The 144,179-nt window shown below is 43.7% G+C and overlaps 2 protein-coding genes across 2 annotated transcripts in view; both read right to left on the bottom strand.

Moving 5' to 3' along the window:
* The window catches only part of timm17a (translocase of inner mitochondrial membrane 17 homolog A (yeast)), a 16,739-nt gene extending 1,228 nt beyond the window's left edge, over positions 1–15,511 (bottom strand). Inside the window, exons 1-5 of the mRNA XM_068057196.1 lie at positions 15,408–15,511; positions 11,905–12,004; positions 7,043–7,106; positions 5,358–5,486; positions 1,862–1,972 (exon numbers count right to left, since the gene is read on the bottom strand). Of these exons, the coding sequence (XP_067913297.1) occupies positions 1,862–1,972; positions 5,358–5,486; positions 7,043–7,106; positions 11,905–12,004; positions 15,408–15,433 (430 nt within the window). The 5' untranslated portion in view covers positions 15,434–15,511. The remainder of the gene's footprint in view (positions 1–1,861; positions 1,973–5,357; positions 5,487–7,042; positions 7,107–11,904; positions 12,005–15,407) is intronic.
* Positions 15,512–75,225: 59,714 nt separating this feature from the next.
* On the bottom strand, positions 75,226–142,240 carry LOC137384094 (leiomodin-1-like). The gene is made up of 3 exons (XM_068057699.1): positions 141,885–142,240; positions 100,753–102,150; positions 75,226–76,149 (listed from the first exon to the last, which is right to left on the bottom strand). The coding sequence occupies exons 1-3, from the start codon at positions 142,149–142,151 to the stop codon at positions 76,123–76,125; spliced, it is 1,692 nt and encodes a 563-aa protein (XP_067913800.1). The 5' UTR covers positions 142,152–142,240; the 3' UTR covers positions 75,226–76,122.
* Between the last annotated feature and the right edge of the window lie 1,939 nt (positions 142,241–144,179).

Here is a 144,179-nt window from a genome sequence, read left to right as displayed (position 1 = left end):
TTGTTTTCACATTACAATTTTGAGATTTAGTGCAGAACCAGACTAACTTTATAAGACACGGTGACTGTAGAGCTCCAAGCAGTCTTTTCAAACCACTTTTTACATTGCAGCCAGATTTACATTTTTACAATCTTAGCATACAATAATTGGGTTTGTTTTCTTCATTTTCTACAATAGAAGAAATCATTGAAATCTGGCCCATAGAGCCCTTGGCAGCTCCTTTCACCTTAACATTTTGTTTGAAGCTGATTTTTAATTTCTGTTCAGCCTCAACTCTAAACTTTCCTGGTTTGGATCAATCATGGATTTTGCACCAATCAGGTAACGCCCTTTTTTTTAACCTGGCTGAGGAAGTTTAAAGAGCCATGGCTGAAATTTCTGGCCAAGAGTTTCTGTTTTGGGTGTAATTGGCAATCTGGGCACAAATTGCGCTTGTTTTCAGAAACATTTGTGCGGAAACTTGATTAAAAAACAAACTCATTTGCATATCACGATTGTAGAATCTTCGGTACCCAACCACAATTTTACCACGACTGTTTAAAACATAATTTGCTTTTTAAAAATTGCATTAAAAATATTCCTTTGTATACTGTGGTAATTTGGTACACCTGAAAATAAGCTTATCACAAAAAAGGAGCATTTTTAATCAATGTCCAGTCCACCACCTGTGAGTAGCCCAAATTTAAATAATGGAAAAAGACTTGAAAACTGCAGAACTAATTACAATTGACAATGGTATACGGCAGTTTTTCAGTACATTAAAAATATTAAAAGCTTTTAAAGCATGACTTTTAGTGTTCTTCCACCTAAAAACAATCTTAATTTTAAGAGCCTCTTCGAATGCCCACACACAGATGCAATTGGTGGAAACTCACAACAGTGATTAATTCGATCTGGGGATAAGCAGTTTTGTGGGCAGGGCCAGCTTCCAGCATAATGTATTAAAGCCAACATGAAAGATTGTTGAAATTTCTTCATCTTTTATGCTCATTTGTCCGATTTCAGGCAAACTGCGCTGAAAAAGCAGTGCACCTAGCTGAAACTCCAGGTTCCCATGTTTGAGGGTTTTTTGGGGGGTAGGATGGGCGTGGAAGACAATTTCTCATTTTCTGTACAGATCATATGTGGTGCATTCTGTCTCCCTCATATTTCTGAATACTTGCTGTAAAAGGTTGGACATCCCTGACTTACAGCGTTTTAATTTAACTTGTCAGTAGAAATAGAACGTATATATGAAAATTTGTAGTAGCCCAACATAAGCAATTCAAATAAAAATACTAACTGCAGTCATTTATGTTTTCTAGATAGTATAAGTCTTACTGAAAATTTCAGTTGTGATTAGTCTAACCAATTTATACAGAAAATGCCATATAATAGGTTATTAGCTGTAAACTTTTTTAAATGGATTAGCTTGCAAATAGCTAATTAGATTAGATACAAAAAGTTGTTTCCCCAAATATTTCTGCACTGCAGAAATCAGGCATCTGAAATATTACATTTGCAATGATGTTGAAACTTGTGCTGTACCAAGTAATGAAATGGTTTCATCACTCTAATCTTAACGAACAATGATACCAAGGCAGAACTCGATGTGGGAAGCTGCACAAGTGTCAACCAGACACCTGCAGGAGGAAAGGAAAAGTATCCGACAGAAGAACCTTCGTACCCTGCTCAAATGGGCTCAGCGAGGTAATTATCTGTGGAAATAACCCATTTGTCCAGCCAAAGCACAAAACTGATACACTTGAACATATACTTGTATACTTTTTATGAATAATATTTTTATATATTTCTCAGGGATGTAGGCAATGCTCGCAATACCACATTTATTGCCACCAGTCCCTTTACATTCGCAACCTACCCGTTGGAAATTGTGTTGAAGCAAATCGTGTAAGCATTATGCCAGCACCTTCAATCAAGGCAAGAAGTATACCTCCCATAGCGGCTGATCCCACCATTGCCATTGGACCATCTAAGATGAAAACGCCCACAGAGTTAATGAATTCTAATAAATGCTCCAGCACACACAGTGAAAATATATCAAACTAGATTATACTAATATAACAGCAAAATACTGCAGATGCTGGAATGCAGTGTTTTACAGACAGATTTTTTTCTCAAAAAGGAGGACTAAAACTAACATTTTTGTTTTGGTGGTTGAGGGAAATGTAGTGGATATGGTGTACATGGACTTTCAGACAGCCTTTGACAAAGTACCATACAGGAGACTAGAATTAGGGGAAGAGTAGTAAAGTGGATTAAAAACTGGTTAGAAGGGTGGAATCAGAGTACAAGTTAAGCAGTTTGTCAATGGTTGTAAATGGATATTCATGTGCTACAGGATTTTATTCTGGGACTATCATTCACTTTATACATCAACAACTTGAATAAAGGGCCAGACAATACTAAAATAGGCTACGTAGAAAATAAGTCTGAGGACCAAAAGAGGCTGCATGGGGATACTGACTCAATGGACAAAAAAAAGTGACAATGGAATTCAACGCCAGCAAGTATGAGGTAGTACATTTTGTTTTAAAAAAGTATAACTTTTAATTGGAGATCATTGGATGATGTGGAAAGAGAGAAATTTGATGGATTCAGATTCTCAAGAGATCAAAAGCAGCATCACAAGTGGATAAAGCCATTAAAAAAAAGCCAATGGAATACGGTTTTATGGCAAGAGATATAGAATATAAAGATCAAGATTTAATGCTGAATCTATATAAAACTATAGTAAGACTACTCAAGTTGAAGTCCCATATCCAGTTTATCCAAACTATAACAAAGATGCCAAGGAAGTACAAGAGGATCACTGGGCTCACTGGGATGTTGCCTGTTACGAGGAAATATAATTACAAAGAAAGACTTGAAAATTGGGTCTGTTTTCATTAGAAAAGGAGATAACGGAAAGATTTAATAGGTGTTTAAAATGATGAAGGAATGGGGCAGTAAATAGAAATAGACTGTTTCCAGAGTTGATGGGTCTACAACGAGGGATAGAGATACAAGATTTAGGACAGAGAGCAGGAAGAAATTTGTAGGCTGTAAAATGCACCACTGAGGATAGTGATGGAACCAGAAACCATGCCAGCTTTTGATAGGTTAGATAGGTGGATGAAGCAAAAGGGAATATAGGCAAATGCGAACAGGGCAGATACACAGGGTTATGACTATACTGATGTGAAGAATAAACAAACAGACTAGTTGGACTGTTTAACCTGTTTTAGTATTATAAATCAACATAACTACAGATATTGGTACTGGATAATCACTGCTGATTGGATTGGTGCTACAGTCAGATTATAATTTTCTAAAGTTGTAAAAAGCATTCATTCTCAACATGTAATACATTTTTGTGCTTGAATGCACAGATCATTTGAATCAAACACCACACGTTATATCACCTGGAACTGAATAGAATCATGAGCCTCTATTTTAAAACTTTTTGTAAAACGTTTATAAAGTTCCCTCATACCACTTCCTGAACTGGACCTAGTAAACTAGAACAAGCAACTTGGGCCACAGTTATTAAAATGGGACTAGCTTAAATAAAACAGTATCCTAAAATAATCTAAAACAAAGTTCCTCAGCTCTGAAATCTATTTCAATAATATAGAACGCTTTTACAACACAGTTCCAACTAATTTTAGTGTTGGAACAAGATACAGAACACAAGTGCATCAAAAGGTACTAGTTTGTTCTAATACTATTAAAAACAATCCTGATTTCCCATTATCACAGTACTTTGCTGCTGCAAAACTGCTAGAACAAGATTAAAAAAGGGCTGAAGTAGACAGCATTATCATTGGTTTTGTGTTATTGGTCCCTAAGAGTATACAAATTCAAGATTTCAGTGCATTTAAAAGTAAATGGATATTGTGGTGAAATCATCAATAAACACTTCACAGTATGGTCATATCCTAGAGCATTAATATAAGCTAGATGTTTAGTTTAGAGATACAGCACTGAAACAGGCCCTTCGGCCCACCGAGTCTGTGCCGACCATCAACCACCCATTTATACTAATCCTACACTAATCCCACATTCCTATCACATCCCCACCTGTCCCTATATATTTCCCTACCACCTACCTATACTAGGGGCAATTTATAATGGCCAATTAACCGATCAACCTGCAAGTCTTTGGCATGTGGGAGGAAACCGGAGCACCCGGAGGAAACCCACGCAGACACAGGGAGAACTTGCAAACTCCGCACAGGCAGTACCCAGAATCGAACCCGGGTCCCTGGAGCTGTGAGGCTGCGGTGCTAACCACTGCGCCGCCGAAATGACTTAGACATTTCATTATTAGAAACTTTGGGTTGCACAGCTTTCAGATATATTCAAAACAATGGAAATTATCTCTAGAACTATTCCAATATAGACAATTATCTCCTGGTTCCCAACTAGTGCCTAATAAGGTGCTAAAAGCCAAATTCAGAATTAAGGATCAGAATATAATCCCTCCCAAACTGCACCTCACCAATATGCAATTAAAAGCACTCTAGGAGAAAGCTTTGTGCCTTTTGGGGCTCACAGGCAACTATAACTTGAAATACAAACTAGCATAACTGAAAATTCAGGAATGCTGGAAAGATAATTAGCAACCAGATTATGCATTACTAAACCGTGAGTCAATGAGATAAATGCCTTTTTTTGCAATCCACTTGCAATATAAGGCTGATTTCAAAGTGTGATCTGCATATAATCCATTCAAAACCCACTGGCAGCAGAGAACAGCAAGATATACTTACCAGTTTTCAATTTGTTTGGACAATAGAAAGATAATGGGAAGGTTTGTAGCCTACATTCAGATTGCATAAAAGTGTGCAGACAATATTGGCATACAATCAACAGTTTTCTAGAGCCCGCATTAATTAGGTTATGTTACCTGTGTATCTGCATGAACAATATTCCTGCAAGACATTTATTTTGAATGCGAGAAATGTCTACAGAGACAATAAATTAATCAAATTCAGGATTGCGTAAAATATTTTTTCAGGACAAGGTAGACAAATTACAGCTTTTAAAATTTCCTGCGATAATATTTTTGGATGATAGTAGGTTTAGTCTTCATGGGTTTGTTAGAGTTTTGAAAATTGCTGTTTGTATGAAAATACAACCAAATAAAATGATCTTGGTTACCACAAAATAGATTCATGATTTTTTACTTTACCCTCTATGATAGATTGGTAAAATGGCTTTGACAGAATACAGCAATATGCGGAAAAAGTATTACAACAGTGACTTGCAAAATTAAAGTTCCCCTGCTGAGTTGCATTCCAATTGTTGTTACATACCAAGTTGAAACATCACACTAACTCACGGTTACAAAATTACAGGATTGTTTCACTTACTTCTTGCAGCTAATATGGCTCCTGTTAAGGCTCCACTGGTTATAGAATTCCACGGATCTTCTTTACCTCTGACCTTCACTAAGCCACAGTCAATCATTGAAAATAGCCCACCCCATATGGCAAAGCTTCCTAAAATCATAAAAAGTGAACACGAGCTACATATTAACTACATAAAATAAAACTAGTCTAAATTACCACAGACATTTTGCAGCAGAAAGCTGAAAAAATTAAATTCCCAAACAAATTATAATCAAAGTGTACATAAAGTGAATACTTACTTCCACAGATTGAGAAAGTTATACCCCAATAGTGATTTCTTTTATATACAAAAAACATTGATAACTACATAAAACCTGACATACTGCAAGCTGATCTCAATGGAACAAAGGTGGGTTAATTGGCTACAATAATTCTTAACATAACCAGATTATTAGAATAAATTATTAAGCAATGAAACTGCTTCAATAAACTAACCATTTTTTTCTTTCAATCGGGAGTTTGTTTTCCTTTGAAGTTTTTCTGATACTTGGCAGGCACTAGCAAAAGTAACAAATACCTGAAATATTTCAATCAAATAATAGTAACTGGCTACATAATTAAGGCTGTTCTGTCCAGGTCAGGTTAAAAGAAGCAATATTAGTTGGTCATGCTTAGGATTACCATACTGTTGTAGGACAGACTATTGACTGCTCTGGAATAAATAATTTGTAGAAGGAAACCTCAGCAGGTGTCTCATTCAAATTTGACTTCTACTGCTAAAAGGGACAAATATACAATGGAGACACTAGATTATCACATAGCCACTTTGCAGGATGCAAATGCTTCACAATCAATTAATTACTTCTGAGGTACAGCAAGTTGTCACATAGGCACATTTGCACATTGATGTAAGAAACAGTAAACAAATGGGATGAATAAATAGTCAATTCATTTTAGTGGCGTTGATTGCGAGGAATGTTGGCTGGAACATTTCTTCAAGTTCTTCCTCTTTTACATCCAGTTGAAAAGGTAGATGATGTCTGGGTTTAACTTCTCACCGAGAAGGTGGCATCTCTCACAACAGAGAAATTCCTCAGAAGTTGTCATCCTAGACTACGTCCTCAAAACCTAAGGTTCAGCATAAACTCAACACATTCTGATTCCGGTAAAAGTATAATGTATTTAGCCATGCCAAAAAAAAGGATAGCTTTGTTTATTAAATGATTTGTACTTCCATAACACAGTAAAATAATTTAACAGAATGAGTTTTAGAAAGCCTTACAGAATCCATTTTTCAACAAACTGTGCCACTGTGGATAAAATAAGTCTTCACAAGGCTCAGATGCCCAGCATTTGCTAGAAAGACTTCCAAACTGGACCACCATTGTTTGACATATAGGATTAGGTGGATTTGTTTCCCTGTCCCATGGTGTCTCAGCGCCCATCTTGCCATTCCAATTAAGCAAGTGTGTTCTTCCTGGGATGTTTCATGTCTGAACAGCCTGGAAGTGTAACAGTAAAGAAAGCCTTCTTTACACTCCTATGTTTACAGCTTAGAGTCCTTCCACAGTTCAGTATTCAGCCATAATTGTGGTAGGTTTGCCAATTGAGAGAACCAACCTGATTCAAAAGACAAACTTTTATCGTTGGTTCTTTAATTTTAGTAATGAATTGCAATTTATATTGTACAAATATAACTAACATACCTCCTAATTGTGGAGCTCTGATCTTAACAGCTGTCAGACTTCCGCGAAGTCTGTGATTCATTCCCTGTTTTTAACCAAGAAAGAAAACATAAGGTTAATAGTGCTTGAAAGCAGTGCAAAAGGCATATTAAAGAAATAAAAGCAAAATACTGCGGATGCTGGAAATCAAATAAAAACAGAGAGCTGGAAATACACAGCAGGTCTGGCAGCATCTGTGCATAGAGAAACAGAGTTAACGTTTCAGGTCTGTGGCTGTTCAGAGGAAGTATGTGCAAAATGCAAAAGTACCTGTAGTGATACACTTAAAGTCACTTAATAATATTAGTACCACTCCACCAAAGCCAAAATAGTTTAGAATAGCTATATATATTTAATCAGAGCATTTTAACCACAGTGCGAATCACTCTCTACTTTTGTGCTTGTATGCATATTTGTGGAATGCTCAAACCAAATTCAAGCCAACTTGTGCAATTCACTGAATCTGTAGGGAATCAATTGTTTCAGTTAGACTCCTACATTTGCACCGCGTACCAAAAATGTTATCCTTATTATTTCTACAAAATTAGTGGCTTATGAAATTGATAGTGATATTATTGACATGTAAAAGCAAAAACTTCATAATACATAGTAGATATATACATGTACAATAACGACTTGCATTTATATAGTACTTTTAACACAAAACAAGCCACAAGGTTATTCAGAGGCACAAGAAAAAACAGATGTCGAGCCGAAGAAAAGATGAGGTAGGTCTCAAAGGAGGAAAAGTCAGATCATAGGAAGGGAATTCAAGAGGATAGGGGTCCAGGCACCCGAAGACATTACTGTCAATGCTGGAACAAAGAGACAGGGTATGTCAGAATCAGAAAGAACAGTATGTCCAGGAAGATAGAGGAGTGGGCATGGCTAGAGACGATTACAGAAATAGGGTGCAACCACTGAAGGATTTATGACACAAGAATTTAAGACGGGAAAGGGAGAAACCAAATATGTACAGACTTGTCAGTTTATCAAAAATTGTGGGGAAGTTACTGGAAGAGATTAGCACTTGAACAAGTATCAGCTAATAAAAGTCAGCAAGCACGGATTTGTGAAGGCTAAGTTATGTCTGACTAGTTGAATTTTTTTTTTGAAGAACCCTCGCATAGTGGACAGGGAATTGTCTATGGACGTTGTCAAAATGGACTTCCAAAAGGCACTTGATAAGGTTCTGCAGAAGAGATTATGAGCAAAAATGAGAGGGCACAGAATTGGAGGTATCACTGTGGCAATTCATTGGGAAGTAGGGGACAGATTAGGGATAATGGGAAAGTTCGTTGATTGGTGGGATGCAACAACTGGTGTTTTGGGGATCTGTATTGGTGCCTCAGCTTTTTGCCACATATATTAATGACTTGATTAATAGAGAGCTGTATTTTGAAGTTTACAGATGACACTTTGGAGCCACAGTATGTGATGTGGTTGGCAACAGGAAATTATAAAGGGTTATAGACAAAGTGAGTGGGAAAAATTTTGGCAGATGGAGTTCAATGTGGGGGAAGTGTGAAGTCATCCATTTGAATCTGAGAAAGAAAACTAATATTGTCTTACATGGCTAGGAACTGTGGACGAGCAGAGAGATTTAGGAGTCTCTGCACAAAAATCACTATTAGCTAGTGCACATGTATAAAAAGTAATCAAACGATTAATGGAATGTTAGTCTTTCTCAAGAGGGCTGGCATTCAAAAGTGAGGAAGTAATGCTTCAGGTGTAGAGCTTTGGTCACAGCCCATCTGAAGTACTACATTCAGATGAGGGCATCGAACCTCAGGAAAGATATAATGTCCTTGGAAGGTAGAAAAGGGTACAATGCAGATTCGCCAGAATTAAACAACTTAAATGGTTACAGGACAGGTTGCATAACTTTGATTTATATTCTCTTGAATTTAGAACGTTGAGGGATGATCTGACCAAGGTCTTTAAAATGAGAAGGGGATTTGTCACACCTACAAGTGCGACGATAAAAAATTATGGACAAAATCTGAAGAGTTATAAAAACTGACTTTGCCTTTTTAAAAAATGAACAATGCTCCAACATGGCCACTGAAGGAAAAGGACTTGGCCTTTGAATATTCAAACTGACAGGGACAAAGGAAAATCTTCAAAGCTAAGAGGTGTCAACCGCACCCATCCTAAAATATTCCAGAACTGAATGGGTTCTTTGAAACAAAGAAAGTATGAAGTAGCCAAATCCTGAGCCAATGTGCGATCGCCATGGAGGAGAGACCAAAGTGCCTCCCACTCGGAAGTGAGATGTAACACAGCTTTACCTTAAAAAAGCAGCCTAGAGAGTGTGCTTGGAAAGAGACACGACAGAAAGCAGCACCCAAGAAGCTTAGTTCAAGCAATCCAGAAGGCATGTGCCCTGATGCAGAATTCTACATCTACACGGCAGTGAATTAAAAGTGATCCACTGATTTCAACTGAACTTCCAACCAGGAGAGAAATCTACAATCACCTCAGGCCTGCAGCCAACGAGAACTTGACTTCCAAAAGAATTCAACAAGTTACTGTGACTCCCCCCACCGACAGCTACCCCCACTTATAATCGCTTACCCCTTTTTCTCTTCTCTGTCTCCTCTTGCGCGTGTGCGCGCGCACGAGCAAATGCGTGAATGGATGCGGTTGTGATAATTTTGGGATAAGGCTTATTGATCAATAAGTAATTGATTTTCTGTTTTAAACCTACAAACCTGTCGCCGTCTGTTTCTTTGACAAATAAAACACCAACTTGTTAAATAACAAAAATGCGCTTGCTGCGGTCAGATGGGAGTTGAACAGTGGGAACCACCCACAATTCCCCACGTACCCATGACAGATTTGGTAAAGAGAGTATCAACAACAACTTGCATTTATGTAGTGCCTTTAACATAGTAAAAACGTCCCAAGGTGCATCACAAGAGCATTAGCAACCTAAATTTGACGGTCACATAAGGAGATATTAGAATAAATGGCCAAAAGCTTAGTTAAAGAGTTGGGTTTTAAGAGATGTCTTAAAGGACAGAGAAGTAGAGAGCTGGAGAGATTGACAGGGGAAATTCCACAGCTTCGAACCTAGGCAGCTGAAGGCACGGTCACCAATAGTGGAGTGATTAAAATTGGGGATGCACAAGAAGCCAGAATTGGAGGAGCACACAGTTTGAGGGTTGTAGGGCCGAAGGAGGTTACAGAAATAGGAAGGGGTGAAGGCATGAAGAAGTAGAAAACAAGGATGAGAATTTTAAAATTGAGTCATTGGTTAACGGGGAGTCAATGTAGGTCAGCAAGCACAGGGGTGATAGGTGAATAGGACTTGCACAAGTTAGGATACAAGTAGCAGACCTTTGGATTATGAAGGGTGGAAGATGGGAGGCCAGCCAGTAGAGCACTGGAATAGTCAAGTCTAGAGGGAACAAAGACATGGATGAGGGTTTCAGCAACAAATAGCTATGACAGAGGTTGCATTGGACAATACTACGGCTATGACAGCAGGCGGTCTTGGTGACAGAGCAGATATGTGGTCGGAAGCTCAACTCGGAGTCAAATATGACACCAGGTTGTGAACAGTCTGTTATAGTTTCAGACTGTCACCAGGGAGAGGGATGGAATCTGCTAGGGAACAGACATTGTGCTGGGAGCTGAAGACAATGGCTTCATTCTTCCCAATATTTATTTATTTATTTTAGAGATACAGCACTGAAACAGGCCCCTCGGCCCACCAAGTCTGTGCCGACCAACAACCACCCATTTATACTAACCCTGCAGCAATCCCATATTCCCTACCACCTACCTAAACTAGGGGCAACTTACAACGGCCAATTTACCTATCACCTGCAAGTCTTTGGCTGTGGGAGGAAACCGGAGCACCCGGCGAAAACCCAGCGGTCACAGAGAGAACTTGCAAACTCCGCACAGGCAGTACCCAGAATCAAACCTGGGTCTCTGGAGCTGTGAGGCTGCGGTGCTAACCACTGCACCGCCCTTAGTTGAAGGAAATTTCTGCACACCCAGACCTGGACATCAGACAAGTAGTGTGACAAATCAAAAACAGTGAAGGGGTCGATAGAGATGATGGTGAGCTAGAGCTGTCGCAGCAGATATGTTGAACCTGCTGCATTTTCGAATGATGGCAAGAGATAGGAGCGGGGGACCAAGCACAGACCCTCGGGGGACGCTACGGATAATGGTGCAGGAACGGAGAGGACATTGCAAGTGACTCTGCTAGGGAAATCCAGAAAGAGGGTATAAACTTAAAATCAGAGCCAAGCCATTTGGGAGTGAAATCAGAACGCATGTGTCATTAAATGGGTAGTGAAAATCTGGAACCCTCTCCCTCTAAAGGCAACGTATGTTGGATCAAATTTTTAAGACTGCGATTGATTGTTTTTTGTTAGGTATGGGGATTAGGCATATGGAATAAAGGCAGGTAAATGGAGTTGAAGAACAGATCAGCCATGATCTAACTGAATGAAAGAACAGGCTTGAGAAGCTGAATGGTTTATTCTTGTTCCAACGTGATGGGCAAGCTGGACTAGGATGTGGGCAGCAGAGTTTTGGATGAGCTGAAATTTATAAAAGGTGGATGACTGAAGGTCAGTATTGGAGTAATCATGTCTGGTGGTCATGAAGATGACACTAGAGTAGAAAGTGAAAATAGAATTATAGAAAATGTCTCCTTTTTCAGCTCAAGATACACCGCACATTGAAATTAACACCCTGGCATTACCAGTCATCCATCAGGAGCATTACAAATGATGGCCATGGAATTGTATAAAATAACTGAACATTTTTAAACCACAAAAATCAATATACCTGAACTTTATCAGGGTGGTGAAATAACTTACCACTGGAGCATTCCTGAAGCCTTTAATAGACTGAAATATTCCACCACCAATGGCACCCATTGTAAAAGCACCACCACAGTCATCAACTATCCTCCATGGGCTAACAAAAAAGAATAAAGAAATTGCTTAGATGCTGCACATTAGAAAATATAACTTGGCCATGTTAGCTGTCCAACCAAGCAGGAAAGACAAAAGCACAGACTGACATGGCTATTCACCATTACCTCATGATGGCCAATTTCATGGCTGCTCTAATCATAGCCATATAGAAATCCACAGGCTCACCCCTCTGACCAGCTGAGTTTAACCACAACAAGCACTACTATTTTTTTTTTAATAAAAGTTCTCCACAAAGTTTACTTGTAATGTTGTAGCAAACCACTGGTGACATCAATTTTCCTGGAAACATATTCCACAGGAAAAAAAGTCAAAACAATTACAATGTCATTTGTTCCTGATTAAATTAGTGAGGTACCTTTGACTATTGATTTGCATGCCAACTCAGTCCATTAAACAGACTGAGTTTTCTCAGAACACAGCTAACTCAACTTGACTTTTTTTTTTATTCATTCATGGGACGTGGATGTCGCTGGCTAGGCTGGCATTTATTGCCCATCCCTAATTGCTCGAGAAGGTGGTGGTGATCTGCCTTCTTGAACCGCTGCAGTCCACGTGAGGTAGGTACACCCAGTGCTGTTAGGGAGTTCCAGGATTTTGACCCGGCGACAGTGAAGGAACGGCGATATAGTTCCACGTCAGGATGGTGTGTGACGTGGAGGGGAACTTGCAGGTGGTGGTGTTCCCATGCATTTGCTGCCCTTGCTCTTCTACTTAGTAAGAAGTCGTGGGTTTGGAAGGTGCTGTCTAAGGAGCCTTGGTGCATTGCTGCAGTGCATCTTGTAGATGGTACACAGTGCTGCCACCGTGCATCGGTGGTGGAGGGAGTGAATTTTTAAGATGGTGGATGGGGTGCCAATCAAGCCGGCTGCTTTGTCCTAGATGGCGTCAAGCTTCTTGAATGTTGGAGCTGGACCCATCCAGGCAAGTGGAGACTATTCCATCAGACTCCTGACTTGTGCCTTGTAGATGTTGGACAGGCTTTGGGGAGGCAGGTGGTGAGTTACTCGCTGCAGGATTCCTAGCCTCTGACCTGCTTTTGTCGCCATGGTATTTATATGGCTACTCCAGTTCAGTTTCTGGCCAATGGTAACCCCTAGGATGTTGATAGTGGGGGATTCAGCGATCGTAATGACATTGAATGTCATGGGCAGATGGTTAGATTCTCTCTTGGAGATGGGTCATTGCCTGGCACTTGTGTGGCGTGAATGTTACTTGCCAATTAACAGCTCAAGCCTGGATATTGTCCAGGTCTTGCTGCATTTCTACATGGACTGCTTCAGTATCTGAGGAGTCACGAATGGTGCTGAACCTTGTGCAATCATCAGCGAACATCCCCATTTCTGACCTTATGATTGAAGGAAGGTCATTGATGAAGCAGCTGAAGATGGTTGGGCCTAAGACACTACCCTGAGGAACTCCTGCAGTGATGTCCTGGAGCTGAGATGACTGACCTCCAACAACCACAACCATTTTCCTTTGGCGAGGTATGACTCCAACCAGCGGAGAGTTTTCCCCCTGATTCCCATTAACTTCAGTTTTGCTAGGGCCCCTTGATACCATACTAAGTCAAATGCTGCCTTGATGTCCAGGGCAGTCACACTCACCTCATCTCGAGTTCAGCTCTTTTGTTCATGTTTGAACCAAGGCTGTAATGAGGTCAGGAGCTGAGTGAGCCTGGCAGAACCCAAACTGAGCGTCACTGAGCAGGTTATTGCTAAGCAAGTGCTGCCTGATAGCACTATCAATGACACCTTCCATCACTTTACTGATGATTGAGAGTAGACTTGATTGGGGCAGTAACTGGCCGGATTGGACTTGTCCTGCTTTTTGTGTACAGGACATACCTGGGCAATTTTCCACATTGCCGGGTAGGTGCCAGTGTTGTAGCTGTACTGGAACAGCTTGGCTAGGGGCACAGCAATTCTGGAGCACAGGTCTTCAGTACTATTACCAAAATATCGTCAGGACCCATAGCCTTTGCAGTATCCAGTGCCTTCAGTCATTTCTTTATATCAGGCGGAGTGAAGTGAATCGAATTGGCTGAAGTCTGGCATCTGTGACGCTGCGGACTTCAGGAGGAGACCGAGATGGATCATCAACTCGGCACTTCTGGCTGAAGATTGTACTACATGCTACGGCAAATCTCAAATACACAGGAATGACAAAAACTACTGCAATTTTTATGTAGCAATTTTCAGTAAATTTGCTCAATTTCTGAAGCAGCTCTGGAATCTGGAAGCATTAGGAATGTCCATTTTCACAGGTTACATGGATTTTGTTTAATCAACAAAGCCCTGTGAAATCAAATTCACAAAACAAAATCTTCAAAATCACCAATTCAATACCAAAAGCCTTCATCAGCAGCAGCTTCAACAGATGCTCTACCACATCGGGCAGAAAATGTTTGCAAAGAATAAAATCACATCTCTCAGGAATGTCTCAAAACATTTCACATATAAATTATTTCTGAAATGTAGTTGACCAATGCAGTGAGCAAATGGCATAGTAATATTGTACACAGCAAGATCTCACAAACATTAAAACTGGTTAATCTGATTTTAGTGATACAAGTTGAAGGAGAAATACTGGCCAGGAGACCTTACTCTTCCATCAATACCACCATGGATTCTTAAAATATCCATCCAAACCAGTGAAACAAGCTGACGGGACCTCAATTTAATGTTACATATGAAGGATAGTATTTCTAACAATGCAGCACTCCCTCAGCAGTGCACTGAAGTGTCAGTCAGGGTAAGTGCTCAAATTCTGAAGTAGGCTCAAACCCACAACCTTCCAAAATGTTACCAATAAGACAAACTGACACTTCTCATTCAGAATGCCCTCCAGACTGAGGTGAACTTGCTGTATGCAAAAAAGTCTTCTGTGACCAGACAAAGCTCGTAGAATCCCGTACAACCACATAGCGGCCTGGCTCAGGCACACCAGTCCAGCATTGACATACCAAAAACAGAGAGCCTGAACAGCTAGCACACCATCAAATACCTGGACAGCACTGACATCCCTATACACCCCACTACCACTAACAGCCAGTTGGTCAGGGCACTCTCCCCATTATACCTAACCCACAGGCCAGAAACAACTACTGTACATCACCCCGCTCCCTCCCCTCAGCCAGAACAGACTCTACTACAGCTGCCGTGGCCCAGATACTCGCACCCCCACAACTCCAAAACACTTGGCCCACCGCAGGCCTGGTGACTCACTGCATAAGGAAGGTCACAGACACACAGCGAAGCCGGAGCTGCAATGGGAGTTCTAGATTCCACAGCGAACGGCCTCCCTCTCCCCCAGCCCCCATCATTCCCTCCTCCCTCTCCATTTCCCCCCTCATTCTCTCTCCCTCAATTCCATTCTTCCCTCACCACGGCTCGCGTGCATATTCCTCCATCTTCCTCTATGACGCAACACCCTCTCCACCAATACACATGCGCCGCGCCAGTCATTGGTGCGCATGTGCAGAACGGTAGCGATTGGCTTCCTGCTCAGGACAGATCGAAGTCTAAAGGCTCTTTGCATTTTCAGTGTAATCATCTGGAAGTTCTCTGCGTTAATTTATTCTTACTCAAAGCAAGAATTTGGAAAAAAAAATAACGGATAACCATGTATAGTTCAGCAATAAACCAAAAGGCAAAGAATTTTTAGGAGAAGGAAAATACTCTGAGATTGGAAGCAGCCTTCCCTGAAACAGCAATTATTGACAACGCGATCGGTAGGTGGCGCTGTTTTGGCACATGCGCAGATACAGCATGTGCCAAGAAAACGTCACAGCCTGCGACTGTAGCAGCTGCCAGGACTAAAGATGGCGCTGCTCAAAAAATCACAGAGATGAAACCTAACAAACACGTGGCAGAATACAATGGCCGGAGTGATCAGCGCGGGGGCCGGGGAGATCAGCGGTAACGGTGCCGGAGAGGGAGAGAAAGAGGGGGGGGGGAGAGAAAGAGGGGGGGGGAGAGAAAGAGGGGAGGGAGGGGAGGGGAGGAGAGAAAGAGGGAGGGGAGGGGAGGGGAGGAGAGAAAGAGGGAGGGGAGGGGAGGAGAGGAGAGAAAGAGGGAGGGGAGGGGAGGAGAGAAAGAGGGAGGGGAGGGGAGGGGGGGGACAGAAAGAGGGAGGGGAGGGGAGGACGGGACAGAAAGAGGGAGGGGAGGGGAGGGGAGGAGGGGGACAGAAAGAGGGAGGGGAGGGGGACAGAAAGAGGGAGGGGAGGGGGACAGAAAGAGGGAGGGGAGGGGGGAGAGAAAGAGGGAGGGGAGGGGAGGAGAGAAAGAGGGAGGGGAGGGGAGGAGAGAAAGAGGGAGGGGAGGGGAGGGGGGGGAGAGAAAGAGGGGAGGGGAGGGGGGGGAGAGAAAGAGGGAGGGGAGGGGAGGGGGGGGAGAGAAAGAGGAGGGGAGGGGGGGGAGAGAAAGAGGGAGGGGAGGGGAGGGGGGGGAGAGAAAGAGGGAGGGGGAGGGGGGAGGGGGGGGGAGAGGAAAGAGGGAGGGGAGGGGGGGGGAGAGAAAGAGGGAGGGGAGGGAGGGGGGGGAGAGAAAGAGGGAGGGGAGGGGGGGGAGAGAAAGAGGGAGGGGAGGGGGGGGGAGAGAAAGAGGGAGGGGAGGGGGGGGGAGAGAAAGAGGGAGGGGAGGGGGGGGGAGAGATAGAGGGAGGGGAGGGGGGGGAGAGAAGAGGAGGGGAGGGGGGGGGAGAGAAAGAGGGAGGGGAGGGGGGGGAGAGAAAGAGGGAGGGGAGGGGGGGGAGAGAAAGAGGGAGGGGGAGGGGAGGGGGGGGGTGATGAAGAGGGGAGGGGAGGGGAGGGGGGGGAGAGAAGAGGGAGGGGAGGGGAGGGGGGGGTGAGAAAGAGGGAGGGGGGGGAGAGAAGAGGGAGGGGAGGGGGAGGGGGGGAGAGAAAGAGGGAGGGGGGGGAGAGAAAGAGGGAGGGGAGGGGGGGGTGAGTAAGAGGGAGGGGAGGAGAGAAAGAGGGATGGGGAGGGGAGGAGAGAAAGAGGGAGGGGAGGGGGGGGAGAGAAGAGGGAGGGGAGGGGGGGAGAGAAAGTGGGAGGGGAGGGAGGGGGGGAGAGAAAGAGGGAGGGGAGGGGAGGAGAGAAGAGGGAGGGGAGGGTGGGGGGGAGAGAAGTGGGAGGGGTGGGGAGGGGAGGGGGGGAGAGAAGAGGGTGGGGAGGGGGGAGAGTAAGTGGGAGGGGTGGGGTGGGGGGGTAGAGAAGTGGGTGGGGAGGGGAGGAGTGAAGAGAGGGGAGGGGTGGGGGGGAGTGAAGTGAGGGAGGGGAGGGGAGGGGGGGAGGTGGGAGGGGAGGGGAGGGGGGGGAGAGGTGGGGGGGAGGTGGGGGGGAGAGAAGTGGGAGGGGTGGGGGGGTGTGGAGTGGGTGGGGTGGGGGGGGGTGAGAAGTGGGTGGGGGGGGAGAAGAGGGAGGGTGTGGGGGGGGGGAGAGAAGAGGGAGGGGAGGGGGGGGGAGAGAAGAGGGTGGGGAGGGGGGGGGGGGGTGAGTGAAGGGGGAGGGGGGGTGAGGAAGGGGGGTGGGGTGGGGGGGGAGTGAAGAGGGGTGGTGGGTGGTGAGTTGGGAGGGGTGGGGAGGGTGGGGAGTGAAGTGGAGGGGGGGGAGTGAAGAGGGTGGGGTGGGGTTGGGGGGGGTGAGATGTGGGAGGGGGGGTGAGATGAGGGAGGGTGGAGGGGGTGGGGGAGAGTAAGTGGGAGGGGAGGGGTGAAAGAGGGAGGGGAGGGGGAGGAGAGAAAGAGGAGGGGAGGGGGGGGGAGGAAGAGGGAGGGGTGGGGTGGGGGGGTGAGGAGAAGAGGGAGGGGTGGGGGGGGGGAGAGAAGAGGGAGGGGAGGGGAGGGGGGTGAGAAGAGGGAGGGGAGGGGAGGAGAGAAGGGGAGGGAGGGGTGGGGGGGAGAGAAGAGGAGGGGAGGGGGGAGGAAGAGGGAGGGGAGGGGAGGAGAGAAAGAGGGAGGTTGGGGTGGGGGGGAGTGAATGGGTGGGGTGGGGTGGGTGAGTGGGAGGGGAGGGAGGGGGGGGTGAGAGGGAGGGGTGGTGGGGGTGAGAGGGAGGGTGGAGGGAGGGGGGAGAGAAGAGGAGAGGTAAGGAAGGGAGAGGGAGGGGTAAGGAAGGGGGAGAGGGAGGAAGGGGAGAGTGTGGGGTGGGGAGAGCTGGGGGGAGAGGGAGGAAGGGGAGAGTGTGGGGAGGGGGAGAGCTGGGGGGAGAGGGAGGGAGGGGAGAGAGTGGGGGAGAGTGGGGGGGGAGCAGCGGAGTGGAAGAGGAATGCCTTTTTCTGTGCATGCGCCATAAACACAACAGCAAAAGACTTACTGGCCATTCCCTGGACCCGGTGACACCAAGGTCTTCGCATGCTCGCTCCCCATGGCTCTCTACGGCCTTTCGCTTCCGGCCCTCTCCATTCAGCCGTTCCCTCCAGCTGCGGATGCCCAATCCAGTTGCTTTCTCCCCTACCCAGTTGCTTTCTCTACTTCTCCTCAGTACTTCAGGCATTGCAACTGTTTGGTCCCTGCATTTTGCATGCTCCCTCTCTCCACCCCTCCCCGCATTCCCCACCCCTCCCCCTCTTCACCCACCCCTCCCCCTCTTCACCCACCCCTCCCTCTACCCCCCCACCATAGTTGAATATCTGAAGTGCAGTTGCAAAGTCGGGGAAATAGCATGCAAAACAAAACCTCAACAATTCTGGGTTTAATTATTGAAAAGTTTTATTAAGTTCATTAAGTATCCAAGGAACTGCTGTGCATGGATACATGAGTGTTGTGTCCAGCATTCCCGTTAGACAGACAGGCCGAGTCTCTGCTATGCACAGCTAAAGAGATTGTTCCTGGAGAGCCTTGTGTTGAATAAACGCTTGGCTCTCTATTCCTCTACTGTATTGTCCATGTGAAGAAGGCAAAGTCACAAGAGTCTGAGCTCAGTCTATTCTTGGTGAATGTTCCCCAAGCGCATCCCAATGTGCATTTCCAATTCATCCATAAATGCAATGTTCCTTTCCACATCGTGATGAGCTCCGCAGCATGATCTAGTTGCCTTCGTTGCTTGAATGCTGACCTTAAGTCTCAAGGATTGTTTTCTCGACGGCATGTTTTACATGAAAAGAAATAAAGCAAATCAGAGTCAGAGCTTGCCTCCCTCCATCCACTGAAATTACTGTTGTGCACCCCTTTTTAAGTTCTGCAGTGAAGGCACCAATTGATAACGTCGCCAATGAAGCACTTATTACCCACCTCAGATGCAGGAATCAGCACATCCTTGCGTCATCTCCTGCACTGCCACTTTGCTTGAATGCCGTCCTTAAGTGTCAAGGATTGTTTTCTCAAGGGCACGTTTTACATGAAAGAAAATAAGGAAAGAACATCAGTGTCAGAGCTTCCCTCCCTCCAATGAAATTACTGTTGAGCATGCTTTGTGTTCTGCGGTAAAGGCATGTACTGATAACACCGCCAATGAATCACTTAGTACCCACCTCAGCTGTAGGAGGCAGGATGATGTTACTGCCCCTATCTCGTGATGGTTCAATGCTGCTCTCAGGGAAAACATGAATGATGTGAGGGTGCTGGAAAAGAAGCACATTTCTTTTGGGCTATGAACATAAAGCTGGCCATTTAGTCCAGCAGTTCCCTGCCAGTGGTTATGTTACTCGTGCGTCTTTCCATCCATTCCCATTTAATCCTGCCTACTACTATCACCAGTTGTGTTCACAGCAAGAGCATTCACATTTGTGCTACCACTGGACACGGCATGCTTGTTTCTTTTAGTGCTCAGTCTCTTCTTGCTGAATGTTCCCCAAGTGCTTGACCCCTTTGGATGCCCTCTCTGCTTGACAAGCAGCAACTGGTAATTGCGGAGTCTCACAAGGCTCTGCATGGTTGTTTCAACGTCGGATGGGGAAACAGGTGTCTGTGTGTCCATGAGCACTGCCCTGATGGGTGTAGGAGCAGGTAACTGTGTGTCCATGAGCACTGCCCTGATGGGTGTAGGAGCAGGTAACTGTGTGTCCATGAACACTGCCCTGATGGGTGTAGGAGCAGGTAACTGTGTGTCCATGAACACTGCCCTGATGGGTGTAGGAGCAGGTGACTGTGTAACTGAGCAGCAAGGAGAGGGTACCGCAGGTAGGGGAAGTGGAGATTTGAACAGGCAGGCATATGTATGGTCCATCAGATCGTTAGGCCAGGGGGTGAGACGCTCAGGATCCAGGGTTTGTGACACGTGACTGATGTCCAGCGCGCGGCCACCTCCATCCGAAGGTGCTTCCGGGCAATTGTTGGGCATAGTAAATGGCTCCATCTCATCAGCCAGTCCTTGCTGCCAGCGGAGAGTCTGTTGCCGCAGCCAGTCCAGTCTCCTCATGAATGCTGCCGTTCCACTCTGCAGAACGGCCTGTTGTAGCTGGTACAATTGATCTGAAAGCAAGCGGTATTTTTCATTGTGGCTGAGGGGCCTTGGCTGTTCCTCTGTAATCACAATGGCAGCAGCCATGCCTGTCGTCGTTGGTGTCTGAGATGCACGCCAGCGACAATTGGGGGCGAGCCTGTCCAAAGGCAGACCCAGATGCCTCTGCACAACAACAGCATATTTGCAGGGCAACAAAGTCTGAATGGAGAAGATGCAGCTGCAGGTAGCCTGGCCATCATGTATCTGCAGTGTGTACTGTTTGGCGCCAGAAATCAGTCACTGTGCCTTCATCCTGCTACATGCGGTGGCCCAGACAATGGAAATGTTTTCAGAGCAACTCACAACAGGGGCTGGAGAACATGCGGTGGCCCAGACAATGGAAATGTTTTCAGAGCAACTCACAACAGGGGCTGGAGAACATGCGGTGGCCCAGACAATGGAAATGTTTTCAGAGCAACTTACAAAGGCAGAGCAACTTACCTTGGAACAATCTCCTGTGTCAAATAAAAATGAAGCAAGTCTCCAAAACGAATAAATAATTCAGATAAAATGCGAAAAAATGCCCGACGAAACCTCTCCTCCTTCCACTTTCAAAAAGTCGCGCCGAAGCTTTGACGCATGCGCAGAGGCCAAACTGGCGCGTCGGCGAGGAAGACGAAATAACGCGATGACGTCATCTGCGCATGCGCACAACGGACATGGCAGGTTGGACCGCAGCGCATGCGCAGAGATGAGGAGACTGTGTGCGCATGCGCGTACCGCGCGTCTGCGTATGCGCAAAGCGGTCCTGGTAAGCCGGACCGCAGCGCATGCGCAGGGGGCATGAGGCCGTCTGCGCATGTGCGCACCGCGGCGCATCCTGATGACGTGACCGATGAAGTAGCGTTGTCATGAATTACTTTGTTCCCTATATTAGTAACCAACCTTATCGCGTTGTCAACAAATGCAGTCTAGGAATAAAGGGAGATAAGGTCGGTTACTAATGACTGCATTTGTTGACAACGCGATCGGTAGGTGGCGCTGTTTTGGCACATGCGCAAATACAGCATGTGCCTCTAAAACGTCACAGCTTGCGACTGTAGCAGCTGCCAGGACTAAAGATGGCGCTGCTCAAAGAATCACACAGATGAAACCTAACGAACACGTGGCAGCATACAATGGTCGGAGTGAGAGAGTGGAGCGGCCGGGGAGAGCAGGGCGGGGAGAGCAGCGATGACGGGGGAAAGAGGGAGGGGGGAGTCGGTGGAGGGGAGAGGGAGGGGAGAGAGTGGGGGCGGGAGGGCAGGGGAGGGGGAGAGTGGGGGGGGGGGGAGGGCAGCAGCGGAGTGGAAGAGGAGTGCCTTTTTCTGTGCATGCGCCATAAACACAACAGCAAAAGACTTAACCGGCCAGTCCCTGGATCCGGCGACACCAAGGTCTTCGCACGCTCGCTCCCCGCAGCTCTCTATGGCCTCTCGCTTCCGGCCCGCTCCGTTCAGCCGTTCCCTCCAGCTGCGGATGCCCAATCCAGTTGCTTTCTCCCCTACCCAGTTGCTTTCTCTACTTCTCCTCAGTACTTCAGGCATTGCAACTGTTTGGTCCCTGCATTTTGCATGCTCCCTCTCCCCACCCCTCCCCGCATTCCCCACCCCTCCGCCTCTTCACCCACCCCTCCCTCTACCCCCCCACCATAGTTGAATATCTGAAGTGCAGTTGCAAAGTCGGGGAAATAGCATGCAAAACAAAACCTCAACAATTCTGGGTTTAATTATTGAAAAGTTTTATTAAGTTCATTAAGTATCCAAGGAACTGCTGTGCATGGATACATGAGTGTTGTGTCCAGCATTCCCGTTAGACAGACAGGCCGAGTCTCTGCTATGCACAGCTAAAGAGATTGTTCCTGGAGAGCCTTGTGTTGAATAAACGCTTGGCTCTCTATTCCTCTACTGTATTGTCCATGTGAAGAAGGCAAAGTCACAAGAGTCTGAGCTCAGTCTATTCTTGGTGAATGTTCCCCAAGCGCATCCCAATGTGCATTCCCAATTCATCCATAAATGCAATGTTCCTTTCCACATCGTGACGAGCTCCGCAGCATGATCCAGTTGCCTTTGTTGCTTGAATGCTGACCTTAAGTCTCAAGGATTGTTTTCTCGACGGCATGTTTTACATGAAAAGAAATAAAGCGAGTCAGAGCTTGCCTCCCTCCATCCACTGAAATTACTGTTGCGCACACCTTTTTAAGTTCTGCAGTGAAGGCACCAATTGATAACGTTGCCAATGAAGCACTTATTACCCACCTCAGATGCAGGAATCAGCACATCCTTGCGTCCTCTCCTGCACTGCCTCCTTTGCTTAAGTGTCAAGGATTGTTTTCTCAAGGGCACGTTTTACATGAAAAGAAATAAGGAAAGAACAGGAGTGTCAGAGCTTCCCTCCCTCCAATGAAATTACTGTTGCGCATGCTTTATGCTCTGCAGTATAGGCATGTATTGATAACACCGCCAATGAATCACTTAGTACCCACCTCAGCTGTAGGAGTCAGGATGATGTAACTGCCCCTATCTCGTGATGGTTCAATGCTGCTCTCAGGGAAAACATGAATGATGTGAGGGTGCTGGAAAAAGAAGCACATTTCTTTTGGACATAAAGCAGGCCATTTAGCCCAGCTGTTCCCTGCTAGTGGTTATGCTACTCATGCGTCTTCCCATCCATTCCCATTTAATCCTGCCTACTACTATCAGCATCGCCTTCCATTTCTTTCACTCTTACCTACCTTTGCCTTAAAGCAACACTGAGGATGGAGAATGGTGTGGCTGCACTCCCACCTTACCAGTTGTGTACGCAGCAAGAGCATTCACATTTGTGCTACCACTGGACACGGCATGCTTGTTTCTTTTAGTGCTCAGTCTCTTCTTGCTGAATGTTCCCCAAGTGCTTGACCCCTTTGGACGCCCTCTCTGCTTGACAGGCAGCAGCTGGCAATTGCGGAGTCTCACAAGGCTCTGCATGGCTGTTTCAAAGGTGGATGGGGAAACAGGTGGCTGTGTCTCCATGTGCACTGCTCGGATGGGTGCAGGAACAGGTGGCTGTGTGTCCATGTGCACTGCTCTGATGGGTGCAGGAACAGGTGACTGTGTAACTGAACAGCAAGGAGAGGGTACCGCAGGTGGGGGAAGTGGAGCTTTGAACAGGCAGGCGTATGTATGGTCCATCAGATCATTAGGCCAGGGGGTGAAACGCTCAGGATCCAGGGATTGTGGCACGCGACTGATGTCCAGCGCGTGGCCACCTCCATCCGAAGGTGCTTCCGGGCAATTGTTGGGCAAATTTATTGGCTCCATGTAATCAGCCAGTCCTTGCTGCCAGCTGTCGCCGCAGCCAGTCCAGTTTCCTCATGAATGATGCCGTTCCACCCTGCAGAACGGCCTGTTGTAGCTGGTACCATTGATCTGAAAGCAAGCGGTATTTTTCATTGTAGCTGAGGGGCCTTGGCTGTTCCTCTGTAATCACAATGGCAGCAGCCATGCCTGTCGTCGTCGGTGTCTGAGATGCACGCCAGCGGCAGTTGGGGGCGAGCCTGTCCAAAGGCAGACCCAGATGCCTCTGCACAACAACAGCATGTTTGCAGGGCAACAAAGTCTGAATGGAGAAGATGCAGCTGCATCTTGGCCATCATGTATCTGCAGTGTGTACTGTTTGGCACCAGAAATCACAGTCACTGTGCCTTCATCCTGCTCCTTGACATGTACTCGCTGAATGTGGCTATGATCCTTATGCATCAGCTTCACAGCATGACTGGTGAATCCCGTGTAAAATGATTGTAGATCTGCTGGTGCCTCTGCGATGCGCTTGAAAGAGGCTCCCTGCAGGAATGTGTAATAGGAACGCTCCCGATCCAGGACACTATTGTGGAAGATCAGCGCTGAGATGCATTCCTTCATGGATGAGGAGGAGTGGAGCAGGTGCTTTATCTTGCCATTCTCTGACTCAATGCGATTGTTGGTGTTGTTCCCAAACGTTAGGACTTTACTGCGTGAACATGCTGCCCACATCTCCTTCTGTGAAATCCAGTTTGTAAGCAGGTAGTCCTGCAGGGGTGGGTAGAGGTGTCCAATCCTTTCTACACAACTTGTGAGCTTCTCCTCCAAAGGTGCATGAACCATTTCCTTGCAGATCATAAACAACTGATCCCTCAGTTCACCATTCAGTGGGTAGCTGCTGATCTTCCTCCTCATGCTCTGCATCACATGGAACTGACAGAGGAGAACCGTTGCAGCTGGGAGATGCTTCCTGATCGCATTGATCTCATTGATGTCTTTATCCACAATGGCTTATCTCACGCGGCAGGTGCTGGATCCCATGAAATTGACAAAAACACCCACAATCTCGTCCAGCATCTGAGCCGTCTCATTCCTCACCATGGCATAGAACAGAGCCCTGCCTCTACCAACATCGTCCTGCACCATCACTTGGTACAGAGGTCAGCCGCATTTGTTCACCTTGTACGTTCCGTCCATGAACAGCAGTTCAGGAAAGGTCTGCATGTGGGCCTTCATGGCTGGTGTCATGAAGGCAATATAGAGGATGCTGCTTCCCTGCAGGCCAACCCGTACTGCAGCCCCGTCCTGCTGAATCTTCTCCAGCGTATCACACAGCGCATCCATGCTGTCATCCCCTGTTTTGAGCCGGGATTTTACATTTCTAATGTCACTACGGTTCACGGTCTTATTGAATGAACGCTCGATATAATCCTTCAGCTGTTTGTTCCCAGCCTGCAGCTTGACCAACTCTTCTACCTTCTGCCTTTCATCGTGGTTCAGTTGTCGTCTCCTTGCACAGAAGCGTAAACATTCTGGATGCAAAACATGACCGGTATGTACAAGATGGTAGGAGCTGACACACAGTTTGTTCTTGCTCGTATTGAATTTCACACTGATGAAGACCTCACAGTCCAGGGCGAGATACCTGAAAAGTTACACAGACATTCAATGAGCATGCCCAAGTTCCTCGTGCCCTCACCAAAATGCCAGCCATCCCCAGGTGTGTTGCTGGCAGCAGTTTACATGTGCACCATGACAAGGTCCCAACATCTGGTGCGCACCTGTTTCGCAGTCCAGAGGAGTATGCCCAGAGGTGGTCGCCCAGCCATTGCTCCATCCAGGAAATCACAACAAAGGCAGTCCGTAGACACGGGGGTGGTATGCACGTGGCTTTGTGGGCACAGGATCTCACTGACGAGATGTATTGATACTGCAAATCTAATCTTGGTGCAATGCGCATCAAGGAACAGCTTTACAGGATTGACAAGCTACACAAGTGGAAATGTAGTGACCGCAGCACCTACCTCTGATTCGGTCTCAGATGGAAGGTTGTTCGCTGGACTGCAGCACATGTACTGCCTGCACACAGCAACTTACAACAGGGACTGGAGCACATGCGGTGCCCCAGACAATGGAAATGTTTTCAGAGCAACTTACAGTGCCCCAGACAATGGAAATGTTTTCAGAGCAACTTACAACAGGGACCGGAGCACATGCGGTGCCCCAGACAATGGAAATGTTTTCAGAGCAACTTACAACAGGGACTGGAGCACATGCGGTGCCCCAGACAATGGAAATGTTTTCAGAGCAACTTACAACAGGGACTGGAGCACATGCAGTGCCCCAGACAATGGAAATATTTTCAGAGCAACTTACCTTGGAACAATCTCCTCTGTCTAATAAAAATGAAGCAAATCTCCAAAACGACTAAATAATTAAGATAAAATGCGAGAAAATGCCTGACGAAACCTCTCCTCCTTCCACTTTCAAAAACTCGCGCCGAAGCTTTGACGCATGCGTGAATATCGGAAGATTGACGCATGCGTGAATATCGGAAGATTGCAAGAAGCGCATGCGCAGAGGCCAACCTGGCGCGTTGCCCGAGGAAGACGACGTTACGCGATGACGTCATCTGCGCATGCGTAAATTGGTCCTGGCAAGCCAGACCGCAGCACATGCGCAGAGAGCAGGAGACCGTCTACGCATGTGTGCACCGCGGCGCAGCCTGATGACATCAGCGCTGGCAAACGTTGTCATGAATCACTTTGTTATTCCTATACGCATGCTGTCCCTTAGTGAATTCAAATTGACTCCTGACAACGCAGCGATCCGCTGATGTTATCAGAGTGCGCCAAACTGCGCACATGTGCAGCTACATCTTGGCAGGACCAGGGTGGCGCATGCGCGATGACATCATTCAATACGCAGGCCTGGTCCATCTTCGCGCATGCGTGATAAAGTGTCATGGGTATCTAGCCCAACGCCACCCCCCACCACAGTGGCGCAGTGGTTAGCACCACAGCCTCACAGCTCCAGCGACCCGGGTTCAATTCTGGGTACTGCCTGTGTGGAGTTTGCAAGTTCTCCCTGTGTCTGCGTGGGTTTCCTCCGGGTGCTCCAGTTTCCCCCCACATGCCAAAGACTTGCTGGTTGATAGGTTAATTGGCCATTATAAATTGCCCCTAGTATAGGTAGGTGGTAGGGGAATATAGGGACAGGTGGGGATGTGGTAGGAATATGGAATTAGTGTAGGATTAGTATAAATGGGTGGTTGATGGTCGGCACAGACTCGGTGGGCCGAAGGGCCTGTTTCAGTGCTGTATCTCTAAAAAAAAAACTCGGCTGGAGGAAACGACTGAATGGGAGACTTTGAGGCTGGAGTTCTGCCGCGTCGGCAACATGCTCCAGGCCTCGGCGCTTCCTGCCCTCAGCCGCTCGCTCCAGACCTCGCTGCTCCCCTGGCTGATTATTCCTTGCTTCGTGCCACCCCCGCTCTCCGGCCACTACCTCTAGGCCGTGCCGCTTCCAGCCCTATTACTCTTGCGGCTCGCCTTACTTCATCGGGCGGCGCGTGGAGACTGATCAAATATGGGGCGAGTGGCAGAGAGGAGGGAAGCGGCGCAGCCTAGAGCTAGAGGCTGGAAGGAGGGAGGGGGGAGGAACCGACCGACCCGAGAGTGGTGGAGGGGGGGCAAGCAGTGAGGGAAAGCGGCCAGTGGGGCGGGAGCTAGTGGCTGCGTTTGGGTGAAATCAGTCATATAAATGAATCACGATAACAAATTGGCAGCACATTTTATACTCTGTCCGATTTTCTTTTCTATTAATGGGGTGCCAATTCACATCTTCCAATGGAAATTCAATCATAAAATTCCTCTTATTAATTTTATATTAATTTAATATTGGTATTTAATAGGATTACTGGAATATTAAATGGATCTGAGGATTACAGTTAGTATTCAAGACATACATAGTAACATATTACTAAGATTCCATCCAACTTGATGTAAGGTTAGCAGAATGATGTAGCCGTATGCCTTTCCTGTGATAAATTGAACAGCGCCATCTTTAATCCTGGCAGCTGCCCTAACGTCGCAGACTCCAGTTGAAGAACTTGCGCATGCGCAAGTACTGCGCTCCTAGTGTTGCGTTGTCAGCAAAGTGTGAATTTATCTGTAAGAGTAGGTCAGCTGCCATAAATGTACTGACAACAACCAGCTTTACCTCGACCTCTTTGCTCCTTGTTACTGCTATGCTTCCAACTATCTGTACAATATCAAATAATAGATGGTCAGAACTTCCTCAGGGATTAGATTAGATTAGATTAGATTAGAGATACAGCACTGAAACAGGCCCTTCGGCCCACCGAGTCTGTGCCGAACATCAACCACCCATTTATACTAATCCTACACTAATCCCATATTCCTACCAAACATCCCCACCTGTCCCTATATTTCCCTACCACCTACCTATACTAGTGACAATTTATAATGGCCAATTTACCTATCAACCTGCAAGTCTTTTGGCTTGTGGGAGGAAACCGGAGCACCCGATGTGGATTGTTCTTTTCTCACCAAAAAGTGGACATGCCAGCCTTTATTTGATCTACAGTTCCGGATTGCTTAGGCTAAGTCTGACAAGAGTACAATCTTTTTGACCTGGAGCTGCACCTCAAGCTCCACGTGCTGGCTGCCAATTCCATAAACAAGAACTTGCATTTAAATAGCATCTTTAATGGAGAAACCTGTCCAAAGTATTTCATAGAAGTGTAATCAAGACAGAAATCAACACTGGGCTAAAGAAGGAGATATTAACAGGGGCAACTAAAAGCTTGGACAAAAGGGATTTTAAGGAGAGTCTTAAAGAAACAGGAGGTGGCAAGTCAGAGGAGTTTAAGGGAATTCCAGTGCTGATAGACTAGATGCCTGAAAGCATAGCCGCCAGTGCTGAAGCAAAGGGATTTCAGGAATGGCCAGAGTTAGAGGAAAGCAGAATTCTGATAGGGCTGGAGAAAATTATACGGAGAGGCAGACAATGAAGTGATTTGAAGACAAGGATGAGAATTTTAAATTTGAGGCATAGGAGAACCTGAAGCCAATGTAGATCAGCATGCACAGGGATGATGGATGAAAAGGACCTGGTGTGAGATAGCATACGGACTGCAGAGTGTTGGATGAGCTTAAAATTTATGGAGAGTGGAGGATAGGGTGCCAGCTAGGAGGGCATTGGAATTGTCAAGTCTGGAGGTGTCAAAGGAATGAATGAGGGCTTCAGCAGTATATGGGCTGAGGCAGGCTCGAGATGTGACGATGTTAGTGGTGAAATATTCATGGTCTGTGTGATGGAGAGAACATGGTGTTGAGAGCTGAGCTCTTGGTGAAATTGGTTGCCTGAGTTTGCAGTCTGGTTCAACTTAGGCAGGGCTGGGAATTGGTGGTAAAGTTCCAGGGTTAATGGTGTTCGCACAGAAGATAATGGCTTCAGTGTTTTACTTGAAGTAAATGTGGCTTATCCATATCTGAGTGTTGGACAAGCAACCCAACAGCACAGAGGCAATGAAGGTGTCAAGAAGGTGGTGGAGAGATAGAAGTAATGTTGTCAATGTACATCTGGAAATGGACCCCATGTCTTTGGCTGATGTTGCCAATGGGCAGCATGTAAATGAGGAGGTGGAGAAGGCTAAGGAGAGAAAAGTAACTGTATGGGGGGGGGGGGGGGAGGGGGTGGTGGCGGGGAGCTGGAAGAGAAGCAATTGTCACCAAAATGTTTCCACCTCTACTTCATACCCACCATTGCTGAAATCCAACAACTTCCTGTTCCAGTCTATCAGGTGGCTGTTGAAGATCCCATCACATCAGTCAAAGGCTATGGAGTTTTCCTATGTCCTGGTCAAAATTTTTCTTTCAAGTACACCACCAAGGACCCACATCACATCCATCTTAACTTCTCCAACACTCTCCTCAATAGCTTTTTAAAACTCCACTATACACAATACTGCAACACATCCAGAACTCCTCCAATTTCATTCTATCATACTAAGCTCCATTCACCTATTACCTCTCGCTCCACTTGCTTTCAGTTATTTCCTCTAACTCTTCTTCCACTTCCAGGTTAGAGTCCGAATGTCCTTGTCTCCCTCGCGCAAAGCAACTTGAAACATTTTGCTACATTACAAGCGCTGTATAAGTGTAAATTGGTGTTCCTAGACTCTAGTCACCTTTGGGCAAAAAAAGTTGTAACTTATTCATTTAAAAGCTTCAACTAGATCACCCTAAAGTCGCTTCTTATGGAAGCAAGCACACCTTCCCTAATCTTCCCTCGTAACTTAGATTCTTCATGCCTGCCATCATTTTTGTTGTTTTACTCTATAATTTTCAATATCCTTTCTAAGATTAAGTGAACACAAAAAACTCCAGATGAGGTCTAATTCAATGCCTTGTATAGCAACAATACAGCTGCTTTGGATTTGTACTGTATTCCTGTGTCAAAACAACAGCTGATAGGAATTTGCACTGCTTTGCCAGCATTATGGAAGCAACTCCCTTTGAACTCCTGACTTCAATTTCAGCTCCTACCATTGATTTAAGATCGGAGACAGTCCATCAAAGTAGAGCAGAAATTTAAAATCAGCAGTGAAAACCTGAACTGATATGCCTTAAGAAGGCACATGGAATCCTTCCCTTTATTAGTCGAGGCATAGACTATGAGAACAGGGAGGTTATGCTGGAACTGTATAAATCATTGGTTATGCCACAACTTGAGTACTGTGTGCAGTTCTGGTCACTTCATTACAAAAAGGATGTAATTACATTGGAGAGGGTACAGAGGAGATTTACGAGGATGTTGACAGGACTGGAAAAAATGCAGCTGTGAGGAAAGATTTGATCGGCTGGGGTTGTTTTCCTTGGAACAGGGAAGGCTGAGGGGAGATCTGATCGAAATGTACAAAACTTTGAGGGGCCTGGAGGTGAAGGGCCTATTTACCTTGGCAGAGAGGTCAGTGACTGGGGGGCATAGATTTAAAGTGATTGGTAGAAATATTAAGAGGGGAGATCAGGAACTATTTTTTCACCCAGAGGATGGTGGGAGTCTGGAACTCACTGCCTGAAAGGGTAGTTGTGGCAAAACCCTCAACTCATTCAAAAGGTGGCATAGTGGCGCAGTGGTTAGCACTGCAGCCTCACAGCTCTGGGTACTGCCTGTGTGGGTTCAGTTCTGGGTACTGCCTGTGTGGAGTTTGTAAGTTCTCCCTGTGACCACGTGGGTTTCCTCTGGGTGCTCTGGTTTCCTCCCATATGCCAAAGACTAGTGGGTTGATAGGTAAATTGGCCATTGTAAGAAAATAAAATTGCCCCTAGTGTAGGTGGTAGAAGAATCGGGAGAAGTTGGGGATGTGAGAGTGGAAAAAGGGAATTAATGTAGGATTAGTATAAATTTGGAGTGGGCTGAAGGGCATGTTTTGGTGCTGTATCTCTCTTGCGACTCTAAAAGGAATCTGGATATGCACCTCAAGTGCCGTAATCTGCAGGGCTATGGACCAAATGCTGGAAGGTGGAGTCAGAATGTGTGGATCATTTTTCAGCTTGCACAATGGGCCAAGTGGCCTCTTTCTGTGCCATAAACTTTTTATGATTCTATGAAACCAGGAGTTAAAGTTGCAGTTTATATAATCACAGTTGGACAGCAATGAAACAGGAATAATCTTTTCTGACCAAAGGTCATTGGCCTGAAATGTTAACTCTATTTCTCTCTCCACAGATGCTGCCAGACCTGCTGAGTATTTCCAGCATTTTCTGTGTTTTAAACAGGAATAAATCTCCATTTGGAGAGGCAGGGATTAGTCAGGGATAGTCCGCATGGCTTTGTCAGAGTAAATCGTGTCTAACAAATTTGATTGAATTTTTTGAGGAGGCGACTAGATGTGTAGATGAGGGTAAAGCAGTTGATGTAGTCTACATGGATTTCAGTAAGGCTTTTGATAAGGTCCTGCATGGGAGTTTGGTTAAGAAGGTAAGAGCCCATGGGATCCAGGGTAATTTGGCAAATTGGATCCAAAATTGGCTTAGTGGCAGGAAACAGAGGGTGATGGTCGAGGGCTGTTTTTGCGAATGGAGGCCTGTGACCAGTGGGGTACCGCAGGGATCGGTGCTGGGACCATTACTGTTTGTAGTGTACATTAATGATTTAGACGTGAATATAGGAAGTATGATCAGTAAGTTCGCAGACAACACGAAAATTGGTGGTGTCGTAAATAGTGAGGAGGAAAGCCTTAGATTACAGGGCGCTATAGATGGGCTGGTAAGATGGGTGGAGCAGTGGCAGATGGAATTTAATCCTGAGAAGTGTGAGGTGATGCACTTTGGGAGGACTAACAAGGCAAGGGAATATACAATGGATGGTAGGTCCCTAGGAAGTACAGAAGGACCTTGGTGTGCTTGTCCATAGATCACTGAAGGCAGCAGCTGAGGTAGATAAGGTGGTTAGGAAGGCATATGGAATGCTTGCCTTTATTAGCCGAGGCATAGAATATAAGAGCAGGGAGGTTATGTTAGAGCTATATAAAGTGCTGGTTAGGCCGCAGCTGGAGTACTGTGTACAGTTCTGGGAACCACACTATAGGAAGGATGTGATTGCACTGGAGAGGGTGCAGAGGAGATTCACCAGGATGTTGCCTGGGCTGGAGCATTTCAGTTATGAAGAGAGACTGGATAGACTGGGGTTGTTTTCCTTGGAGCGGAGAAGGCTGAGGGGGGACCTGATTGAGGAATACAAAATTATGAGGGGCATTGATAGGTTAGATAGGATGAAACTTTTTCCCTTAGTGGAGGGGTCAATAATTAGGGGGGCATAGATTTAAGGTAAGGGGCAGGAGGTTTAGCGGGGAGTTGAGAAAAAGTTTTTTCACCCAGATGGTGTTTGGAATCTGGAACATACTCCCTGAAGGGGTGGTAGAGGCAGGAGCCCTCACTTCAATTAAGAAGTATTTAGCTGAGCACTTGAAATGCCATAGCATACAAGGCTACGGGCCAAGTGCGGGAAAATGGGATTAGATTGGATGGGTGCTTGATGGTCGGCGCAGGCGCGTTGGGCTGCAGGGCCTGTTCCTGTGCTGTAAAACTCTATGACTCTATTTGTTAGGAGTGTGTTCTGGGACACATGCACTGCAGAACAAAAAACACTTTTTGTTTATTTAACCACTGATTCTTCTAAAGCTCTTAATTCACCACTGTAGGTGGCATTGGAAATTTTAGAAGTTTTTCCTTATCAAGAAGAAGCCTGAAGAGATAAAATGAAAAAAAAAACGCATCAGTCTTTCCATGACTTTTTCATGCTCCAGAATCTTTCACTACATTTATTTTTAATTAATGAATATTATGTCTATTTTATGAACAAAGGGTAACTTTAATAACTAAATCAGCCTTGGATCTGAAGATATTTAAAGATATAGAGCATTTTTTAAATGGAACTCTCATACAAAGTACATGAAAGACTATTATTTAAAGGAACTGGTAATTATCAATATAATAAATTCCCCACATCTATAGCATGGATAAGGTTAATATTCTAGCATGAAGTCAAGTAGCTATTCAGCTCCATTAATAGCAAAAAGAGGGAGTTATTATTTTGCAAACACTGCCTACTAATTATTAGGTAGCAATTCTCTTTGCACTGTGAAAAAAGTCTTCAGCATGCCACCTTGGTTCACTTAGTTACCTCTGACTTAGAATTTTGTGGGTTCAAGCCCCTTTCCAGGACTTGAACATATAATCCAGGTGGCACTTCAATGAAATGCTGAGGTACTGCAACATTTTTGGAGGTGCTGTTCTTTGGATGAGACATTAAACCAAGGCACCTATCTTCCTGTTAATTGGGTCGAGGTTAAATATCCCATGGCACTAGTCGTGCAGGAGTGCTCCTGCTGCACCATGCAGCTCAGTGGGAGAATGAAAATGAGAATGGGCCTCTAAATGGCTCAGGCCTCCTGCTAGCGAGAACAGTGTGAGGCAGGCACACTTTGCCTGCTGCCTGGCTGTACTGTTCTGGTAGTTAAAATTGATCTTAGTCTTGGGTGATGGTAGTGTCTGTGGACCTTTATTCAAGCAAGAGTCAGTGCATTCAGGAAGAGAGAAAAAGCTGGATATAAAATATAAATTGCTGCTTAATTACAAAAAGCTTTGACAGCATGTCTCTTTTTTCAGCAATACTCGAATTGCTTATTTCTTCATGATCCTTAAATAATGTTAATTATGAGAAAATATGCAATTTGAATCCTAACTCTTCAGATTTCCTCAAGAGAGTGCCATTTGATAGGTTTGCTTACTTTTCGACTTTTGAAAGCATATATTTCTTTTTTTGAGTATGGCACTATAGCCTCAACTTGGGTGGTAAAGAGCAAAATATTAAGATAATATTGACTTTCTTCTTAGCTGAGTAAGCGTACAAAGTAGATATCTTACAAACATATATTTTGTCCTTGGCATCATACTTTTTCGCATCTTATCTTTCAAACTTTCAAAGCTGTTTGACCTTGGTTTGTTGATGTGGTTATCAAGTTGATCTAGGATAAGAACATTTAGATAGTCTTTGATAAGTTACTATTTTTGCTATTTGATCTCTGCAGTTTATTCATACATACAAAGATTAAAGCAAGAAAATACTACCAGATCCATTAATGCTAAACCTATACATTAAATATTACACTCTCGTGCACCATCCTCCCTAATTGCAAATAATGATAACTCATGGAGGCAGCAAACAAAATCTTCTATAGATTCTGCAATTAAATGATTTGTGCCATAAAACCAACAATCTGTTTGTTGAAAATCTGTTTGTAAGAGTCAGTATTTTATATTTTTCATTCCTACATTTCTTTCATATTTGCTACAGTCCTCATGTAGGCACAAGAGAAACACACAACCACATCTTTGGGGCATTTAACACAAAAATGAGACAAAAGTCTTGTCTGCTTTTGTTATGAAAGCCTGCTCCAGCCATTGGCTGAGTTGACAAAGAAGAGAAAGGTTATCACAATTGTGGCTGAATGATTAGTATGTTGGCTTCCACCCAGTCTCGACCCTTTGATCATCGAATGAACACCTGTACTCTGATGGCCAGTCAATTGTTCTTAACATTTCATTGTCTTAAAATGGCAGTGATATACCTATATCTGGTATCTAATTCCAACATCAGTACATAATGATATTATATATGCCATTTTTTCACTAGTCTCTTGGCTGATTGCAAATAGAGTTACTTACGTTCAGTGAATAACCCAGAGAAGACTTCTCTAATTCTATATCATATATAGCGTATATCATATCTATAGCATATCAGGTGTCAATTTCTGCACTGGTGCTTGGAAGGAGTGGATAGTGTGTGCCCTATTGAAGGGTTTGAAGCTGTGTGAGGCAGCTAAGCTTAGAGTGGATCATGAGAGAAAGAGGCAGCAAATGTGGTCAGATAGGGAAATAGTTGTGAGGATATCAGCATGGTCCTGAATGTGTAAGTGCAGAGTAGATGCAGTGAAGTTTCCTGTTGCAATTGGAGGAAAGGCAATGGGAAACGGAGGGAGGAATTGCTGGTGCTGGGGGTAAAGACAGGTGGTGTAGGGCTGTGCTGAAAGTAAGGGAGATCTGAATGGGAACCTTTCCTTGGGAGGTTTGATGAGATCACTAAATTTCTTCCTGTACTGCTCCCAGATCCTAGGTACGATGTTCGTGACATTAACATACACTACCAACTCTCTATTATTGCTAGCTAGGATATGGTAGTGTAGTGGTTATATTATTGGAATTATAACTAGCTTAGACTAATAATCCAAAAATATTACTTCAAATCCATGATGAGAATTTTAATTTACTTTTAAACGATTAAAGGATTGATATCAGTAAAAAGTGACCATGTAACTGTTGGACTGTTGTAAAAACCCACTAATGTCCTTTAGGGTAGGAAACTTGCCCCCTATTTCCAGCCTTGCCTATGTGTGACTCCAGTCCCACATCAATGTTGTCGACTCTTAACTGTCCTCTGAAGTCGCCTAGCAAACTATTCAGCTGTATCACACATCTATAAAGAATACAGTCTCTCGTGGTACAAGGAAAAGGCTCACCGCCACCTCCTCAAAGGCTACTAGAGATGGGAAATAAATACTGGCTTTGTTAGCAACCGTAGAATGAAATTGTTTTAAATGGCTTGGGCACCTGATGCCCATCAGGAATTTCTTCCTTTTGCTTGCCAGTTCAATGATCACTTCGACAGCACCATCAAAACATCTAGGGGCCTTGGATAAAGTCATTTTGCCAGCAGATTCCAAAAGTTGATTACATTGAAAAGTAAACTTTTCTTTGAATAGGTAGGTGTAGGCTACTTTTAAGCAGTGGCAGCCTCACCGGATTTTCCACCCTCCCAATCAGCAAGTTGCCTAAAGGAAGCACGATTAGCACCAGCAACAAGTCAGTTACAATGCGTAAATGCATTGGAGGTGGTTCAGAGGAGGTTTACTAGATTGATACCTGGAATGAGTGGGTTGTCTTATGAGGAAAGGTTGGACAGACTGGGCTTGTTTTCACTGGAGTTTAGAAGAGTGAGGGGAGACTTGATTCAAATTTATAAGATCCTGAACGGTCTTGACAAGGTGGATGTGGAAAGGATGTTTCCTTTTGCGGGTGAGTCCAGAACTAGGGGGCACTGTTTTAAAATTTAGGGTCGCCCTCTTAGGACAGAGATGAGGAGAAGTTTTTTCTCTCAGAGGGTTATGCGACTTTGGAACTCTCTGCCTCAGAAGCTGGTGGAGGCGGGGTCATTGAATATTTTTAAGGCAGAGGTAGATAGATTCTTGTTAGGTAAGGGAATCAAGGGTTATCAGGAGTAGATGGGATTGTGGAATTCGAGACAAACAAATCAGCCATGACCTTATTGAATAGCGGAGCAGGCTAGAGGGGCCAAATGGCCTACTTCTGTTCTTAATTCATATGTATGTTCGTATGTAAATGAATCAGGCATTCTGCCAATATCATTGGCTGGGCAGAATGGATGTTCCACCCGATCTATGCTTCAATGGGTACAAATATAGTGTAATTATATTTTTGACTCAATCAATGAATAAATAAATCAATGTACGCTTTGAGCTGATAAGAGCAACTCCTGCTATTACCTGCTGTGATCAGGTGACAGCACAGATAAGAATTCAGCCTGAAACTTTCTGGTCTTGGTGGCTCAGTTCATAGTGGCAATGAAGTTCCCCAAAGAAGGAAACAGTTATAGTAACTGATGGAGAAGAAAGAATAGTGAATCTTGTGGAATTTTGTGCTCAGTGTGGAAATGAGAATCCACACAATATCCTGGGCACCCTGTGGAACAAGCACACATTGAATTAGGACCAGCACATGATGAGTTAAAATAGCTTTCTAGTGAATATGGGATTATAGGCTGAATATGGGTTTGTAAGTCATGCATTGTGTAAAGACGCAGGGAAGAAGCATCTCCACAGTTAAGGTGGATGATGCAACGTCTGAAAGTAAGTACTCAGCAATGTCTGTACTGATCTGGTACATGCCTATCTGATCAATAGTGCTTATGAGACATGGTACTGAGCTAACTAAAGCAAAGTAACCTTGGTAATGGGAAATTGGAAGGGATTTCAAACAACAAAATGTATTTTAGCTATGTGTATGCATCTTGGTTTAATTGGCTATATTATGTATCATTTAACTACAATTAATTTGGTATACTAACTCCTGCATGCATCTTTGCTTCCATGTGATTTGTTGGTAATATGCATGGAATGTAATAATCAAAAGAAATTATATTTAAGTGTGAGCAAATCATTGTATGGGGAAACTTACAGGAATCATGAAGTATTGGGCTGAATTTTACGCCGCTCCAGCGGGTTGGATGGTGGCATGGGGGCGGCGTAAAATTGAGCGGGAGGCCTACCCGCCCCGCTGCCGCCTCTGGTCGACTTTACGGCGGTTGGGTGGGGGTGGAGGGGGGGGCGGGGAAATGACCTGCTCACCCGAGGCCAATCAAGGTCCTCAAGTGGCCACTTAACAGCCACTTAAGGGCCCGCGCCCGCCTCCACGGGTATTTTACCCTTGGCAAGCGAGCATGCTGGGGACGTGAAAGGCCGCCCAGCGATAGCTGCTGGCCTTTCCGTGCCCCGGGGTGGGGGGGGGTGCCATGGCAGTCGTGCACAGGGTGCCCGATGGAAGGCTGCCCCTACCTCCCAACCCACCCCCGGGACCCAAGACGACCCCCCTCCCCCTAAACGACCAGTCCAGCCTCACCAGGGAAGGACCGATCCCCCTGGTGAGGCATGCCCAACTTACCTGGACTCCTGGCTCCATCAGATCGTCTGGGCTGCAGTACCAGCAGTGGCCACCACTCCTGGTGGCGCTGCTGGGACTAAGTGCTGCTGACCCATTGATTGGCTGGTAGCTCACTGAGGCGGGACCTCCTCCCTCAGGTGGGTGGAAGTCCCGCCTCAGGACAATTAAAGCCGGGGGACCCTTAAAATGCGGGACGGATCCCCGGGCTAGGCAGAATTCCCATCCACCTAAAGTAAAATCCAGCCCATGATGTCTTAATAAAAACCTGACCCTGCATTGCTACACCTGCATGTCTGTGTACTCTGGTCTTTAAAGTAATGAATAGAATTAGAACAAGAAAGCAATCCAACACTCAGTATGTGCTTTTCACATGTTGTAAAGTACTGTGCATAATAACAGACTTGTCTGCGTGGCTGCCAGGGTAAATAACATTTGTTTAATGTTGATACTATAGTTGTATTTGGCAGGATTTGAATTTATCCAAATTCATGACCTTTCACTAGGTTGGTCCAAAGCAATAATTGCCTGTCAACTGTGCTTCTTGGAATTGTAAGTGTTATCTTAACATTTAGCAAAATCAATCACTAACACAAGAGAAGCATTAAATATGGCATTAACCTTAACCTTTTATCTTCTTACCTTTTTATAAATGGTGCAAAACTATTAAATGTTGGTGTTCAGAAGGATTTGGCTATCCTTGTACACGAAATACAGTAAGTTAACATGCAGGTACAGCAAGTAATTAGGAAGGCAAATGATATGTTGGCCTTCATGGCAAGGGGGTTGGAGTACAAGAATAAGGAAGTCTTGCTGTAATTATACAAGGCTTTGATGAGATGACCACTGGAGTACTGTGTACAGTTTTGGTCTCTGTACCTAAGGAAGGATATACTTGCCTTCTAGGGAATGTAACAAAGGTTCACTAGATTGATTTCTGCGATGAGACGATTAACCTATGAGGAGAGATTGAGTAGAATGGGCCTGTATTCTCTGTAGTTTAGAATTATGAGAGGTGAACTTATTGAAACAGATAAAATTCTGAGCTGGCTCAACTGCGTAGATGCTGAGAGGCTGTTTCCCCTGGCTGGAGAGTGTGGAACAGGGTTGTCCAATATATGACCCGTGGGCTAGGATCTGGACCGCCAAGCATTTCCATCTGGCCCGCGGGTGTAAACTGTTCCCGGGGCTGTTTTTCATCCTCACCATGACTGGAGATTAGAAATTTCCCTTTGTTTTCTTCTTACAGTGTGGCCTTTTTAAAACATCGCGCTGTCAGTTTCAAGCTGAAATGGGAACAGCCATTTCCCAACAGACTCGGGGTTTTCCGGCTGGCTTTAAAAAAGAAAGTGCCGTAACCCACCGGAAAACCCAGAGTCTGTTGGGAAACGGCTGTTCCCATGTCAGCTTGAAACTGACAGTGCGATGTTTTTAAAAAGAACTGACCAACCATCTACTGAGCGTTCGCTCTCTGCAACTGTGTAAGAGAGGGTGGGGGGTGGGGGGGGGTGGCAGAGAGAGAGAAAAAGAGAGGAGGGCAGACTGACAGAGAGGGGGGACAGAGAGAGCAGGGAACACTGAGTGGGGAGTGGGGAACACTGGAGACATCGGGGGGTGGAGGGGGGGACATATACAGAGAGGGTGGGTGGAGAGGGACAGAGAGAGGGGGAAGAAGACGACAGAGAAAGGGGGCAGAAGGAGACGAGGTGGGGGGAGAGGGAGACAGACAGATGGAGAGGGGGAGAAAGAGAGAGAGAGAGACAGTGAGGGGAGGGGGAGAAAGAGTCATTTACTTACAGCACAGAAGGAGGCCATTCTGTCAGTCGGGACCATGCTGGCTCTCCACAGAGCTATGCAGTCAGTCCCACTCCCTGGCTACATCCACATAGCCCTGCAAATCTATTTCTCTCAGGTGGCTATCCAAATTCCTCTTGATGTCATTGATCGTCTCTGCTTCACCACCCTTGTGGGCAACGAGTTCCAGGCATTACAACCCGCTGCATAAAAAAGTGCTTCCTCATATTCCCCCTGCATCCTTTGCACAAAACTTTCAATCTGTGTCTCCTAGTCCTAGATGGGAGGGAGGGGAGGCGAGAGAGAACAAGACACACACAAAGAGCGCAGGGAGAGGGGGGAGAGAGATCAAGGTCTCTCCTGAAAGATGGACATCTATCCAGAATACTCTGCATGGCTACATCATGTGTGCGGGCAGAGATTGACTACTTACACAAGCAAAAATAATGCCTGTTTTCAATATAGTGACAAGAAAGTAAATCAATAAATTAGTCTTCTCATTTAAAGCTTCTTCACAAAAATGCACATTTGTTATTTTTATTAGTAAGATAAATTTTTATTGCCTTTATCTTTCGAAATTTGCTCACCGGCCCTCCAGGCCGAACAAAAATTGTAATGTGGCCCTCCGTCTGAAAAGGTTGGACAACCCTGGTCTAGAACTAGGGGGCATAGTCTCAGGAAAAGGGGTTAGCCACATAGAACTGAGATGAGGAGAAATTTCTTCACTCGGAGGGTTGCAAATCTTTGGAGTTCTCTACCCCAGAGGGCTGTGGATGCTCAGTCGTTGAGTATAGTCAGTGCTGAGATAGACAGTTTTTTGGATTCTAAGGGAATCAAGGGATGTGGGAATCATGCGGGAAGGTGGATTTGAGGCTGAAGATCAGGCATGATTTTATTGAATGGTGGTAAAAAGCTTGAGGGTTGTATGGCCTACTCCTGCTCCTATTTGCTATGTTATTTTATCAACAACAAACTATTTTTTGCACCTCAATAATCCAGTAATTTTTCAATGGGCATGGAAAATAATGTTGGTGATTTTTGTCGGTCCAGTTCATGTTGGAAAAAAAAGTGGTAGGCAGACAATTAAAAGAAAAATTTGCCCCCCCCCCCACCCTCGGCCCACCGACTCAATTTCTGCGTAGGCCTTCAAAGTGGTGGCCAGTGCTTCAATTATTTTCAAGTACAAATCCTGCGCCACATATGCTCATTAGTACCAGACGTAGAGCAGCCTAACCAGTGATCCTTAAACAGAGGCTGCTCTTGGAACACTGCAGGTAAGTTTTTTAAATTATTTCTGTGGGGTCAGGTGGAGTTTGAATACACCTACTGGTCCCACAAAAATCTTCCCACCAGCTGCTCAGTGCTTCTGATAGAAAGCCAATTCACCATACTCTGAACCACCTTACATACCCATCCAAAATGATAATTACACCCAGGTAATTAATTTAGGACTACAATGCAACATGAGTGTCCAGACTGGCCAAGAGAGTGTGGGAAAATGGCGCACTGACACGGAACACAAAAGTCCGAGTGTATCAGGCCTGTGTCCTCAGTACCTTGCTCTACGGCAGCGAGGCCTGGACAACGTATGCCAGCCAAGAGCGACGTCTCAATTCATTCCATCTTCGCTGCCTTCGGAGAATACTTGGCATCAGGTGGCAGGACTATATCTCCAACACAGAAGTCCTTGAAGCGGCCAACACCCCCAGCTTATACACACTACTGAGTCAGCGGCGCTTGAGATGGCTTGGCCATGTGAGCCGCATGGAAGATGGCAGGATCCCCAAAGACACATTGTACAGCGAGCTCGCCACTGGTATCAGACCCACCGGCCGTCCATGTCTCCGTTATAAAGACGTCTGCAAACGCGACATGAAATCGTGTGACATTGATCACAAGTCGTGGGAGTCAGTTGCCAGCATTCGCCAGAGCTGGCGGGCAGCCATAAAGACAGGGCTAAATTGTGGCGAGTCGAAGAGACTTAGTAGTTGGCAGGAAAAAAGACAGAGGCGCAAGGGGAGAGCCAACTGTGCAACAGCCCCAACAAACAAATTTCTCTGCAGCACCTGTGGAAGAGCCTGTCACTCCAGAATTGGCCTTTATAGCCACTCCAGGCGCTGCTTCACAAACCACTGACCACCTCCAGGCGCTTATCCATTGTCTCTCGAGATAAGGAGGCCCAAAAGAAAGAAGAAAGAACAATGCAACATGAGTGAAATGAATCAATTCCTCTTGCCAGAGTTATCAGAAACAAAGAAAGTTGCAGATATTGTAATTAAACTGAATTTAATGCACACCAACATTTACACAACTGATACACTCAGTATCAAATAAATTATCAATATAATAACCAGCTTTCTGTTTACTGCATGGATTTTGTTAAAACACTTTGTTTATAGCATGTGGTAAGTTAACTAGTTTACAGCTGGCTTTTGAACAGCACTGAGTTTACAATCATCAATTAGGAATTGAAGCAAAGGTTATTAAACTGCCAGAGCATTTAACTTATGTATGCACCATTGGACTTTAACATTTCACTGTGTTTTAGCCAGGGTCAAATATGGTTCAGGCGAAGGCTGTTGCATGATTAATAACTATATTTGTCATCTGGTCCTTTGATAGATTTAGTGTGTGGTCCATCTGTTGACTTCCTTCTGGAAGCTTGTAATGTGTCATAATCTGAAATCAATGCTCTGGTTTATACTTTTCTTGGCTCAGCCACCCAGCGACCAGTATCTGATTTGGCGTCATGTGTCAGGTTCACACTGTGTCTGGGAGCCTGAGGTTAAATAACATGACAATACACTTTACAAGTTACTTCTGTCAGTTGAACATTGAAGTTCTATTCACCTCACAGCAAGAACTCTTAGGCTTTTAACGCCTGCCTTCCTGACTTGAATGATCTCTGCCTGAACTAACTAAGGACGAAATGAGCTCACACGTGATTGCTTCCTTAATTGACTTTGGACTTCTTTTGGGACAAACGGATTGCTCTTTTAATAGCTTAAATTTTATTGACAAACCTCTTTCCCAGGTCCAAAACATATGATCCATTTAAGAAAAGTTGTCCAGATCATGTGACTCCTTTCCAATGGTATCACTCAATTTGGATAGGGATATTTAAGAATTTATAGATGCTAAAATATCCTGGTTGTGTTTATATTTTTTAACATCCACAGGTTAAACAGAGCTAAAGCCATAACCCAGCTTTCAAGTACAAGAAAGGGGTAGCTTTGCAGGCCCACTTGACTGGTTTTACAAATGAGGTGATCACTCCATGTGCCAGCCTTGGCTCAATTAGTAGCAGTCTAACCTGTGAGTCACATGGTTTTGGGTTTAAGTTCCACCCCAGGACTTGAGCACGAAAATTAAGGCTGACACTCCAGTGTAGTACTGAGGATGAGATGTTAAACCAAGGCAGTATCTATTCTCTCAGGTGGATGTAAAAGATCTAATGGCACTATTTTGAAGAAGAGCAGGGGAGTTATCCCTGGTGTCCGGGCCAATATTTATCCCTCAATCAACATCACACAAAACAGATTATCTGGTCATTATCACATTGCTGTGTGTGGGAGCTTGCTGTGCGCAAATTGCCAGCTGTGTTTCCTACGTTACAACAGTGATTGTACTTCATTGGCTTTAAAGCACTTTGAGATCTGTCTGTTGGTCATGAAAAGTGCTCTGTAAATGCAAGTCTTTCTTTCTTTATCCTTCAGGCAGTTTGGGAACAGTTGTATGACACTCATGGAGGTCAATATGAACACCACCCAGACAGGCAGGAATGTTGCCGCTGGCCCCTCAAGCAAACCTTTTGCCAATTATGACCTCTCCTCCTTGCCTTGGGAGTTTGCTGTGTGCAAATGTTTCCTACATGACAACAGTGACTACACATTGGCTGTAAAGCTCTGAGACGTCTGACCATCATGAAAAGCACCATATAAATGCAAGTCTTTCTTTATGTCCATCTTCCCCACCTGAATTCTGTCTCTTCACCATCAGCCTCAGAGAACCCATAGTTAAGACTGTCTCAGTCTCCTGTGTGATAGAGGTTGTGAGCTTACAAACAGCTTACAAGGGAGAAAAAAACCTGAAGCAAAAATCATCTTTTGTACTTGCATAAATTAATTTCCAATAATCATCATTCTTAAATCAACATCACTGCAGTTTAAATGATCAATCTTACATTTTTGAAATTAACTTAAAATTTGTGATGTGATTATTACCGAGGATCTTCCGTGTCTTACAAGTGAACCCATTCTCATCTGTTATCTCTGTTCACATGTCACTTAACTGGTCTTAAAAATCCCCCTGAAAAATCAGTTACTATTGTTTAAAGTGCATCTGTTATCTGAAATGTTTACAATTGGGTATGTGTAATGTAAGCTAGACATATTTAACTATAATACGCCCTCACCATTTTCTTGTTTCAATAGCTGCAACTGGAAAGAATGTTATTGCTTATTATATTAATCTGTACGAACATCAAACCTCTGCGTATTAGGATACAAACCAGATGCAAATACTTTTGCAATGACACTTTCATTCTTTAAGCAGGATTTCCCTCCCAGTTTTCTTGGAGAAATAAGCATCCACAGCCATAGACACTTGTATGGAGTTATTAAGATAAACTTGATGTAAATGCGTGCTAGACACAGCTAAATAAAAGCAAAATACTGCAGATGCTGGACACAGTTGATTGGTTCAATATATTAATCATACATAATTGTAACTTTGAAAATATGAGGAAATTGGGCCTCCCTGCTGCTAATTGATCCATTTTGCCCACTTTACGAGAGTGAACTATATTACTCATGAAGCAAACATCTTGCAAGTGAATGTTACTGTTTGTAATTCAAATGTATTTGTTATATTTGTGCCAATTTGTGTACATAAAGACCACACAAATGTAGGTTTTTTATTGGATACATTAATAACTAATTGTAATATTACATTTTTTTAAAACTTTAAAGGAGTAAACATAAATAATGGTTTGTGTTCGTTAATAAAGAGAAATATGTCAATATAAGGAACCAGAACCAATGCAAAACTGTTCAATGCCACCAGTACGATGAAGAGCCAATCTCATCATTTTGATGAATAGGGAGCAATACCTGCCCGAAATAAAGAAACTGTTGTTTTTTTAACCTACTGTAAGAATGGTCTATGATATTACATGTCTAGATTGAGATAAGTGAAAGCATCTCATAGTCTGACATGTTTTTATGTTACAGTTGGGTGTGTTAAATATCCTGGGACATTTGATAGTTTTACAAATTCTCTACCTATCACTCCGTACGCTTCTTTTCCACACCATTCTATATCTCTCTCTATCCATGTCTTCCTCTCACTCATCCTTGCTCCTTCTCTTCACCTATTCTTTTTCTTCTATACCTTACCCTGCCCTTCATCCTATCCCATCTCTCTGCCTCTCAACCCCAGTCCTGTACACTGCTGTACCTTCTTTTGCTCTGTCTCAATTACTGTTACTTAATTGTCTCTCTCCATCCATTGTTCTTGCTTTCAAACCTATGATTCTTTTCTTTCCATAGTTCTAGAATCTCCTCCTCCCTAATATTCGCGTTGTAAAATTAATAATCATTATGGACAAAATAAGCAATTAACCTTCATGCCAGAAATTAAATTAGATCTGAGCAAGCCAACAACAACTTGTGGTTAGTGCACATGTAACATATGGCTCAATTTCTGCAGCTGTTCTTGGTAAAACTCATAACAAAATTAATCCCTTGGAAACTGCATTTCATCAAATATTTCATTTCTAATTTTAACTAAGTGAATAGCATTTTAATAAAAAATTGTAAGATTATCAACACTGTGTAAGGAACAATACAATTCTTGAAAACCACAACTCTTAATTGAAATATGAATCATTCACAGGGATTCCTACATTAAAAATATAAAAATATATTTGAACACAGCAAAGGAAAATAAATAGCTTCACTGCCAGATCAGCTTAGTTTTGAGCTTCCATACTATTTCCAGGTTCTAAAATGGCAGCACAAGTTGTGTACAGAGTTCAAACTACCACTAGTTGCATTATCTTCACCATCTAACTAAATGTTATAGTCATTTAATCAACTTTCCAAATTCATGATTAATTCTGGTTAGAATAATAACTCTTCCCCATTGGTTTAGTTAATTGCTTATGTTTACTTTGACAAAAGTAATTTATGACTTTGTAGAGTATCTTTATTAATTTGTATATTTTTAATTTATTTTCTTCGTAAAATATTTTCGCTTCATCCATTCCCCAGCTAGCCCCTATTTTGTTTCCTTTTGCAAACTTCCTAGTTAAATTATGCTTGTATACTTCCTTTGGTTACTTTTTTTTTTCAAATCCGTTTCTCTGTTTATTTCTCTCCTTAATGATCATCAATATTGTTCCTTTACTTATAGTTAAGAGCCCATATTTTCCTGCGAAAACATACATCGTAAATTCGGAGGTCTAGAACACCAATCTGTTGATAGCTTCCTCCACATTTTCCTGCATTCCTAATTAGAATAGGGCACAGAGGGAATAGCGCCTAATCAGGAACAGCACAGCCAATCACCAATGTGTCCTATGAGAAACTGTACCCTTGTGGATCAAAGACTTTGGGCTGAATTTTGCAGCAAGGCCCAAGGTCCCGCCACCAGGACCAGAAGTGGGAGCTGCTGCCACACGGGCGGGTGGTGTGCTTGAGAACAGAATTCTCTAGTGGCCGGCCCATTAACTGCTGAGAGCTGGAGGAGGCATCCAGTCAGGCGGCAGTGACGGTGTGAGGTTACGTTGCTGGAAGTGTTGGCACCATATTTAAAGGGCTGCCAGCACTCTTTGCAATCGTTCCTCCCACAAAGAAGCAGCAGTGGAAGCCCTGAGGAAGAAGGCTTGTTAAGGAATGGCAGAGGGACGATCCCGGGTGGCCCCAGGGATCAGCGATGCCTCCCTGCAGGTTCTCCTCCAGGCTGCTTGGTCAAGGAGGGAGGTCCTCTTGCCTTAGAATGGGAGGAGGAGACCTGCCTGTCAGACCAAGCAAGCCTGGACGGAGATTGCAGAGGAGGTCAGTAGGAGTGAGATCATCCTTCGAATCTGGTTGCAGTGCCACAAGCAGGTTAAAAACCTCATATGATTTGCCAAGGTGAGTGTACTACATATTGCTTTCCTTAGGGCTTACATGTGACTGTGCATGAAGGTGAGATTGGTAGATAGGGACTGCCAATCCAGTCAATGGTAATGGGACCAAGCAGCAGCATTGCCTGCCATAGATATGGCAGCATCTCGCTGAATAGCTCCGGTCCGTCACAAGTGACTCCTGCACTGCCACTGCTGAGTGGCCGCATGCAAGAGACATTCCTGTCGAACCATTATGGACAGTCAGGCTGCCACCAGCATAGGTGTTGTGCTTGTCTTTGTCGGGCGACTAACAATGGTCATTGATGTGTTTGCAGGAGAAGACTGCATACAACGCCAAAGAAAGGGCCAAGACTGGCGGCGCGTACCTTACCTTGACACCCTGACTCCCATGGAGGAGCAGGCTCTCGAATTTGCAGGTCAGCATGGGGGCCGTTCCATTTCAGACAGTGAGATGGAAGCGGAGACACAAGAGAGTGAGTGCTCCATAGGATGGACACAAGAGAGCCTTTGGCGAACACGGGGCATAATGCTCATGTGTCCATCACTGGTCAGATAGAGTTCCACACTAGGGCCTGGATCTTGTTCTCCTGCCGACGTCAGGTTTCATGGCTGGGGGCCGGAGAATCAGAGCAACAGCAGCCGCCACAGGACCCGACACTGGGATTGCTGGTTCCAATCATACCAGGGGAGCAAAGCTCTGTGGCGGCACCTCTACCACTCTGCAATGGGACACTACTTTAAATATGGTAAGTTACTCTTGGCATCCATTTGAATGTATTTCACCGTGATCTTACCATCCGTTCCCAATCTTGAGCTCGACATGTGGCACTCAAGCGCTTTCACTTTCCCGTCCATGAAAAGCTGGCGTCACCGAGGTGGGGAAGGGGTCAATACTGCATTTGGATACACTGTTTGCAGGGCTGGCAGCCTTTTAAAGATGGCACCAGCACTTGCTCCTGCATCAGGTGACACCGTTCACGTCATTGCCAATACCGCCTCTGTGATTGTGGGTAGGCGGCCGCATAAGTGCGGCGTGGCCGTGTGGGTCTACAGGACGGCTGCCATGTTCTGCAAAATCCAGCCTGAGCAGAGGACTGAAGGGAATGCTGGAATGTGCGTTATCCTCTAATTACTCTTTTCTCTCACGCAGGTCAAATACAAGAGCAGGCAGCTCCAGTGACCAGGGGGAGCAGTTGCCCCCCTCTGAGGAGGAGGAGGGAGTCTCATAGGGTGCACCATCACACATCTTCCCCACAACTTCCACCAGTGCAGATACTCTCAGTCAGTGGGTATACGCCCACGGGTAGATTTGTGGTCATAACCTGGTGAACACAGCACAGTTGCGCCTGAGCAGCTGACAGAGGCTGTGACAGCCAAGCCCACTGATGCTGGGAGGACTCAGGGAGGCCTGGGTGATGCTGACCCTCAGGCTGATGACATGCTTCTGGAGTCGTTGGCAAGGCAGCAATTCTGGAGCTACAGCATGAGGTGCGGAAAGATCTGACAGAGCTTCCTGAGGCTATGCACACCCCAATATGGACGATGGAGCAGTCCAACCAGGCCATGAGTGCCGCCACGTCTCTGGCGTGTGCGTGCTTGGCTTCCTCCATTGAGAGATTGATGACCCTCATCGACTGCCATATCCAGCAGACCACACAGTGGATGCCAGAGATGTGCGCAGGCCTGCATGCCATCACCAACTCCATAACTGTTGTGCAGCAATGTCTGGGTGAGACGACAGCAAGGCACCTGGACTTACTGCCAGGTCCTCAGATTCCTCAGTTGAGCAGGGAGGTACAAGTGTGCCCTGAAAGCACAGAAGAGTGGCTGCCTAATGCATCTGGGGGCTCCTCTCAGGGCGCTCCTAGTGTGGACAGTGGCTCCTCAGCCCCTCTGTCAGTGACACCAGCGCCTCACAGCTGCAATGACAGAGGAGGCTCCTGCACTTGTGCAGGAGGCCTTCATTATGCCAGGACCCATCAGGCCTCAGACAGCCAGTGGATGACTGCCAAAGTTGTCCAAAGCCAAAGGGCAGCAAGGTCAGCAGCCTCCCTCCACCTCAGCTGACAGCTCAGGGGGGAGCACAATGTAGAAGCGCATGTAGGAGATTTAAGAAGAACAGCTAGCTGTACTCATGGAGCTCAGCTTGTCCTACATCATGGCAGACAGCTCTGTAACGGCCTCTCTGGAGAGGCGCAGTTTTTGGTGACACTGCTTCTCCAACATTGAAGGTAACTGAGCTTTAGACAGTAGACCATCTCTGGAGGGTAACCTCTTCTGTGTACAGGAGGCTGATTTCTTGCCACTCTGCACTCTCTTCCTGCAGTCCCCCCCACCCCCCGCCCCAACTCCCCATTCACTGAGGCTGGTGCTCCTGTTGGCCCTCAGGTTTCTGCTATCCCGCTGCCTATGGCTGCAGCTCTCTTCCTCTCTGATGCTTCTCCTCACTGGAGGTCCTGAAGCCTGAGTGAATAAGGCCCATGGCAGGTATCTGCACTTGATCTGTTTCCAGGGCCTCTTACACTCCTGTTTTATCCACACAAGTGCTAGCTGCAAGATGGCACTCTGGCGGTATGCTCTCACAGTGCTGGAAACTGTTTCCTTGCTCCCGACTGACAGTGCTAATGCCTGAGCTGTTCCACCTTCCCTGGTAAGCCGTGCTAGCAGTAACAATGGCTGCTGTCTGGAGCCAGCATGGACCCCCCCCCCACCCCACTAACTCATTGCCTCGTTACACCTGATGAGGCTCTGATGCCCTGTAGTTCCCTTAAAGTCTTTGAAAAATCTGAAAACCCCACTAAAATTGAAGTTAATTGCCTGTTAAACAGACTTAATTACCTTCTCACTGCTTTTCAGCACAAGGTCCTCCTCCACGCCAGCCGCCTATCGGAATATCTGGTTTCGGCGTAAAGGCATCGGCTTCCATCCTGACACCTTTCATCCCAATATTCTGGACCCGCTGGTCTCCCAGCCCGTCCCCAAATGGCCATGAAAATTTCACCCTTTGTGAGTCCTACACCTTCAAAAAGGATAATTTGATTAGATTAGAGATACAGCACTGAAACAGGCCCTTCGGCCCACCGAGTCTGTGCCGAACATCAACCACCCATTTATACTAATCCTACACTAATCCCATTTTCCTACCAAACATCCCCACCTGTTCCTATATTTCCCTACCACCTACCTATACTAGTGACAATTTATAATGGCCAATTTATCTATCAACCTGCAAGTCTTTTGGCTTGTGGGAGGAAACCGGAGCACCCGGAGAAAACCCACGCAGACACAGGGAGAACTTGCAAACTCCACACAGACAGTACCAGGAATCGAACCCGGGTCCCTGGAGCTGTGAGGCTGCGGTGCTAACCACTGCGCCACTGTGCCGCCCAGATTGCTTACAATCTTACCTCAAAAAAAAATCAATGTAACAATCCATGCTCAAGATCTAGATCAAAAATTTCATTTCGGCTGACATAATCAGATGATCCTAAAATAATGATCCTGTTCTAACTGGGTTGACCCAATACTTGCAAAACTAATGATAGCCTTTAATGCAAATGTAGCCCAATTTATTAATAACGTTTAATTATTCCCTTAGAATATCAGATCTCTAAAATATCTACCTCAAGCTTTATAATCTACAATTTAGGGTTAAACATTAATTGTCTCTTATATTTCAAGAAGAAAATATGCAGTTACCATTGTGATCTAATAAGGTGATATGCAACAGCGGCACAATTGAAGAAAAGTAATTGGGACAAGCTTGTGAGTTTAAAAATAACAGGACATGGGTATAGAGCTAACCTTGGTGAAGGACAGAAAGGATCACATGATCCTTTACTCACAAGCATTTTTATTATTAACACAAGATCATAATTCATCCAACAGTCAGTTGTATTTGTAAAGACATATTGTTAAAGTGTGGAATGATCATAAATACAGGAATGGATGGTTTAAAGGTGAGAGCCAGTCTCACCTACTTCAATTTAATGTCCTAAAAACATTAAACTTTGAGAGAATAATCAAAGTGTAACTATAAAAGGAAGTGGGCATCATCTGGGGCAAGTTTATAGTCTTTCTTCTGCAAAAACTCCATTCAATCATATCAGTTTTTGGTAACCTTGCCCTACCCATTACATTTCCCAATATTTCAATGCTTCTGTTATGAGGAGAGGTTGAGAAAGTTAGGACTGGTCTCCTGGGAACTGAGAAGGTTAAGAGGTGACCTAATAACACAGCTCCTTAGGGCGATGGTGGCATAGTGGCAATGTCATTGCATTAACAATCCAGATGCCTAGACGAATGCTCTGGGTTTCAAATTCTACGGTGGCAGGCAGTGGAATTTAAAATTCAATTAATTAGGAAAATAAATCTGGAATTGAAAGATAGTAATGATGCCATGACACTATCATCAGTTATCATAAAAACCCATCTGGTTCATTAATGTCTGTTCGGGAAGAAAATAAAGGTTTCAAGATGATGAGAAAAATTATCCTCTGGTGAGTGGGTCAAATATCTGAAGGTCATGAATTCAAAATCATTGGCAAAAGACCTAGAGGGGAGATGAGGAGAATTCTTTTTATTCAGAGAGTTTACAGGATCTAGAACGTGCTATCTGAAAATTCAGTTGGGTGCTGATTCCATTAATAATTTTAAAAGGGATTTGGGCAGGTACTTGAGGATGCGGAACACAAAGGGTTACAGACAATAGTGGGGCTGTGCGGCTAAGCACGACTGCTCTTTCAAAGAACGAGCACAGGCCAATCGACCAAATGGCCTCTTTCTATGCTGCAAGTTTCTATGAGTTGATGATTCCAATGCTCGCAGTACATAGAGGGTTCTTCAGCAGTTCATAAAACAAACTGTAGGTGAAGGGAAACTTCATGTTTGTTACATTTCAACTTTAATCAGCAGCTGTTTATATTAAGTGAAAAGGCAATGCGTGCAGTTTAAATATTTAACCCATTTGGGAGTACAGTAATGAATGGATTTAAATTGAAATGTTCATTGTACATTGGTCTGTGCTTGATGATTCTTTAAGTACACAATATTCCTTGCTCCAACGGTCCTCATTTGTGTCAAAAAATCCTTATCAACAGGATCTGGCTTTTCCTGGCTTATTCTATCAAAACCCTTAATAAATTTTGAACACTTCTATCACATCTCCTCTTAAACTATGTTCTAATTAAAAATAATGGTATTGGAAAATGATTTCTGAATTGAGTCGGGATAATTGAGGGTAAATTTATCTAGTGCATTGGATAGCAAACCAAAGAGTGGTTATTACTGGTGGTGAATATGAAGTCTGTTGCATTCCTGAGTGCTGTCATCGCTCACCTTCATTACAAAAATAAAAACAAACTGACACTTGCAAAAATCTGCTGTGAAAAATTTATTTGGTTCATTTCAAAGTTTATTATTTCTAGACTGAGGGTGGTAAGTATTGTGAGTTGCATTGTAACAAAGGGTTTAAAAGATCTTTCCTCTGAATGAAACAAGCTCAGTAATGCACCAATCCAATATCCTATTTATTCTATGAACATCAATCTATGTATTAAAAACAGGGAATAAATACTTTCGAAACTGTAAGGGTTTTTTTAATGTGCTTACGCTGAAGTGATCAACATTCACACTTCTCGTACAAACTCTTGCTCATGTCACAATGATATAATATTTAGTTTAATTTGCTTGTGATACAATTTTTATTTTTATTGGTGTGAAAGTAGGATTAATGGCCACAACTATCTATTACAATGGTAATATGACAACATGGTCAAGTTAAAATGAAGTTTAAATAGTGGCAATAATTTTTTCAGTACATGAAGGCTTTGGGGATTATTGTTCACTACCAGCATATATGTTGGAAAGATCGCCATTTCCTGATCTCTGCTGGCAGTGGTTGAGGCTCTCTGTCACTAGTGCACACTGATAAATGACCCCCTTATATTCTTCATTTTCAGTGCCATGTTCAGGCATATGCATGGATTTGTCAGCAGCAAAACTGGAGATGCAAAGTGTTTGTGAAGTGCCTTCCTTGTAAACATACTGATAATTAAGCAGCTGGAGCAACAACACATGTTCCACTGGAAGAGTGCTTAAAGACCAAGGAGAATGATTTGGATTTGTTCCAAGAGTTGAGTATGCCTTGAAATATGGGCTTCCCAAGTTAATCTTCCAATATTAAGTTTATTTTTCATTGCATTCTCACCAGTCGCTGCATCATACACTCCCAGGTAAGTTATAGCACATGTCAGATCATGTAATACCGTACACAGTTTTCTATGCATTGCATGCATGTGTTTGAGTATACCTCATAAGATTGTTGTCTGCTGTTTTGATGTGACTTTTCCATTTGTTACATTCTGTTCTCTTATTGAGCTCCTGCTGAGTGCCCAACAAGTGCCATATACTGATAATGTGTTGTGCCTATTGCAAGCCCTGTGCTTCAAACATTCGTGGCCCAGGCTATTTATGTGCCTCAGTATACTTCTAGTTGTGGCCTGCACTCTGACAGAGTCTTACTCTGGGATTGCTTATTTTGCAAATTTCTGGCTGCTTCCCTCTCCCAGTTTAGCATCATCTGTGAATTGGATAGTTTGCATTACAATTCTTAATTCAAGATGTTCACGTATATTAGCAATAATAGGGAATTTAGCACCAATCCCTGGGGCATTCAGATTACTACTTTCCTCTAACAAGTACATGCTGCTTTCCTTTAGTCAGTTCCTTATCCGGACAAAGGTTTCATTTTGAATTCCCATTTCTTTCAGTTTTAGTAACAGCGTTTTATGTGGCGATTTATCAAAGGATATTTAGAAACTTAAATCATATGGTTTTTCACCGTTCAGTCAGGGTGTTGCTTCTTGAAAAAGGCCAAGGAGGCTAATCAGACAGGATTTCCCAAGAACAAGCATTTAATTTCCCTTTTGTGACCAACAACGAGCTACCCAAATGGCTATCAAGATTCTAAAAGAACATACACGAAACTTCTTGCAATAGCTCAGTGAGTAAACACACTATTATGTGGTACTAAGTTATACAGGCCTGAAAGGTTCCAGGTCAAATCCATGCTTTCTGTTAAGGTATCCAATCTTAGGCTAGATACATTGGGATTTGGGGGGAGTGAGGGAGGTGACAGGGACTTTAATAGTTGACCAGGCTCCCTGTGTGCATGATTGCTGGGTGAGCAGTGGATTGGCTGTGATGAACAGCCTGATGACTCTCACTGTGTAGGCTCTAACTTAATGAATGGCTGTTTCCATGATGCTGCAGAGGACCTGCTGTCCATAAGTCCCGTCATCATTGAAACCTTCAGGAGAAAAAGTGTGAGGGGAAAAACTCAGAGTCAGAAGTAGATGCGGTAGAAAAAGTTCACATGAATGCATCTTTCCTAACCCAACATGACAATCATTAAACAGATGACAGTGTTGGAATGCTTTGACAGATCTATTTTCTCTGAGTATTTTGTAGTCTATGCACTCATCACAGAATTTGTGGCTGTTTATTCTCAGGAGAGTGATATGAAAGAGATTGAAGCAAAGGAAATCAAAAGGAGCTGAATGAGAGAATTCAATTGAAAAACAAGCAGAGAGAAAGAAAAATACAAGACTGAGAAGAGAAAACACAAATTTTAAATACATTTTATCCCATATGTGTGGTTTCCATTTTGCTGCATTCAAACTTGTGTTTATCCAGCAGAGAGCCGAGCATGAAATCTAAGAAAAATCAAAGGTTACAGGAACAGCCTAATCATGAAAGGGAAGACTTGGGAGTGAGTAAACATTTCTCGGTAATTTTAGTATTCAGTCTTCTGTGTGAATGCATTTTCACAATTATTATTTGCTCTTCTAAAAAGTATTCAAGGATTAAAGTTTCCGCTTCCACGTGCAAAAAAAACTGGCAACTGCTTGCAGAAGCATTCGTGACCCATATAGAGCAAAAGAATTGTCCACACATCCCAAATCTGCAGGCTGATAAGTGACAAAGTTAGTCTATTTTTTCCTCTCTGCAGTTGGTATTTGCTTGTAAGCATTTTGATATTCGAACTGCCACACATTGAAGCACATTCCCACTGGATGCATTCTTAAATGTAGGATACAGGATTATGTTTAATTCAGAAGTGGCAAGAGGATCTTGAAATACAGAGTCTATAAACTGCAGGCATATAATATTACCAGAATGATATTTAATAATACTCTTTCAAAGTTTCAGTTAAGACAGAATTTGATTTTAGTGACAAATCAAAATACTGCGACTACTGGAAATCTGAAATGAAAAAAGAACGGGGTGATTTAACAGCCAAAAACTCTCAGGTTTGGGTTGAGTGTAGTATTCAACTTGACCCCAACCCATCTCCAGTCCACCCACTTCTGGTTTTAATGGAGGCAGAATGGGGGTGAGCATTTAACCAACCCACTCCCGGGAGGCAGGTTGGCAATTTAAATATTATAAAGCTGTGTGGCTCATTTTAAATTTAACCCTGGCTGGCTGAGTTTTCTGGGGAACAGGATCCGGTGGCTGATGGGAGGCGAGGAAGTCTGGATCAAGGAGTTAGTGACTTTCCTCTTACATAATGGATCTAGTTTACCTTCTTCACCAACTCCCTGTGATCAAACATACCCCCCCACCCCCCCACTCTTCCAATCTGCTCCTGATTCTTCTGATCTCCCCCAACCCCAGTCTCCAATCTTCCATCTGGCCTCCGATCTCCCCTGACACCAACCTCTGATCTTCCTTCGAGCATTTGATCTATCCCCTACTCCAGAACCCAATCTTTCCTCTGACCTCTGACCTTGCCCTTGGCCTTCGAACTCCCCTATGCTCCAGACTTCGATCTTTCCTCTGGCAGCCGATCTGCCTTCTGGTCACTGATCTCCCCACTGCCCAAGCCTCCAATCTTTACTCTGGACTCCGAGCTCTCCCCCTGCTTCAGGTCCACTCTTTCCTCTGGCTTCCCATCTGCCTTCAATCTCTCCCCCTGCTCCAGACTCCAATCCTTCTGGACTCCGATCTAGCCCCGCTGGCCTTTCCGATCTCTCATTCACTCCTCCCCAGCAGCGGCCTGGTGCTGAAGGCCTACCCACATCAGCTTCTCAATCTAACTGGCTGTGACCAGGGGTAATGGAGATAAAATGTCAAATTCAGCAGAACCTGCGGGAAAGCCATTCTTCTGGGTTTCCCGACATCAAAGCACCATTCCCTCCAACTCCCTCCCACTTCTGAAAATGTTGGAAATATTCAGCAGGCCAGGAAGTATCTGTGGAGAGAGAAACTGAGTTAACGGGCGAAATTTAATGTTAGCAGCGCAGGTCTCAGTGGCAGACCCGGAAGCTGATGGCATTGCTATTTGGGGCAGAAACAGACGGTCGAATGCAATTACATGGCGGCCAGCCAATTAGCAAGCCTGGCCAATCAAGTGCCGGGGACAGGCAGCAAGGTGCCAATCCCAGCGTAAGCTGATGGGAGGGCAGTGCTGGCAACAGGATCTCAAACCCAAGGCTAAAATCATGGTTTACTGGGCAGCAGTGATCCCTGTGCTCCTATACACTTAAGAGATTTGAACAACTACTGCAGGCACCTCAAAACACTGAAGAAGTATCACCAGAGGCGCCTCCGCAAGATCCTCCAAATCCAGTGGCAAGAAAGGCGGTCCAAAAGCAGTGTGCTCTCCCCAGCCAACCTGCCCAGCATTGGGGCTAATCACCCCAAACCAGTTCTGCTGCGCGGGACATGTTATTCACATGCCTGACACCTGACTCTTAACGCTGTTCTACTCAGAACTTGGTCGCGGCAGAAGACTCCCAGAAGGACAGCAGAAATACTTTAGAGATGTCCTCAAAACATCACTGAAGAGATCAAACATCCCCTTTGAACTGTGGGAGTCCCTGGCTCGAGACTGTCCTCGATGGAGAAAACTTATTCATGAAGGCATTCTACACCTCAAGGGACTTCAAGGGACATGTGGAGGTGGTGGAGCCATTGAAGGAGTGCACAAACCTCCAAACTACCAGCCCCTCATGTGGCAGATTCTGCAGATCACGCATTGGACTTATCAGCCTTCTCAGAACCCATCGAACCAGAATGGAAGCAAGTCATCCTTGATCCTGAGGGACTGCCTAAGAAGAAGAGGTGCTGGCACCATTTTTAAACAGCAGCTAGACCTGACTGCAGAGCTCATATCCCTCCCAGATCGCCCTGGGAGCTGCTGAGAGGTCCGACCTTGTGGCCCCGGAAGAGCTTTCCAACTTGTGCTGGCCTGGCACAGCTTTCCTCAACTGTGCTGCCCTCCTGAGTGACTGCCCCTCAGCTCCTCTGAGCAGCCCTGCTGAGTGACTGCCCCTCAGCTCCTCCGACAACCCCACTGAGTGATTGCGATTGCCTCCTGTCCCCTTTCCACAAAAATTTCCACTCCAATGAAAGGCAGCTGCTCAACGGCTGACCTTTTCCTCGGAACATGAGGCCTCGCCTGAATGTCACCACCTTTGAGTGGTCGGGGATCTGACAGCCCATGATCCCCATGCGCCACACCTTTAATTCACAAGGTAGCATTAAATTTAATTCAATTGAATGTAAATAAGACTTAAGTACCTCTTTAACGATAATAATTAGCTTCCCGCTGCTTCTCCGCAGCATCGCCACCTCGCTGCCTCCCTGCCACCATTATAATACAGCCCAGACTTCCTGGCATTGGGCTTCCAAAACAGCATCTCCTGTGCAATTCTACTGCAACCCCTCCAGTTTCATTTCTGCTCCATTAGCCGTCATTAGATTCCATCCAATGTTTCAGATTGTTAGATGGTGATTGGTGAAAAGGAAGTGGTATCAGTTAGGACACAGGCAGCAGAGCTTTGGATGACACCAAGAGTTTATGGAGGATAGAACGCGGGAGGCAGGACAGGAGTGTATCCGAGTAGCCAAGACGAGAGGTAACAAAAGCATGGAAGAGATTTCCAGCAGAAGATGAGCTGAGGCCAGACACGGGGTTGGATGTTGTTAAGGAGGTGGAAATAGGCGGCTTTAGTGATTGGTGGATATGTGGCCAGAGGCTCATCTCAGGGTCAAATATGGCACCAAGATAGTGAACAGTTTGGTTCAGCCTCAGACAGTTGATAGGGAGAGGGATGGAATCAGTGGCTAGGGAACGGAGTTTGTCGGAGACTGAAGACAATGGCTTTGGTCTTCCCAACATATAATTGGAGGAAGTTTCTTCTTATCCACTACTGGATGTCGAACAAGCAGACTAGCAAGTTAGAAATAGTGGAGCGATTGAGAGAAATGGTAGAGAAGTTGAGCAATGGAGGGACTAAAGAGAGGTGTTGGAGAGGTAGAGCTGGGTGTCGTCAAGTGTCCATGTGGAAACTAATGCTATGTTATTGGATGATGTCGTCAAGGGACAGCATGTAGATGAGAAATAGGAGGAAGTCAAGGATAGATCCTCGGGGAACATAAGAGGTCACGGTGCGGGAGTGGGAAGCAAGCCATTGCAGATGTGTCTCTGGCTACTATTAGATAGGTAAGAATGGAATCAGGTGAATGCAGACCTACCCACTGGACGATGGTGGAGAGGAGGACAGTCCTAATCCAAGTGACAAATGATATCCTCTATGACTGTGATCATGATGCATTTTCATCCTAGTCCTTCTCCACTTCTGTACAGCCTTTCACATGATTAACCACATCATCCTCCTCTGCCTTTCCTCAGTTATCCAGCTCAGTTAATTTGCCTCACTTGGTTCCACTTTTATCAATTCCTGGCCAGAGCATCTACAACAATAGTTTCTTTTCCTATCCCCAGCACCGCTATTTCTGGAGTCCAAAGAGTCTATTCTTGGACCCTAACTCTTCCTCACCCACTTCTTCCCCTTGATGACATCATCCCGACAACATGGGGTTAGTTTCCACATGTACACTGATGATACTCGGCTCTACCTCTCCACCACCTCTCTTTAATCCCTCCATTGCTTCTGTTCTGTCAGACTGCTCGTCTGACATCCAGCCTTGGGTAGTTGCAATTTGCTCCAGTTAAATATTGAGGAAACCAAAATCATCGTCTTTGGCCCCTGCCACAATCAATACCCTTGCCATTGATTCCATGACACTCCCCAGCCATTGTGTTAGGCTGAAACAGACTGTTCACAATCTCTATTCAACTCAGAACTGAGCTTCCGACCCCATATCCTTTCCATCACAAAGACCACTATTTCTGTAGTATTGCCAGCTCTACCCATTTTATTTTTGCAAGGTAGACATCCCCAAGTTATTTAGTCTCTGTTTATACTTCAGGCACACAAATCAATTTAGCTACATCTACTATACCCTCTCCAAAATCATGCGCCATTATGGTGAAAAAGTGAGGATGTCTCCACTATCGTGAAAGACCAAAATTATATACAATGCTGCAGGTGAACTAAGCAAGTGCCCTGTGCAAAATTATTGTCTCTGGGATTTATGATCTTTGCCTATTTAGCAATGATTATTTGTTTGAAAAGTGTTATGTAAAATATATTTACTTTTGTGACTGGTAAAATAAATTAAAATTAAAAGCTTTGTTGCAGTTCCCATGTTATCTTTGCATTGGGAAGAGCACATTGTGGTTGTGCTTTGTCAATAATTTCAATGTAAAGCAGTATGAAAATAAGCACTTACATTTATGTACCCTTGAGTCTGGTCCTTCTCTTGGCTTAAAATAGACACGTCATTTGCTATTTTTTGTTTTTATTGTACCAGTGGTAACAAGGCAGTGGATTGGCCTGTATCCAATAATTTGAAATAGCAAAGGAATGAACTATTGAGCTGCAGAAAAATTGTCCAAATATAGGCATTTCTGTGATACTATTTTTTTTCTTTTAAGCTCTGTGTGATGTTCTGGAATTAAGTTACCAAAATGAGTGTTGTGGTGAAAAGACTACAAAGAAATCTGAAGTTAGTTCATTTCTGGAAAATGAAATGTTTATCTGACAAAGAAATGATATGGTGAAAACAACCCCAAAGCATTGGCATAAACATGTCTTTTTAACAGTCTGTTATTACTTTTCAATTTTCATCAGTTACACCGTTCACAAAGCATACAATTCCCTCCAGGCAGGGCGGTGAGATGATCTGGACTGTGGCCATCATCTGTGTTACTCTATATTAGGTTAGTAGGAGGCAGAATTTAAGGGAAGTTGTTCTTTGTTAAGCTTTCCCTTTGCAGGGTTAGTGTATGCCACGTCAAGATTTATTTAACAGTCACATTAACATCGGTCAGAACTTATTCAATCGAGGTTGACAAGTTGGAGTTACAAATGGTTCTAGAATTCAACCACCCGACCTAGTTGATGTTCAGGCAGACATAACACTACTGTTTCTAGGCTGCCTCCATTTCTTATCTTTAAGAAGTGAATGGTGCTAATGTTGCCTTAACTAACATAGTAGAAATAGTTGAGTTACACTACATTTTACAAGTGTATGGATGGTGTATATGTGTGATGCATGACCTAATGTTGGTTTCACAGAACTAGTATCCTTTGTGTGAGATCTTTTTGTAGAATTAATGTATGCATCATGCATGTGTGCATCAATGCTATTTACAATCATCTTTATTAGTATTATATATTTTTAATTAAATTTAAAGAAATAACAAGTGAAGGTGAAACAATTTCGTTCACCTCCTGTGGCCAGATGATCATTATATCAAAAAAGCAAAATACAGTGGATGCTGGAAATCGGAAATAAAACTGAAAGTGCTGGAAATACTCAGCAGGTCTGGCAGCATCAGTGGAGAGAGAAACAGAGTAAATGTTTTAGGTCTGTGACAATTCATCAGAACTGGCAAAGGTTAGAAATTGGTAATAGTCTTTAAGCAAGAGAAAAGGGGGAGGGAGAAGAAGAACAAAAGGGAAGGCGTGTGACAGGGCAGAGGGCAGGAGAGATTAAGTGATAAAGATGTCACAGAACAAAGGCAAAGGGAGTAGGAATAGTTATATGAAAAGACAAAGCATTAGTCCAGAGAGAGTGTTAATGGCAGAATAACGAACAGTTCTGTCCAAAAGCAAAAACCTGTAAATCAAGTTTAAGACAGGCCCACGGTTAAAAAATAAAATAAAATAAAAAAGGTAGTCCTGCTCTTAAATTGTTGAACTCAACATTCAATCCAGAAGGCTGTAGAGTGCCTTAATTAGAAGAGAAAGTGCTGTTCCTCGAGCTTGCATTGAGGTTCACAGGAACACGGTGGCAAACCAAGGACAGAAATGTTGGACTGAGAGCACGGTAGTGAATTAAAATGACAACCAACCGGAAGCTCGGGGTCATATTTTTGGACTGAGTGAAGATATTACGCAGAGCGGTCACTCAGTCTGCATTTAGTCTCCCCAATGTAGAGGCGACTGCATTGTGAGTAGCAAATACAGTATACTAAATTGAAAGAAGTAGAAGTAACTTACTGCTTCAGCTGGAAGGAGTGTTTGGGGCCTTGGATGGTGAGGAGAAAGGAAGTAAAAGGGGCAGGTAGTACACCTCCTGTGATTGCATGGGAAGGTGCCGTGGGAAGGGGATTAGGTGTCAGGGGGTGATGAAGGAGTGGACCAGGGTGTAGCGGAGGGAATGATCCCTTTGGAATGCTGACAGGGAAGAGGAGAGGAAGATGTGTTTGGGGGACATCACACCGGAGGTGGCGGAAATGGCGGAGGATGATTCTTTGGATGTGAAGGCTGGTGAAGTGGAAAGTGAGGACAAAGGGAACCCTGTCGTGGTTCTGGGAGAAAGGGGAAGGGGTGAGGACAGAAGTGCGGGAAATGAGTCGGACAAGCTTGAGGACCCTGTCAACCACAGTGGGGGAGGGGGGGAATCCACTGATGAGGAAAAAGGAAGACATATCAGAAGCGCTTTTGTGGAAGGGAGAAAAATCATAACAGATGCATTGGAGATAAATAAACTAGGAGAATGGAATTGAGTTCTTACAGGGTGCAGGGTGTGAGGAAGTTTAGTCGAGGTAACTGTGGGAGTTGGTGGGCTTTTAATGAATATTGGTGTTACAACTGAGGTGGGAGGAGTGCACTGTCTTTTCTAGTTCCACTTCTGCACAGGTCACAACATATATTTAAATGTTTACCAGGTTACTGATATGGTCCATCAGATACTCTACTGTTTATCGCAGAATAAAATACACCAACCAGGTTTGTTTAATAAACAACAAAATTATCAATTTATTATAAAACAAGACTTATCCAGTAACAAAGCAAAGCATTAACACACAGATTGAAAAATGAAACTTCTCTTTTTAAATGCACCCCCACACATACACACACTGGGAAAAGAAAAATAAAGAAATTTTCTCTTCAGAGCTCTTGGCATGTTCGGGTCTTGGCATGCGTGTCTGCCCATTGCTTCATGGTTGTTTGGGAAACTTTAAGGTGTTCTGAGCCATTTTTCAGGCTCTCGTGAACCATTACCAGAATATGGATACATAATCTAACACAGAAGATTCGTCCCTCTGGTTCTAAAAACTTTTTTTTGATTGGTTTTAGTTTAGCTGTAGAGGACCTCTTATCTCATGTCCATAAACTAACTCAAAAAGACTAAAACCAGTAGACTCATTAGGTGAATCCCTAGTGGCAAACAAAAGAGGTTCTAGCCCTTTATCCCTATGATGGGAATATTCATGACAGTATGCCCTGATCATCGTTTTGAGGGTCCGATGGTACCTATCTAAAGCCCCTTGTGTCTGTGGGTGGTATGCTGAGGACATTAACTGTGCTATACCCAAATTACCCATAACTTCTTGAAAAATTTTAGACATAAAATTGGAACTTTGATCTGACTGAATCTCAATTGGTAATCCATTTCAAGTGAAGAACTGAGTTCACTTCTCTACCACTACCTTAGGAGAAATTGTTCTCCAGGGAATAGCCTCTAGGAACTGAGTAGCCATATCCATGATAGTGAGTATATATTGATGTCCTGCTTTTGTTTTCGGTAAAGGTCCTACACAATCTACCAACACACTACTAAATGGTTCCCCAAAAACTGTTATGGTTTTATGGCAGGTTGCATTTGCCCACAATCTGGCATGTATGGCACGTTTTACAGAACTGCACCACGGCCTTGGAAAGACCTGGCCAGCAAAAATGTCGACCTATACGTGATTGGGTCTTCTGGATCCCCACATGTCCCGCCATAGGAATTTCATGGGTTATCCTTAATATTTCCTGACGAAACTTCGGCGGTACCACTTTCACCACCACTAGGCACAAGTCAGGAGTGTGATGGAATATTCTCCACTTGCCAGGATTAGTGCAGCTCCAACAATACTCAAGAAGCTCGACACCATCCAGGACAATGCAGCCCACTTGATTGGGCTACCATCTTAAAAATTCACTCTCTCCACCACTGATGCCCAGTGGCAGCAGTGTGTACCATCTACAAGATGCACTGCAGCAACTTCCAAACCCGACCTCTACCACCTAGAAGGACAAGGGCAGCAAATGCATAGGAACACCACCACCTGCAAGTTCCCCTCCAAGTCACACACCACCCTGACTTGGAACTATATCGCCATTCCTTCACTGTCGCTGGGTTAAAATCCCAGAACTCCCTTCCTAACAGCACTGTGGGTGTACCTACCTCCCATGGACTGCAGTTCGAGAAGGCAGCTCTCCACCACCTTCTCAAGGGCAATTAGGGATGGGCAATAAATGCTGGCCTAGCCAACGATGCCCACATCCCTGGAATGAATAACAAAAAAAGAAAAAATCTGGTGAACCACAGTTCATACTTTGTCTGCAGGTCTGTGAGAAGGTCTCCACTTTCTCATTAGAATCCCATTTTTAATATAGTAGTCTTCCGGAACTCCCTGTGCCTTAGCTTCCATTAGAGCCGCTTGTGCCACTTTATGTAACTCTGGATCGGCTTGCTGAGCCTTGATCAGAGAAGACTTATTAAACATTTCCTTTGGATTATCCAAATCCCCAAAGAAAGTTTCAGATATTCGACTATCTGTGGTGCCAATTTTATTTCCGACAATGGACCTTGTTTAGCCATTGCTCGGGTTAGTACACATGAAGGAAAAATTCCTAGAACCATTTCCTGCAACTGTTCTGTCTCTTTGACTTCACTTGGTCTTTTCATGTCCATGTCTACCTTTGCTCCGACCAAATTATTCCCCCAGGAGTAGGTCAACTCTGTCTACAGGTAAACTATGGACAACTCCAACATTTACCATTCCAGACATTAGGTCAAACTCCAGGTGCACCCAATACAAAGGTACAGGTAGATACTGCCCGCCGATACCATTGACTAAAATCTTGGCATTCAGTGCGCTCTCTGATGGAAAAGTTATGCATTTCCCCAGCAATTGAGTTTGGGTGGCTCCTGTATCCCTAAGTATTACTTTGGGTTTACCTGCCTCACTTGAGGGATAAGGAGTTACTTTTCCTTTTGACAAGAGTCCCCTGTAACTCTTAGGTATCTTATTCATGTCCCCTGCACTCACAGTGGTGTTTTTACTTGGCCTTACAGCTACAGTCAGAACTACAGCTTGATTGGTCGTACTTTCGGTCAGGGCCCCTTTCTCTCCATTGGCCTTGTGTACCCCAATGAGTCTCATGGGTTTCCCCACAACTTCCAGCATTCTCCATGAGGTGTCCCACCGAAAGGCAATGATAACACTTAGGCTTGTGGACCTCACTTGCACCCTCAGCATCTTCCTTTCTGGCCTGAAGAGATCCCGGGACATTCCCAGCAGTCCCTTCTTGTCTCTGGCTGCTTGCCTTCCCTTCACCCTCCCACCTTCTATCCTTCTCAGGTTTTTGGGGGTGACAGACAAAGGGTTTTGGCTTGTAAACAAGCTCGTAATCATCAGCGATCTCAGCTGCCTGTCTGGTTGTTGAAACCTTCTGGTTCTCTACATGGATTCTTACTCATGAAGGGAGTGAATTTTTAAATTCTTCCAGGAGAAGTATTCCCTACAGTTCTCATATGTGGTCTCTACTTTTAGTGCCTGCATCCAACGATCAAAATTAATTTGGCTTACTCTCTCAAATTCCATATAAGTCTGCCCAGGACATCTCTGAAGGTTCCAAAATATTTGCCGGCGAGCTTCAGGGACTAACTCATGAGCAGTGAAAATAGCCTTTTTTTGCCTTCTCATAATCTGCAGAAGCCTCCTCAGAAAGCATAGCATAAATTTCATGAGCTCTGCCCATCAACCTGCTTTGCACGAGCACTGTTCAGCTTTCCTTCAGCCACTTCATCTATCATTTCAAAAGAAATGAAATATGCCGCTACGTCCCTTTCCTCAAACTTTGGGAAGGCTTGCATAAATTTAAACAGCTTTCCACTGGGTCCTGGGCTGGAGTCAAATCTCTCCTCACCAAAATTTTCCCTGGAGTCAAGGCCACTCTTTTGTCTTAGTTCCAGCTTTTTAAACTCGAATTCCCTTCCTTCTCTTTCCTGCCTCTCTGCTTGCTCTCTTTGAAATCGTAGTTCAAGTTTTTTTTATTGTCAATTCTCTTTCTTATTCAAGGTCAAGTTTTTGTTTCCAATTACAACTGAATCCTAGCTAATTCAACTGAACTACCATCAAACTACTATCAAAAGCAAAATACTGCGGATGCTGGAAATCTGAAATAAAAACAAGAAATGCTGGAAACACTCAGCAGGTCTGGCAGCATCTGTGGAGAGAGAAGCAGAGTTAACGTTTCAGGTCAGTGACCCTTTTCTACTTCCAATTGCAAATGCTGTGCTATTACTTCAATTTTGTCTGCTTTCTTAACTCCTGGTTTTAACTCTAACCCTAATTTTGCTGCCAATGCTATTAGCCTAACCTTATTTAAGTTTCTCAAATCACTCAGAGATACATCCTCCTTCTCCAGAAAGGTCATAGCAACTGACAAATCCATTCCAGTAATGTAAACTTTACTCTAATGTACAAGAGACCTGGTTTTCCTTTTCCCTTTGCAATTATTGTTAGCACACTTACAATTGCACATCATTAGCTTTGGATTGTCCCGCACAGATCCCCCAATTATATGTTACGACCGCAGTGGGAGTAGTGCACTGTCTTTTCTAGTTCCACTTCTCCACAGGACACAACATATATTTAAATGTACCGATACGGTCAATTGTATACTCTACTCTTTATTCTAGAATAAATACACCAACCAGGTTTCTTTAATAAACAACAAAATTATCAGTTTATTATAAAACAAGACTTATCCAGTAATGAAGCAAAGCATTGATCGAAATATGCAAGTGCCCTTTGTAAATACCACCCCCCCACCCCACCGCACGCACACACACTCACACACACTGGTTAAAAAAAAAAGCATTTTTCTCTGCAGAGCTTTTTTACAAAAAAAAAGGCAAAAAAGGAATACTTTGGATAAATACTTGCTAATCCTTGAAGGGAAAAAGAGGATATGGAAGGATGTCAGTTGTCCCTTTTGGTCTGGTGTCTGGGTATATGGAGACGGGTATCTGGGATCTTTTCAGAAGCTGTTCGTTCTCGAGATGTCGAGAAATAGTCTGGTAGGTTTTCAGGAGAAATGTGGCATCAGGGATTTCAGTTATCACACTCTGGATTCACAGGAGTTCTTCAAAGAGGTAGAGAAAGAGGAGCTGACACACTGGATTTCTCCAGGTCTCTTCGAGAGGTGCAAGAAAGATGAGCTGGAAGTTTTCTTTTTAGCAGGCTTCCAAAATCAACTACTTTTCAACAGTGTCCACACCCCAACTGAACCAAAACAATATCTCAGAAGCCAAACTAACTCCTGACCTTCATAAATCTTGACATGTCACTTCTCTGTAAACATCTCCTCCAAGTCACCAAGGTTTCTGTTGTTTACTTATCTTAAGGATTTGATATCTAGTAAAGGTTGTTTTCAAACACAACATCTCAAGTGTACTTTGAGTGAACTTTCAACAACACAACAAAGCATCTATGAAATCTTCAGCCTTCCAAAATGAATCCATTTTCACAATTTAAAAATGAGTCCTCAAAAGAAATTTCACAAAAGATGGAGGAACTTCCATAACAGTGGACCACCTATCCCCATTAATGGAGACAGAAGGAAAGAGAATTGTTGGAGATGGACCATGTAAAGGTGAGAGAAGGATGGAAATTGGAAGCAAAGTTGATGACATTTTCCAGCTTGGGGCAGGAGCAGGAAACAACACCGATAAGATCATCAATATATTAGTAAAACAGTTGGAGAAGGAGGCCTGAGTAGGCCTGGAACAAGGAATGTTCAACATACCCCACAAAAAGACAGGCATAATTGGGACCCATGCTTGTACTCATAGCAACACCTTTTATTGGGAGGGCCCTTTTATTTAGAGGCTACAAAGGGATATAGATAGATTAAGTGAATGGACAACAATCTGGCAAATGGAGTATAATGTGGGAAAATGCATACTTGTCCATTTTGGCAGGAAGAATAAAAAAGAAGCATATTATCTAAATGGTAAGAGATTGCAGAGCTCTGAGATGCAGAGGGATCTGGGTGTCCTAGTGCATGAATCACAAAAGGTTAGTATGCAGCTACAGCAAGTAATTAGGAAAGCTAATAGAATGTTATCGTTTATTGGGAGGGGAATTGAATACAAAAGTAGGGAGGTTATGCTTCAGTTATACAGGGCATTGGCGATACCACGTATGGAGTATTGTGTACAGTATTGGTCTTATTTAAGGAAGGATGTAAATGTGTTGGACACAGTTCAGAGAAGATTTACTAGACTAATACCTGGAACTGGCAGGTTGTCTTATGAGAAAAGGTTGGACAGACTAGGCTTGTATCCACTGAAGTTTAGAACAGTAAGAGGCAACTTGATTGAAACATATAAGATTCTGAGGGGTCTTGACAGGGTGGATGTGGAAAGGATTTTCCTCTTGTGGGAGAATCTAGAATTGGGGGTCACTGTTTAAAAATAAGGGATTGTCCATTTAAGACAGAGATGAGGAGAATTTTTTTTCTCTCAGAGGGTTGTGAGTCTTTGGAACTCTCTTTGTCAAAAGGCAGTGGACGCAGAGTCTTTAAATATTTTTAAGGCAGAGGTAGATAGATCCTTGATAAGCAAGGGAGTGAAAGGTTATCGGGGGTAGGCGGGAATGTGGAGTTGAGGTTACAATCAGACCAGCCAAAATCTTGTTTAATGGCAAAGCAGGCTCGAGGAGCCAAGTGGCTTACTCCTGATCCTAATTCATATGGTCGTATGTTCATATGTTAAGAAGTGAGTGGAGTTGAAAGAGAAGCTATTCAAAGTGAGAACAAGTTCAGCCAGGCAGAGGAGTGTGATGGTGGATGGGGACTGGTTGGGCCTCTGTTCAAAGAAGAAGCGCAGAGCCCACAGACAGTCCTGGTGGGGGATGGAGGTATAGAGAGATTGGACGTCCATAGTGAAGAGGAGGTGGTTAGGGCCAGGAAACTGGAAATTGTCAAAATGACGTAGGGCGTCAGAAGAGTAGGTGATCATTATATCACATATGCCAATGCCAAAGTTTGCTTTAGGTGATCTATTATCAAAAAAAAGGAAATGAATTGATATATTCACTATACTGGCAGTTCTTAAATAGTTTTGCATTAGTAGCAGATACTTTACATAATCAAAGAATTTTACAGTTCAGAGAGGCCATTCAACCCTTCACTCCTGTGTTGGCTTTCTGAAAGAGCTATCCATTTAGTTCTAGTTCTATGTTCTTTCTCCATGCTCTTAAATTTTCTTTTTCAGATATTTATCTAATTTCCTTTTAAAAGCCCTTCTTGGAGGTGATGGTGTAGCCATGCTTGTTGCTCTTGTCCTTTTAAGTGGTGGAGGTTGTGGTTCGGGAGGTGCTGCTGAAGAAGCCTTGATGCAGTGCATCCTGTAGAGGGTACACCCGACAGCCGCAGTACACCAATAGTTATGACAGTGCAAGATTAAGCCAGTGAATGGGGGCCAAACAAATGAACTACTTCATCCTAGATGGTGTTGAGGTTCTTAAGTGTTATTAGAGCTGTATACAGCCAAGTAAAACATATTTCATGACATCCCTGACTTGTGTCTTGTATGTGGTAGAGAGGCTTTAGGGAGTCAGGAGTTGATCCACTCACCACAGAACAGCTATCCTCTGACCTGCGCTAGTAGCCACGGCATTTATGTGGCTGGTCCAGATCAGTTTCTGGTCAATGTTGACTACTAGGATGTTCATGGTTGGGTCTTGGCAATGGTATGCCATTGAATGGCAAGGGGATGTGGTTAAACCCTCTCTTGTTGGAGATCATCAGTACCTGATACTTGTGTGGTGCGAATGTTACTAGATGTTTCCCAGATCTTGACATGGATTGCTTTCTTATCTAAGGAATTGAGAATGGAGCTGAACATTGTGGAATCATCAGTGAACAACCCCACCTCTGACCTTATGATGTAGGGGAAATTATTGATGTTACAGCTAAAGATAGTTGGACCTAGGACTCTGACCTGAAGAACTTCTGTAGCAATGTCCTTAGACTGAGATGATTAGCCTCCAATGACCACAGCCATCTTCTATTGTGTAGGTATGACTCTAGTTAGTGGAGTATTTTTCCCCTGGTCCCCATTAACTTCAGTTTTACTGGAACACCTTGGTGTCACACTCAGTCAAATGCTACCTTGATGTTAGGGAAATCAGTCTCATTTCACCTCTGGAATTTACCTTGTGTCCACATTTGGACCAAGACTGTAATGAGATTTGGAGTCGAATGGTTCTGGCTATGCCCAAACTGAACATAGGTGAACAAGTAATTGTTCATAATAATAAATTTATGCCCTTGAGTTACCAAATCACTAATCAGTTGAAATAGTTTTTCTCTAGTTAATTTATCAAAATCCTTCATAATTTTGAACACCTATCAGATCTCCTCAAACTTCTCTGTCCTAGTGTAAAGAATCTCTTCACATAATTACAGTTCCTCATTCCTGGAATCATCCTTCTATACCCTCTCCTTCAAAGGTAAGACTTTGACATTCTTTCTCAATGAAGGTTCCCAATACTGCACACTTCAACTGCAGCCGAATCAATAATAAGGATTAGCATTATCTCTTCATATTTGTACTTTGTGCCCTATTTAGAGAGTCTAGGACGCTAGATGCTCTTTTTGCTTTTTTTAAGAAAGGAAAATAAGATGGCTTCATGTTGTGTGGTAATTTGCAGGATCTTGCTGGTTTGGATGTTGAACTTAATAAGGGATGCCTTCACTGTCAGAACTGGATGAGTAGGTAGTTTAAAGCAAAGATGAAGCCCATTGAAAATGAATAAATTGTGATTGAAGACTATCAGTAAAAAATACAGGGATTTTATTTTGTATTGCAGGTTTATTGTGCTGCACAGATCGCACCACTCAAAGAACAATTTAACTCTCATAATAATGCATTTTATCTGTCTTGGTAACCATACCCAGAAACTGGGCCTCTGGTGCATCAGTCTTAGTTTGTTCCTGCAAACTGGGGCTTTGATGTTATAGTGATGGACTATTTTTGGATAGCATTGGCTCTATGATTATATTTCAAGAGATGCTGTAGAAAACGTATTTCAGTTTCCCAGAAAATAAGATCCCAGGTGAAACAGATTACCAAGAATAGCTCGTTATAAGATGACATATTCCAATAGATAGCATGAAATTGCTTTGCAATGGAATACTCTGAATTGTGTGTTCAATGGGGACCCTTAACTGCCAAACCTACTCACCACTGAGTCATATCACCTTCAGGAAAGATAAATATTTTTCTGCCCTTTGCAAGGAAGCATTGTCATGATACAAGCTGAATCATTTCCAGTAAGCCAAGATAAATTGAGAAGTATGGATCACTATTCTGCTTATTGAAATAGGCTCCCTGGCCTTTACATATTGTTGGTAAAATGAATTTGGGGCCTGCATGCCACAACCTGATGAATCTCAGCAGTCAATCACTGTCAGCCATCATTCTAACCCTGTAAAATGAAGTCAAGAAGGAAGGTGCTTTCATATAGTGCCTTAACATATCTTCAGGACCTCCCAAGGTGACTCACAATCAATTGATTATTTTTGAAGTGCAGTCACTGTTGTCATGCAAGCAAATGCAAAAGAAAAAGCGCTTGCATTTAGATACAGACTTACACATCCTCAGGCCATCCCAAAGCACTTCACAACCAAATTGCTTCATGGACAAATAGGCAAAATGTGACAGACATCGTGAATATTTACTGCATTTTTCTGCACATTCTCTGTATCCCATATTTAAATAGATTTAATGCTTCTAAATCTTCAGTTGCTGACTGTTTACCATAGGACAGTTAATTAAATTGTGTTTTACAAAGGGAAAACATTGTGATTTGTTTTTTATAAAAGGATGTAAAGTATAAATGATAATATGCGATTTGTATATCAAGATCTAAGGAATCTGAATTTCTGTTTAACATGTTGCCAGTCTGCACTCTTGCGCAACTGCGTAGTATAAACACCCAGCTTAATGGATTGCACACACTATGACAAGAATATACAACAACTTAATATAAACATATTAATGATGGAAAATATTTATAGCAACTACTTACATCTGAAGTGCAACAAGCAGAGCTGTGACTTTATACAGTTTACATTCTGTAAAGTTAATATCTGTAATAATAATACTACAAATGCAATTTACCCTTGATATTTAGGCGATATTTATTTTGTGTGTACTTTGACTGATGCAGGATTCACTAAACTGCAGGTTTTGCATTGAATTCTATGATGAGAAAGTAAAGTTTTTTTTAAATTGGCATCATTCACAACAAAGAGGAAAGCTAATTATTACATGGATAATTCTGGTACGATCAGTTTGATTGTTCTATTCACTTTTACTATGCACTGAAGGGTCATTTTCAAGTTTGAATGATTCTGAACTTAGGTTAAGAAGCTCATTTGGTAAATTAAAATATTTTTTCCCATGTTGATATGTATTTTACATATGAAATTAAATATGGCTTTATATTTACAAAAATAAACAAAAGATAAATGAATATTACATATTCTGCATTTGCACAAATATTGCTTTTAGTAAGTCTTATGCTGTGAATGGATATAGCTACTACAATGAATGAGACAGAAAATCAGACATGTACTTAACATACAAGATAAAAATGATGCTTTCAGTCAGAAGAAGCGTCAGCCTTTTTATTGTGCTGTTTATTGTATTCTCGGTGACATGTTTATATGATACATCAGACATGGAATGGAAGTTATATGATTGCTGCTCATGTATCTCTTGATAGCATGTGTGCAGGAAGCATACATTTACAAATGTTCACATATTACATATTAAAATATTACATAGAAAACCAAACTAGACAAATATTTACAATTCCTTTACGATTAAGACATTGTTCTTATTTTTCACTAAAAAGTCATTGTCATCAAAACTATATAAGTTTCAAGAGACATAGGTAAAAGGAGTTTTATATTATAGTACTCATTTCTAAGAGAACTGTTAAAACTTTTTAACCATCAATAAAAGTCCTTACCTCTGATCGAAGAGGGCCAGTTTGAGGATTAGACACTGGGCTGAATTTTACCGGCCACTATGTTGAGAAGGGCCCGCCAAAAATTACCGGCGGCGGGGGAACCTCGGTGTGGCCCTCCCACCACACGGCGGTGGCACCACAATTAGAATATGTTAAATGGAACTCACCTCTGCAGATAATGCAGCCCACCGCCTCGCCATGGACACTTCCGGATTTTTCGCTGAACGTGCCATCCCGTTCATGATTGGAAAACCGGCGGGTCCTCAGAGGCAGAAGTTGTCACCAGCGAAGATAAGTTCTGTTATTCAGGGGTCTCACTCTGCATTACTGAAGGGAGGAGGGAGGGGGTATATTCAGGGGTCTCACTCTGCATTCTTAAAGGAAGGAGGGAGAGGGGATATTCAGGGGTTTCACTTTGCATTCTTAAAGGGAGGAGGGAGGGGGGATATTCAGGGATTTCACTTTGCATTCTTAAAGGGAGGAGGGAGGGGGGATATTCAGGGGTCTCACTCTGCATACTGGAAGGGAGGATGGAGGGGGTCTGGGATTACTGAAGGGAAATCTCTGCAGGCATGAAAGGGAGGTACTGTGTACCTTCTCTCCGTAAACAGTGTATGCTCTGCGTTTATTCGTGTTTGTGAAGGAGCAATGGCACTCTAGTCACCCTGTGTGTGGGGAGAGTGCCAAAAAGTGTAGGAGATTAAGGTTATATGGATGGTGGGGGCAATCAATTCAGCTGGTAGGATCTTGATGTGGTCATGCTGTGCCACTCAGTGCTGGCCAAAATGGGCAATGCCATGGCACGCCACATAGTTGATCCATGAAAGCAGCTGTTGTACCCATCAACACCAATCCCTGCCCTGTTAGGAACCTTCGAATTCATGAAGGGTTCAACTTTAATTATCACATTGATATAGGTATGGATGATCCTACATTGTGTGATCCTCTGCTTCTGAGGATCCGTATGTGCCAGAGGCAAAATCAACAGGCAGGTGTGATCCATGTAGAGGTCCCCGGTCGTGAGCAGCAGCCCTCAAGGGGAGCTCGCCATTCCGATTATCGTGCATCTACAGGCCTCACATGACATGCTATCAGATGTCAGAGCACCAGTGTCAGAGGTGATTATGCATGTAGAGAGGATGGTGACATGTTTCTGTGCCCTGCTTAAAGATGACCTGCAGCCCATGGGCTTCGGTGGACATCCTATGGCTTTGGTCCTTATAGTGGCAGTGGTTCTCAAGCTTGACGCCTATGCAGCTTTTTATGGGTCCACCAGAGACCTTTATGGGGTCACACGGTCAGCAGTGCACTGCTGCATCAGGGAGGTCACTGATGCCCTGCACCGGAGGCCCAGTGAGTATGTCCGCTTCAGGAAGGACTCTCACAGCCAGGCCAGAGAACCATAGGTTGTAATGTTCATAGACTGCACTCATGTGGCCATCTGGCCTCCCTCCAGGCTACCACCTGCAGACATCACCATAAAAGGAATACCCTCAATTTAGGTGAAGCTGGTATGTGATCACTGGAGATGCTTCATGCAAATCTGAGACTGCTTCTCAGGCAGCTGCCATGACACCTGGGACCTGCGTCAGTCCCAGCTGCCACTGCTGCTCACTGAGCTGGCTCAGATGGAGGTGTGGCTTCTTGGAGGTAAGGGCTATCCCTTGCTGATATGGCTCCTGACACCTGTGAGAGACCCCACCACTGCTGAACAGGAGAGATACAACGCCAGCCACTGAGCTACAAGAGCCACCATTGAGCAGGGGATCTGCATACTGAAAGAGCGTCTCCAATGCTTGGATTGATAGGGTGATGCCCTGTACTACAGGCTGAAAAGGTCGGCTCCTTTCTTTGGTGCTCTGCACAACAAGCACCCAATAGGCCAGGCCTGGCATGATGAGGAGAGACATCAACAGGATTCCTCCTCAGACTATGAGGACCCTGAGGACCTACGACATGAAAGACACATGGGAGGGCAGATGGCACCCAGGTTCTGTACAAAGGGCTAGCAGTGAGCTAGGGATATACGGCATGTGGATTATCAGACAAAGGTTGTCTTCTCCATAGGAACCGACATGAGCTCTGCAAGCCACACGTCACCCTCCCTCACCTGCTGTGCACCAGTCCACATCTGCAGCATCCCTGTGTAAACCACTGAGACAGCAGTTGACTGAGCCAATGTCCATGTCACTGCATCCGTGGAGATGCTCATGAGTAATGGTGGCATGGCAATGATGTTATTGCATACGTTGGCTCTCCGAAAGGGCCAACGGTGCAAAGGGATGTGATATTGGCGCTACATGCTGGCACACATCATTCACACTGAGAAAAGGACACACATATTGGTGAGGAACATTTAGTGAAAGACGTATTTACATTGCTGTGACACCGTGCATTCCCATTAGTGTCAGTGTGCTCTCTGTAAACCTCTGTAATACCGTTTATGGTATATTTAAGTCTCACGTCCTGGAATGTGCAAAATTAAGATTATTCACCCAGGTGCGGCACGCCTACAAGAAGGAATCTTATACTCGAGTGGGAGAAGAGATCGCAACTTCACAGGGCACTGGGACACAGCAGGGTAAGTATATGGTAGCAATGCAGAAAGTGCTGGGGTAACTCAACAGGTCGGGCAGCATCTGTGGAGAGAGAAGCAGAGTTAACTTTCAGGTCTGTGAACTTGGACAAGTTAACTCTGCTTCTTTCCCCACAGATGCTGCCTGACCTGCTGGATTTCTGCAGCACTTTCTGCTTTGCTGCCAGATTGACAGCAACCCCACTCTTTAGCAGTCAGGTAAGTATTTCTTTGACACCTGTCAGGAAGCAGGTGCTGGGACGTTTAAAATAAGGCCCCAGCTCCTGCTGCACCGAATGTCCTGCCTCTCCCCACGTAATATGGGGAGGGCGGCTCTGCGCCATGATGCTCATGAGCCCCCACGCATAATATCACGGGGGCTCTGCGACGGCCGCTAAATGCAGGCACCCACTGAGCTTAAAGGGCACCGCCACACAGCGCGCTCCAGAATAAAATTCAGCCCACTGTGTCTAGAATTACAAGGCATCAGCCAAGTAGTTCTACTCTCTGGTCGGGAGGGGTGGGGGGATGGTAAACAGATGCATGTAAAAATTAGGAGAGCTGACCAAGCGGCATATCACTTTGGTGACGTCATTGCTGTATGTAAGGAGGGAGGTTAAAACGGCCTGTTCACATCCTGTGATTCTTTGTCATTGTAGTAAAAATGAGACATAAGAGAACACCTAGACTGGACGTTAGTTAAGATAAGCATTTTACAAAAGATGTGAAATGAAAGCAGTGGTAAAATGTAAATTAAGGATTGAGGTGGGAACATCAGGAAATAACTAATTACCGAAAAGAATCTGTCAAGCTGCTCCGACAGAAAATAGAGTTATTGGAAAATCTGCAAGAATTGTTGAAAGTGTAAAACACACCATGGAAAAGTAGTGGAAAAGTTGGAAACAAGAGATCAAGCAATACAAGCTTGAAGAAGCTCTTAGAAATGCTGCCATCTTTTCACAGGGCCTCAAACTGCGATGTAACAAAAAGTCCTTCAAATGATCAGAATGAAAATAACAATGAAGCTTTGGCTACAATAGTGAATTTGATTTATGTAAGGATTAATGGGGCAACTCCAACAGCACGCAATGGCACATCTTCTTATTGTAGTAACTTTGGAACTGCAACCTAAAATCAGTAAAAAAAAACTTAAATTAGAAAATCTTTTCAAATAATTGTATAAAATTAATTTGAACATTGCACGTAATAAAGGTTTATAGTTTATTTTTAAAAACATGTACTGCTGAATTCATCAGCCAGGATTGCAATATAGGATAAATTTACTTAAGTGGAAACTGGGCAAATATGTATTTCTGTAATATGATTAGAAAACCAAAAATAATAATTCTACACACATCGGCAATAATGCATTTTTGGGAGTGAGTACAAGACAATGAAGGCACTGAGGGGGTTAAGGTACTGCGATAAATCATGGGAGTACATGTCAAATGACTTACTTCATTATCTAAACCCCAAAATGAGACCAGTTACTTGTAATCACTCTTGTATATTGTTTATTTTTATTATAAATACACTGAAATTGATAGGGCAATCTTATTCTGTTCTCTTTTTTTGCCATAAGTTGGTGTATTGATAGATGTCGACAGCCAGGTGCATCAAGCGTTGTTACAAGGTAATATTCTCATTGAAGAATTCACAATTATGTCACTTAACCCATTTAGCCCTCTTTGCCTTGTTGCCTGGTCCTCTCAGATCCTCTGATCTGAAGGTGGTCCAGTATAAATCCCAATGCTGGCTTCTTGGGGTAAATGAGTGCTCCTAGGACACACACAGGAAATTGAAGCAGGACAATCAGAATGCCTCCCCCCACCTTTTTATTATTACTTCTTTACTTGTACTGTATGCTATCATTTATAGAACCCAAAGTCCTGTGCACATTTTTACGGCTAATAGGTAATATATTAGGATCCTTGTGACAAAAAGTTATATAATAAAGAAAAATTACCCTTTCATCTTTATTATAGTTTGGTAATAGATATTCTGCCAGACAATTTTATAGTTGCTGGATAATGGTGCTCCTTACAATCACTTAGATGGCCAATTGAAATCTATTCATTTACCATGGCCCTGTTAATACCTGTGCCATTCAATCGTGGCTTTCAATAATGTATGCGTAAGAATATCTTGTTTTGATTACTTGATTGTTGCTGTTGTTGCCATTGATGATGCTTCTGCAATAAATTCTTAATTGTACTGCTATTTACAGCACTTAATTTCAACGTTGTTTATTGTGAGTTGTAGATTGAATATCACCCTGATCAGACATAAGCATCTTCTGGTAGGCTATTCTTTAATATACCCTTAAAATGCTACCTCTTTCCATGTTGAGCTTGCTTTACATGAGAAGTATATCACAGTTGCAAATTTCAAGATTTCCTTGGTTATTCTCACAGGGTCAGTGACATTCATCAATCCCAGCTCTACCTCTTCACCACGTCTCTCAATCTCTTCACTGCCCCTGTGTTGTCAGACTACTTCTCCGGCACCTAGTCTTGGATGAGCCACAATTTCTTTCAGTGAAGCACTGAAAAGCCTAAAGCCATTTTTTTCAACTCCCACCACACTTTGTACCTTTGCCACTGCCATCCCTCTCCTTGGCTACCGTCTCAGGTTGAACTAGACTGTTTGAAACTCAGCATCTGAGTTGACCCTGAGCTTCTGACCTCATATCCTCTCCATCACAAAGACTGCCTACTTCCACCTGTGTAACATCATCCACCTGTCATTCAGGTTCAGCTCATTTGTTGGTGAAACGCTTCAAGCCTTTGTCACCTCCAGACTTGCTTATTCCAATGCTCTCATGACCAGCCTCCTATCCTCAGTGCTCTGCAAAGTTAATCCAAAACTCTGCTGCCTGTATTCTATCTTGTCCTTACTGGTAAACATTGACTCCTGTTCTCCCAACGCCTCCAATTTATAATCAAAACTCACTTCACTTAACTTCAAATCCTACCTTATGAATAGCAAAAATAATAAACCATGCCGTTTTGCACTGGGTTGGTAATCTCATTGAAACAGCCAAGGCTTATTCGATACTAGACTGGTCTTCTAATAAAGAAACTGTATAGGTCTTTCATATGTTTCTCTCAGCAAACCTTATTGGACCAAATAATAGACCATGAGCATTTTTTTTCTTTTTATGTCATTGCTGACCACACAAACTGAATGGGCTATCAAGACGAATTCTTCCCTTTCTGTAAATCACCAATAGGCCTATGAATAAAGCTGGCTACCTCTCCTGCAAAAGGCAAGAGTAGATTCTTAGCAGGCACCCCATGTTGGGTTCAAATGAATAGCTAATCATAGTGATATGATTATATCTATTCATAGAAAGCCACACACAGGATAATGGATAGTTATAGTCCCTAGTCATTGTGTAAACACATATTCAAATGACTGATACATTAACATATAAATTCCTCTTTGTCTCAGCAACTGCAGTGAACCCACTTTAATTTAAGTTACATCGCTTAAATGTAACTCATTCCCAAATCTTTGTGTGGAAAAATGGTCAAAAGATCATTTAATGTAACAGTTGCCAGTCAACGCAATATATACTCTACCTATTAGAAGTGTGCTTTTATTAGCATTGTTACAATATTGTTTGATTTTCCACATTTCAGTTCCTTCGAATAGTAACATGGTCTTGCTATTTGATATCCATGATGGATCTAAAGTGGTGCAGATGAAACTTGTTGAGCTCCTTGATGTGACAATGCTAATACGACAGTTTTCACAACTATAGAGGAGAATTGAGATCACCAATACATGATATTGGGCTGAACCCAAACTTGTTCTTCCTGTCTGTCAAAAAAAACTCCAATCTTTCTAGTGTAAACAAGCAGCTCTTGATCTTACAATGTTGTAATCCTAATTTTGACCCACTCTCCTTTCATAAATGGCTCCTCACTGGGAGCACAGAATCTACCTTATAGAATTTATCCTGTATATGCTCTTGCGTGTGTGCTTAAAATGCATTCGTCAGAATTTTACACCACCCCAGCGAGCCGGATGGTGGAGGGGGTGGGGGGGGGGGCGTGGGTAGCGTAAAATTGAGCGGGAGGCTCCAGGAGGCCATCCTGGCCTGCTCCCACCTCTGCCCCATTTTAGGTAGGCCGGGGGTTGGGGGGGGCGGGGGCGAGAAACGGGCTGCCCGTCCCAGGTCAATCAAGGCCTTTACGTGGCCACAATGGCCGCTTAAGGGCCTTCGGCCGCCTCCACGGGTATTTTACCCATCCGTCCGGGAGATGTGAAAGGCTGCCCAGTGCTACTCGGCGGCCTCTGAGTGCACCGGAGGGGATGGGGGGGGGGGGGGGGGGCCCTGACAATCGGGCATAGGGTGCCCGATTGAGGGCCACACCCGCTTCCCCAACCACCCCCAGGATCCGAAACGCCCTCCCCTTCCCCCAAAACGACCACCCTTGCCTCGCCGGACGCGACACATCTCCCCGGTGAGGCAATCCTTACATATCTTCAGTCCTGGCTCCATGTCCTCGGCTGGGATGCAGTCCCAGCAGTGGCCACCACTCCCGGTGGTGCTGCTGGGACTAAGGGCTGCTGGCCCGACGATTGGCCGGCAGCTCAATGAGGCCGGACATCCTCCCTCAAGCGGGTGGAAGTTCCACCCTGGAACAATTAAAGCCCGGGGACCTGTAAAATGCAGGTCGGATCCCCGGGCCGGGCGGAAGTGGGTTCGCCACCAACTTTTATGTCTGTGGCCAGCTCCTGCCCGCCCGGCGTAAAATCCAGCCCATTGTCTTCAGCAAACATGAAATTGCAAATGCGACCCTAACTAATGCTCATTGAGGAATGGATTTAGCTTAAGTTTTCCAGACAAATAAAAGGCTTTCTGTGGCATCATTAATTATTTGTTGCAAAATGGAAATCAAAAAAGCATGGTGCAAGAAAGCAGCCCTGCTTGACCCCACTGGAGATGTTATGTGGTTCAGAAAGTGCACCATGCACACAATGTCTCTAGCAAAACATCATGTTGTTGCCAAAGAACCAAACATACTTTTCCAGGCATGTGATATTTGAATGGCGTTTTTCACAATCCAGGTCAGCTACCAATGTCAAATGCTTTTGCCAAGCCAAAAAAGACAGAGTTCATATTCCATTTGTACATTTTTCTTGCAGTTGATCTGAAACAATTAAGTTAACTGTACTTCTCTCCCTCGCTTTGTGTATAGTAACAAGAATTGCATTTTTAATACCTTGATGGATTATATCATCTTTCCAGTGTCACGACTGAGGCAGGAGAAGTGCACTGTCTTTTCTAGTTCCACATCTCCACAGGTCACAACATATATTTAAATGTTTACCCAGATACTGATGCGCTCAATCATATACCCTACTCTTTATCCCTGAATAAAATATACCAACCAGGTTTCTTTAATAAACAACAAAATTATCAGTTTATTATATAACAAGACTTAACCAGTAACAAAGCAAAGCATTAACACCCAGACTGAAATATGAAAGTTCCTCTTTTACCTTCGTCACACACACACACACACAAAATAATGTAATTGCAGATGCTTTGTCTAGGATTTCACTTTGCTTTGAGTTATCTGAGTGCAAAGATGGTACAAAGCAGAACTGTATTAGTTATGGGTAAAGAGTGATTGAGAATGAATGTGTAAATAACACACACACAAAAACCCACACACAAACACACACCAGCTAACCAAAAAATAAAGAGATCTTCTCTTTTGAGCTCTGTTACAATAAAAAGACAAATACTTGCTAATTCTTGAAGAAAAAAGAGATGTTTAAAAATGTCAGTTGTCCCTTTATTCTAGTGTCCCAAATACACATATGGGATCTGTCACTGGGTTCTTCTGAAAACAGTTCTTTTCAGGCGACGTTGAAGATCAATTTGGTAGCCTTTCCAGGCGAAATGTGGCAACAAGGGTTTCTGGCAGCCTTTCAGGAGGAATGCAGCATCAATTTCTCTATTTCTTACACTGGCTTCTAAAAAAGATGGAAAAGCTGGCTGGTTTTGCAAAGAGATGGGAAAGGCTGAGCTGGGGTTTGGTCCTTGGCAGGTTGATTTTTTTAATGCCTTTCAAAACACTGTCCACACCCCAACTGACTATCCAAAGCAAAGCCAAAACCATATATTAAGAGTCAAGCCTCCTGATCCCTATAAATCTTGACCTGTCACTTCTCTGTAAACATCTTTCCCAGATCAAAACGCCCCTGCTGGGTACTTTGTGAAGACATGTGACTTCCAGTAAAAGTTGTTTACAAACCAAGTCCAAAAGACCTTACAATGACCTCTTTTAAAAAAAAATAAAGTCCAGCTTCTATGGAATCCTTTTCAGTTTTAAAACACAAGTCCTCAAACTTAAAAAAAAATGGAAGCACTTTCATAACACCTCCATCCTTGGAGGAATGAACCACCATTTTTAAATGTGTTTTATTACAAAGCGTGGAGAAAAAACAGATGAAAATATTAAAACACATTTACACATTCATTCTCATTCACTCTTTACCCATAGCTAATACAGTTCTGCTTTGTACCAAATCACCAAATCAGCCAACTGTAATTTTCTAAACAGAGCTTCTAGTTGTTCCAACTGGTTCTTCCAAGTGTCACTGTATATCAGCACATCACCAAAGTAAACCGCACAGTTAGGAACACTGGCTACTACTTGGTTCATTAGTCTCTGAAAGGTTGCTGGGGCATTTTTTATCCCGAATGGCATCACTCAGCATTGGAAAAGACCATTTTATGTGACAAAAGCCGATATTTCTTTAGATCGGGGTGTTAAAGTATCCCTTTAACAAATCTATTTTAGTAAGAAAAGTGGAACTGCCCACTCTGTTAATACAGTCTTCCAAGTAAGGAATTGGATAGGAGTCTGTCTTTGTTACTGCATTAACCTTTTTGTAGTCTATGTAGAATCTAGTTGAACTGTCAGGTTTAGGCAAAAACACCACTGGGGAACTCCAGCTGCTTTTGACTGGGTTCAATTAGGTGGTTTTCCAGCATGTATTGGATTTCTGTTTTTACCTGGGGCTGTTTCTCTGGTCCTAAGGGATAAGGATGCTGTTTTATAGGAAACTATTCCCCTACATCCACATCATTTGTGGTTAAGGTAGTACATCCTGGTTTGTCCCTACAGACCCTTTTAAATGTTGTGAGTAGCCTTGTTTGGTTTTCTCATTGTTCTGCATCTAAATATGAAAGCAGTGTGTCCAGTCTCTCTAACAATTCAGTAATAGCCAACCAAATTGTAGGGAGTTCAATTTGAGAATTGTGTTGGCCTCCTTCTGCCTCATCCTCACTATCCTTTTCGTCCTTCACTGTTCTTACTACCTGACATACCTATTCTTGCTTATCCTCCTCCCGGCGATGATATTGTTTCAATATATTGATATGACACAGCCGATTCTTTTTCCAGTAATCTGGGGTGTCAATCAAATAATTTACTTTACCAATTCTTTTGAGCACTTTCTATGGACCACTGAACTGTGCTTTCAGCGGTTCACCCCGTAAAGGCAGTAATACTAACACCTCATCCCCTGGTTGAAATGTTCAGGTCTTGGCATGCTTGTCTGCCCATTTCTTCATGGTTGTTTGTGAAACTTTAAGGTGTTCCTGAGCCACTTTGTAGGCTCTCGTGAGCCGCTCATGGAACATGGATACATAATCTAACTCAGAAGATTCATCCCTCTGATCTAAAAAATTTTCTTTAATTAGTTTTAGAGGACCTCTTATCTTATGTCCATAAACTAATTCAAAAGGACTAAAACCGGTCGACTCATTAGGTGAATCCCTAGTGGCAAACAAAAGAAATTCCAGCCTTTTATCCCTATCATGGGGGCATTCATGACAGGATGCCCTGATCATCGGTTTGAGGGTCTGATGGTACCGTTCTAAGGCCCCTTGTGTCTGTGGGTGGTATGCTGAAGACTTTAACTGTGTTATACCCAAATTACCCAATTTCAGACATAAAATTAAAACCTTGATCTGACTGAGTCTCAATCGGTAATCTATATCTAGTGAAGAAATGGCTTAACTTCTCTACCACTACCTTAGCAGAAATTGTTCCAAAGGAATGGCCTCTGGGAACTGCGTAGCCATATCCATGATCGTGAGTATGTATTGGTATCCCGCTTTTGTTTTCAGTAAAGGTCCTACACTGTCTACCATCACCCTACTAAACGGTTCTTCAATAACTGGTATGGGAATTAGAGTTGCCTGTTTTATGGCAGGATGCGTTTTCCCACAATCTGGAACATATGGCAAGTTTTACAAAACTGCACCACGTCCTTGGAAAAATCTGGCCAGTAAAAATGTCGACCTATACGTGATTGGGTCTTCCAGATCCCCACATGTCCTGCTATAGGAATTTCATGGGCTATCCTTAATATTTCCCGGCGATACTTTGGCGATACCACTATCTGGTGAACTACCAGCCATACTTCATCCGCAGGTCTGGGGGAAAACTCTCTGCTGGTTAGAGTCATACCTAGCACAAAGGAAGATGGCTGTGGTTGTTGGAGGTCAATCATCTCAGCTCCAGGACATCATTGCAGGAGTTCCTCAGGGTAGTGTCCTGGGCCCAACCATCTTCAGCTGCTTCATCAATGACCTTCCTTCAATCATAAAGTCAGAAGTGGGGATGTCCCCTGATGATTGCACAATGTTCAGCACCAATCGCAACTCCTCAAATACTGAAGCAGTCCGTGCAGAAATGCAGCAAGACCTGGACAAAATCCAGGCTTGGGCTGATAAGTGGCAAGTAACATTCGCACCACACAAGTGCCAGGCAATGACCATCTCCAACAAGAGAGAATCTAACCATCTCCCCTTGACATTCAATGGCATTAACCATCCTTGAATCCCCCATTATCAACATCCTTGGGGCTACCATTGACCAGAAACTGAACTGGAGTAGCCATATAAATACCGTGGCTACAGGACCAGGTCACAAGCTAGAAATCCTGAGGCGAGTAACTCACCTCCTGACTCCCCAAAGCCTGTCCACCATCTACAAGGCACAAGTCAGGAGTATGATGGAATACTCTCCACTTGCCTGGATGGGTGCAGCTCCAACAACACTCAAGAAGCTCGACACCATCCAGGACAAAGCAGCCCGCTTGATTGGCACCCCATCCACAAACATTCGCTCCCTCCACCACCAACGCACAGTGGCAGCAGTGTGTACCATCTACAAGATGCACTGCAGCAATGCACCAAGGCTCCTTAGACAGCACCTTCCAAACCCGTGACCTCTAGCACCTTGAAGGACAAGAGCAGCAGATGCATGGGAACATCACCACCTGCAAGTTCCCGTCCAAGTCACACACCATCCTGACTTGGAACTATATCGCCGTTCCTTCACTGTTGCTGGATCAAAATCCTGGAACTCCCTTCCTAACAGCACTGTGGGTGTACCTACCTCACATGGACTGCAGCGGTTCAAGAAGGCAGCTCACCACCACCTTCTCAAGGGCAGTTAGGGATGGGCAATAAATGCTGGCATAGCCAGTGATGCCCACATCCCATGAATGAATAAAAAAAGGTCTGTGAGGAGGCCTCCACTTCTTCATCAGAATCCCATTTCTAATAACTTTCCTGAACTCCCTTTGCCTCAGCATTTGTTGGAGCTGATTATGCCACTTTGTTTAACTCTGGATCTATTTAGCATTACTGAACGTTAACCAGAGAATATTTATTGAACATTTCTTTGGGATTATCCAAATCCCCAAAGCAAGTTTTAGATATTCGACTATCTGTCTGTGGTGCCAATTTTACCTCTGACAATGGAACTTGTTTAGCCATTGCTCAGGTCACTACACATGAAGGAAACATTCCTGGAATTTTTTCCTACAACTGTTCTTTCTCTTTGACTTCACTTGGTCATTCTGTGACTTCTGGAGAAGCTACTACCTTCGCTCCAGCCAAATTATTCCTCAGGAGTTGGTCAACTCCGCCTACAGGCAAACTATGGACAACTGCTACAGTTACTGTTCCAGACATTAAGTAACACTCCAGGTGCACCCGATACAAATGTACAGGTATATACTCCCCGCAAATACCATTCACTAAAATCTTGGCATTCAATGTGCTCTCTGGTGGAAAAGTTATGCCTTTCCCCAGCAATTGAGTTTGGGTGGCTCCTGTATCCCTAAGTATAACTATAAGTTTACCTGGCTCACTTGAGGGATAAGGAGTTACTTTTCCTTTTGACAAGAATTCCCTATAACTCTCAGGCATCTTGTTCAATCCACCGCACTCACAGTGGCTTTTGTACTTGATCTTACAGCTGCAGTCAGAGCTACCGCCTGATCTGTCGTACTCTTGGTCAGGGTCATTTTTCCTGCATTATCTTTGTGTACCCCAAGAAGTCCCATGGATTTACCCGGAAACTTCCAACATTCTGCATGAAGGTCTCCCACCTTGTGTCAATGAAAACACTTAGGCTTGCGGACCTAACTTCCACCCTCAGCATTTTCCTTTATGGCCCAAGGCGGAGACCCTGGAGCATTCCCAACTGTCCCTTTTTGTCCCTGGCTACTTGCCTTCCTTTCACCCTCCCACCCTCTATCCTTCTCGGGTTTGTGGGGGTGATGGACAAAGGGTTTGGGCTTGTAAACAAGCTCATAATTATCAGCGATTTCCGCTGCCTGTCTAGCTGTTGAAATCTTCTGGTTCTCTACCTGGGGTTCTTACTAATGGAGGGAGAGAATTTTTAAATTCTTCCAGGAGAATTAATTCCCTAAGGGCCTCATACATGGTCTCTACCTTTAGTGCCAGCATGCAACAATCAAAAATAATTTGCTTTACCCTCTCAAGTTCCATATAAGTCTGCCCAGGCTGTTATTGGACATTCTGAAATTTCTGCCTGTCAACTTCAGGGACCAACTTATAAGCAATGAGAATAGCTTTTTTTTGCCATCTCATAATCTGCAGAAGCCTTCTCAGAAAGCATGGCATATACTTCATGAGCTATGCCCATCGACCTGCTTTGCATAAGTCGTGTCCAACTTTCCTTTAGCCACTTCATTTGTGTGGCTATCTTTTCAAAAGAAATGAAAAAATCCTCTATGTCCCTTTCCTCAAACTTTGGGAGGGCTTGTACAAATTTCAACAGCTCTCCGCTGGGTCCTGGGCTGGAGTCAGATCTTTCCTCACCAGAACATACACTGGAGTCAAGATCACGTCTTGGTCTTAGTTCCATCTTTTTAAATTCGAATTCCCTTCCAACTCTTTCTCTTTGAAATTGTAGTTCAATTTTTTTTATTTCTTTTTCCTGTTCAAGCTGAAATTGTTTCTTCTGTATCTGAATTTTAGTTAATTCAACTGCACAACCATCTGGTCCATTTTTTTCTTCTTCTAATTTCAAATGGAGTGATATTTCTTCAATTATGTCTGCTTTCTTTGCCCTTGGTTTTAACTCTAACACCAACAGTTCTACCAAATCCTTTATCTTAGCCTTGGTTAAGTTTCTCAAATCACTCAGAGATACATCCTCCTTCCCCAGAAAGGTGATAGCAACTGACAAAGATATTCCAGTCATGTATACTTTCCTCTAATGCACAATAAACCTGTTTTTTTACTTTTCCTCTTTTCAATTATTATTACCCCACTTACAATTGCATGTCCTCGGAGTTGGGTTATCCCAATTATATGTTACGACCGAGATGGGAGGAGTGCACTGTCTTTTCTAGTTCCACTTCTTCATAGGTCACAACATGTTTACCCAGATACCGATGCAGTCAATCATATACTCCACTCTTTATCCCAAAATTAAATCCACCAACCAGGTTTCTTTAATAAACAACAAAATTATCAATTTATTATAAAACAAGACTTAACCAGTAATGAAGCAAAGCATTAACACCCAGATTGAAATATGAAAGTTCCCTTTTTACCTTAGCCACACACACACACTCACACATTAACCAAAAAATAGAGGTTTTCTCTTTAGAGCTTTGTTACAAAAAAAAACAAAAAAAATACTTTGGCCAAATACTTGCTAATTCTTGAAGAAAAAAAAGAGATGTGGAAAGATATCAGTTGTCCCTTTATTCTGGTGTCCCAAATACATGTGGACAGCTGTCACTGGGATCTTCCAAGAACATTTTTTTTCAGTCAACGTTGAAAAGCAGTTCGGCAGGCCTTTCAGGAGGAATGCAGCATCAATTTATCTTTATCTTACACTCACTTCTAAGAGCTTCTCAAAATGATGGAAAAGCTGGCAGGCTTTTCAAGGAGATGGGAACGGCTGAGATGGGTTTTGTCCTTGGCAGGTTGATTTTTTAACTCCTTTCAAAACACTGTCCACACCCCAACTGACTGTCCAAAGTGAAGCCAAAGCAATATCTCAAGAGTCAATCCTGTTGACCCCTATACATCTTGACCTGTCACTTCTCTGTAAACATCTTTCCCAGGTCAAAAAGTCCCTGCTCTGTACTTATCTGAAGACAGGTGACTTCCTGTAAAGATTGTTTACAAACCAAGTCCAAAAGGCCTTCTGATTACCTCTTTTTAAAAAAAACACCATGTTCAGCATCTATGGAATCCTTTTCAGTTTTAAATCACAAGTCCTCAAAATTTAACAAAAAATGGAAGTACTTTCATAACACCAGGTTAAAGAAAGTAGAAGTGCAAGTTCATTGGAGGTATGACAAAGGCATGGAAGGGAGTTTCAGCAGAAGTTGTTTCATCAGTGGTCTGTCTAAGACAGATGCTGACTTATTTCTTCTCCAAATCACTGTTTTGTGTTTCTGTCTTCAATTCTTCAAACTATCTTCCATTATTCAGTTGCTCTAGAAGCATCCTTTTTTTCTCCTTTCTCTTGGTTTCGTTTCTTCCATTTGTCCTTCTAACATTTCTTTCAACATCCCTTTCCCTCTCAGCACATGGCCAATCCAATTCATTTGCCTTATTTTTATAACATCAATCATACAATGATCACCCACACCTCCTCACTATCTTTCTTGTCTTCCAATTTACTTTCTCCATACATCTCCAGATTACTATCTGCAGGTTACTCAGGAACAGACCTGCGCAAATTTCTTTATATTTATTTTGCATGATGTTATTCATCTTTAAAACATGTCTTAACGGTGCCAAAAACATGGCTGATTTGATGCCCAGATCCTGCACTAATATGAACCATTTCATTTCTGTTTCTTTGTTAATTCACAATGGCTTCAAAATCTATGTATGTAAATGTCCTGGCCTTAAAATTCCTGGAGTCCCATCCAACCATGGAAGTGCGATGGAGGTGGCTGAAGGTGCCCACACTATTTACTGTGCTTCTTATGTATCTGCACCATGCATGCCAGGAATATCAGAGTGGCACATTGTGGGGAGGTGTTAATTGTTCTGGCTGAAGAGTTTTTTGAGAAAAATGACTTGAGATTCTCTGTTGTCACTTTCCTAGTCACAATCAATCACTCTGTGAATAATTCCTGTGGGGAAATCAGCATTAAGCCCCCCACTTCCACATAAACATAGTTAGTATTCCTGCTTCATGCATGAATTTTTGACTGTGGGTAGAAAGGGGTGAGGACCTGGGAGAACTAGGTCATGCTCCAAATGCTGTTCTCCTAAACTGACTTAAGTCTTCATTTCATCCTCCCAAGCAAGGAATTTTGAGGTCTGTGTGTTTTCTGTAACCATTAAAAATGAAAGTATTACATTTGAAAGTGTGTCAAAATTGCACCTGCTTGGGTCAAATGGCATAATCATAAAACAACAAATCACAATTGGGTAATCGATCATTTAGCAACAAAAATTAGCCTCTATGATGTGCTGATAATGGAGGGCTGGCTCAAAAAAGGGCAGGACAGGGTACTAAATATTCCTGGATACAAGGTGTTCAGGAAAGATAGGGAAGGAAAGAAAAGAGAAGGTGTAGCAGTATTGATTAAGGAAAACATTATAGTGTTGGAGAGAGAGAGAGACTATCCTAGAGGGGTCAAGGACAGAATTTATTTGGTTGGAATTAAGAAACAATAGAGGTACTGTTACATTGCTGAGTGCATTCCATAGGCCACCAACTAGTAGGAAAAATATAGAAGAACAGATTTTCAAGGAAATTACAGAAAGGTGCAATAACTATAGCATAGTTATAATGGGGGACTTTAGTTATCTTAATATAGACTGGGATAGCAATAGTGTAAAGGGCAGAGAGGTGCAGGAGTTTCTAGAATGTGTTCAGGAGAATGTTCTACATCAGTATGTTTCCAGTCCAATGAGGAAGGAGGCATTTGTGATGAAAGCCTCACCTGCCAGGAATCAGGTATATTAATTTCATCATATAGAACATTAATTTTAAACTGTTGCTGTACTGAAAAGATGACTTGTTTAAAGAGATCACAACAGTGGCTGAAAACATACTGATCATTTGCATTCTGGGAGACAGTTGCCTGGAGATGACATTGGAACTGCTCTCTGGTTCAATTAACCAGATGGATTTTGACCGAAAGACATTGAGAGTGTGGAAAGTTAGCATTCCAGACCCCCTACTGAAGATGTCTACTGAGATTGAAAGAATCCACAAACAATCCCGGTGGGGAGCTAGTCACATGACTGGCCTGTTGGCCCAGGTTTGGTTTGAATTGTTTTCATAGAACAGTTTGAAGTCAAACTGCAACTGAACTTGAAGAGAGAGCATCTTCCCCTCTCTCTCTCTCTCTCTCACACACACACAAAAAGCAGAGACTGCAACTGGATTTCAAGAAGACAGAAAACCATTGAAAGTTTTAAAGAATGCACTGGGCCCCAATGAGATAGCACAATTTAACTGTAATCAAAGATTTTACATCGACCTCAAAAGACAGTAAATGAACTCCAGCTGTTGCTTCAAACCTTTCCCCTTGATTCTTTCTCCTTTTCTGTCTCTATCTGCAAGTGTGTTTATCGCATGTGCATGCTAGTGTGGTCGTGTCACATATTTTTAGTAGTTTTAACCGAATTGGAGTTTTAAGGTTAATAAACTTACATCTTTCTTGTTTAAATCTAAGAAAACCTGCCTGGTTGATTTCTTTGCCATTACAATTGGAGAGCAGTGAACAAGGATTCACTGAGGGGAAGCTAAAAACACAGTGTTTTAATAATTAAACACTGTTACGGTCAAACCAGGAAAAGGCTGAGGGTGAACCCCTAGACCCCTTTCTCACCTGTTCATCACAGAAATTTAGGGGCTGGCATCCGGATTCAACCCACAGACAAACTAGAAATTGGAAGTGGGAAGTCAAATTGATCTTAGTCAAAAAGAGAAAAGATTTTAGTACAGGTTTTCTTATGGTTGTGTGTGCTAGAATATCAACATGTCTGCAACTGAAGCCAGTAGTTCTCCAAGCCAGGGTGAAATAACTTGGGATAAGATAAAAGCACTGTCTATGGAAGAGTTGAGAAAAATGGCTGAGCAGTGTGGGATCACTGTCCATGCCAAGGCTAGAAAGTCTGAACTCCTAAGACCAACCATTTTTCCCTTGAATCTGAAAAAGCACAAACAGGGTTAAAGATAGACTCCAACAGGGTATTGCTAGCAAAGATACAATTGGAACAGAGGAAACTTGAATTAGAAGACAGGGAAAGAGAAAGAGAAAGAGAGAGACAGGAGAAAGAAAGAGAGAGAGAGAGAAAGCAAGGTAGGAGAGAGAGAAAGCAAGATAGGAGAGAGAGAAAGAAAGACAGGAGAGAGAAAGAGAAAGAACCTTCCAGAAGGAATGCGAGGAGAGAGAACTGAGGAAGCTTGAGTTACCTAGGGGATGACAGAGTAGCCCCAGTGAAAGCATGGCCAATATGGAGGACTGGGTACTGAATTGTTAAAATTTACTCAATTGATCCCAAAATTCGATGAGGGAGATGTGGATGCATTTTTTTGTATCTTTTGAAAAATTTGCAAGGCAGTAAAATGGCCAGCTGAGACTTGGACTCTGCTGTTACAAGGCAAGTTAACAGGAAAAGCCCATGAGGTTTATTCCCTGTTGCCAGATGAGAGTTCATCAAAGTATGAACTGACAAGAAGTGCTATCCTCGGGGCATATGAGCTAGTACCAGAAGCCTATCGCTAAGCATTTCGCACCCTCAGAAAGCAAGCTGATCAAACTTACTTGGAGTTTGAGAGAAGTAAGCAGCTGATTTTTGACCAGTGCTTGAGGGCTCTTAAAGTTCAGCCCAGCTATGAAAATCTCAGGGAAATAATTTTGCTCGAGCAATTTAAAAACTCTCTCCCACTCTCCATAAAGACACATGGAGAGGAACAAAAAGTTCATAGAGCCTGGCAAGCCGCAGTTCTGGCTGATCAGTTTGCTCTCCTCTATAAGTCAGTTCCCCAGGGGAAAACCTTACCTAGTCACCCCCACAAATCCAAAAAGGACAAATGGTGGGAAGGTGATAGAAGCCCAAGCAGTCCTGGGAGAGAAAGAAAAAGCAGCAGCCACAGGGGGCCCTCCTCTAGCCAAAAAGGATAATGCTGTAAGTAGGAGTGGGATCGGAGACCTGTGTGCTTCCATTGCAATAAAGCAGGTCATCTAAGATCTGACTGCTGGAAACTACGGGCAAAACCTATAGAGTTAATCAGGACACACCCGCTCAGTGAAGGAGAAAGGACCCTGATGGAAAGCACAGCTGAACAAGCTGTGGCTTTAACTGCAGCAATAGTAAGACCCAGGAAGCATACTGCTGTAGGTGTAGGAAAATATAATGATTCCTGAAGCTTATCAGGATTTTGTGTCTGAAGGGAGAGTAACCCCATACCCCTCGAGTGGGGCAAGCAAGCACATAGTTATCCTTAGGGACATATGGGCCACTAGATCCCTTTTACTGGGAAAAGGCCTGACCTTTCCCCCAGAGAGTGCAGTAAATAGATTGGTGGTGAATGGTATTGGAGGGCAATGTGTGCCTGAACCTTTACATCGGGTGCACTTGGAGTACAACCTAGTTTCGGGACCGGTGACCGGAGGGGTTGCCCTTACTTAGCCTGTGGACGGGGTTGACCTGCTCCTAGGTAATGATCTGGCGGGGACGAAGATGGTAGCTTCCCCAGTAGTGAAAGAGAGACCGAAGGAGGTCAGGGAGACGGGGCACTGGCAGGAGACGGTCCCCTGTAGTTCCCCTGATCATGTAGTGAATTGGGTGATGACTAAACCAGCTCCCCCAGAGGAGACTGAATTGGCACTGCAAGCAGATGATCCAGGGAATGAGTTAAATGAATCTTCCCTAGCTGAGGCTTAGTGAGCTGACCCGGTATTGAGAGAGTTAGTACAGGCTGCCCAGTCTGAAATTGAAGCAGAGGGAGTCCCTGACTGCTACTATTTATAGGATGAGGTACTGATGAGGAAATGGAGTTCTCTTCACAGACCTGAGGGCAAGGAGTGGACAGTGGTTCACCAGTTAGTGGTGCCGCAGAGGTACAGGAGAGAAATATTAAGACTGGCCCATGAGATTACAGTGGCTGTATATGTCAGTATACGACAAACCAAAGCCCGCATAAGACAGCAGTTTGACTGGCCAAAACGCAACAAAGGTCTGGTGGAGGACTTATCAGTATTTGGAGGACCCTCCAGCCAAGGGTTGCTGAACTGTAAGGGACCCCTGCCAGGAACAAAAGGGGTCAGAATGGCACAAGGATGGCAAAAGGTTAGAGAGGAAAGGGGAAGTAAGGACTAGGAGGGCAGGTTAAAGGAAGTCCAGGAGGAATCCCAAATGGAAACCCCTTCTATCCAGTCAGCCAACCCTGAAATGTTTGAAAAATTATACCCCACATCCTCCTATGTAAATGGAGACACAAGAAGCACCCCACCAGAGTTGCTAACAGCATTTACAGAAACCGGCAGAGACAAAGAAAGCCCTCAAGAGGGCAGAGAAACCATGAGGGGGATGCCACATCTAGTCAAAGTGTCACAGGGGAGTGCAGTAGAATCTGGGCAAAGCAATCTGCAAGCAGGAGTGTCCCTGAGGACAAAGAGAAGATTAGCAAAGAATCCATCCCCACATTCAGGAGTATTTAGATGAGCACTTGAACCGCCACAGCATACAAGGCTACGGGCCAAGTGCAGGAATATGGGATTAGAATAGTTGGGTGCTGTATGGCCAGCACAGACATGATGGGCCAAAGGGCCTGTTTCTATGCTGTATAACTCTATGACTCTATGACTCTAAAAGGAAACCAACCATCCCCTAAGGTGAAAAGCCCTTGCAAGACTAAACAAAGCATTGAAAGAGAGTTCAAAATGGATCCACCCACTACTTACTCTCCTGAGCAGAACTCCAACTTAGGGGTAATTAAATCTAACCCTCCCCCTGCAGACCTAGACAGGAACAAAGACACCCTAGGCAGTCACAGAAATGTGCAAACTGATAAACTTCCCCAAAAATCACATGTTTATTGGGATGCCAAAAATGGCAGTTTAAAGCAGCACTGCAACCAAGAAAAGACAGGCAGTAACAATTTTTAGGAATTCTAAATGAATGAGAATGAATGAGAGCGATGTATATGTGTTTTCCTGTACTTACTCTTCTCTCCAGCATTTTTAATGAAATGCTCTTTTTAAAAAATGAGGCATATTAATATTGTCATCTGGAACATTAATTTTAAACTGTTGTTGGACTGAAAAGATGACTTGATTAAAGAGATCACAACAGTGGCTGAAAACATACCGATCATTTGCATTCTGGGAGACAGTTGCCTGGAGAAGACAATGGAACTGCTCTCTGGTTCAATTAACCAGATGGATTTTGACTGAAAGACATTGGGGATGTGGAAAGCTAGCGTTCCAGACCCACTACTGGGGATGTCTACTGAGATTGAAAGAATCCACAAACAATCCAGATGGGGAGCTAGTCACATGATTGGCCTGCTGGCCCAGGTTTGGTTTGAATTGTGTTCACAAACTGTTTGAAGTCAGACTGCAACTGAACTCAAAGAGAGAGCATCTTCCTCTCTTGCCCTCTCTCTCTCTCACTCTCTCACGAAAAGCAGAGACTGCAACTGGATTTCAAGTAGACAGACAACCATCGTAACAGGTTTGAAAGAGTGCACTGGGCCCCAATGAGATGGCAAGATTTAACTGCAATCAAAGATTTTACATCGCCCTCAAAAGACAGTAAATGAACTCCAGCTGTTGCTTCAAATCTTTCCCCTTGATTCTTTCTCCTTTTCGGTCTCTATCTGTGTGTGTGTTTATCGTGTGTGCATGCTAGCGTGGTCACGTCGCATATTTTTAGTAGTTTTAACTGAATTCGAGTTTTAAGGTTAATAAATTTACACATTTCTTGTTTAAATCTAATAAAACCTGTCTGGTTGATTTCTTTTCCATTACAATTGGAGAGCAGTGAACAAGGATTCACTGAGCGGAAGCTAAAAACACAGTGTTTTAAAAATTAAATCCTGTTATGGTCAAACCAGGAATAGGCTGAGAGGGAACCCCGAAACCCCTGTCTCACCTGTTCATAACACATTGCTTGATCTGGTTCTGGGGAATGAGATGGGTCAAATGCATAAAGTGTGAGTAGGGGAACTTTTAGGGGACAGTGAACACTGTCTCATAAGGATTAGGTTAGCTATGAAAAGGACAAGGAGCAATCCAAAGTAAAAATAATTAATTGGGAGAAGGCCAACTTCAATAGGGTAAGAACGGATCTGGGCCAGATAAGTTGGAATGCAAGACTGGCAGGCAATGATGGGCTGGTCTTAAAGAGGAGATAGTTCAGGTACAGTCAAGGTACATTCCCATGAAGGGGAAAGGTCAGGCAAAAACGCCAGAGCTCCCTCAACAATGAAAGAGATAGAAAGTAAGATGAAGCAGAGAAAGGGTGCATATGGCAGGTAGATAATACAACTGAGAACCAAGCTGAATATAAAAGGTTCCAAGGCAAAGTGATAAAAACAAATAAGAGAAGCAAAGAGAGAGTATGAGAAGAGTCTGGCAGCTAACACAAAAAGGAATCCAAATATAGGCATATAAATAAACATGGAACAGCAGCCATGGCAGAGGTACTAAAGAAGTATTTTGCATCTGTCTTTACCAAGGAAGAAGACACTGCTCAAGTCATAGTGAAAGAGGAGGTAGTTAAGTCACTGGATGGGCTAAAAATTGATAACGAGGAGATATTAGATATGCCGGCTGTGCTAAAAGTTGATAAGACATCAGGACCAGATGAGATACATCCAAAAATGCTGAGGGAATTAGGGGTGGAAATTGCAGAGACACTGGCTATAATCTTTCAATCCCCCTTAGATACAGGGGTAGGTGCCAGAGGACTGGAGTATTACATATGTTATCCCTTTGTTCAAAAAAGTGTGTAGCAATCACCCCAGCAACTACAGCCAGTCAGTTTAACCTTGGTGATGGGAAAGCTGTTAGAAAAAATCATTTGGGACAAAATTAGCAGTCACTTAGATGAATGTGGATTGATAATGGAAAGCCAGCACAGATTTAAGGGCAAATCATGTTGAACTAACTTGCTTGAGTTTTTTGATGAGGTAATAGAGAGGGTTGTTAAGGGTAATGCAGTTGATGTGGTGTACATGGACTTTCAAAAGGTATTTGATAAAGTCCTACTTAACAGGCTTGTCAGCCAAGTTAGAGGTCATGGAGTTAAAGGGACAGTAGCAACATTGATACGAAATTGGCTGAGTGACAGGAAACAGAAAGTAGTGATGAATGGTTGTTTTTTGAACTGGAAGGAGGTATATAGTAGGGTTCCTTACAGGTCGGTTTTAGCACCCCTGCTTTTCTTGATATATATTGATGACCTAGACTTGGGCGTACAGAGCACCATTTCAAAATTTGCAGATGACGTAAAACTTGGAAGTATTGCGAACTGTGAGGAGGATAGTGGTAGACTTCAAAAGGACAAAAACAGGCTGGTGGTATTGGCAGACAAGTGGAACATGGGTTTTAATTAAAAGAAGTGTGACGTGATTCATTTTGGTAAGAACAAGGAGAAGCAACATAAAATAAAGGGTACCATTCTAAAATTTTAAATGAATTGCAATTTTCACTGATTAATCATTGGGAAGATCAAAGCCATCAACTACAGCCCCTGCCACAAATTCCATCCTTTGCCACTGTCTTAGGTTGAACCAGATTCTTCACAACTTCAGCATTCTGTTTGACCCTGAGATGAACTTCTGACCCCATATCCTCTCCATCACAAAGACCGCTTACTTCTACCTCCATAACATTATCCTCCTTCACCTCTGCCTCAGCTTTTCTTCTGCTAAAACTGTCTTCCATGCCTTTGTCACTTACAGCTTTAACTTCCAGTGCCCATCTGGCTGACCTGCATTGGCTCACCATTCCCCCTATGCCTCCAGTTGTACTTTCTCTAGCCCTATAAGCACCCCAGAACTTTGCGCTTCTCTAAATTGGCCTCTTGTGCATCCCCTGACTTTACACCCTCACTATTGGAGGCCATGTCTTCAGCTAACTGGGCCCTACCCTCAGCAATTCACTCCCTAAAACTCTCTGTTTCCTCACCTCCTGCTGTTCCTTTAAGATGACCTTATAAACAACCTCTTAATCCAAGCTTTTGCCTTCAGAAGATTTTGCCGCATTAAGGGTGCTATATAAATGCAAGTTGTTTCTTTGATATCATGATTGATAAAGTTATAGTTGCAAAAGCATTGCTGTAGTAAGTATTCTAATGATTCCTTTATTTAGAAATATATTAGGTCACACTTAGTGCACAAACACTTTTAAGGCACTTCAGAAATATCAATGACTGTCATTGCTATACAGCTGATGGCAAATCAAAAGGTTTATTTAAAAAACAAAATGGATTGGAACTGGTTAAATTTGGCGAGAAATTCAAATAGATCAATATAAGATTATTAAATCATAAGCCAACATGGCAGATTATCCATATGTAAAAGATTAAATAATGTCTATGTTTTGTAGCACTCTGTCAGAGATCCAAACTTCAGTCCATTGATCCACTTCTTTCTGTTTGTTAAGCTTTATTGAAAGAACTGCAGGAATGTTGTCTCCCAAATAGCTTGCTTGATATCAAGATTTGAATGAACTATACAGTCCTCCAGCTAAATGTCAGTTAAACTGAGGTTACCCTCTTTTGTTCCTGTCAGCACATCCAAGCCTCTGTCCTTGAGTCTATCAGTCTTCCTTACTGCCATCTCAAGCTGTCAGGTAATGTGAATGATTAATATTCTGCTTGATCCCAAGCTCAGCTTCCTATTCCATACCTGCTCATTTAATAAAGCCTTTACCTGTGTGGCTCATGCGGAGCATAAACAGAGAATTACAAAGATTAATGACCCTCTGAGGGAAGAAATTCCCCCTCATTTTCATCTTAAATGGGAGACCCCCTTATTCTGAAACTGTGCCCCCTAGTTCTAGATTCCCCCATGAGGGGAAACATCCTCTCAGCATCACCTCTCATTCTTCTAAACTCCAATGAGTCTCGGCCCAACCTGTTCAACCTTTCCTCATAAGACAACCCCTCCATCCCAGGAATCAACCTAATGAACATTCTCTGAACTGTTTCCAATGCAAGTATATCCCTCCTAAATAAGGAGACCCAAACTGTAAGCAGTACTCTAGGTGCGGTCTCACCAGCACCCTGTACAGTTTTAGCAAAACTTCTCTACTTTTAAACTCCATCCCCCTTGCAATAAAGACCAACATTCCACTTGCTTTCCTAATTACTTGCTGTACCTGCATGCTAACCTTTTTGTGATTCCTGTACTTCCAGATCCCTCTATACTGCAGCATTCACCAGGCTTTCTCCATTTAAATAATGTTTTGCTTTTCTATTCTCCCGACCAAAGTGGATAGCCTCACATTTTCCGACATTATGCTCCATCTGCCAAATTTTTGCCCACTCCCTTAACCTATCTATATCCCTTTGAAGACATGTCATGTCCTCCTTACAACTTGCTTTGATACCTATCTTTGTATCGTCAACAAATTTGGCTCCAATACACCTAATCCCTTCATCCAAGTCATTGATATAGATTGTAAATAGTTGAGGCCCCAGCACTGATCCTTGTGGCACTCCACTAGTTACAGTTTGCCAACCTGAAAATGACCCATTTTCCGACTCTCTCTTTCCTGTTGTGCAATTCTATGGAAAAAAACACTTTCTTCCAATTGTTGTTGCCTATTTCTGCCCCATCTTCCCCCCTCCTTCCCCCCACCAACCCCCCTCCCACCACCCCCCCCAACCCTTGCCATTAAAACTCTGTTTGGTCGATGCCTTCATCACTTCAAGGCTTGACTTCGCCAATAATATAAAAGCAAAATACTGCGGATGCTGGAAATCTGAAATAAAAACAAGAAATGTTGGAAATACTCAGCAGGTCTGGCAGCATCTGTGGAGAGAGAAGCAGAGTTAACGTTTTAGGTCAGTGACCCTTCTTCAGAACTAGCAGATATTAGAAATGTGAAAGGTTCTAAGCAAGTAAAGCGGGGGTGGGGTAAGAGATAACAAAGCAGAAGGTGTAGATAGGACAAAGTCACAGAGAATAACCGATCAGAAGGTCATGGAGCAAAGGCAAACAATATGTTAATGGTGTGTTGAAAGACAAAGCATTAGCACAGATAGGGTGTTAATGGACTGAAAACTGAACAGCCACAAGTACAAACATGAAAAAACAGTGGGTAGGCAAACTGAACAAGCTAAGATAAAATAAAATAAACACACAAAAAAAGAGAAAGAACTAAAAATAAAAGTAAAATGGGGGGCCCGTCATGCTCTGAAATTATTGAACTCAATGTTCAGTCCAGCAGGCTGTAGTATGCCTAATCGGTAAATGAGATGCTGTTCCTCAAGCTTGCATTGATGTTCACTGGAACATTGACCCCGACATGGTTATCAAACCTGCAGATAACCCCGACATGGTCATCAAACCTGCAGATAACCCCGACATGATCATCAAACCTGGAGACAAGGGTGGTGCCGTTGTTGTATAGTGTACCAACCTCTGCCTTGTAGATACTCAGCACCAACTTTCAAACACTTCTTCCTACCTCCCCCTGGACCATGACCCCACCACCGAACATCAAGCGGCTGTCCACAGGACTGTCACTGACCTCATCTCCTCCGGAGATCTTCCCTCTACAGCTTCCAACCTCATAGTCCCACAACCCTGGGCAGCCCATTTCTACCTCCTTCCTAAAACCCACAAATAGGACTGTCCTGGGAGACCCATTGTGTCAGCCTGCTCCTGCCCCACTGAACTTATTTCTTCCTATCTTGACACTATCTTTTCTCCCCTGGTCCAGTCTCTTCCCACCTACATCCGTGACTCTTCTGACGCCCTACATCATTTTGACAATTTCCAGTTTCCTGGCCCCAACTGCCTCCTCTTCATTATGGACATCCAATCTCTCTACACCTCCATCCCCCACCAGGACGGTTTGAGGGCTCTCCACTTCTTCCTTGAACAGAGGCCCAACCAGTCCCCATCCACCACCACCCTTGTTTCCAAATATTTTCATGGCGTTGTCTTAATCTTCTGTAATGATTTCCTCTGCCTTATGTCTTTACATAAAAGACTCCAAATCTCTAACATCACTTTGCCTCATTTCCACCTATTCCACATTTAACGCCCGCACATTCAGCTACTACCATCCTGCCCTCTGTAATGTTCTAACCAGTTCCGTCTTTCTTCCCATCTCCTTCCCTGCTTTCAAAACCGTTCTCAAAATGCTCCTCTTTGACCATACCATTCATTTCCAATTCCTTCTATGCCCCCCCTCCTTTCCACATGTTTAGTGTCCTTTGTGTCCCGTTCCTCTGACATTTTTTGCATTTATGGAGCATTACAGAAACACCATTGTTATTGTCTTAGCAGAATCATTCATGATATAAATACATTGGTCTGAATTTTTCAGCTTACCTGGAAGTACTGCTGCCAGGGACAAAAGTGGGAGGCACCCCCACTTTGGCAGGCGGTGGGACTTAGGGCGGTGCATTGCAAATGGCAACCAGTTAACAGGCCACCGCTGGGGCTGCCATCCAATTGAGGATGGCAGCCCATCCCCAAGAGCTGCCGGCCCAATCAGAAGGCCAGCAGCTCAGCAGTGGCACTGCTAGCAGTGGTCAGGGCTGAGGCTGCTGCTTCACGATGAGGGCGCCTCAATGTCGGGGTGCACTCGAAGAGTGGTGACTTAGATTGGGGAAAGGTAGGGCCAGGCAGGCACACCATGGCATTCAGGGAGGAGGTCATTGTGCACCAGCATGTCATTGCTGCGGGGGCGCCAGAGAGGGTCGCCCATCAAGGAGGGAGGCCCCAGAACCCACTGGAAGGCCGCCAGGGTTGGAAATGGGCTGGGAAAATTCAGCCCATTGAAACAATTTCCAGAAGCTTTAAGAGCTCTACCAAAATAAAACTTTAAATTTATTCCATAGTCATGTTGTCCTACATTGATACAAATGTTTGAAACTTAGGGATTCATAATTTAAATTCACAAATGGGAAGCTCTGTCGCAAGATGTTGAATTCTAAACCGCATTTATAAAATAATCATAAAGCTTTCTGTCTGCATTTCCTCACAGCCACCTCTGAGAAATAGTTTAAAGCATAAAATATTGCATTTATCTCATACTTTATAAAACTTTGGGTCTTGTGCTCTGATGGATGAAAAGTTTACCTGTCAGGTTCCATATTTATATATGCTGTCCAAACAACGTATTTATCATTTTACACTGCTTCCTACAAATGCAAGTGTAAGATCTACCGATAGACAACATAGAAAACTAATTATTTACCTTCTTTAACTTTTTCATAGTGCTCCCTCGAATGGCAGCCAGAAGCTGATCTCTTGAATTTTGTTCTTGAGCTGGTGGTCTATCTTCCAACTTTCGTTCAGATACAGGTGTCAAGGAATTTCTTAGCTTCTTGGTCTCTTCGTTTTCTTCTCCAATCCTCTTACTTTGTAATTTATGGTTCTGTGTCACGGAGTTGGCTTTTTCAGGTAGGGCTGGGGGAGGAGGAGGGGGAGGTGGTGCATGAGCTGCAGCCTTCTTTGGGCTTGGTTTAGGGGATGACCATGGTGAACTTTTCGGAGAAGATTGTGGAGAAGCTTTTGGCGATTTTTGCAAGCCAGGTGTCTTTGGAACTTCAAGCCCTTGCTTTTTGTCCCCTGCTTGCCCCTGTCTTTGCTCCTGTAAGCGTTTTTGTCTCTGTTTATCCATGTTCCTACTTAGCAAGTTTGTCACAGTCATACGTGGCCCAGCCAACTCAAAATGGTAGCCGAGCTTAAGAAGAGTGGTATTTTCCTTTAAAAGTTTGGCAATATCCATCTCAACTTGTCCTCCAAATATGTGGCGTTGATTGTGGAATCTGAACTCTGTCAGGACATTATTCTGCTGCAGAGCTCTCATGATAGCAATGACACCTTTGCCAGAGATATAGTTGGATTCTAGGTTGAGATTTGTTATGCTTTTGTTTATCCTTAACACACCAGCAACAGCAAATGCAACATGGTCATCAGCGTGAGTATTGGCAAAGCTAAAGGTCTTCACTACAGTATTTTCTTTCAATGCATCAGCAAAACGTATTAAGATATCATTGGTTATTCTCTCTGCATTATTTAAGTTCACTTCAGTTACTTCAGGATTGTTGTTCCTTACTTTTTCTATCAGCTCATCATAAATGGTCGAAGTTGTTCCTTGTGTTTCTATGGCTTTTGGTTGTTTTTTGTCCTCCAGATTTTGCGTGCTGGATGAATCTTTACATTGTGTTGAACAGCATTTACTAGAGTTTGTCACAGAAGTGCTGGAGCAGTTTTCAATGTTCTTAATGTCTTTTGCCTCACTCTTTGTTTTGGTATATTTTTTCTCTTTGACGATATCCTTTGGTGTTTCTTCTTTGGGTTTAGTGAGTTTTTCTTCCTTTCCCTTTCCTTTCACCTCCCTGCTCTTCTCTTTCTCCTCCTTATCTTTTGCTTTCACCTCTTTGCTCTTCAGCCTTTCCTCTTTTTCTTTGCCCTTTATGTCTTTGATCTTTGCACTTCCCTCATCTTTTTCTTTTCTTTCATTTTTTCCTTTTGTTTTAGCAGTTTCCTCACTTCTTTTCATATTTTCATTGCCCAGTTCCTTAACTGCTTTATTTTCAGATTCTTTAGATGTAGATTGTTTACAGAATTCGTCTGGGGGTTGTCCTTCCTAAAGGAAAGAAAATGTATATGTGAATAATTATGAAATGAATAAATATTGCTATTACACCTCTTCTGTTTACCAATAATTTCTACACTTTAAAATGACAAAATAGTAATTGAAGAAATTTAGATTTTCTTAAAACAATAAAAATGATATTCTGGCCTCAAATTTGACCTGGATCAGTACTGAGCAGGTGAGTTTTCAGCAGAGTATAAAACTCATCCCAATAGCCAAAAATAGATCTGGGTTATTTTAATTCCTGAGCCTTAGTATAATCTCAACATTGAGTTTCCAACTGAATTGTTTGACCTGACCAACAGCAATTTATGGTGGGTCTGCTGGATGCCTAATTAAAGTGGGAATGTACCTCTTAAAGAGATGTTTCATTCTCTTTGGATTCTTTCATTTTTGTGGTGCTGGAGGAAGAATCATTGATGAAATGAGTCACAGGTAAGCTCCATGGTTTTCAAACCCTCCCTGGAGGTACTTAGGGAAGAGGTGAGGGCAAGGAGGCATCTATTTCTCAGGAGTTCCAGGAGCATTACCAAATACTCTGTCCAACATGGATGGTAAGTGATTCCATAGATTGTCAGCTGCAACTGTGTCACCTTCAAGACTTGGACACAGTACAGGAATTGCTTCAATGACCTTGCTAGAGTAGCAAGGCTGAGTAATACTCTTCATTTACCCCTAGCTCCAGCGAAGACATGGCAGAAAATCTTTCAACCCCTAACCCTTTCCAGCTCTCTCAAGAATTCCCTTCCCTCCATCACTTCCTTCACCACCAAGCACAAAGCCACACTACACCACCTCTCATTCTCATCACAAACACACACTCACCTCTTTCTTGTTCTCTTCGCACCGTCTTCTAGAACTATTCTCCTCACTTGCTAGGTTTTGCACAATCACCATGATTTCTTTCAAGATTCCTTTCTCACTTCATTCTCCACACACTTGCTTCCCATGCAATTGCTTCTCATCCTGCTTGCATCTTCTCCCTCTCAGCTTATACCCCACCAGCACAAGCCACACACATCTGCATCCTCTTTTCTGCAGCCATTCACAAACTCTCGCCCACTATTTCTGCAGGACAAAACAGTACACAACAATCATGAGAGAACCAAAACCAAACTTAATGCAGTTGTGCACTCCAGACTGCGAGATGCGGTTGATGCTTCCTGTTAAAATCACATTGAGATACCAATTACGTAGTATTACGTAATTAAATACCAATTTAAATAGAGTCATCAGGTTAAAATCAGGACTGGTTGGAACGAGGCGATATACTGATTTCCCCAATTTTAACCACTTACCCAGCCTATTCCTGCTGGGCAGATAAGGTTAAAATCATTGCCTGAGTCACACCACTATATTTAACAGGGAGTTGATGGGCTGGCACCTACCATAATTTGCATTTATATTGCACATTTAATGTAGCAGAAGGTTGCAATTATTAATAATAGTGGATTTTTGTTCTGTGGTCCAAGGAAGCCTGATTTAAATCAACAAAGTAATTCATGACAACGCTACGTCATTGGTCACGTCATCAGGATGCGCCGCGGTGCGCACATGCGCAGACGGCCTCATGCCCCCTGCGCATGCGCTGCGGTCCGATTTACCAGGACCGCTTTGCGCATGCGCAGATGACGTCATCGCGTTATTTCGTCTTCCTCGCCGACGCGCCAATTTGGCCTCTGCGCATGCGTCAAAGCTTCGGCGCGACTTTTTGAAAGTGGAAGGAGGAGGGGTTTCGTCAGGCATTTTCTCGTATCTTATCTGAATTATTTATTCGTTTTGGAGACTTGCTTCATTTTTATTTGACACAGGAGATTGTTCCAAGGTAAGCTGCTCTGCCTTTGTAAGTTGCTCTGAAAACATTTCTATTGTCTGGGCCACCGCATGTTCTCCAGCCCCTGTTGTAAGTTGCTCTGAAAACATTTCCATTGTCTGGGGCACTGCATGTTCTCCAGTCCCTGTTGTGAGTTGCTCTGAAAACATTTCCATTGTCTGGGGCACTGCATGTTCTCCAGCCCCTGTTGTGAGTTGCTCTGAAAACATTTCCATTGTCTGGGGCACTGCATGTTCTCCAGTCCCTGTTGTGAGTTGCTCTGAAAACATTTCCATTGTCTGGGCCACCGCATGTTCTCCAGTCCCTGTTGTGAGTTGCTCTGAAAACATTTCCATTGTCTGGGCCACCGCATGTTCTCCAGTCCCTGTTGTAAGTTGCTCTGAAAACATTTCCATTGTCTGGGGCACTGCATGTTCTCCAGCCCCTGTTGTGAGTTGCTCTGAAAACATTTCCATTGTCTGGGCCACCGCATGTTCGCCAGTCCCTGTTGTGAGTTGCTCTGAAAACATTTCCATTGTCTGGGCCACCGCATGTTCTCCAGTCCCTGTTGTGAGTTGCTCTGAAAACATTTCCATTGTCTGGGGCACTGCATGTTCTCCAGTCCCTGTTGTGAGTTGCTCTGAAAACATTTCCATTGTCTGGGGCACCGCATGTAGCAGGATGAAGGCACAGTGACTGTGATTTCAGGCGCCAAACAGTACACACTGCAGATACATGATGGCCAGGCTACCTGCAGCTGCATCTTCTCCATTCAGACTTTGTTGCCCTGCAAATATGCTGTTGTTGTGCAGAGGCATCTGGGTCTGCCTTTGGACAGGCTCGCCCCCAATTGTCGCTGGCGTGCATCTCAGACACCAACGACGACAGGCATGGCTGCTGCCATTGTGATTACAGAGGAACAGCCAAGGCCCCTCAGCCACAATGAAAAATACCGCTTGCTTTCAGATCAATTGTACCAGCTACAACAGGCCGTTCTGCAGAGTGGAACGGCAGCATTCATGAGGAGACTGGACTGGCTGCGGCAACAGACTCTCCGCTGGCAGCAAGGACTGGCTGATGAGATGGAGCCATTTACTATGCCCAACAATTGCCCGGAAGCACCTTCGGATGGAGTTGGCCGCGCGCTGGACATCAGTCACGTGTCACAAACCCTGGATCCTGAGCGTCTCACCCCCTGGCCTAATGATCTGATGGACCATAAGTATGCCTGCCTGTTCAAATCTCCACTTCCCCTACCTGCGGTACCCTCTCCTTGCTGCTCAGTTACACAGTCACCTGCTCCTACACCCATCAGGGCAGTGCACATGGACACACAGTTACCTGCTCCTACACCCATCAGGGCAGTGCTCATGGACACACAGTTACCTGCTCCTACACCCATCAGGGCAGTGCTCAAGGACACACAGTTACCTGCTCCAACACCCATCAGGGCAGTGCTCATGGACACACAGTTACCTGCTCCTACACCCATCAGGGCAGTGCTCATGGACACACAGACACCTGTTTCCCCATCCGACGTTGAAACAACCATGCAGAGCCTTGTGAGACTCCGCAATTGCCAGTTGCTGCCTGTCAAGCAGAGAGGGCGTCCAAAGGGGTCAAGCACTTGGGGAACATTCAGCAAGAAGAGACTGAGCACTAAAAGAAACAAGCATGCAGTGTCCAGTGGTAGCAGAAATGTGAATGCTCTTGCTGTGAACACAACTGGTGATAGTAGTAGGCAGGATTAAATGGGAATGGATGGAAAGACGCACGAGTAACATAACCACTGGCAGGGAACTGCTGGGCTAAATGGCCAGCTTTATGTTCATATCCCAAAAGAAATGTGCTTCTTTTCCAGCACCCTCACATCATTCATGTTTTCCCTGAGAGCAGCATTGAACCATCACGAGATAGGGGCAGTTACATCATCCTGCCTCCGACAGCTGAGGTGGGTACTAAGTGATTCATTGGCGGTGTTATCAGTACATGCCTTTACCGCAGAACACAAAGCATGCTCAACAGTAATTTCATTGGAGGGAGGGAAGCTCTGACACTGATGTTCTTTCCTTATTTCCTTTCATGTAAAACGTGCCCTTGAGAAAACAATCCTTGACACTTCAGGACGGCATTCAAGCAAAGTGGCAGTGCAGGAGATGACGCAAGGATGTGCTGATTCCTGCATCTGAGGTGGGTAATAAGTGCTTCATTGGCGACGTTATCAATTGGTGCCTTCACTGCAGAACTTAAAAAGGTGTGCACAACAGTAATTTCAGTGGATGGAGGGAGGCTAGCTCTGACTCTGAATTGCTTTATTTCTTTTCATGTAAAACATGCCGTCGAGAAAGCAATCCTTGAGACTTAAGGTCAGCATTCAAGCAACGAAGACAACTAGATCATGCTGCGGAGCTCATCACGATGTGGAAAGGAACATTGCATTTATGGATGAATTGGGAATGCACATTGGGATGCGCTTGGGGAACATTCACCAAGAATAGACTGAGCTCAGACTCTTGTGACTTTGCCTTCTTCACATGGACAATACAGTAATGGAATAGAGAGCCAAGCGTTTATTCACCACAAGGCTCTCCAGGAACAATCTCTTTAGCTGTGCATAGCAGAGACTCGGCCTGTCTGTCTAACGGGAATGCTGGACACAACACTCATGTATCCATGCACAGCAGTTCCTTGGATACTTAATGAACTTAATAAAACTTTTCAATAATTAAACCCAGAATTGTTGAGGTTTTGTTTTGCATGCTATTTCCCCGACTTTGCAACTGCACTTCAGATATTCAACTATGGTGGGGGGGTAGAGGGAGGGGTGGGTGAAGAGGGGGAGGGGTGGGGAGTGCAGGGAGGGGTGGGGAGAGGGAGCATGCAAAATGCAGGGACCAGACAGTTGCAATGCCTGAAGTACTGAGGAGAAGTAGAGAAAGCAACTGGGTAGGGGAGAAAGCAACTGGATTGGGCATCCGCAGCTGGAGGGAACGGCTGAATGGAGAGGGCCGGAAGCGAGAGGCCGTAGAGAGCCACGGGGAGCGAGCGTGCGAAGACCTTGGTGTCACTGGGTCCAGTAAGTCTTTTGCTGTTGTGCTTATGGCGCATGCACAGAAAAAGGCACTCCTCTTCCGTTCCGCTGCTCCCCCCCCCACTCTCTGCCCTTCCTCCCTCTCCCCCCAGCTCTCTCCCTCCCCACTCTCTCCCCTTCCTCCCTCTCCTCCGAGCTCTCCCCCTCCCCCCTTCCTTACCCCTCCCTCTCCCTCTTTCTCCCCCTCCCCCTTCCTTACCTCTCCCTCTTTCTCCCCCCTCCCCTCCCTCTTTCTCTCCCCCCTCCCCTCCCTCTTTCTCTCCCCCGCTCCCCTCCCTCTTTCTCTCCCCCGCTCCCCTCCCTCTTTCTCCCCCTTCCTTACCTCTCCCTCTTTCTCCCCCTTCCTTACCTCTCCCTCTTTCTCCCCCCCCCCCCCCCCCCCCGGCACCGTTACCGCTGATCTCCCCGGCCCCCGCGCTGCTCTCCCCGGCCCCCGCGCTGATCTCCCCGGCCCCCGCGCTGCTCTCCCCGGCCCCCACGCTGATCTCCCCGGCCCGCTCCACTCTCTCACTCCGGCCATTGTATTCTGCCACGTGTTTGTTAGGTTTCATCTCTGTGATTTTTTGAGCAGCGCCATCTTTAGTCCTGGCAGCTGCTTCAGTCGCAGGCTGTGACATTTTTGTGGCACATGCTGTATCTGCGCATGTGCCAAAACAGCGCCACCTACCGATCGTGTTGTCAACAATTGCTGCCTTAAATCAATGCTTGTTCAAATATCATCTTGGCTCAGTCAGTATTTCAGGGCGGAATTTTCCCAATTTAGTCCCTGGCTAAACCATGGGACCATTTGTAGGATGCGAACCTGAATGATGAAGGAGCGGGCTTTGCTGAGGTTCTTTAACTGTGCCATGGCACTTGCAACCTGCCTCCAGGTTCCCCGGCCAATCAGGAAAGGTGGGTGGGATGACGCGCTGGATCTGTCAAAAGAAGGACTTCTAATTAAAGGGACACCAGCATGGGTTACAATGGCTCACCAGCACTTGGATTTTTGAGGCTGCAGCAACCACAGGACTGCCACCATGATGGGACTCGATGATATGTGTCGGGTTCGGGTTGGGTTGGGTCGCTCTTCCTGGTCCGGCATTCGGGCTCGGGTCGGGTCGGACACACTCTATCACCACTTCCCGTACGTGGCTCCAATCTTAATGTACATTTTAAACAACCTTTCAATTCCAGTTGCAGGTATCTGCACAAGCTTAAAAAGTGAAAAATGGAAGCTAGGTTAACTGAACATTCCAGTGGTTGGGTCCGGTCGGATCAGGCGCGGGAAAAAAATGAAAGGACTCGGGCCGGGTCGGGCTCGGGTCGGATGTGGTTCTGTCGGACTCGGGTCGGGTTTCATTTGCAGACCCGACCCGGCCTTTAAGGGTCGGGATACAGAAATAGTTGCTGAAAAATTCAGCCCATGGTATCAGAGGACAGAGTTAGGAGAAATGTTTGGGGGAATCTGTGCTTTTCAACTTTGAAAAGAGACAACTTAAAAGGACACCTCAGAATTATATAGGATAATGAAAGGTATTGAGAAGGTCCATCTGGAATGCTTCAAATTAAACTGTGATGGTAGGACAAAGGGGTAAGGCTCAAACTAATTAAAGACAAATTTAAGACTGACTTCTGGAAGTTCTTCACATAAAATGTAATCAATGAATGGAATGGCTCTTAGATTATGGTAGTGGAAGCAAAAACTCTGGATTTGTAAAAGATGCAACTGGATATTTAAATTATTATTTGCTCTTAAAATATGGGCGACATAGACAAAGCTGGATTTATTTCGTGTCCCCAGTTGCCCTGTGAAGGTAGTGGTGGATCTTCGACTTGAACAACTCCAGTACTGTTCCAGAGGTCTTTGGGGATAGATGAGTTATACGGGGCTGAATGGTCTTCTTCAGCGGTACATATCTTGTGAATCAAGAGAAGAGAAGGCTACATTGTGTGTGTCTGTTATGGCTGTGGGTTCAACTCCCGCTCTAGAGCTTAAGCACAACAATCAAGCCTGCCATTACAGTGCAGCACTGAGGGAGTTCTGTACTGTCAGAGGTGTCATCTTTTGGATGAGACATTAAACCGAGGCCCTATCTGCCCTCTCAGGAGGATGCAAAATATTTCATGGAACTATTTCGAAGAAAAGCAGGGGAGTTATCCCTGGTGTACTGGCGGTCATGTGTCACCTTTGGCATGTTTCCGGCAGTTCCTGCAGCCATACTGGTGCCAAACGTCGTGTCCTGCACTCCTTTGGACCCCACCAGAAAGGCCGAGAGGGGGGTTTTGACGACTGGGCAACTCTCAACCTCCATAAATTTGCCCAGGCATGCGCCATGGAGAGGTCACTCCATAGTTGCCTCACAGCGACTGAAACAACACGGAAGGCAGCAGTTACGGGTTATAAGTCCAGATAAATTGGCGTAGAAACTGGGCGCCACGGGTTGCCTTTGTCGGTGGGAGAGGTCATTGCACCTCACTGGACAGCTACCGCCCGCCTCAAACCGGGCAGCCCCCGGTCAATAAGGTTCTGTCCCGCCACAGTCTGCCTGCTTCAATGGGTGCTTGGAGCTCAGGGTCATTGCCCGAAAGGTGGACTGATACACCGCACCAAACAACATGAAAAAAGGAAAGAAGGTACCAGCCCTTCGCTTTGCAAGCTGGAACGTCAGAACTATGTGTCCTGGCCTGTCGGAAGACCTTACACAAATCAACGATTCTCGGAAGACCGCCATCATTAACAACGAGCTCAGTAGATTCAATGTGGACATTGCAGCACTTCAGGAGACTCGCCTCCCCGCGAGTGGCTCTCTAGCAGAGCAAGACTACACCTTCTTCTGGCAGGGCAGGGATCCTGAAGAACCAAGACAGCATGGAGTGGGCTTCGCCATCAGAAACTCCTTGCTCAGCATGATAGAGCCTCCCTCAAATGGCTCGGAACGCATACTGTCCATCCGACTGCTCACCACCTCTGGTCCAGTACACCTACTCAGCATCTATGCTCCAACACTCTGCTCCGCACCTGAAGCTAAAGACCAGTTCTATGAACAACTCCATAACATCATTAGCAGCATCCCCAACACCGAACACCTATTCCTGCTGGGGGACTTTAATGCCAGGGTTGGGGCCGACCATGACTCATGGCCCTCCTGCCTTGGGCGCTATGGCGTTGGAAGGATGAATGAGAACGGGCAGAGACTGCTTGAGTTGTGTACCTATCATAACCTCTGCATCACCAACTCGTTCTTTCACACTAAACCCTGTCACCAGGTTTCATGGAGGCACCCAAGATCACGTCGTTGGCACCAGCTAGACCTCATTGTCACAAGGCGAGCCGCCTTAAACAGTGTTCAAATCACACGCAGCTTCCACAGTGCGGACTGCGACACCGACCACTCCCTGGTGTGCAGCAAGGTTAGACTCAGACCAAAGAAGTTGCATCATTCCAAGCAGAAGGGCCACCCGCGCATCAACACGAGCAGAATTTCTCACCCACAGCTGTTACAAAAATTTCTAAATTCACTTGTAACAGCCCTTCAAAACACTCCCACAGGGGATGCTGAGACCAAGTGGGCCCACATCAGAGACGCCATCTATGAATCAGCTTTGACCACCTACGGCAAAAGTGCGAAGAGAAATGCAGACTGGTTTCAATCTCATAATGAAGAGCTGGAACCTGTCATAGCCGCTAAGCGCATTGCACTTTTGAACTACAAGAAAGCCCCCAGCGATTTAACATCCGCAGCACTTAAAGCAGCCAGAAGTACTGCACAAAGAACAGCTAGGCGTTGCGCAAACGACTACTGGCAACACCTATGCAGTCATATTCAGCTGGCCTCAGACACCGGAAACATCAGAGGAATGTATGATGGCATGAAGAGAGCTCTTGGGCCAACCATCAAGAAGATCACCCCCCTCAAATCTAAATCGGGGGACATAATCACTGACCAACGCAAACAGATGGACCGCTGGGTTGAGCACTACCTAGAACTGTACTCCAGGGAGAATGCTGTCACTGAGACTGCCCTCAATGCAGCCCAGCCTCTACCAGTCATGGATGAGCTGGACATACAGCCAACCAAATCGGAACTCAGTGATGCCATTGATTCCCTAGCCAGCGGAAAAGCCCCTGGGAAGGACAGCATTACCCCTGAAATAATCAAGAGTGCCAAGCCTGCTATACTCTCAGCACTACATGAACTGCTATGCCTGTGCTGGGACGAGGGAGCAGTACCCCAGGACATGCGCGATGCCAACATCATCACCCTCTATTAAAAACAAAGGTGACCGCGGTGACTGCAACAACTACCGTGGAATCTCCCTGCTCAGCATAGTGGGGAAAGTCTTTGCTCGAGTCGCTCTGAACAGGCTCCAGAAGCTGGCCGAGCGCGTCTACCCTGAGGCACAGTGTGGCTTTCGTGCAGAGAGATCGACTATTGACATGCTGTTCTCCCTTCGTCAGATACAGGAGAAATGCCGTGAACAACAGATGCCCCTCTACATTGCTTTCATTGATCTCACCAAAGCCTTTGACCTCGTCAGCAGACGTGGTCTCTTCAGACTACTAGAAAAGATCGGATGTCCACCAAAGCTACTAAGTATCATCACCTCAGTCCATGACAATATGAAAGGCACAATTCAACATGGTGGCTCCTCATCAGAGCCCTTTCCTATCCTGAGTGGTGTGAAACAGGGCTGTGTTCTCGCCCCCACACTTTTTGGGATTTTCTTCTCCCTGCTGCTTTCACATGCGTTCAAATCCTCTGAAGAAGGAATTTTCCTCCACACAAGATCAGGGGGCAGGTTGTTCAACCTTGCCCGTCTAAGAGCGAAGTCCAAAGTACGGAAAGTCCTCATCAGAGAACTCCTCTTTGCTGACGATGCTGCTTTAACATCTCACACTGAAGAATGCCTGCAGAGTCTCATCGACAGGTTTGCGTCTGCCTGCAATGAATTTGGCCTAACCATCAGCCTCAAGAAAACGAACATCATGGGGCAGGATGTCAGAAATGCTCCATCCATCAATATTGGCGACCACGCTCTGGAAGTGGTTCAAGAGTTCACCTACCTAGGCTCAACTATCACCAGTAACCTGTCTCTAGATGCAGAAATCAACAAGCGCATGGGTAAGGCTTCCACTGCTATGTCCAGACTGGCCAAGAGAGTGTGGGAAAATGGCGCACTGACACGGAACACAAAAGTCCGAGTGTATCAGGCCTGTGTCCTCAGTACCTTGCTCTACGGCAGCGAGGCCTGGACAACGTATGCCAGCCAAGAGCGACGTCTCAATTCATTCCATCTTCGCTGCCTTCGGAGAATACTTGGCATCAGGTGGCAGGACTATATCTCCAACACAGAAGTCCTTGAAGCGGCCAACACCCCCAGCTTATACACACTACTGAGTCAGCGGCGCTTGAGATGGCTTGGCCATGTGAGCCGCATGGAAGATGGCAGGATCCCCAAAGACACATTGTACAGCGAGCTCGCCACTGGTATCAGACCCACCGGCCGTCCATGTCTCCGTTATAAAGACGTCTGCAAACGCGACATGAAATCGTGTGACATTGATCACAAGTCGTGGGAGTCAGTTGCCAGCATTCGCCAGAGCTGGCGGGCAGCCATAAAGACAGGGCTAAATTGTGGCGAGTCGAAGAGACTTAGTAGTTGGCAGGAAAAAAGACAGAGGCGCAAGGGGAGAGCCAACTGTGCAACAGCCCCAACAAACAAATTTCTCTGCAGCACCTGTGGAAGAGCCTGTCACTCCAGAATTGGCCTTTATAGCCACTCCAGGCGCTGCTTCACAAACCACTGACCACCTCCAGGCGCGTATCCATTGTCTCTCGAGATAAGGAGGCCCAAAAGAAAGAAAGAACTGGCCAATATTTATCCCTCAATCAACACCACAAATAAACAGATTATCTGGTTATTATCACATTGCTGTTTGTGAGAGCTTGCTGTGCGCAAATTGGCTGTCATGTTTCCTACATTGCAACAGTGACTACGCTTCAAAAGTACTTCATTAGCTGTCAAGTATTTGGAGATGTCTGGTGGTCATGAAAGGTGCTATATGAGTGCAAGTCTTTCTTTCTTTGCATGTATCAAAAATAAAAATCAGGTGACACTTTCTGCCAACTCGAACCCTATCACCGTGATTACTTCCTTTCTCTGGTACCTTCATGCTGCCAGCCCTTGAGAAGGGGAAATCTGCAACCTGACAGAGGTAAAAAAAAACCTTCAAAATTCTGTCAGAGGCCACAGAAAATAATATTTTTGAGCCACTGTAAGAAAAGCCATCACATGTATATTTTATGCTTGCAAGACTACTTTAATAGAATTTTTCAAACTACCTCCATAGCCTCTGCAATCCAAGCATTTTGTTTGATATAACTTTTTCTAAAAGAAATCCTAAAAAAAAGTTATAAATGGAACATTTCTCTATCTACAATATATTAAAAGTCTTGTATATAACAAACGCATCCTATAATTATAGCACTTCCTGTCAGTGTATTTCTTGCTATGCTATTTCCATCACACTATTTCCACCACATTTTTCACCTATACTTAACCTCATCTATGTGTTATATTTACCTTTGATTGAGTCGTCTCAGTTCCCTTCCAAAGGCAGCTGGTCCCGTGGTGCTGTTATTCGCTGTGTAGCCCACTTGAAAGCTGCAGTCCCTAACCCAGTACAAAGTCCTTCTGCCCCTCTCTGTTCCCTCCTGCATCTGTCTCTGATTTACTTTTCTCCACTCCCTATTTGCTTATATTCTTATTACCTTTCACCAGACCTATATCCCTCACTTTGAGTGCCCCTCTATTTCCCACCCATCCTGATCATCCATACCTTCCTCCCAGTTGACAACCAAGGAAATTCCTGTAGCCATATTCCTGGCCACCATGCAGTTATGGGCTTTAAGTTGTTCAAACATTTACAAACTTATAATAAGGTAGTAAAAACACAGTAAACTCTTCTTCTCTTCTTAGGCAGTATCAAGGATGACTTGCTTCCACTCCTCTTCAGTGGGTTTTAAGATGGCAAAACAGTCGGATGTGTGATTTGCAGACTCTACTGTATGTTGGGCACGTGATGTTTGACGAATGGGTGGATGAGTTGCTTGGGAGGCTGTGTGCTCCTTTTGCTGCCTGGACCTGGCCTCCACGGACTCCCATCGAAGTCTCTTGAGGTGTCGGTGCTTTCCAGAATGCTCCTTCTCCATTTCGAGTGGTTACGGGCCAGGGATTCCCATGAATCAGTGGGTATGTTGGATCTCTTCGGGGATGCTTTGAGCACGTTCCTAAAGCATTTCCTTTGTCCTCTTGGGAGTCTCTTGTCACGATGAAGTTGGGAGTAGAACAGTTGTTTCGGGAGCCTGGTGTCAGGCATGTGAACAAAGTTATCAACCCAGCAAAAGCTGGTTTTGGGTGATTAGTGCCTAGTAAAGTAAACACTTTAAATAACATAGAGCTATTTCCCTGTCATGGTTCAGAACACAGCTATAGAACTTTTCTCAGAGACAGCTTCTATAAAAAAACTTTCCTGTTACTGAGTTAGGAGCCATGTTTTACTTATTTAAAGCTCTTAGTGTGCTTATACTGTAATTAGCAACATACAGCACATTGAAAAGCACTCTTGTAAAACTTATTTCTCCTTCAATTCCTCCTCTAGAAATATAACTAGACCTCATTCCGAACTTTGTCATAACCTTCAACTTCACCCCCTCCCCCTAAATGCAGAATCTACTCCAGGATTCAGACTCTCACATCCCTCTACTCAGTAATTCTGAATTGCTCAACCACTTCCCCCATGCTCCTTTATGCTACCAATGGTCCAAAAGGACAGGACACCCTCCCTCTCCCAGTAGTTCCAGAGCCCGTTCACTACTCCCAGAGCTTACTATTGACTTCCATTGCTCTCAGTCTCAAATTACTCCCACACCAAACACCTCACCCACAGTTCCCCCAGGGTACCCCTCCCAGTACCGTCACATCCAGCTGCCCCTTCCCAAAGCTCCAACACGAGTCACCCCATTCCAGGTTTTTACACGTCAGCACCTCCATTTCACCATTTGCACACTCCAAACACACCATTCCTCGTACTCTCAGACCCAAACCTACCTTCCATTACTCCAACCCCCCAGAAGATCTTTCTCAATATTCTCTGATATCCTCCACTCCTCCCCCACTCCAACACATGCTTCATATTAACTTCAGACAACTGGATCCCTTTCCCAACACTAACAAATCACAAGACCTATCATTTCCCTAGTACTGTTGCACACCTCCTAAGCATTTACAACTTGGAATGTTTTCACTATCATCTTCTTTTGTATCCTGCACTTAAAAAAGGTAAGCCATAAAATTGAGTGCATAAAGAAACATTTTACATTAATCAAATCCACAAAAGATGGATGCAATAGAATATTTCAAGCCCTAAGTTCTACTAACACTCCCATAATAGTTTAGAATAAAAATGCATTTTTACTAATTCAATCATCATAAATCCTTGGCCGTACTAATATAATAGTCCAGAATTTGCTACCAAAATAACAGCGTGTATACTGGCATTTGCCATTATTAATGTGTAAATCATCCACCAACTTGTGGCGAGGAAGAGATTACCCCATAAATTATGAATTGCCACAAGTTGCTGGACAAGTTGCTCCACTCCACTGTTATTCTTGTGAAAATAACAGCTCACCCTCAACCTCCCCATGAGTTTCACGATATTACTGCATTTGTGCATTGATTGCCAATTCAACTCATTGTAGAATATTAGGGCTGGTACTTAATAGCATCAGCATCTTTTTAAATTAGGAGATTTAAGCTCCTGCATTGCCAATCAACCTCTCCAGTCTATAAAGGGAACAATTTCATCCGAGGAGCCTTAGTGGTAGTAGACCACTGTTAGAAATTTTAAAAATTGTTTTTTTTCTTACTTTTCCTTTGTGTCTCTTTTTTCTTCCTCAATCAAACCTTTCTTTCCCTCTCTTTATATGTCCTCCTGTACCTAATTTGACGCTGATTCACACACTCTAATTCACCCTACTTCTCTGTTGTTCTTTTGTTTCTTTTTTAATCCTTAAATCTCATTGGCTAAGGAGATAGACTGTTGGTCCCATCATTCACTGAGAGCTGTAGCACCTATCCTTCTACCTTGATAGGTCACTCTATGGTTCAGAAATGAGAATGAAGAGAAATAATGAGAGCACACTCAAATATCTGAATTAAATATTAAGCTGTATGAGATGAGACATACAATGCTGTTATGACCAGGTGAGAAAGAGGCTTAGGGGTTCCCTTTCAGCCTTCACCTGGACTTACTGTAACTGGGTTGTATTTTTTAACACACTGTATTTTGGGCTCCCCCTTGATGAATCCTTGTTCACCGCTTTCCAATTATAAGACAAAGAAATGAGCACAAACAGGCTTTCTTAGGTTTAAAGAAGAAAAGTGACATTTATTAAACTTAAACTTAAACTCTAATCTGGTTAACGCCTACAGATACAAGAAGCGCTCATGCTAGCATGCATACATGATACACCCATGCAGATAGAGACAGAAAAGAGCAGAAGTAAAAATAAAGTGGAGAAGTTTGAGGCAATATCTGAAGAGTTCTTTGAGTTCACTATAGGGTCCTTGCTTGTAGGTAATTCTTGCTTTTCGTTGGGTTCCAGTATTCTTCTTGAACCTTGTTCACTGTAGGAGACTTTTCTCTCTTGGGGTTCATGTGTCTTCAATGGATTCCTAAGCTGGTGAGAAAGAGATGGGAGCAGAAAGGAGGAGAGGAGGTCTGCTTCAGTCCAGGAGCCAAGAGCTTTCTGTCTTCAAACACTGTTTCTCCAATTTAAAACTCTCAGTTCAAAACTCTGCAACAGCCAGTTAGTCATGTGACTAAACTGGTCTGACCACATCCGTTCTGTGTATTGGGAGCAGGGACTGGTTCCTTTGTTCCAACACTGTCTGCTAGTGTGCAAAAATGTCTTTTCGGCTAGGGGCCTGGCAAATCCTTGTAAGAGGCCCTCTTTTCTTCCCAGCAGCAGTTTGAAGTTTAATGTCCACGTGGCGAAATTAATGTGCCTCATTCTTGGCAGGTGGGGCCTTCATAACAAATGCTAAATTCTATTCTACTGTGGACTGTGCAGCACCTACAATAAATGTTCTAAGAGGATTCATAGTAAAACTATGGCGTGTACATCAATAGTCACAGTCTCACACACACACACAGAGCGTTGTACATTTCAAACAGAATACAATGCCCTTCTTAGTCTACTTTTAGTAATAAAGATGCTCTAGCCCAAATATGTTCTAAGTAAATGATCCTACTATCACCCCGGAGTGGCAAACTCCTGTTGATTGTAGATATCCTTCTGATGATGACCCAACCTCCCTTAAATATCCTTCTGACGATGAGTGGGGCTCCCTTAAATATTCATCTGAAATTAGGTCGGGCTCCTTTTAAATATCTAGCTCTGAGCACGGAACAGATATTCTTCCGCAGATGAGTTGAGTTCCCTCTTTGACAAAACAAATATTCTTCTGAAGGTGAGTTGAGTTCCCTCTCTGACTGCCATTCCCCTTCCCACAATTGGTTCCCTTGGCTGCAGCTCTCCTTCCATGCTTGGTCAGGTTCCTTCCTTTGCTGCAGCATCAAGGTTACCTTAACAGCTTCTCTTATATCTTTTTCCTTTCATTGGTGGACAGGATAGTACATCAGCAAGGCCTCATTGACCATATCGATGATAGCCTGAGATCATGATAACCAATAATATATTGCGTTTTTGTTTAAAACTTAAGGTTAAAGCCCACATGACACTGTCCACCTTACTTAAACTTCCTTTCAGTAAATTTCATCATGTAAAGACAGCAGTAACAGTTGATTGGCTGGATAGCTCACTCAAATCTCAATAATTTACCTGCAAATCTTCTGATCAGGATTGTTTATTGAAGAGGCCCATTGAGTTCTGTGTAATCTCATCAAGGCCTCGTCTACCTTTAGCTACAGAGAATGGCAGTGAGCCGATAAAATGCATCCCAGTGCCTTTGTTGCTTCTTGATAGCACTATCTGGTTTTGCTGCTTTGCAACAGTTCAGCAGGTTTTAATTTTAAAACAAGCTTTTCCCCCATCAACACTGGTTCCCAGCTTCCCAATGTATGCTGGTTGAATGTCCATCTTGAAAACTGTGTGAAAAGGGCTACTCTTTCTTACAGAGCCAAGCTGCCATGTTGCCCTCACCATGCTATTATCAGCTCACACTTCCAGCAACTTACGGAACAATTTTTTTTGAGCTGAAAGATTCGGGATAAGGTCTAACTAACGGGCCCTCGCTCCAGCAAATTCTGGGCCGTTATACATTACATAATGTCAATATCTCCTAACTCCCTGTCAGCAATACTACAGGATATCCACTGGGATTTCGAAAAAATAAAAGAACTGAATTACATAATACTCAAACTATACACCATTATGGTGTGACATTAAATCGAAGGCAAATTAATTTATCAGCAATGACCCATATTCTCACTGTAAGTGAGCCATCCTGAAAATCTATTTCTTTTACCTATATAATTATTTTCCTTTTGTAATTAAGGGAACTGATAATTGCTGATTAATACCATTGAGGTAGTAAAGGATTACTGAAAAATGACAGTTAAAGTTATTGATTTAAAAAAAATATTCAAAACAGCAAAATATGTTTGTGCGTGACTGGGAGAACTTTTGCAATTTTTTTTTATTGCCTTCCTTAGGCAACAGCCCAAAACTACAATAATCTGATCCTTATTACATTCATATGAAACACTTTTGTCTGTTATAAAGTTATATTTATTCCCTGCAATTAAATGTACTGATGGAGAACCATGCTGTCTCAGGGTAAGGGTCATGACACAAATCCTGATTGCAGGTGCCTGCAACTGATTTAAAAAAAGGACCACACACAGAACAATTTGCTAAGGAATAGAATATTGTTTAATTTTTCCTTTTTTGGGCAACCACCGGTATCAGGTACTTCTTGTTCAGATGTAGATTAGCTGGATGCAGGATAAAACTCTTGTATTCTGATTCAGCAATGTGTTTCATCCCCAGCCTCCAAATACTTCCAACTGCAGCTGTGTGGTATTTCTATTTCCACAATATTACATCCACCTGACCTCTTTGAGTAAATACGCTAATTCTTTTGTACTTCTTTAATAGATTGACTGAATAAATGGGTAGATTACTGGCAAATATACTTCACTGTCACAAATTGTAAGTGGTAAGAACAGTAGATGCAAATACAGTCTACATGGGAAGTACTGAAGGGGGGATAGACGAACAAAGGAATTCATTCAGGAGTCCAGGTGAATAAGTCATTGAAAGTTAGCTCCCAGATGCAAAAGGACAATGGGGGTAGATATTGGACTTGTGTCCAAAATGGGCACATGTCAGCACAGCGATTGCTTTGAGTGCACATCTGTGAGACCAGAGCCAAGTTAAGCAACTAGCTACAGGCATCAAGCAGGCAGCTTGCCAGTCTGACCTGAAAAATTCCGACTGGCTCTGATGTCGAGTTGACCCAACCATAGGTACTGGAAGGGGGAAGGAGGAAGGAGGAGAAGAAGTGGAGTGGGGCAAGCATGGGCTGACAGTGATCTGCAGTATTTTTGAGGAGCCTCTGCTGCTCCTTCTGGCTCTACACTAATGTAACTTTTAAAAGGTTTTGTGGCCATTTCTTGAATAGTCTCGAGTGGTCCCTCTGAGCTCCAGACCTGGTGAGAGTAGGCACAGCTTTTATAATGCAAGCTCTGCCGATTATACCAAAATGTCGCATCAAGGTCCTACAACAAGCATTAGGATGCCGATCTATATATGTAAGGTGCCTAATGCCTGATTCAGGCAGCCACCCTCTATACCTAAAAAAGCTCTTGCTTCCAATATGGGAACCAAATCACTTGCAGGATAGATTGGAAGTAAGTGTTTGTGACCTGAAATTTGCGGGCCCAGTGATCTTTTTACACCTGAAAGACAGGAGAAGGCAAGTTGAACTTCTCCCCAATCAATCAAAAAACATTAATGGGATGCTTGCTTTTAAAATTTAAGACAAGGGAATAATTGTAGTTAATCAGAGCAGTGGTTGGACTTCCTTTGGACTACTGTATTCAGTTTTGGGCACCCCAATAAGAAAGGTGTACTGGTATTGGCAGAATCCAGCAAGAACTCACTAGGATAGTAATAGGTTATGATAAAAGACTGGGTAAACCTGGTTATATACCTTTAGAATGAAGAGGTTAAGCGATGGTCTGATTGAGATGTTTAGAAGAATTAAGGGAATTAACAAACGAGAGAAATCCTCCTTTTGGTGGGGAAATCTAGAGCAAGGAGTTATCATCTTAATAATAGAACTAAACCCTGTAGAATATATGCACTGTACCAAAACGCCAAAGATGCTGAATCAACCGAAGCATTTAAAAGGGAGAGATATTTACTTGGGAAGTAAATTATTAAGGGATATGGAGACAGGGCAAGGAGTTGGGACTTGCACGATAAAAAGCAGCCATGACTAATAAGATGTTTGAACAGGTTCATTCAGTGGAATGGCCTAATGCTGTTCCTAATCTGACTCATCTAACAAAGAATTAGATGCTGTATGGGAAGAAGGTATAATTGTATTTTAGAATGATACATCAAAATAAGCAATTAGACTTTTTCATCCAAACTTGTCCTGTGATGTATTGTGATTAGAAATATTTAGAGTATCAGTATGGTGTAATTTCTAGTAGTTTTCAGTTATCTATTACCTCTTTTATATTATGGAGCTCGTACTGGAGTAAAACCACTTCAAAGTGAATTTAACAACGCAAACAACTGAGATAGTAATATCCATACATACAATTGAAGGTTTTCTAATGATGTAATGCAATATCAATGGAGTGTTAGTAAAGGCTTAATGTGACACGATAGGGAACTTCTCATACCTCTAGAGTTGCAAACAACAAAGTACTCAATGCAGTTCATTTTTGTGGCCTGAGTGATTGAATTTAAACTGGTGTGGCTGTAAGAATATGAGAAAAGTAAGGGCACCAGAAAAGGTCTTTTAGTGCCTTGTAGCTCATTGTTCCAGTTCCCTAACTCTCCCATCAAAACATTCAACTGTATCATGAACAAACACAATGATTCTGCCTCTACTTCCCAGCCTGGGAGACCATCACAATAGAGCATGGTGACCCGACCTGAACCCGATGGGACCCGCCGACATGTGTCGGGTTTGGGTTGGGTCAGGTCGCTCTTCCGGATCCGGCATTCGAGCTTGGGTAAGATCGGGCCGGGTCGGACACACTCTATCACCACCTCCGGTAAGTGGTTCCAATGTTAATGTACTTTTTGGACTTGAAAGGTTGTTTAGTTACAGTTTTTTTCAGCTTGTGCAGATCAGCAACAAAAGTGAAAAATGGAAGCTAGGTTAACTGATGGTCGGGTTGGGTTGGGAGCGGGAAAAAAATAAAAGGGCTTGGGCCCGATCAGGCTCGGGTCGGATGTGGTTCTATCAGGCTCGGATTGGGTTTCATTCACAGGCCCGAGCTGGCCTTTACATCACAAATATTTATCACTATTTGAATAAAGGAATTCTTGATGATACCTCTTTTAAATTTATGTTTAACTCATTTCTAATTATCTTCTCTGATCTTAACTTCCATGGCTTATGTTGAGTTTACCTTATCTTTTTACCATTTGATATTTAAATATTTATTAGTTCTCTCTAAACATCTTTCTTTCCAGACTCAACACCATGAACTTCTCTAAACTTTCCTCACAATTCAGTCCCTTTTCACTTTATTCTGATTCATATTTCTGTAGCCTTTCCAATGCATGTAATTTCTCAGATCGCAATGAAAAAGCTTGATAAATCTTTTCTCACTTTTTATGTTGGAATCAAGTAATGTGATGATGCAGATCACACCCAAAACCATTACATCACTTGTGAGTAATATTAAAGCAAAAATGAGCCATGTCTCTCTCGAACTTTCTCCTTCCCAACGCAATAAAACATTTTCTGAACACGATTTCATGGAAGTCATTTCTCTTTAACTGATGCTAAGTCAAAAACAATGTGAACAATCAGTAAAGTGACACACACAAAATACAATTAAATGCAATAGTTAGATTGGTATCTATATTTGTATACATTAAATATTCAACTTGTTTTTGCACCATCCTTACTAAGCATTTTGTGAAAGGCTTTATATAATCCCATCTCTTTTAGATGTACTAAAGTTCACACAGAGTGAAACAGACAATGACAGTACTGGTATAAAAATAGATTATTGCCATCTGGGAAGTATTTTCTTCAAACCTAAACGTAGATTGGCACCTATGAAGAAATTAACTGTCAGTAGTAAGCTGCTGAGCAACAACCACTATTGCTCCAAATCCATCAGCACAAACACAGCATCCAATGCACTGTCAGGCAAGTTTACTTATACACTCTAGGGAGATAGAGGTAACAGGGTGCAGAGATTCAAAAATGTTCTAAATTGTGTTTATCATTTCAGCTCATGTTTACCTAAAAATCTGCCATGTTAAACAGCCCAGAACCATAATGCTCTGGCCAGCCAATACAGCACATGTTAGCAAAACAAAACATAACTTCACATCCCAGATTCCAGACTTTGGCCTGAAAAGGAACGGAAAATCATACAGCGAGTCAACTCAAGACGTGGTACATTAAAATGCAGATATGTGGTTCTCCTACCATCAATTCCACTTCTAAGCATATACAGCTAGACCTGAAGTAATCAAAATTATGGATCTATAAATCTCCCATTGGCAGAAAACAATCACTCTCATAAGATCATTTTTTAAAGATAAAATTGAAGCACATTGGAGTGCAAGTATCATGCGATTGATAGAGGCCTGGAAGTATAAGGATCATATCCTTCCCATCGTTCCCTCAATTTGGTATTTGGAGTTCTAAACAGAAGGTAGTCATTAATATTGGGAGTGGTGTTTGGGGTGGTAGGCTGGGGGTGGAGGAGGGGTGTGGAGGGGAAAGTTATTTGGTTCGAATTGTCAATGTGAAGATAGTTTACATTTGCTTTCTGTCCTGATGGAAAATTTCTACTAACACATTTTAAGGAGGTGTGAACAAATATATTTCACAAGTGTTCCAATGACAAGTATGCTGGAGTCTGATTAATCAACCCTGGTTCAATGAAAAGTGCAGGAGGGCATGCCAGGAGCAGCACCAGGCATAACGCAAAATGAGGTGTCAACCTGGTGAAGCTACAACACAGGACTATCTGCATGCCAAACTGCATAAGCAGCATGCAATAGACAGAGCTAAGCGATCCCAGAACCAACAGATCAGATCTAAGCTCTGCAGTCCTGCCACATCCAGTCGTGAATGGTGGTGGACAATTAAACAACTAACTGGAGGAGGTGGCTCCACAAATATCCCCATCCTCAATGATGGAGGAGCCCAACACATCAGTGCGAAAGATAAGGCAGAAGCATTTGCAACAATCTTCAGCCAGAAGTGACGCGTTGACGATCCATCTCGGCCTCCTCCTGAAGTCCCCAGCATCACAGATGCCGACTTCAGCCAATTCGATTCACTCCACGTGATAACAAGAAACGACTGAAGGCACTGGATACTGCAAATATTCCGGCAATAGGACTGAAGACCTATGCTCCAGAAATTGCCGCGCCCCTAGCCAAGCTGTTCCAGGACAGCTATAACACTGGCATCTACCCAGCAATGTGAAAAATTGCCCAGGTATGTCCTGTAGACAAAAAGTAGGACACGTTCAACCCAGCCAATTACTCAGCCATCAGCTTACTCTCAATCATCAGTAAAGTGATGGAAGATGTCATCAACAGTGCCATCAAGCGGCACTTGCTTAGCAATAACCCGCTCAGTGACGCTCAGTTTGGGTTCTGCCAGGGCCACACAGCTCCTGACCTCATTACAGCCTTGGTTCAAACATGGACAAAAGAGCTGAACTCAAGAGGTGAGATGAGAGTGACTGTCCTTGACATCAAGGCAACATTTGATCGAGTGTGGCATCAAGGAGCCCTAGCAAAACTGAGGTCAATGGGAATCAGGGGGAAACCCCTGGTTGGAGTCATACCTAGTGCAAAGGAAGATGGTTGTGGTTGTTGGAGGTCAATCATCTCAGCTCCAGGACATCACTGCAGGAGTTCCTCAGGGTAGTGTTATAGGCCCAACCATCTTCAGCTGCTTCATCAATGACCTTCCTTCAATCATAAGGTCAGAAGTGGGGATGTTCGCTGATTATTGCACAAAGTTCAGCACCATTTGTGACTCCTCAGATACTGAAGCAGTCCGTGTAGAAATGCAGCAAGACTTGGACAATATCCAGGCTTGGGCTGATAAGTGGCAAGTAACATTCGTGCCACACAAGCGCCAGGCAATGACCATCTCCAACAAGAGAGAATCTAACCATCTCCTCTTGACATTCAATGGCATTACCAGTGCTGAATCCCCCACGATCAACATCCTAGGGGCTACCATTGACCAGAAACTGAACTGGAGTAGCCATATAAATACCGTGGCTACAAGAGCAAGTCAGAGGCTAGGAATCCTGCGGCGAGTAACTCACCTCCTGACTCCCCAAAGCCTGTCCATCATCTACAAGGCACAAGTCAGGAGTGTGATGGAATACTCTCCACTTGCCTGGATGGGTGCAGCTCCAACAACACTCAAGAAGTTCAACACCATCCAGGACAAAGCAGCCCACTTGATTGGCACCCCATCTACAAACATTCACTCCCTCCACCACTGACGCACAGTGACAGCAGTGTGTACCATCTATAAGATGCACTGCAGTAACACATCAAAACACCTTAGACAGCACCTTCCAAACCCGTGACCTCTACCAACCAGAAGGACAAGGACAGCAAATGCATGGGAACACCACCACCTGCAAGTTCCCCTCCAAGTCACACACCATCCTGACTTGGAACTATATCGCCGGTCCTTCACTGTTGCTGGGTCAAAATCCTGGAACTCCCTTCCTAACAGCACTGTGGGTGTACCTACCTCACATGGACTGCAGCGGTTCAAGAAGACAGCTCACCACCACCTTCTCAAGGGCAATTAGGAATGGGCAATAAATGCTGGCCTGGCCAGCGACGCCCACATCCCATGAATGAATAAAAAAAAATTGGATTGGCCTAGGTTATCAGCAAATGTCACTTGCAGTTTAAGTACACTTATATTTTACAGCTTGAGCTCTCAGTGTTTGATGGCCACAGTGGACAATCCCTTCAATATCATTTTGTAACATTGCAGACAGGGTTTCAGTTACTGTAGTAAGAATAGAAAATGCTGGAAAACAATCCCAGGATCAGAAAACCCTCTCGCTTACCAACAAGCATCCCCATAACACTCACTATTATTATCACGTCAAGCAAGCATCAGTCTAGAGGCACATAAACGCCAGAAGGTTTCAGCGATTTTGCAGACTGCTATCCAGCAGAATTAGTCGGGTTTATTGGGGACAGCTCAGACAGCAAGCAGTGGGCACAGTTGAAGCACCATTCCCACTGTTATATCTAAACATTCCATGGCTCGAAATGAACTTGGAGGAAGGTCCCTAGGAACCATGAGCGAAAATTATTTAGTGGGGGAAGAAAGATCAATGAAATGTAAAGGCAGGCTTCAAGGAAAGAACTGCTCAATCAGAACGTGGCAAACTTGTTGTGCTTCTTCTTGCCATGGCTGCTGAGTGTTGGCTAAATATTTATTGTCATTATCCTTTGCTTCCTAAAAAGGACTTAGTGGCCCTATCAAGAACTTTCCAGTCACACAACGCGTGACAAGGTGGTTGACAAACTTGGAGCCATGGATCCATTATTAGCTTTAGCTGAAAGCGTCATTATCACTAGAAACATTATTGAATTGGCTCCATATCTATAAAAAATGTAAACCTGAAGTACAACTTCTGTTCAGTTTTGTCTCCTAGCCAGGATTATGATGGAAACCCTTACTTCTCCTGTCGCTAGGAAGTATAACAATGAACACATGTAGTGGCAAGACTTCAAGTTCCTTGCAGTGATAGGGTAAAATCAACAAAATGTTTTTCAGATTAACAGTATTTGTGATTGGCTTCCAAATGTTGTTTGTTTGATATCCTGAAAAATACTCTCAGCGTTGTAAATATGGGGATGCAGATTGCTCTGTCATATGACATAAAAGTGTTGTGTATGATTACATATGCTTTTCTCTTTTTAAAACTTTCGCTAACATCATATAGCATGTGTTTCTCATAGTGGGATTTATTATTAACAGTGCCACTTGGCATCAAACCTTTTGCAGTCTCTGATGACAGGAGAATAAAATAACATGCTTTTGGTAGATGTGTAGACTGGATATCGGTTGTAACAGTGACATGGCATCAATAGATTGTATTATTTTGGTTCTTTCCCAGTAATTATATTGATGCTTTCCCTTAAAAGGACTTAGTTAATACCACTGAAAAGACCCTACAGACTTATGTCTGGGACCATTAATATCAAAGGATTTATTTTGGCTTCTGTACATAATTTTCCAGCTGCTGTAGTTAATCAAGAATCTTCTGATACGAACATACGAACTAGGAGCATGAGTAGGCTATTCGGCCCCTCGAGCCTGGTCCGTCATTCTATCAGATCATGGCTGATCTGTTTGTGGACTCAACTCCACTTTCCTGCCTACCCCTGATGGCCTTTGCCTCCCTTGTTTGACAAGAATCTGTCTACCCCTGCCTTAAAAACACTCAATGACCCTGCCTCTACTGCTCTCCGGAAAGACAGTTTCACAGGCTCACAACCCTCTGAGAGAAAGAATTTCTCCTCATCTCTATCTTTAAAACATGCTCCCTAGTTTTAGTCTCTCCCACAAGGGGAAACTTCCTCTCAATATTCACCCTGTCAAGTCCCCTCAGGGGACTTATATGTTTCAATAAGATCAGCTCTCATCCTTTTAAACTCCAATGAATACTGACCTGTCCAACCTCTCCTCACAAGATAACCCTCTCATCCCAGGAACAAGTCGAGTGAATCTTCTGATACAATTATATCTTTCTTAAGTAAGGAGACCAAAACTGTACACAATACCCCAGATGTGATCTCACCAATGCCCTGTGCAACTGTAGCTAAACATCTCCACTTTCATATTCCATTCTCCTTGCAATAAATGACAACATAGCATTTGCCTTCTTAATCACTTGCTGTACTTGCATACTAGCTTTTTGTGTTTTGTGTGCTAGGACACCCAGATCCCTCTGCCTCTCAGAGTTCTGCAATCTCTCTCCATTTAAATAATATGTTGCTTTTCTATTCTTCCATCCAAAGTGGACGTTCACACTTTACCACATTATACACCATCTGCCAAATCTTTGCCCACTCACTTAACCTATCTATATCCCTTTGCAGCAGACTCTTATGTCCTGTTCACACCTTACTCTCCAACCTATCGTTGTGTCATCAGCATATTTAGCAACCATACATTCTGTTCCTTCATCCAAGTCATTGATATAGATTGTAAATAGTTGAGGCCCCAGCACTGATCCCTGTGGCACTCCACTAGTTACAGCTTGCCAACCTGAAAACAACCCATTTATGCCTATCTCTGTTGCCTGTTAACTAACCAGTTCTCTATCCATGCTAATATGTTACCCCCATACCATGGGCTCTTATTTTATTTAGTAACCTTTGATGGAGCACCTTGTCAAATGCCTTCTGGAAATCTAAGTACACTCCATCCACAGGCTTCCCTTTATCCACATTGCTTGTTACTTCCTCAAAGAACTCTAATAAATTAGCCAAACATGATTTTCCTTTCACAAAACCAAGTTGACTCAGCCTGAGTGCATTGAGATTTTCTAAATGACCTGCTATAACCTCCTTAATAATATATAGCAGCATTTTCTCTATGACAGATGTTAAGCTAACTGGCCTGTAGTTTTCTGCTTTCTGTCTTCTTCTTTTCTTGAATAGCAGAGTTACATTCGCTATTTTCCAATCTGATGGGACCATTCCAGAATCTAGGGAATTTTGGAAAATTAAAACCAATGCATTCACTATCTCAGCAGTTCTTATTTTAAGACCCTAGGATAAAGTCCATCAGGATCTGGGGACTTGTCAACTTTTAGTTCTAATAATTTTCTCAGTACCCTTTCCCTGCTGATGGTAATTGTTTTAAGTTCCTCCTTCCCTTTGAACTCTTGATTCACAATTATTTCTGGGATGTTAGTTGTATTCTCTACAGTGAAGTCAGATGCAAAACATCTGTTCAATTCCTCCGCAATTTCCTTATTTTCCATTATTAATTCCCCAGACTCACTCTCTGAGGACCAACACTCATGTTACTTACTTTTTTCCTTTTTAAATACCTATAGAAACTCTTACTATCCATTTTTATATTTCTAGCTAGCTTTCTCTTGTATTCTAATTTCTGTCTCATTATTCTTTTAGTTATTCTTTGCTATTTTTTATATTCTGTCCAATCTTCTTACCTGCCACTACTCTTCGTTGAATTGTACACTTTTCTTTCAATTTGATACTATCTTTAACTTCCTTGGTTTGCCACAGATGGTGCATCCTTACCCTAGAGTCTTTCTTTCTCACTGGAATGTATCTTTGCTAAGTGTTGTAAAATATCTCCTTAAATGTCTGCCATTGTATCTCTACTAACCTATCCCTTAACCTAATTTCCCAGTTTACTTTGGCCAATTCTGTCTCCAAACCCTCATAATTACCCTTTTTAAAGTTTAAAACATTAGTTTTGGTCCACTCTTCTCACCCTCAAATTGAATGTGAAATTCAATCATGTTGTGATCACTGCTACCTAGGGGCGCCTTTACTATGAGGTCATTAATTAATCCTGTCTCATTACACATTACTATATCTCGAGTAGCCTGCACTCTGATTGGCTCTAGAACACGCTGCTCTAAGAAACTGTCCTGAAAACGCTTATGAACTCATCTTCCAGGCTAACTTTGCCAATCGTCCAATCTATCTGCAGATTAAAATCACCCATGATTATTGTTATACCTTTCTCACAAGCTCCCATTATTTCTTCCTACAGTATGGTTACTCTCTGTGCACATAACTTGTGTTTTTTGCATAGATTGCTGATTTTTCTAAAGTTAACATAGGGATGAGGCTTTTAAAAATTAATGGAACTTGATATTATCATGTTTACTATATAGAATACAAAATAATTTTTCTGCATCTTTATTTCAGCTTTGTGCTCAATATGTTTTATTCTATATTGTGGTTCAACCTGAAGTGATAATGCTTGTTTTATTTTCAATAGGATTTAAACACAGAGACTCACCACAACTTCCCCTGATTATCTTAAGAAATCTTTATTCCCCCACCCCAATCTTCATTGTTTCTTTTTTAACATCTTTATGTAAATATTATCAGCATTAGACCCTCCAAGTAGTTTAGCAAGTTTATCCTGTGACTAGCTGAGGCATATCAATCAGGAAGGTTAGGAGTTCAAATTGTGGTCTGTATTGTTTTCATTGGTAGGAATTCTACAATTGTACTCAATGCTCTGGGTGAGGAAGGATAAAACTAAACAACTTGCAGGTCCTGATCACTGCCCAACAGCATCTGCTGTAAGTTCACTGTGTAAACATCAGCAGAGGGTCGAATTAGCCTCAGTAATGCAATTAAATAGCCTGTCAACACTCAGTATCAAGGCTTGCATATGGACAGATAATGCCCAGTTGAGCAAGGTTGCCAGAGGGGCTGCATCATCTGTAAACACTTTAAGGAGAAAATGGAAGTAAATTACACAGAGGAGCTACTGCATTCAGTAGCAATTCCTGTACAATATTATATTTGTGATGAAGTCCTTGCATAAATATCATGTAATAGAGGCACAATGCACTTTCTTTTTATCAAGACAATAAACAATTAATATATATCACTAGACTGTCATTGTATATTAGTGCAAAGCTTTATTCACGAGCGTAATTTCTGTCTGAACTATTTCCATGATTTTATTGTGAGTGTTTACAGCAACTATACATTTCTTCAAGGCACAAAAACCCCAAAAGAAAAGGCAGTTATCCATGGTTACCAAAGGAAGTTAAGGATTGTATAAGATTAAAAGAAAAGGCCTACAAAGTTGCCAGAAATAGTGGTAAACCTGAGGATTGGGAGGATTTTAGAATATAGCAAAAGAGGACCAAGAAACTGATAAAGAAAGGGAGAATAGAATATGAACGTAAACTAGCAAAAAACTTAAAAAATGGACTGTATAAGCTTCTATAGGTACATAAAAAGGAAACATTTGGCTAAGACAAATGTGGGTCCAATACAAGCAGAGTCAGGAGAATTTATAATGGGGAATAGTGAAATGGCAGAGAAGCTAAATGATTACTTTGTGTCTGTCTGCACTGAGGAAGATACAAGAAATCTCCCAGAATTAGAGATCCAAGGGACTAGGGACAATGAAGAGTTGAAGGAAATTAGTATCAGTAAGAAGGACATATTGGAGAAATTAATGGGGCTGAAGGTTGATAAGTCCCCAGGAGACCTGACATTCTACATCCCAGAGTGTTGTAAGAGGTAGCTATGGAGATAGTGGATACATTGGTGATCATTTTCCAAATTTCCATAGATTCTGGAATGGTTGTTGCAGATTGGAAGGTAGCAAATGTCACCCCACTATTTAAGAAGGGAGGGAGAGAGAAAACAGGGAGATACAGACCTGTTAGCCTTACATCAGTTGGAGGGAAAATGCTAGAATCTATTCTAAAGGATGTGATAAATGGACACTTGGATAATAAAGATCGGATTGGGCATAGTCAACATGGATCTATGAATGGGAAATTATGTTTGATGAACCTGTTAGAGTTTTTGAGGATGTTACTAACAGAATTGATAAAGGGGAGTCGGTGGACGTAGAATACTTGGATTTTCAGAAGGCTTTTGATAAAGTCCCCTACAGGAGGTTGGTTAACAAAATTAAAGCACATGGGATAGGAGGTAATATACTGGCATGGATTAAGGATTGGTTAACAGGCAGAAAACAGAGAGTAGGAATAAATGGGTCATTCTCGCATTGGCAGGCTGTCACTAGTAGGGTACTGCAGGGATCAGTACTTGGGCCCCAGCTGTTGACAATACATTTCAATGATTTGGATGTGGGGACCAAATGTGATATTTCCAAGTTCATGGATGACACAAAACTATGTTGGAATGTGTGTTGTGAGGAAGATACAAAGCAGCTTCAAGGGGATTTGTACAGACTTAGTAAGTGAGCAAGAACGTGGCAGATGGAATAAAATGTGGAAAAATGTGAGGTTATCCACTTTGGTAGGAGGAATAGATGTGCAGAATATTTCTTAAATGATAAGAGAATAGGAAGTATAGATGTACAAAGGGACCTGGGTTTCCTCGCCAATAAGTCACTGAAAGCCAACATGCAGGTTCAGCAAGCAATCAGGAAGGCTAATGGTTTGTTATAAGAGGATTTGGGTACAGGAGTAGTGAAGTCTTGCTTCAATTGTGTAGAACCTTGGTTAGACTGCACCTGAAGTACTATATACAGTTTTGGTCTCCTTAGCTTAGGAAGGATATTATTGCCATAGAGGGAGTGCAACGAAGGTTGACCAGATTTGTTCCCGGGATGGTGGGACTGTCCTATGAAGAGAGATTGGGGAAACTGGGCGTGTATTCTCTAGAGTTTCAAAGAATGAGAGGTGATCTCATTGAAACCTACAAAATACTTAAAGGGATAGGTGCAGGTAAGATGTTTCCTTTGGTTGCGGAATCTAGAACCAGGGGATACAATTTTAAAATAAGGTGGAAGCCATGTAGGATCGAGATGAGGATAATGTTCTTTACTCAGAGGCTTGTGAATCTTTGGAATTCTCTACTCCAGAGGGTTGTGGGAGCTCAGTCATTGAGTCTGTTTAAAGCAGGGATTGACAGATTTTTAAATACCAATGACATAAGAGGATATGGGGATAATGTGGGAAAAAGGCATTGAAGTGGATGACCAGCCATGATCGTATTGCATGGCGGAGCAGGCTCGATGGGCTGAATGGCCTACCCCTACTCCTATGTTCCTATGTAAACTCTGCCACTGCCTTTTCTAAAAATTGGGGAAGCACAAATTGAAATATGCATTCCTCTATCTCATCTCTTAATAGAAATCCTCCTGACATGAAGCAGCCTTTTATCAACACGGCAGGGCTCTGATGATGGGCCCAAAAGCTGGAGGCAATCCTGCCTTGGCCACTTGTAGGAAACCCCAGCCACATTTTCTGGCTGTCTGGCATCTAATGCCATGGGGTGGGCTCTCCATGGGCCACAGAGTGTCTGAATAGGAGACACCCACCCCACCCGACAGGGAGGCCACCAGGGTTTAACGGCTGGTCTCACCACATGGTGGAGGGAAGATGCACTTAATTGGCCACTTAAGTAGCTCAATTGGCCTCTGGGTGAGAGGACCGTCGTCCACCTTTCCCATCACTGGTAAAATAGCATGGTGGCAGGAAGACGACGGGCACTCCACCATCTACCTTCCCTCGCCATTTTACGGGACTCCCCCAGCTCCCAGCCCGTCCCCAGAGGGCTGGTGAAATCCAACCCATCATGACAAAACAGATCCCTGTATAGCCCTCATCACCTCTCAATCCACTTCCACGAACTACAAATCTGCATCTTGCTTACCCTGGATCATTGATTTCCATTCTGTCAACTAACTGAACCCAACAGTCTTCTCCCTAGCCCCATCCCTTAAGTCATGCCTTGCTCCTTTGGATTTATTATTCAAACCCCTTTGCCTTGAATCCAATGCCAGTTCATTGGCTACACCAATTTGACCTGTCATAACCTCACAGCCTCCATTGGCAATATGCCCTGGTGTAATCCAAAAACTGCATTTTTAACCACATCACAGTCTCTACATCTTCAATGTATATGGCAATAACACATCTCATAATGCATCTGAGCCCCTGACCATCATGGGAATAATGGAATGAATGGAAAGAGTATAAAAGTAGAAAAGCTATTTGTTTGAGATTACCCAATCTTGGAATGAGGAAGTACAACAAAATGGAAAAAGGATTTTAATAAATAGCCTCTAATTAAAGGAATATAGTTACAATGAATCTCAGATGAGGCGAAGCCAACTGTATTGACCCATTTCAGCCAATGAAAAGTACAGTCATGGTTGTATGTAGTCTATGGTAGTCAACGTGTACAAAGCACATTATAACAAACAACAAATGAAAGAATAACCTGATAAAGTGATGCTGTTGGTGTAGCTTGAAGTAAGAATGTTGGACAGAACACCAGGAGAACTTCCTACTCTTGTTCTAATAGTACCATGGGATCTTTTATGTCCACTTGAGCTGGCAGACTGGGCCTCGGTTTCACATCTCATTCAAAAAATGGCACTTTTGTTAACACATCACATCCTCAATACTGCTCTGAAATGTAACCCTAGATTATGTGTTCACCAGATTTGCTGCTATGTTCAGTTCTCCCTTCCACTAACATCAAAATGGCATAAGTCACAGGCTACTTGACTGTACAGGGAGTCTTGAGGCCGGATTTTATTCTGGCAACAGGGTTCCCAGCGGTGGGCCGAAAGGCAGGGGAGTCCCCACCTTGGCCCTCCATCAGACTCCTGTTGCTATCTCATGGAGGGCAGACAATTTACTGCTTCCGTCTCCAGAGCTGCCTGCAAATCGGAAGGCTAACAGTTCTGCAGTACCAGCAGTACCACTGGAAGTGGTCGCCACTGCCAGTATTGCAGGAGGCCATGCTGTACCAAAGGAGGCGACCCTGGGATAGGTAAGTGGGATCAGGATAACCAGGGCCAGTTAGGCAGGCCCAGGCAACGGGGCTGGGGGGTGGGTTTGGTGAGGGTTCAGGTTCTTCTCAAGGGGGCAGCCATCACCACTGGGGGGGCCCTCTGGGGGCCCTGGATTGCCCCCGAAGGAGGGACATCCCTGACCCCACTAGGAGGATGCCAGGCTTTACCTTGGGGGCATCTCCAAATGGTTGTGGGCCCCTCCGCCTTCAATAAAATTGGTGGAGTTGGAAAGAGTCCCTGAAGTGGCCATTAATTGGCCGCTTAAGAGCCTCAATTGGCCTGGGGCAGGAAGGCCATACTTAGCCTTCCCCGCCCTGGACAAAATGGCAGGGGGCCAGGGCAACGTTGGGAATAGCGCCCTCTGCCAGTTTGTTTGCCCCTCTACCCCATCCCCCCCCCCCCCCCCCCCCCCACCCCCCGGCTCCGTGCCCTTCTACAAGGGCAGGATAAAGTCCTGCCTTTGGTTTGCAGCTGAGGCATTTATTCTGGCTATTATAAACTATTTCCCATCCAGCAAAATTTGGCTGCTTCCCATCAGAGGATTTGTTTAAGTCTGTGGCCTGAAGTTTTGCCTAATTTGGATGGCTATGTGAGTTTAGTGAACTCTACAATTTACTTCATCCAGCTGCAATTCAACTTAGGACTTTCTCCCTCCATCGAGTATGTAAACTCCATATCATTTCTTTTTTAGATGGAGCTTAGGATTGTATAGTTTATTTCTGTAAAGATATTTATGATCCTAAAAGCATGTGCTTCGCTCACGCAAAAAAGGTCTCACAAATTTCTTTATTTTTCATCATTACTGATAATGAACTCTTTTAACCCTCACCAATTAATATACTTTCCTAACTGTCCACCAAAAGCTCTCCACTAATACAGTTACAGAAATAACTCACAAAGAGAAATGACTTGGTGTTTCTAGCTCTCATCCCTCCACCCCAGAGCATCTTGAGTTGAAATTAGCTACCACAACTCTTTGAATCACTCCCGCCTGCCAACAAGGGAAGAAAATGAGATGTTCAGGAACATTCTGTTAGTTTTCCTCCAGTTAATTGAACATGCCTTCTATCACCATGTAATGAAAATTCAATCAGATATATTTGCATGTCCATTAGGATAATTAGAAAGATGGTGCATAATAGCCAAATCACAAGAATAAACTTAGGTTGTAACCTGGGCAGTCTGGGCTCACAGTTTTACATTAAGAAGTACTATTTTCTCCCTATCATTTCCTTCGATGTTTTCTCCATATTATACACTCTACTTTGGCAAAACATTGGCAAAGAGTTGATCCATCTGAAAATTATCATTCACTGCTGACTGACCAGAGCATTTAGGTGCCTTCAAAGTGCCTGTTTTGTTGAGCTTTAGGCCACTTGGTTTCTTTAAAGATGAATAGATACAATATATTTGCTCTTATTTACCAGAATGGTTCCAAGGATGGAGGATTTTAGTTGCAATGTTAAGTTACAAAAGCTGGGTTTGTTCTCCTGAGAGTAAAGGAGTTTGAGGGGAGATTCAATAGAAGTGTACAAGATTAGATTAGATTAGATTAGATTAGATTAGAGATACAGCACTGAAACAGGCCCTTCGGCCCACCGAGTCTGTGCCGAACATCAACCACCCATTTATACTAATCCTACACTAATCCCATATTCCCAACAAACATCCCCACCTGTCCCTATATTTCCCTACCACCTACCTATACTGGTGACAATTTATAATGGCTAATTTACCTATCAACCTGCAAGTCTTTTGGCTTGTGGGAGGAAACCGGAGCACCCGGAGAAAACCCACGCAGACACAGGGAGAACTTGCAAACTCCACACAGGCAGTACCCGGAATCGAACCTGGGTCCCTGGAGCTGTGAGACTTAGATAAGTTAGACAAGGAAAAACTGTTCTATTAACTAATGGCACAAGGAATAGGGGACACAGATTGAAGGTATTGGGAAAGAGATGCGGGGGAATGTGAGGAAGAACTTTTTTATGCAGTCGGTGGTAATGACCTGGAACTCGCTGCCCACAAGAGTGGTGGAAGTGGAGATAATCAATGATTTCAAAAGGAAATTGGATAGGCACTTGAAGGAAATAAACTTGCAGGGCTACGGGGATCGAGAGGGGGAGTGGGACTGACTGGATTGCTCTGTGGAGAGCTGGCATGGAGAGGTGACAGGGCCACCCACCACACGGATAATTGCAGCAGTGGCAGGAAGAAGCCCTTAATTGGGGATTAATTGCCTAGTTAAGGGCCTCAATTGGCAGCAGGGCGGGAAGGCTGTTCACAGGTCTTCCCACCCTGGGCTAAATTTTGGTGGAGGTGGGAGGGTGGCGGGGACCCCTCTGCCACCTTCCCACCCGATTTTATGCTCTCCCCACCTCCAATCTCACTGCAGAGGAGAGCATAAAATTCCACTCTATGGGCTGAATTTTACAGACAGTCTGATGTCAGGGGTCACGGTGGGGGCGGGGTGCTGGAAAATACCTCCGGGAGAGGGCTGCCACGGACCTCGACACTGGGAAGGCCCGGCCCCATATTGCTGGTGGCGGCGAGTCCTCATCACGGTTCCCCCCGCCCCCGCCCCCACTGCTCAGCAACAAGAGCCCAATTTCAATATGTAAATTAATTTAAATAAATGAATTAATTACCATTGCGCTCCCGCCCTCTGTCCCAGAGCGATATTGGTGCCAGTGGCCGTCACTCCCTCACCTTCGGATCCCTGGCCGGGGATCCGAGGCGGAACGCTGGTGGGGAGGGGGAGCAGGTAAGTTTTTCAGTGCCGTGGGGATGGTGGCTGGTAGCAGGGTCAAACCCATCTCATTGGTGTAGGGGATGGTGGGAAGGGTTACAGTGCACCGCTTATGTACTTTGGGTGAAGGTCAGGTGCACAAGATAAGTACTTTGTGGGGGGGGGGAGAGGGCAAGAGATTAATTCTATGGTTATTGGGGGAGTTGGGAGAGGGTCAAGATCAATTTATGCAATTTTAAAAAATCAATCTAGCTTTAAATATTTAAATTGAAATGCAGCGCTCAAAGCCTTTTATAAATGGCGTCAGCACCTACACAAAGGCGGCTGGTGCCATTGCCGGGGACGGACAGCCCGTCCCCTCCACGTCATCGGGGTGGGCAGTCTGTCCTGGTTATTTAAATGAGCCGCCACACTTAATATCGTGGCAGCTCTGCGACTTGTGGCCCGTGCAGGCGCACCACCATTGTTTACGTCCGCCGCCGTAGTATAAATTTCAGCCCTGTGACTTTATGACTCTTGGAAAATTCCACATATTCAGAAACCAGGATCTTAAATCTGGAAGAGGTGTCTTACGTTTTTCATATACAAATATAAACTCTTGATATCCTCTAACTGATTTGGCTGATAAATTGGGCCAAAGTTATTTTCTTCTGTTACATATCTCTTTGCCTTCTAGAATATGACCACTTACTTGAAATCACAGAACCTTGATTTATATTGGTTGGGGTGGGGTGTGGGGTATCAATTAGTCCCAAGTTCAGCTGCCGGTGAATTGTGTGTTATCCTGATCTGTATCTGAGCACTGAATGGTACATATAAATATAAATATACATATGTATGAAAACCTCCCATTCACAAACTTTATTTCCTGTTGTCGCAATTTTGAGATAACATTTAACATTCAAAATTCTATATAAACACTTATAATGAGAAAACTTTATTGAAGGACATAAACATTCTTAAATGTATCACAATGTAGTTCTACAGTTTTACAACTTGTTAGCACCATGGGTAGTCTCTGAATCTTTCTTCGCTCAACTCCAGTAGCCATGTTGGATTTCATTTAATGTAAAGGTAAGTTTGATTTCAAGTTCAATTTTTATTGTTGATATTTTTATTTAAAAAAAATCTTTTTTCAGCTGTCTGCTACCACTCCCTGAGCCTACGTTTGATAGGCAACCATTCCTCCATCGCCCTATTTCAGGTCCACTGGCCCATCCATGGCAACTGGCCAGCCCCCTCCCCCCCAACCCACTTTGTCAATAATTGCCATCTCACTCTGACTCTAAACAGAGCCATTGGCCCCTCCATGATCTCCTTTCCAGCCTTACCTACATAAATCTGGGCCTCCTGCTCCTCTGCTGATAATTTCCATCGTCACACTGACTCCATGAGCCCAATGGCCCCTCCTAGCTATTGAATTGCGAGTGGGTGGGATTCCCTAAATGGCTCCTACTTAAGTCCGCAAACTACAGTTATGATAAATTTTCAGTTTTTGGTAACAGGTCCAGGATTCCATATTATTGTGGATAAGCCCTTCAGAGAATTCTGCTCCTCGCAAGTCCAGGAACTGGCTTTTGAATTACAGATGCAGAATTGCCTTTCGGATTTAAGCACTGCAGCTCAAAAATCCCTCATTCACATATCTTGTTCCCCCTCATCCTGCCCATCAGTTTTAATACCACCCTTGCCTACATCTATCCATAGCCATCACTCCATATTCGCTGTTATGTGATTCCCACAGGCACAATCAGCGAATCTAAAAGTAGGTTCATTTATTGAAGATACTAACATTCACAGCAATACTGGAAAGATCCTTTACTTGGTTGTCACTGCTTTAGCTGTTTGCAGTGAATGCTCAGGGGTCACAAGGATCTGTGCATCATATCCTGTCTGGGTGATGTACAGCCACTTAAGATACACTTAAAGCAACACTGTAACATTTAAAGCAATACCACAACAATCACCATGAGAAATTTCAGCCTCTGAGTTACAGCTCAAAGTTTGATGCATGTCCCACTGCTCACTCACAGGGGCCAAATAAGCCAAGACTCTTTTTCTTTCAGGAAGTGTGAGAATCTGATCAGTGCTAGAAACCTTCTGGTTGCTGCTTTGGGGCAGCAGCCAGTAGGCCCTGAAACCGCCGGGATAGGCTGGGGTTGTTCATCTTGGAACAGAGAAGGCTGAGGGGAGATCTGATTGAAATGTACAAAATTTTGAGGGGCCTGGATAGAGTGGAGGTGAAGGGACTATTCACCTTAGCAGAGAGGTCAGTGATGAGGGGGCTTAGATTTAAAGTGATTGGTAGAAAAATTAGAGGGGAGATGAGGAAAAACGTTTTCACCCAGAGGGTGATGATGGTCTGGAACTCACTGCCTGAAAGGGTAGTTGAGACAGAGACACTCAACTCATTCAAAAGGAATCTGGATGTTCACCTCAAGTGCCGTAAGCTGCAGGGCTACGGTTCAAATGCTGGAAGGTGGGATTAGAATAGGTGGATCGCTTTTTGGCCGGCACAGACACGATGGGCCAAGTGGCCTCTTTCTGTGCCTTAAACTTTCTATGATTCTATGTGGGCATCACTGGCAAGGCCAGCATTTGTTGTCCATTCCTAAATGCTCTTGACAGCTGAGTGGCTTGCTGGGCCATTTCAGAGGGCAGGTAAGAGTCAACCACATAGCTGTCAGTCTGGAGTCAATTCACATGGAGGCCAGAAGATTTCCTTCCCTAAAGGGCATAGAACTATTGAAGGAATAATTTGTGTATAATGTAAGTTAGAAATATAATGAAAGGCTTATTTTATTTTTCTTTGAATATTCCACTCATCAAGTTGAAGGATATCAATGATGGGGAATAGAACACTTTCCAGTTTTATTACCCGGATCAGATAGTCTTGGATCAAGTGTGGCAAAGCCAGTATTATTTAGGATAGTTGGAATCTGTTTCATAGCTTGTACGAATAACAGATTCCTCCAGTTTTAGGGCAAATGAGATGAAAAGGTGAAGCCTAAACTCTAATGATGCGTGAGCTCTAATTTTCTTTCATTTTTACTATTTGTTGTCGCAATTCATTTGTATCTGCAGCACTTGCTGTACTGATGAGTTATAGGCTTTGCACATCTGTTAAAGTCCTGCCCAATTTGACTGCCTCAACTGAGAGAGCTCTGTATTCAAGCTGTTAATAGTTATGGCTGTATTTCAGACAAATTGATCTAGTGCCAAAACAATGAGACTGGCTGTTGAACATATCAGAGTACCCCAAGCCTGCAAGGTACCTCACCACTTGTCAGAACTTGGAAAATCTATCTTAATGTGTTATTGAGTACATAATATGGTTTTCTATTTGATTCTGCTTAGGGTGTCAAACTTCAGCTATTGTAGGGAATCATTGTGAGTTAATTCCATGGTTCAATTTTGACTGATGTTGTCATAAATCTTAAACCCTAAGTCAACATTTTTGCACCTTATGGCCAGTCTCAAATGTTCTTATCACACTTCTTTGGCTGAATTTTGCGAGTGCACCGTACTTCACGACAGCGCAGTCTAAAAGCGGCGTGCATCCCGCACGGCTGCGCCGTCTCTGAGCCCCCACGATATTATGCACAGGGGCTCATTTAAATAGAGGGGGCAGAGAGGCCACCCCCAATGACGTAAGGGGGAGGCTGCTGCGTCCCCAGCAACGGCATCCGATGCCACTGAGCAGGTGCTGGACGCCAGCGCCATTTTTAAAGGGCTTTAAGCCCTTCAGTTGCATTTTAAAATTTAAAGGTCCCGATCTCCGGGATATAACTATGAAATGTCATTTCAAATATAAATCACTTCTCCTAACCTCCAATGGGTAAATAATACATCAATCGCACTCTTCTCCATAATAAAACTTTAATAATATTCCGAACTTTCCCCTCCAAAATTTTTTCCCTTTGAGTCTCAACCCCTCCACTATCCCATTAGCCAGTAAAGATTGTTTACCCCGCTCCTCCACCTCTCCCACCCAGAAAATTCTATTCCTCCCCACTCCCCACAGATTCGGGCCCGGAACTCCATACAGAGTTCCAAAGGCAAGCGGAGTACGAACGGCAGCCATAAAATCGGCGTGGGATGGCCGCTGCCCACAGCTAAGTTCATTTACATCTCTTTATTGTCAATTTGAATATTAAGATGAAGAGCCTGCCGCCAGGCAGCGGGGGGGGGGTGGGGGGCCACGACCCACGGTGTCAAGGGACCGCTAAAATTCAGCCCCTTGTGTGTGGAGTTAAAGTAAGAAAGAAACACTTGCATTTATATAATGCCTTCATGACCTCAGGAGGTTCCAAATTACTTTACATCTAATTTTGTATGTTTTGAAGTGTCGGCACTGTTGTAATGTAGGAAACACGGTGCCAGTCTGATCACAGCAAGATCTCACAAACGCTATTGTGATAATGACCAGGTAATCTGTGTTAGTGGTGTTGATTGTGGGATAAATATTGACCAGGACGCCAGAGAGAACTCTCTTGCTCTTCTTTGGCATAGTGCCACAGGATCCTATATGTCCACCTGATGGGGTAGGTGGGGCCTTGGTTTAAAGTCTCATCTGAAAGACAGCACCTCTGACAGTGCAGCACTCTATCAGCACTGTACTGAAGTATCAGCCTTGACTTTGTGCTCAAGTCTCTGGAGTGGGACTTTAGGTCACAAGCTTCTGATTTAGAGGGGAGAGTAATACCATTGAGCCACAGTTGGCACAGTGTGTGACATGTCATTATTCCCCCTCCTTAAATTAAATAGCATTTAGCTATGATGTAAATCCATGCAATATGTGCAATAACATAACTTTTTTATGGTTTATTTTATTTCTTTTCGAATACGATGCTTAAAATTTTCACAAGTATGATTTTTTTCTGTGTTTTTATTACAGGAATCTCATGAAAAGAATTGGAATGAAAGTCACATACAAATATTGGGGGAATAGTGAAAACTTTATAGACACATTCAATTCATGATGTGAAATTTTAGATCCAGTCTCATTCTGACTTACAGATCTTTTACACACACACACACACACACACACACGAGCATTATAATGGTGTGTCATTTTGAGATCTGAATGTCATAAAGGAATGGAAATGAAGAGCATAAACAGTGGCTCCTTCAAAATAATATTTGTTTAACAAACTGAAAACAACTATGAGCTTGCATAGATTACTAAAGCTATGGAAAACTACAATTGAAATACTCAAATTGTTAACAAATTTTGGGTAGTAAATAATGTACATATATGAACTCACGTCAATTGACAGCTCTCTCTCTATCAGTTTCCTAGTTGTATTCTCACAGTAGGTGAGCATTGCCTCCCGATCGTATGTTCCTGTGGGCTGCTTCTCTGTCTGATTTCTCTGTCTCAATCCGACAGCAACATTGGAATTTGGATCCATGACATCCAACTCTATTTGCAGTTCTTGCATTTCCTCCGGAGAGAGATTTGCCAACAAATTATCAATATCTGGATCCTCGCTCACCTGCCTTTTGTATTCTTGTTTTCTAAATCGTGACATTTTGTATCTTGTTATCCAAAAATTAAATAACACTGGAGCTTATATACAACAGTTTAGAATCTTCACCTAAAATAGTACTTTGCAGTTAAAATGAAATTCAAATACATCCAAAAAAGATTGATTTGGCAACTTTTGATAGCGGAACTAATTAAACTAATGTCTTTAAACAATCTCTAACAGCAGGTGCTGAAGTGCCAAGCCAGAGTGTAGTGAATCTTTATATGATCTAGCAACCAAACATGAAATGAGAAGAATAATTGATGTGAGATTGCACCACTCAGAAGCTGCTCCAAGTATTTTTTGAATACTAATTATATGAGCAGCCAGTCAGCAGTGAAACAGGGAACTGACATAGCCTAACAATTTAGGTTGCATCGTGAGGACATTCCATGGAATCCTAAGCAGTTGCATTACCAAATTTAGTATAGCAGATTTAGCCTTGAAAGGCAATAAGGAACAAGAACAGCAAAACCAAGACCCACAAAAAATGTAGGAGTTGGCGGCACTAAATGTTTAATTAATACTGTAAAAACTTTTAAAGGCAGAAGAACAAGAAGGAAATATCATTGTATGATCAAAAATACTAAATTTGGTCACTGAACTCAGATTCAGCCTAGGCCTTAGGTGTTCAAACAACCAAAGTTTGTTTTAATTTTGGTTAAAAAGTGTAACAGAGCAAATATAACACACTGGTATGGCCATTCCCCATGAATCTCGATTAGATTGACCTGTAACCTGCAAAAATGTCTAAGGAATACCTTGCTGATGGCATAATTTGTCAAGTATTTTAGTGAATAGGCAGTCATTTTATTTGAAATACTTTTGAACACTGTTTACTATTATGAACAGGAGCCAAGCTATAATTAGATTTAGAAAAGGCTGAACAAACAGAAATAAATCTTTGTTATTGCATTTCTTCATCCATTGACTTATTAATCTCATGCAATTGGTCCTTACGTGGACTCCTATTAAAGAGGGCAAAAGAACAACTGGCGAGCGTTACATTTCTCATCCTCATCACCCACTCCTACCAGAGGCCTAGGTTGCATCCTAAACAGCGTGGTTGCTCACCACTGATATTTAAATGGCTTCTTCCTCCGTCCATCCCAGGTATTCTAGTGGGGTCAGGAATAGAGGTTACTGGTTCCCCACACTGAAACCGATGGAACATGCCCTTGAATTTTGGACCGATGGTGCTTCATAACAACTAAAATGTTATACCATGTAATTCATGAGCCTAGAATCTGACTCTAATTAGGTTAATGCTGATGCCAAAATAAAGCTGATGGAAAGATTTGGGCTATCATGTATTTTTATATAGAGAGATCTCCTGTAGTATTGCTTATGGTGACTCAGAGGTTTTAGAAGACCAGGATGTTATGCCAAATAGTTTTACCATGGACAGTAAGTTGTTAGTACTGGAGTATGCCTGGTACTTGCACATCCCCACTCCATGCTCATTTCTTTTACTTAATGTTTCTTGAGTTGCCTGCAACGGTAACTTTAAGGAGCACTGGCTAGGACAGTTTAAACCAAGTAAGAATAGGTGGGCAGCGAGTTCCAGGTCATTACCATACTCCACATAAAAAAGATCTTCCTCATATTCCCCCTGCATCTCTTACCCAAAACCTTCATTCAGTGTCCCCCTGTCCTTGTACCATCAGTTAATGGTAACAGTTTTTCCTTGTCTAATTTTTCTAAGCCTGTCATAATCTTGTGCACTTCTATTGAATCTCCCCTCAATGTCCATTCTCTAAGGAGAACAAACCCAGATTTTCCAACCTAACCTTGTAACTGAAATCCCCCATCCCTGGAAACATTCAGGTAAATCTCCTCTGCACCCTATCAAGGAACTTCTCACCCTTCCTAAGGTCTGGTGACCAGAACTGGATGCAATACTCCAGTTGGGGCCTAACTGGAGCTTTGTAAACGTTCAACATAACTTGCCTGCTTTTGTATTCTATTTATGAAGCCAAAGATCCCATATGCTTTGCTAACTATTCTCTCAATATATCCTGTCACCTTCAT

Source organism: Heterodontus francisci, chromosome 25, assembly GCF_036365525.1.
Source record: "Heterodontus francisci isolate sHetFra1 chromosome 25, sHetFra1.hap1, whole genome shotgun sequence".
Taxonomy (NCBI): domain Eukaryota; kingdom Metazoa; phylum Chordata; class Chondrichthyes; order Heterodontiformes; family Heterodontidae; genus Heterodontus; species Heterodontus francisci.
The sequence above is the reverse complement of the archived record's forward strand: the minus strand, read 5'-3'. Positions and strand labels throughout refer to the sequence as shown.

What these genes read in the sequence shown, in the direction of transcription:
- LOC137384094 (XM_068057699.1), bottom strand. Translation starts at nt 142,151, where the DNA reads ATGTCACGATTTAGAAAACAAGAATACAAAAGGCAGGTGAGCGAGGAT. An exon ending in AGAGAGAGCTGTCAATTGAC is followed by an intron (nt 102,151 to 141,884) that starts GTGAGTTCATAT and finishes TCTTTCCTTTAG; the next exon opens with GAAGGACAACCCCCAGACGA. An exon ending in CTATGAAAAAGTTAAAGAAG is followed by an intron (nt 76,150 to 100,752) that starts GTAAATAATTAG and finishes TACTGATTTTAG; the next exon opens with GTTGCAGTTCCAAAGTTACT.